The 144,179-nt window shown below is 40.3% G+C and overlaps 3 protein-coding genes across 7 annotated transcripts in view; 2 read left to right on the top strand and 1 right to left on the bottom strand.

Annotated features, from left to right (window-relative positions):
* Positions 1-4,820, top strand: part of otpa (orthopedia homeobox a) — a 5,395-nt gene extending 575 nt beyond the window's left edge. For both annotated transcript variants that reach the window (XM_061733330.1, XM_061733329.1), the window contains exons 2-3: positions 1-401; positions 3,092-4,820. The exon at positions 1-401 is cut by the window's left edge and continues 18 nt beyond it. In XM_061733330.1, coding sequence (XP_061589314.1) covers positions 1-401; positions 3,092-3,613 — 923 coding nt within the window. In that variant the 3' untranslated portion in view covers positions 3,614-4,820. The remainder of the gene's footprint in view (positions 402-3,091) is intronic.
* Positions 4,821-24,822: 20,002 nt separating this feature from the next.
* Positions 24,823-37,769, top strand: wdr41 (WD repeat domain 41). The gene is made up of 14 exons (XM_061733328.1): positions 24,823-24,992; positions 25,084-25,153; positions 28,134-28,249; positions 30,041-30,089; positions 30,181-30,309; positions 30,408-30,470; positions 31,801-31,912; positions 32,001-32,063; positions 32,138-32,242; positions 33,380-33,564; positions 33,657-33,778; positions 36,855-36,940; positions 37,132-37,265; positions 37,353-37,769. Exons 2-14 carry the CDS (start codon positions 25,106-25,108, stop codon positions 37,491-37,493), a joined length of 1,353 nt encoding a protein of 450 aa, XP_061589312.1. The 5' UTR covers positions 24,823-24,992; positions 25,084-25,105; the 3' UTR covers positions 37,494-37,769.
* Positions 37,770-54,482: 16,713 nt separating this feature from the next.
* On the bottom strand, positions 54,483-142,077 carry pde8b (phosphodiesterase 8B). 4 transcript variants are annotated; one of them, XM_061733899.1, is made up of 23 exons: positions 131,001-131,801; positions 118,882-118,938; positions 106,724-106,780; positions 97,148-97,338; positions 94,322-94,381; positions 89,420-89,477; positions 89,057-89,145; positions 86,066-86,144; positions 83,471-83,611; positions 82,317-82,405; positions 82,175-82,229; positions 78,678-78,729; positions 77,052-77,129; positions 76,497-76,573; positions 72,920-73,084; positions 71,073-71,118; positions 70,570-70,699; positions 68,630-68,828; positions 67,206-67,423; positions 65,533-65,671; positions 65,261-65,428; positions 64,979-65,108; positions 54,483-57,361 (listed from the first exon to the last, which is right to left on the bottom strand). In XM_061733899.1, exons 1-23 carry the CDS (start codon positions 131,289-131,291, stop codon positions 57,252-57,254), a joined length of 2,679 nt encoding a protein of 892 aa, XP_061589883.1. In that variant the 5' UTR covers positions 131,292-131,801; the 3' UTR covers positions 54,483-57,251. The 4 variants fall into 4 exon arrangements, with proteins under 4 accessions (XP_061589883.1, XP_061589885.1, XP_061589884.1 ...); XM_061733901.1 differs by lacking the exons at positions 118,882-118,938; positions 131,001-131,801 and adding an exon at positions 141,992-142,077; XM_061733900.1 differs by lacking the exon at positions 118,882-118,938.
* Positions 142,078-144,179: the final 2,102 nt, after the last annotated feature.

Below are 144,179 nucleotides of genomic sequence, written 5' to 3'. Positions count from 1 at the left end.
CGGAGCTGCTGGGCCACAGGGAGGCTTTGAAGTGCAGGCTCGGCGGCGGTGGAGCCGACCCGGGCCACGCCGGGGAGCTCGGCCCGGGGCCGGACGGCGTGGAGGGAGCGACCATGCTCCCCGGGGATGACATCAGCAGCGGCGGAGGCTCCAATGCGGTGCAGGTGAACAGCAAGGAGCAGGAGAAGCAGCACCAGCAGCAGCAGAGCGGCAACGGTGGCAGCAACAACAACCCCAACCAGTCCAACCAGCAGAGCCAGAAACAGAAGCGGCACCGGACGCGCTTCACTCCGGCGCAGCTCAACGAGCTGGAGCGCAGCTTCGCCAAGACGCACTACCCGGACATCTTCATGCGGGAGGAGCTGGCTCTGAGGATCGGCCTGACGGAGTCCAGAGTCCAGGTGGGGGCCGGTGGAGATTCAAGCAAACCTGGAGGCATTTTATCACCAGAAGGGAGATAACGGCAGCCTCAAACGTTTCAGCTAAAAAGAAAGAAAACTAAATCTCTCAACTCTCTAAAAAATAAGAAAGATTAGATTTAAATTAAAAAATTTTTTTTAATAAACTTTGTTTATTGATTTTTAAGACACAAATTGACAACGATAAAGTGCATGTAAATAACAGTAATATAAGATCAAAAAACAACCAAAAAAATAAATAAATAAAAAATAGAAACAGACAAGTCGGCTTGACCATATTTTACATAGTGGGGTGACAATAAAGATTTAAATTAAATTAGGCGAATTTACAACTCACATCGTCGACAAAAGCCTTTGGTTCCAATCTGTTTTTCAACAATTCAGTTTAGTATGATCGTTTCGGACAATTTGCACATTTTTACTTTGCATAAACATGAAAGACGCAGCTCCAGAGCAGCTTGAATTATATACAAAAATGCTGTTTATTTGGATAGAGAATAATAGCTTCTCCTCTAATCGGCGGCACTCACTATAAGGAAATTAAAATTCCAGTTACTGATTTCGACATCGGATTTTAGGATATTAAAATGATAAATGCTGCTTATTAAACTTTCTGATGGTTGGAATAACGTCGTTGTTTAGCCACAACATTTTAGTTGATTTGGTCCGATCTGCTTCTTTCTTTTAAAAGAAAGAAATAGGCCTATGCGTTTTGTCATACTGTCTGTTATTCTAAAGGAGATATGACTGCATTCAATTGGATTTAAACGTGCTATCTCTTACGTCTTGTTAGGCGTCACATCTCATTTTTACGCATCATTTTTAAAAGTTCTAATGATATAAAATGTTATCCTTTGTATTTACGTACATTTTTATGACATTGTGGGGAAGAGGATAATTTTATTTATTAAAATAAGTCTATATTTGTCCAATTTCTATACACCAGGAGTTATTCGAACTAAATTCCGGGTGATAATGCCATCGCAATAAATTCAGCCTGATTGAATTGGCTATCCCATATAACTCATCTAGAACCAACCAAATGCTGATAGCAGCTTTATTCCAGTCATTTAAGCGCCTCTAATCATCATGATATTAGCAATTTAACTGCCCTGAACCTATAATGGCCTACATGTCTCTCTGGTTGTATTTTACTCTCTCTATAATCCTGTCTTCATCGGCTCTGTCCCACATCCGCGCTGCGCAAATCCACAGAGAAATGTCATTTCTGTGATCGTGGCGCTTTATTAGACAGCAGAGGCGAATGTAGTGTGACATAAAACCTCGGTGATCATTATTATCGCCGCTTCATTCAGTTTCTTTACCATTTACATAAAATCTGAATTAGTGAAATGATGCTCATCTGCGTTGATTATTCAGGACTGTGGATCAGCAGCATGGATGAAGCGGTCTGGTCTGCGCCCTGCACGTTTCAACGCCGGACGCGCCGCGAGCGGCTCCGTCCTCTCCAAACGGATGAGGAATTGCGTTTTCTTTGCTTTTGAAGTGTAATGTGTTTCAGCCCGGATTTCACGCGTGGCTGCGCCAAGAGGGAAGATTGTGCCGCTCTTATTACCGTGCCCCACTTTCTCAAACAAATCTCCACATTAATCATAAAAAAGCAAGAGGACGGGACTCAGGGACCCCGAAATGAAGACGAGACTATTTGAACTAATCTGAGATGAAACACCATCTTCATAGATTGGCTGAGGCTCCTTTTACTGATGGAAAAATTATTATTATTACTATTATTACTACTACTACAAAGCTAAACAGCCATTTTAAACCGTATTTAATATATATTTTGCATTTAAAGACCAGCTTTCTTTTTATTAAAATTGTTTCTATTTAAAATGACTGGGATACAAAAATAAAATAACAATAATAATAAAAATCTCGGGGTGCAAAAAGTAAAATATCTTTGTCTGAAAATAATAATAATATTAACAATAATTATTATAATTATAATAATGATAATAATAGCAACAACAATAATAATAATATTCATGACAACAACAATAATAATGTGTTGTTTTAGCTTTTGTATTTTTTTATTTATATTTGTATTATCTGGAAATATCTATTAAGCGGGATAATTACATGGATTAATTGATTTTTTAAATGTTTTATTATTTTACTTATATAATATTTAATATGTTTATTTTTTTTTAAACCTGAATCTTTCTTATATATATATATATATATATATATATATATATATATATATATATATATATATATATATATATATATATATATATATATATATATATATATATATATATATATATATGTATAAAGAGAGAGAGAGAGAAAGAGAGAGAATAATGTAACACCGGAACAATGTAAATATATATATATATATATATATATATATATATATATATATATATATATATATATATATATATATATATATATATATATATATATATATATATATAAATTATTGAGGCAAGGAAAAAACATTGGTTTTAGTTAGTTTAGAGATGGTGAAATATAATATAAAGAGTATTTAAAAAACATAGCCTAATCCTTATTTGTTTCTATTTATTTCCCTTGTTGTAGCTCCAAGAAAATAACAATTACTACAAAATAATAATGACCTTTTGCAGCTTTTTTTAAAATAAGGCTACCAGCCTCTCCGCCTGACACCCTGTCTCTGTCCTCAGGTCTGGTTCCAGAACCGTCGTGCCAAGTGGAAGAAGCGCAAGAAGACCACCAACGTGTTCCGAGCTCCGGGGACGCTGCTGCCCACGCACCACGGCCTGCCCCAGTTCCCGTCCGCCGCGGCCGCTGCGGCGGCCATGGGCGACAGCCTCTGCTCCTTCCACGCCAACGACACCCGCTGGGCCACGGCCGGGATGCCGGGCGTGTCCCAGCTGCAGCTGCCGCCCGCCCTGGGCCGCCAGCAGGCCATGGCGCAGTCCCTGTCCCAGTGCAGCCTGGGCGCGGGGCCGCCGCCCAACTCCATGGGGCTGTCCAACATGTCGTCCAACGGCTCCGGCCTGCAGTCACATCTGTATCAGCCCACTTTCCCCGGAATGGTCCCCGCGTCCCTGTCCGGTCCCTCAAACGTGACCGGCTCGCCCCAGCTGTGCAGCTCTCCGGACAGTGACATGTGGCGGGGGACGAGCATCGCGTCGCTGCGCCGCAAAGCGCTGGAGCACACAGTATCCATGAGCTTCACCTAGTGACGGCGCCCGGAGCCTTTCCTTCATACCAGTTCTCATCCATGCAGCTCATCCGAACACTTCACCGGGATACTTGTTGAATTCTCAAACTTGCAGCTGCGCACTTGGCATTTTTATGCCGCGTTCCATTTGTCCTCGGAAGTGGGGATTTCCCAGTTCCCAGTCGGAATTTTCAACTGGAACGCCCCTCGAAATGGGATTTCCCACTGGGAAAGTGGGAGAGTCTTCACCACCCCCGAGTTCACATTCCAAGATGGCTGCCCCGGTTGTAAACAGTAGAAGAGAGCTCTGTAAAAATTCGTAGCACTTCATTCTAGTTTTGGTCACACTAAATCAGTCGTATACAAGTATTGTTCGGCATATATATGCTGCTACAGTGTAATTTACATTTTTTTATGTGGTATATGCGAACTACAAACTGGTTTACCTACTTTGTAACTGGAACGCTGATAACTCGGCTGTGACGTCATTCCCAGTTTCGAGTTCCGACTTCCGAGGTAAATGGAACGCAGCATTATTCTCCAAGCCCCACAAACACGAAGTGGGGGCTCTTCACCAGGCCTGTTGGCCTTTATCAACCATAGGGCTGGTTCCGTTTAAAGCTATAATTTATTATTTCGCATGTAGCTTCTGTCGATTATTTATTTGTCTATTAAAAAAAAAGAAGAAGCACTTATTGGTTTGCTCCGTCTTTATTTATGCGGCACACCGAGGCAGCCTTCACTGCTGCGGGGCTTACAGTGACATTTGCTTGGTGACTGATGGTTGAAGAGAAACTCCGTGGATGTTTTTAAACACAACGAAGACGCACGTTCACCTCCAAACAGCCAAAGCGCACTCTGACCAGACTCGTGGAGGTTAAAAAAAACTTGAAAACGTGAACGTTTCATTCGGAGGAGAGAACAAAACTGATCCCACAGGAATCACATGAAGAAAAAAATAATTTGACTGCATGTGCTGTCAAAAGCAAAAAAAACAAATAAAAAAGGGGTAAATACGATGAATTCAGTCATAAAAATCTGACTTAACTATAATAATCTGTTATATAGGATGTTTTGTGTAGCGGAAGCACTCTTGTTCCCATTTGGTCAGTTTGTGATAACTTCTGTTTCCAGAACTCTGTCTGTGCTTATTATCAAATATGCCTTTCTTAAATGTTTGAACCATTTTTGTTTCAGTGTAAATGATAAAATAAAGTCAATTTTCAGTTATGCCAAATCATGAATCCAATACTCTTTTCTTGAAGCAGTTAGAGTTAATTTCTGCTATTGCTTTATTTTCTCCTTTTTAAAACGAAACCAAGAAACAGCTAAAAGAGCCAGCAGTCTGATCAAATCCTGTATGGACGTTTCATTTAATCTGACCTGCCACTGCAGCATCAGATCCCCCTGACAGCTTCAGGTTTAGACCCCAAACTCAAGCAAATTGGTTTTCAGAACCATTCTTAGATGAGAACTGGGTTTACACAAGTGTTATCGTCAGGTGAAAGAAAAAGAAAAGACACCATTTCCCATCATGCTTCGGACATCGTGTATGTGTGTGTGTGTGTGTGTGTGTGTGTGTGTGTGTGTGTGTGTGTGTGTGTGTGTGTGTGTGTGTGTGTGTGTGTTGCAGGGGAGAAGACATTTGTCCGTCCTTGATGTTGTTTTTACTTATATTACTATTATGTTGTACTGCTGTTAACAGTTTAGGTGTATTTGGGGATTGTTTCTTTTTTTTAAATTATTATATATTTCAAATCACGAGTGTGAGTGTATAATATGTCATGAATCCATAATGTCGCATTCATTCAAAAGCGGTCAGGACTGAAGTTTCCTAATAATGATACACATTTTCATAGTATTTGTTTAACTTTTGAAAATTTTCCCCGATTTTTTCATTGTATATATCTGTCCACTGAAGTTACTGCCAATGGTCATTTTAACACTACTGTTGGTTAAAACCCACATCCATAACCGTATGTATCATCTATTCGGTACATGAATTGCAAATAAATGCAACACTTTAACAGTGTAATCACTAAAGATGTTTCCTGGGGTTTATAATCAACAACTAAAAACAAAAACCCCACAAAACTAAAGACGTCAACTGGAAGGAGACCAACAGGAGACTTAAAATCAGTTAATAAGGATATATAGGGCTGTTTGAAATGTCGGCACGTCATGTGTTGTATTATTGAAACTGCAGCGACTGAGTTTTATTTTGAAGGAGTCGCCCTACTCTCTCACCGGAAGTACGATCGGGCGGTTCCAGCCTATCTTCCGGTTTTCTTAGTTCAATATTACTTTAATGCTTCCACTTCAATTTTCATTTGAGTGGATAAGAAAGCTCTTAATTTCAACCAGAGCTTAAAAGCAAATGTAATATGAAGTAAAGCTACACAATTAAACCATTAAATACAATTTACATGCCAACCAATTGATACTAATAGTAAAAATCTATTTCCAGAGATATATTATACATAACTTGTACTTTTTAGAATAATCACTGTTAAGAAAACTTACTATTTAACAAATGCATAGTGGATTTTAAGGGTGGTGACAAAAAGATCCGGGGGTTAAGTCTTTCTTTTGGAAAAAGTGATAAACTCTCAGAAACGCTCCAATGTTTCCCATGATTAGGCTAATGAAGCTGAAAAATCCTCACATATTGAAAAAAAGATGCTGCTTATCTTCGAAATATGCATCTCTTTTTCAGTTTCTCACCGATAAAATATCAAAAAGTAGGCACATATAAGAAACTCAGAGCACACAGGTCCAACAAGGAGGGCCTCCAGACTAAGTACCGAAATCCAAACGAACTATTAAGGTAAGATCAGGAGCATCAAACTCAATAACTGAGAGCAACAAGCTGACTAATACAAAATAACAACCTCTTTGAAAAACTTTAAAGCCCAAACAAGATGAAAAGCCAGTGGGTGTTAACAGTTAAATCTGCATTTAGCATTCACAAGTATTATATGAACATGTAATAACCAGCTTAGGACACTATAAAATCACTATGAGCTCACCTCTGCGTTTCGTTTCTGACATTTTCTCCCATGATGGGTTTTATGATTACTCAACTGTCATTAATTAGCTGTTCATACATCAGCCTCCGGTTATGAGTGACTGTTAAATGTAGGCAGTTTTACAGGTTATTTTCAGCTGAATACATATTTAACACTTTAATATGCTTTCAATTTGACATAAACCACTTTAGAAATACATATATGGTCCTATAGAAAAAGTTAACTGATAAAAACATGAGGGGTTAAAACACTTTCTTGGTATTTTGTCCTCTGAAGTTTGAAATATAACATCCTTAAATAATGAGTCTTACATTTAGAAAGATTTCTTCGACTGTCTCACATCTTTTAATTATGAAACAGAACCGAACAAGTCAAAGCTGTTTGAATTGTGTCTATATCCAACTGCTGAAACTATTCAAGCATAATTCCCCTCGCTGAGATGTTTTCTCCTTGGACTTGATCTGGGATATGCTGTTTTCCTAACAACATGTATTAATTAAGAAAGGTTTAAAACTCAAGCAGTGGGAAAAAAAAGAAAACATACTTTGCAAAGACTCCCGGGTTTGTGCAGTCATTGGGACTTTCAGTGAACTATAAATGCATCTTTGTGCCATCCAAAACAACTTATGATGAATTTACAAGCATTTTTCTTTTTAAATCCGTAAACCTCAGCTTCAGCTACCTGAATAATGCGGTAAAACAGGAACAACATCAGAGATACTTATGATTCCAGTTTCAGTACCAGCACGTCCTCTTCTGGTTTAACGAGGAAAAGTACTCCTTCAAGGCTCACTTTTCTCCTTCAACATTTGGAGGAATGAAGTAGTAAATGAAGTAGTAAAAGAATTATGATGGAAATGAAAGATGGATGAAATTTTCTTTTCCAAAACAACGACAACTTCATAGCTTCATTTGGTTATCTGGAAAATTAGATTGGTGGTTCTTTTTTCACTTTTACTTTACAAATGTCTTTTTAATTTAAACTTTCATTTGAGCAGTTTGGGTAAAACGCCAGACAATGCACAGACCTTTTAAACTTTACTTGAAACCTGAGTTTAGAGTAAAGTGTAAAAGATGTGCTTTGATGCTTAAACAGTTCTGAGTTTTTTCAGTGTCCGTGTTGTGTGAACTTTTGCCAATGCAGCAGTTAAAATTTTAAGCATTGACAGGTTCAATGACACGACGCCATGTTTCCAAAAGAAGTCAGTGAACTGATCATAATCATGTCAGTTTAGTGTGCAGGAGAAGATGAGCTTTGATATATAATTGAATTAATTCATTTATTCAGTTAAACATACCGAAGGCTCCATGAGCAAGGAGATCCCGGTCTTTCTGCTGAGAATGTGGGCCGCTGGGCGGCACAGCGGTAAAACCACCAGCCCATGTACTGAGACTACAGTCCTCCTGCATCGGTCACAGGTTCGAGTCCCAGCCTGCAGCCCTTTGCTGCATGTTGTCTCCATTCTCTCTCTTTACTTCCTTCCTGTCTGTACGTGTTCACTGTCATGTTGGGTCTCTAGAAAGTGCCTAGAGACAACTTGAATAGCTGCTATATAAATACAATTTAATTGAATTGCACTTTGAATAAAGGCCACTAGAGCACACGTAATCTTTAAAAAAGAGAATGAGGTACACTTTGTTTCTTTCTGATGGCTAAGTGTGATTTATGGTTGTACGTACTCAGGAACTAATAGCCAACATACATGACCTACATTGTAGTTATACTTTATACGTGTCTGCTTTTGTTTATGTCACTCTGTAATTACGCCACCAAATGCTCATTAGCGGTATTAGTTCTCTCCTGTAGTGCTGAGCTTACTTTTGTTTACTTCCTTTAAGTAGCTCAGACATGGCAAAGGACCAAAACAGATATAATCTGTTTACTGACATTTCAGTAGTTTTTATTTCTACCTGCCCTGTAAATTATAAAGGAGAAGTAGTAGCGGGAAATACAATATTGCAGAGTAGACCAATCACATTTATTGCGATGGAGCGGCAACCATCTAACTTCCAGATGGAGTCTCACGACTCGTTGCAATTCCTCGATGAACCGGTAGAGGCCAACTCCAAAAACAAGTGAATCTCCATTGACTCCCATGTTCAAATGTTGAACTTTAGAGCCGCAATAAATGATTTCAAACCCCTGACATCTCTGAGGGTGTCAAGGTTTGACATTCCCCCCAGCTTTCAGTTTCTGTTTTGCCCCGCCTGTGTCCCATCTGCCCTGATTGTCTGCACCTGTGTCTCGTCGTGTCGCGTTATCCCCTTTGTATATCTGGTCTTGTCATTCCCTTGTTCCCTGTCGGACCGTACTGTTTTGTTCCTCATGTTTCCTGCCACGTTCTTCCTCCTCCAAGTTTTTTGATCCCTTTAGTTTGTTTTGATCCTGCCAAGCAGCGCTTTGTTTTTCCCTTTTTGTAAAATAAATCCTATTTTTTGCCGACTCCTGCCTCCTGCTCTCCTGCGTTTGGGTCCACACCTTACCCCCAGACTTGACAGAGGGGGCGAACTTTTTTTGTATTATGCCAGGAAAGTTTATATAAAGCAATACATTTATTTCTAATATGGTTGATTGACAGTTGGCCCAGCCAATGGTTAGCCATTACCACTTCCTCATCCGTAATCATCTTGCTACCACACTTGGCAAAGCAACCACCCTTTTGTGTTACCCAACGTTGGTTTAACGCAGTGTTTCTCAATCCTGGTCCTCGTGGGCCCCAGTCCTGCATGTTTTAGATGCTACCCTGCTTCAGCATACCGTGATAAAAGGACCTGTGTCATCAACAGAGTTGTGCAGACCTTGGTGACAAGCTAATGAGGACCTTTAATTAGAATCAGGTGTGTTGGTGCAGGGAAATTTCTAAAACATGCAGGACAGGGGCCAACGAGGACCAGGATTGAGAAGCACTGGTTTAACGCAACAGTAATTTTAGATTTTACTGCTGAGAACATCTTAAATGGTATATCCCGCTGGAAATTACGGTAGCTCTGGAGATATTTCAGTGGGCTTCGGCTGAAGTAGCTGATAGCCATAGATAGCTTTGATTGCCATACAGTGGGCATGTTCCCGTCAGCTTCAAGAGCAACATGGCCGCGTCCTGTATAAACGAGGGGCAGCGTGACCTAATGCTTCATCCATTGTTTTATCCAGTCTATAGTTGCAATACACACTGACCCAACATGTGGTTACATTTCTGAAGAGGTGCATGTCAGGGTTCCCTGCTGGCACATGTTGTGGGTTCAATGTAGAAGCATAAACCATGCTTTTAGACTCAAAACAAGGTTTTAGTCTGAACTGAAGCAACTGTAGTACAGAAAACGGGTTTGGTATTCATTTATTTTAAAATAAGTGTGTTCTGCAGCAGACGTCCCGGCAGACACAACTATAAGAATGTAATAACAGTACAGGGACATGGGAAGAGACCAAATAAAATAAATATTACCGTCTTGTAAAAGCCACCTAATCTTCCATGTCTTTAAGGGTAAATTAAAAAAAAAAAGAGGCAAAAAAGTCTTCTGTGCTGCTTTGAACACAAAACTTTCATCTTCTCATTACCTTAACCAGGTAGTCTTGGTGCCTAATTCCTATTTAGCTGTTTCCTTAGCAGCCTCAGCAGGGATGCCCAGACTTCCTTCACCCCAGACACTTCCTCCGGCTCTTCCGAGGGGAGTCCGAGGCGTTCCCAGGCCAGCCGAGAGACATAGTCTCTCCAGCGTGTCCTGGGTCTTCCCCGGGGTCTCCTCCCGGTGGGACATGCCTGGAACACCTCCCTAGGGAGGCGTCCAGGAGGATCCGATACAGATGCCCAAGCCACCTCAGCTGACTCCTCTCAATGTGAAGGAGCATCGACTCCGAGCTCCTCCCGGGTGACTGAACTCCTCACCCTATCTCTAAGGGAGCGTCCAGCCACTCTGCGGAGGAAACTCATCTCGGCTGCTTGTATCCGCGATCTTGCACTGATGGACACCCTTATGCCTGAACATGGTGTTCGTTATGGACAAACTGTGACTAGCACAGAAGTCCAACAACAAAACACCGCTCGGGTTCAGATCGGGGAGGCCGTTCCTCCCAATCACGCCTCTCCAGGTATCACTGTCATTGCCCACGTGAGCGTTGAAGTCCCCCAGTAGAACAATGGAGTCCCCAGTTGGAGCACTATCAAGTACCCCTCCCAGGGACTCCAAGAAGGCCGGGTACTCCCCACTGCTGTTCGGCCCGTAGGCACAAACAACAGTGAGAGACCTTTTCCCGACCTGAAGGCGCAGGGAAGCGACCCTCTTGTTCACCGGGATGAACTCCAACACATGGTGGCTGAGCTGGGGAGCTATAAACAAGCCCACACCAGCCCGCCGCCTCTCACCCTGGGCAACTCCAGAGTAGTGGAGGGTCCAGCCCCTTTCAAGGAGCTGGTTCCAGAGCCCAAACTATGTGTGGAGGTGAGCCCGACTATCTCTAGCCGGTATCTCTCAACCTCACGCACAAGCTCCGGCTCCTTCCCCCCCAGCGAGGTGACATTCCATGTCCCCACTGTGAGGGTTTTAGTCCAGGGATTGGGTCGTCGAGGCACCCCGCCACGACTGCTACCCAGCCCACAATGCACCGGCCTCTCATGGACCTTCCTGCCGGTGGTGGGCCTACAGGAAGGCGGGCCCACGTCGCCGTTTTGGGCTGAGCCCGTCCGGGTCCCACGGGCAAAGACCCGGCCACCAGGCGCTCGCCAGCGAGCCCCAACCCCAGGCCTGGCTCCAGGGCGGGGCCCTGGTGACGCCGATCTGGGCGACGTAGCGGTCCTTGATATATTCCTCCTCATGATTGGTGGCGTTTGTGAACCGCTCTTAGTCTGGCCCGTCACCCAGGACCTGTTTGCCATGGGGGTCCCTACCAGGGGCGTAACGCCCCCGACAACATAGCTCCTAGGATCACTCGGGCACACAAACCCCTCCACCACAGTAAGGTGGCATTTCAAGGAGGGGAACAATATATATATATATATATATATATATATATATATATATATATATATATATATATATATATATATATATATATATATATATATATATATATATGTATATATACTGAACTGAAATATTGCAAGCCTTTTATTATTTTAATATTGCTGATCATGGCTTACAGTTTAAGATTAAGATTCCCAGAATATTCAAATTTTTTGAGATAGGATATTTGAGTTTTCTTAAGCTGTAAGCCATGATCAGCAGCAATAATAAAATAATGAAAGGCTTGCAATATTTCAGTTGATTTGTAATGAATCCAGAATGTATGACATTTTTGTTTTTGTAATTGCATTACAGAAAATCACAATATTCAAATTCTTCAAATTTTCTGAGACAGTCCTGTATATATATGTGGAATTTCTTTGCAAGACTGTTTTGACCCATGAAAGAGACCTTTATCCTATGGGGATATGAGGGCTGTGTCTGTTGGCAAAACAAAGGAATATAAAATAATTACTGATTTCAGGTGCACCCTTTGATATTTTGAGGTGGGAAAAAGGGAATCAATCTGAGCGTGTGGAGGAACAAGATAAAGATTTTTGTATTCTAGCGACAGATGTGAAATAATATGTCATAAATGTAATAGTTTGTTTCACTGTGAGCCAGGTTAATTAGTTTGTGGAAATGGGTAACCTGTTTTTCATTGGGTAATTTGTCACACAGTGACGAGGTAGCCAATCAGTGACCCTGCTGTTGGTGGGATCATTTCTCCCAGAATGCTGTGCAGCCAGTGTGTCACAGAAAATGGGAGCGTGAGCCAATGTTTACCTGCTACTTATTCCACACAAATAAATGAAATCAGTCAATAAACCATCCAAGGGTGAATATGGCTCTCTCTATCCAGGATTATGAATGAGAGGCTCATTAATTTTCCTGTGTGAGATATTGTGTGTGTGTGCGCATGTGTGTGTATGAGAGAGAGAGAAACAGTTGGTGAGTGTATTTGTAGGCACATTTAGGTTTCCGTGTTTGTTTTAATGCCCAGTTGTTTGTGTTCACACACCTTTATATTGGTGTTTTAGTAGTGAATGACAGGAAGAAATTATCTGCATTTGTATCTGACTATCGTATTAGAGCTCCCACAGCTGCATTCAAAGAGCTGCATTTTTGCAATTATTGCTACAAATGAACAATAATAGACATTTTCGGAAATATGCTGATTTGCTTTCGTGCAGAGGTTTAAAATGAGAGGATCAATAAAACTCAGCCTATTAACAATGACGCTAGAAGCAGTTCACTGAGAATGAAACAACCGGCACCAAAATGTAAAGTTCTGCCTCTTAATAGTTTGGTTTCCAAAAAGTGGGACTATGTGTAAAAGGTAAACAAAAGTAGTATGCAACGCTTTGCCAAGAATCGAAAGACTTACTTTTAAAGGAAAATAGTGCTAAGAGATCAAATAAGGCGTCAAAATTCAAATATTTTGTTCGATTGAGAAGAAACCGAGAGTAGTCACTAAAAATAAAAGGAACATTTCCAGTTTTATTCTCGCCATGGGCATGAGTGGTAAGTTTTATACATCTCATTCATCCCTCCTTTCTATTCTCTATCTCTGCTGTCTCTCTGTCTTACATCTTATAATATGACACTATAGTGCAGTAAATAATAGTTCAGGTCATGATGAAAGAAACCCTACATCACAATTGCATATGGGTCGTATTTCATTACAAAACATCTTGGTAATGGTTGGCTGAATGTAGCGTTACAGCAGTGTGCTTCCCAGCACAACCAAGCAGAATAAAGGTGCTACAGATGTGGAACAATGTGGCTGTGAAAGAGACCAAAGACAAACCATACTGAGCAATCCTGGAAATGAGACTGTGAAGGAGCACCTCTGTACCCCAGATGTTGAACTGTTGGCTCTGAGTTTCCACCCATGCTGTCTTCTGAGAGAGTTCACCTGCAATATCTTTTAAACTCTGACAACATGTGCTATTTTTATTTGTTTACATATATATATTTTAATTATTCATTCATCTGTTAAACCACTTATACCCTAATCTTATTCAGATGCAAAGTATTTCAAAATATTCATATGAAAACTATTATAAACAATATTGGGGTGTTTTTAGTATCAACAAATAAAAAACTTTTTCTGTGTATTGGATTGGATGGACGTGTCAGGCATTAAAGGGTTAAGGGCTAAGATTGCACAAGTAGAATGAAAAGTGCTAATCAAATCTGGATTGATTGATTGATTGATTGATTGATTGATTGATTGATACTATCAATGCTGAATGAGACATCATCACCAAAGTTGTTGCTAGGTGACAAACACAACACTCCACTGCATTCATAATGAATGCTGGAGAATTCAACCACACCTACTATCCCACAGTTTCTTACTTCCTGTTTACGTTATTTACTGCAACAACAAAATTCCGCTTAGCGGATTTATAAAGTATTCAGTTAAATGGGCTCTGGGATGTCTTCAGTCTCTTTCACACAACAAATTGTGTTCCACCTCTGTTGTACCTTTATTCGCCCTGCTGTGCTGTGTGAAACACAAAATGTGGAAAGGTGTAAGAGAGACACATGGCTGACTACGAGTTCTGCACAGAGGACTGTCAGTCCGTCATTGGGTCATCTGACCGTAGGCTTCAGCCTGTTGTGCTCAGTAACCTGGAGGATTCTCCACCTGCTGAACCAGGTCTCCCTCCTGCCGCTACGGTAACACTGCAAACACTAGCAGTGATGGGAAAACTGATTGGTTGTGATAATTCATTGTATCACAAATTCTAGAGAGCTAGCTATTCTAGCTATTATAAAACCCTTGGTAACTGCATAACAGCCTTTAGAAATTTTATATTTTTGATAATTGTGGTGCTTTCAGACAACTATGTTATTTTCAGCATTGTGAAAAGTAAACTGGAAACTAAAATCACCACTCACTGGTTTATTCATACGAACGATGAAAACCAATAAGTGCATTTTTCATCTTGTTTCTAAGTCGACAAGTCCCCAAAACAGTGTCCAGCGTGCATTTTGTTTTTGTATACTTAATTTATCTAAATTAAAGCCTTTGCTGTTATTCATTAACTTCAGAAATAGCATTTTGTTATTTCAGATTAAACAGAACCCGCCTGGTCAGGGTTGTTTATGAAATTCTGCATTTATGAAGTGTTGCACCAATAAATCTGACCACTGGATGATATAAAGGGTGTGATCTTTCAAGAAACCTAATTTTAGAAAAGATTAGACCCTAAATACACAAGATAAGGCTTCATTCATAAAAGTGAATTCTAATAAATTGAGAGCAAAAACTAAAATTTCATAAAAATAAGGATTAATAAACATAATCTTGTAGGTTAGTTTTCAAACAGGTTTTCTAAATCTTCCCTTTCAAATCTCAAGACTACAGTTTCACAAGAAGAGTAGATGAGAAGTTAAACTTTGTTTGGGGAGTGGGCTACAAAGGAGACTAGTGAATATGCCGGTCCTGTGATGTCCATCTAATGCCGGGTTTGTGCGATTTCGGTCATCTCAGATAAAAGATCACTGCTCAAAAATGGTGGTCGTACATCTCACAGTGAGAGGGGAGCAAAGATGAAAGATAGAACCATCTTGGGGAAAAATATGGGCTGTTAGAGATAACAAGCATGCATGGATGGATGGATAAAGGAGAGAAGATGGATGGATGGATGGATGGATGGATGGATGAGGAATGGATGGATGGATGGATGGATGGATGGATGAGGAATGGATGGATGGATGGATGGATGGATGGATGAGGAATGGATGGATGGAATCAAAGGATGCATGTATGGATGGACGGATGATTGATGGAATCAGAGGATGGATGGATGGATGGAGAGAATCAGAGGGCAGATGATGGATGGATGGAATCAAAGGATGGATGGAATCAGAGGATAGGTGGATTGATTGGTGGATGGATGGATGGATTGATGGATGGATGGATGGAATCAGGATGGATGGATGAGGGATGGATGGACGGATGGATGGATGGAATTAGAGGATGGATGGATGGATTGATGGAATCATGATGGGTGGATGGATGGATGGATGGATGGATGGATGGAATCATGATGGGTGGATGGATGGAATCAGGATGGATGGATGGATGAGGGATGGATGGAATCAGATGATGGATGGATGGATGAGGGATGGATGGAATCAGGGTGGATGGAGGGATGAGGGATGGATGGAATCAGGGTGGATGGAGGGATGAGGGATGGATGGAATCAGGGTGGATGGAGGGATGAGGGATGGATGGAATCAGGATGGATGGATGGATGAGGGATGGGTGGATGGATGGATGGAATCAGAATGAATGGATGGATGACGGATGGGTGGATGGATGGATGGAATCAGGGGATGGATGGAGGGATGAGGGATGGATGGACTGATGGATGGATGGAATTAGAGGATGGATGGATGGATGGATGGATGGATTGATGGAATCAGGATGGATGGATGGATGGATTGATGGAATCAGGATGGATGGATGGATAAGGAATAGATGATGGAATCAGGATGGATGGATGGATGGATGGATGAGGGATGGATGGAATCAGAGGATTTATGGATGTATGGATGGATTAAAAACAGGAATGCAGGTATAGGAAGAAATGCCAGATGTTTTGAGGAGTGGAGACGTTTGTCTTGATATTAGTAGACGAGAATTAGAATTGAAACGTGTCTTTAAAGTGAGTTGGGTCAAACATCCCATCATTATTGCTGATGAAAAACAATCTAATCTGGGTTTTAAGAGTTACATCAGTGGCTTCACACCCATGTTATGGATTCAGTTTCATTGGAACTTTAATTCTATTTGACATGCAGAGTCCAGGAGTGTCTTGGTGATTGCTATTCCAGATGGCGGCACGAAAATTCTATTTGAAGGTTTTATTAATTTTCGTTAAAACGGAGAGATTTGCCGATGCGTCTTTGCTTTCTCAGTGATGAGTCTGAGTGACATCTCGCTGCTCCATCCATTTGTCATTGTTTGAAAAGGTCTTAATTGTATTACATGCAAATGAAGAGATTTGATTTTTGCCCATTATCTATTCATAAGAGAAAATGAACAGAACATTAGTGGGTCTCCAAATGATGGAGGGAGGAAGGCAGGGTCGGGGTGGGGGGCTTTTGAGATGAGACAGTGATGATCAGTTAGACAAAGAGGAAGATAATACAGAGCAAAAGGCAACTCTCAGCTTTGTGTTGCCATGGTGTAATGTCTCCTGTAAGTTGTGGTGTTGTGTAAAAACAATCTTTTAAACCTCATGTATAGCTGTGTCTGCATGTGTGTATGTAATACTGCGGGTCAAGGCCGATAATTAACCTATGATGACTGAAACACAGCAATTACATTCATGCTCATGTGACAAATCAAAGTGACAGAAGCTTGAGCACACTCCTCCTTCCTGGTCAGCTTCAGACCACCATTAAAGGCCATATATTCTGATCAAGTGCACATTTTGTTTTTTATTTTAATTAGATCTTAGATCTTAGACTGGCTGCATTCACATTTAAAATATCAGCAAATGAAGACAAACAAATTAAAACACACCATTTGCTGTCAGTTTTAGTTTAAATTGCTCTCCCTGATACAAATAATCCAGATAAAACTAGAAAGTAATACCCTCAAACAAAGATGTTTTTTTTATAGATAATAAGTGCATTGAGCACCGAATGAGGTGGAAAGAAAATGCAGAAAATCGATATAAATGTCTCAAAAGCTGCCAAAGTAACCCATCTATAAACTTCATCTGGTCCTCTGGAGGAATATCAGCTGAGAAAGCATGTGAGCAATTTTGGTGATAGAAATAATCACGTAATATTTTTTATAAGCAATACCACTTATGACCACATGGGGGAACCATAACATAGGAAAATTCATGTAAAATTCTTGCAACTTTAGTTGGCCAAACCGGCGACACAAAACTTACCAGACCGTATTGCTACATAGAGGTTTAAATATTTGAAAGAAGACAGTTCTTTGGGGAAGTCATGTGTAAATTATCCAGCTGTGTGAATATGAGGCGAAACTATTATAACATCTGCACATCCATCACGTGACATGGATGGTCACAGAATCCTTCGAGGTGAGATGCTGTTCAAATTTGAAAAGCTGCTGTTTTTGAATCAGTTTTACAACTTAGTTTGAAGCAAACTGGAATTATTTGACTTTTTCAGTTCTCTTTTTGCAAAGAGCTCTTGTTTTTGTGTCGTAGCTGTCTACGAGCTTTCCTCTGACACAGAACGTGCTTCATGAGACGGTGAATATTTGAATGTTCTTCTCTCTAGCTTCACTTCTGCTGATTTTCTGGCCCTGTGGTAGGTCCAGCTGCTGTCCGTGTAGGTCCTTGTCTCTCATGCTTCATTTGTGGTTCAAAGCAGTAGCATGATCCCCTGTGAAGATGTGGAGGCTGTGGCTTTTATGAAACTGTCTGACATCTACTTTTGTCCTGTCTTTTGCTCGTTCAATCTCTTTTCGACCTCCATATTAGTTTGATATGGCAACAAGGGCTTTTTTTCTGGTAATCTTCATCAAATGCACTCAGATATTTCAAAGGACTCAGCTTCGAAGGAGTTATGTTCATGTTAACGTAATTTAGAAATGCCACCACCACATAGTTCCTGATGGTCCACCCGAGTACCTCTCCTATTATAGGAGTCCTTTTTACCCTGTTAAGGTTCCTGGAGGCCACTTTTGTAGGGCCGTTCCTGGAAATGGAGACACACGTCGGCAATCCGGCCCCGAGAAACTGCCTAGTTTCCGATCTAAAACATGGCTAAAAAGTAGTTCAGCTGGCTAAATCTTACAGAGAAGCAAACACAATTTAATTAAACTAATAAGAAAAAACATTTAAAAAAGAGAGAGATATGGTAAGGTTCTGATTCAGATTTTTTACATTTAAAAATGGGATCTTATGTTTATTACTGCTGATTTGCAAGTGCCAATGAATGTCATTTCTGTAAACACTAATTTGTTGTCTAAAATAACTGGTAATTGGCCTTCCTGAGCCCACCTAAGGGTGAAGGCGTGTGCGTTGAGGTCTGAGTGGAGGGACAGGCCACACTGAGTGAGACAGGACACAGTGAAACCCTGATAAAAAGGGACACTGAGGTGTGTTGGTCGGGAATGAGACTGGATCTCTTTGAGCAGTGTGGGTGAGTGCCTGTTGTGAGTGCTAGACTTTGCCCCTTGTCTAATTATGTCGAATTATTTACTGTCTAATTATGTCTTGCCGCTTTTAATGTCAATGTAAAGCACTTTGAATTACTTTGTGTTGAATTGTGCTATACAAATAAATTTGCCTTGCCTTGCCTTGCCTTGCCTTGTTAAACTGTTTTGTAATTGTTCTTCCATCATCATAACCATTTGTTTTCCCTCCACAGTGAAGATAGGGAGGAAGAGATCAAACACCAAGTTGAGGGAGCTGGAAAAGCCATATTTCGTTCTCTTACTCTCGTCCTAAACTCAATCCCACGTCTGCTCCTTAGCTTTTCCCCTACGCCTTTTCCTTACTGACCTTACAACTTGAAACAGAGAATGCTGAGACTTTGTTTTCACATCACTGTCAGGTACTGCGTGATGCACATGAGTGATTACCACCTCCGAAACGTCGACTTCAGATACGATCATCTTTCTTTCCTCGTTTGTAGAGATTTACCATCGTAAATATCTTTGCACAAGACTGAATGTAACGTAACATACTTCACCAGGGTCAGACGAGAGGCGGCTGAAGGGATGTTCCCATCGTGCCTACCGTACAAGCCTGTGGGCATTTACCGGGGCAGAGGTTGGTCACGTTGAGGTTCAGCAACGTTACGAGGTCAGGTGACCACCTGAAGATGCTGAATGACCAGGTTTATCCATCAATGGAGGTTTTCTTCGTGATGGTGTGAGCATTTTCCAAGACCACGATGCCAGGATTCAGTGGGTTCAAACTGGGAAAGCGTGATTCAGGGAGGGGGGATCATTTTCACACATGGATCGGCCACCACAGAATCCAGACCTGAAGCCTGTTCCTTTGGGGGAAGAAGACTTTGCACAGCAGTCCGACTCTTCAACGCTCCCATCAACAATAAAAGATCTCGACAAAAAGATTTATGCAAGTCTGTTCAGATATAAGCGTTGTGATATTGTAGAAGCTTATCAGAACGATGCCACATCAAATAGGATGCAATCAAAGGTAAGGGCTGTCCAACCAAATATCAGTGTGTATGATTTCTTTTTCTCTTCTTTTTCTCCACAGGCAGTGGTCATTTTTCTTCTTGCTCCCCTTCAGTTCACATTTATAAAGTTCTCAGATTTTATGAGGTTTCATTTCTAAATATCTTGATGAATTATTTTATTTAGCAATAGGTGATTTTACAAACATTTTTTTTAAGTTAAAGAATGCTAAACCAACAAATGATGGTAACGAAATAAATTAAATAGAAATGGAAGAAAATGTTTTCACACATTACCTGTCTGCTTCACAGCTCTGTAACAAAAGGGAGGGCATTTAATTATCATTTTCTTACCTAGCCGTGCACGTTTTTAAGTCCATACATTTTACTCTACACTTTTAGAAAGTGAAAGGCATTTGTCTTTTTTATGTTTTGAACTAATGAGCGAAACTAAGATCACAAAAAGATGTTAACTTTAGCATTTATAAAGTACAGCCTTGTAGACTCAGCATTGTTGCTTTTGTATTTGAATCACGTTCATGCACATCTTTTGCAGTAATTATATAGTATATATTGGAACTTACATCAATGACCCATCTGCTCAGGTATCTGACACTTTCTGTAATAAAACAAACAAAGCATCACCCATTCCCACATCTAAAACCCATTCACTCCAGCTCAACCAATCCCTCTCCCTAAGCCTCCTCCTTTCTCTTGCTGCCCTTGAGCTTTTCTATTACCGCATGGAAAGCACCTCGCAGCCTCTGACAAGCGCGGCGGATCGACACTAAATCAGAAATCAGTGCCAGCCGCAGATCTGAGCCACCATGAAGGTCACAGGCCCTACACAGCGTGTCGTTTCAATCGAGGAAGCAGGAGCAGACACAGCTCGGGTGACGTGTGACTGTGTGTGTGTGTGTGTGTGTGTGTGTGTGTGTGTGTGTGTGTGTGTGTGTGTGTGTGTGTGTGTGTGTGTGTGTGTTTGCGTGTGTGTGGCGGCTGTGTATGCGTGTGTTAACAGGAAAGACTAGGAAAGAGGGTTTGGATGGAGAGGTGATCGTCACTGATGCAGAAGAGGTAGAAGATGAGGGAAAAAAAACAGAAACAAGAAAAACAAGCAAAACTGTGGGAAAAAAATAGAAAATGTAAAAGAAAAAATCTGAAGCTTTTTCAAAAAATACAATGATATCTTATGTAAATACATGTGGAAGTACCCGGCAAATAATTAAAAAGAAAATCCTTGAGTGGAGACTTGAGCCTTCCCTTAATCAGCTGGGGTTGTGAAACACTGCCATCTAGTGGTAAGATGATCAGAATCAGAATCATGTTTATTTGGCCAAGTCTGGTCAAACAAGAAAGGGAATTTGACTCAGAATCTCAGGATCCAAACAACATATCACAATAACATTTAAACACGTGAATATATATATATATATATTTTTTTTTTTCAAATTTATTTATTTAGGCTTTACAGGGGTGCTGTAAATCTTCTGCAACATGCTCTTCAGTCATTAACTTATGGAGGGATGGCAGCAAATGCAACAACTTTAAATCTAACAATACTGACAAATAGCAAAGCATAGCAGAGAAAGTAATTTATATAAAAAAGCGTAAACAAATAGAAAAATAAATAGCTCATGGACTAACAAGATATACGGACATCAGAGACACCAAATATATGCATTGCAGTACAGTGCGACAGGCCAGGACTTGAACCTGCGCTGCCCGCACGAGGACTACAGCCTCTACAAATGTTGCCCGAAGAAGTCAACGAGAAGTCAACCAAGTTGACTGCCTACAATGTCAGAGAACAAACCTAATTTCGCGATAGCTGTTGCTGCTGGTAACACTAATTCATAACAACACTGATTGCAGAGTTTAGCACATACCAGCAGTGGCGTCAATTCAGTGGAAGCTAAGGTATGGCAAGGTTACGAGTCACAGAACTTAACTAGAGTATCAATCAACACGTCCAGCAAATACTCATCACAGAAGTCTGCTATGGAGCTTATCTGTGTGGTCAAGAAAATTGGAACTTTTTCAAATGCAGTCTCGCTCACTGCAAAAACTCAAAAAAAAGGAATATTTGTCTTATTTCTAGTTAAAATGTCTAATTTTTAGTAAAAAAAATCTCATCACCAGAAAAATTACTTGTTATTTTACCATGTTCACCTGTTTCAAGTAAATTTTCACTTGAAATAAGTAGAAAAATCTGCCAGTGGGACAAGATTTATCTTCTCATTACAAGCAAAAAAATATTGTTCCACTGGCAGATTTTTCCACTTATTATTCTAAGTGAAAATCTACTTGAAACAGGTGAAAACGGTTGTTTTTGAGTCTTGTCTTAAATGTAATGAGATTTTTTTGACTAAAAATTAGACATTTTAACTAGAAATAAGATAAATATTCTTGTTAAGATTTTCAGTTTTTGCAGTGTATAATAACTAGTGAAATCGATCATGTTGTTCTGATTTGCATTTGTAGTTATTCTATAGGCTATGTATTAACTTAAGTAATAGAATAATCAATACAAATAGACACAGAGTAATTCCATAAATGTATTAAAGAAACAAACATTTACCTTTTCCCTTGAAGCGAAGGTGTGGCGGCTGCCATACCTTTCCATACCCAATTGACGCCCCTGCATACCAGACCTCTACCACAAGTCCAGTCATAAATAGCCAACCATACCATGTGTATGTCTGATTTAATGTGAATAAAATAAGACAAAACTGTTATACATTATAAAATCTCAAATAGTAAGATTAGCTGAGCGCTTACATTGTTGATGCAAATAGCATGTTTTATGTTATTTTGTCAAAGAGCGTCACGACCAAAACAACATCCGAAACGAGTTCTGCCAGACCTGAAACAAAGACTTGTAGAGATCCTTAACAAAGGTGGTTCTCAACTGGTCCGGCGTCAGGACCCACCATCACACCTTTGTCACGGCGTGGAAGGGTGAGGACCCAGATGCAGGAGAGCGAGAGGCAGGAGTTCAGCCAAAAAGTGCTTATTTAAAAGAAAAAGGCAAGAACCAAAAACCAAAGCGCTGCTTAGCAGGATCAAAAACACAGAAACAGGGATCGAAAAACTATGGGACAACATGGAGGGAGCAAACAGTACGGAACCACAAGGAGCAAGGGAAAGACAAGACCAGATATACACAAGGGGGTAACGAGACACAGGTGTGAACAATCAGGGCAGATGGAAGACAGGCGGGGCAAAACAGAAAACACAAACTGGGGGAAATGTCACACACTGACATGCCTTAATGACAAATCGAGGAACATTTTCAAGTTCTCAAATTTATTTAAGGGAAAGATGGTGCAGTTCAAACCTCAGAAAGTACAGAATTAACAGTTCTTTCATGCACAAACATGAAATAAAAAAGCACAACTGACAATTGGTTCTAAAAAAAGACTCCAAAAATATAAAGCTTTGGCTGAGTACTCACTCACTGAATACATAACTAGAACTGTAGTAGAACTATTCCTGGTCCAGGACCAGGAAACGTCAGGTAGCATCTCTGCAGACCCCTCACACCCAGGACACAGTCTGTTTGAACTCCTGCCCTCTGGACGGCGCTACAGAGCTCTGTAGCCAAAACCTCCAGACACAGAGACAGTTTCTTCCCCCAAGCTGTTGCTCTGATGAACTCTCATCACTCATAGAGTCTCAGAGTAATCAACCACTGTGCAATAATAATAATAATAATAATAATAATAATAATAATAATAATAATAATAATAATTCTGATTCAGTCGCTTAAATCAAAGTTTAAACTTAAGGCTGACAGAGCAATCAAAACATGTCAGTAACAGCCATTTTTCAAAAGACTCGGTTGCTGTTTTCCTTCAATATACATTAAACAAAGTTAAACAACTGAAAAGTGGTTCTTAGATGACTCAAAAATTAATTTATTCTCAGAAGACCTTCACTTGTATTCGAGGAACACCCACTCTTGGGTCTCGACTCACCAGCCGGACTGATTGTGGGTCTTCTGCACGGCAGGGTCCTGAACTGATCCACCGCAGCGCCCAGCCCCTTCAGCTGATCCACGGTGAAGATGAATAACTATCACCAGATTTAAAAAAAAAATATTTATTTACTCACCAAAAGTCAATTCAGTGCTGAATGCTAAGCAGCAAAAGTAATAACAGTTAGTCATTGGCTGCTGACTGCCAATCAAAAGACCATACCCCCTTGATTCAGTCTCAGAGACCTGGAATGGTTGCTGTTTGTGTCTCTGCTTGTTCTCGTCACGTGTCTGTTTGTCTGTTTGTTTTCTTACTTACAGATTTCAAAGGCTTGTGTGCCCGTTGTGCGTTTCCCTGTTTCTCTAATTTCAGACTAGCAGCGGATGCCACCCCTCACCCCACCGACTGCCCCTCACATATGTTTATATTATTTATTGAAAAAAAAAAAAAAAAATATATATATATATATATTATATATATATTTAAAAAAATAAAATTATATATATATATATATATATATATATATATATATATATATATATTAAATTGATTATATATTTAAATGCATATATATTCTTTAGGTTTTTCCCCACTTGGTATTAACCATTAGTATGAATACCAACAAAAGAAGACCATATAAACCTTTGTTGCTTTACATAATTTTACCTGATGTCAGACAAAAAATAGGAAAAACAAACAAAAAAAAGTTGTTATGGATGTGAAGTCTAGCAAAGGAGACCAAAACTGTCTTTCTTGTTTATATTTAAAAAAAACAAACTTTAATAAATGCATTTCAGCTGCAAAGTTGTAACATTTTAGTCAGTGAACTGCAACTTTTCTTCCTTCCCTGTCGGGAAGTTTTCCTGTTTGACCAATTCTGCTTTAGATCTGAGTTATAGACGCCCACTAAATTACCATATACACACACAAGAATAAATAGAGGCAGAAAAAACAAAAATTAAATAGATCTCTGGTCGCTTTTGTTCCTCATGGTCCACCATAAAGTGCCAGATCAAACACGTGACCTCCATTAGTCGATCTCAGTGCTGTTTGTCCACGAAAGGCTTCCGTAGTTGTTTGTTATCGTGACTGAAATATTTCTGCAACAACCAACATGAAGCTGCAGCACGACAGGCGTCAGGTTTTCATCTGCATCGGAACTTAACCGAGCTGAAGCAGAACAACAAAGCTCGTTTTATTTATATTCTTTGTCTCCCTGTTAAGCGAATGACTGGTGAGACATGACTAATGGTGTGACATGGATGCGTTTACGGTCTTAAAAAGGGGAAGTGGTTCCTAAGCCAGGCTGTTTTCTCTTTCTTCAGCTGACTTTAGTGGATAAGAGCGATGCTGCGGTGGATCCTCGGTGGTCGTGAAGCGCAGAGCGCCGTGGAGGTGAGTTTACCTGCAGGGAGTGTTCATTTCTGTTTATACATTTTATCTGTCATCTGTCATCCTACGTCACTTTTTTTAAAGATTCATATCCGGTACTTTTTAATCCTCATATTGTACATTTCTGTTTATTTCTGTTTATATATTTTACTTTATTCTATCTCTTACTTTATCTCCATATATTTGTTTGCTTTTATATTTTTATTTTTACTGTATTGCACCAGTCACCACAACACATTCCTTGTGTGTGTTAACAAACTTGGCAATAAACCCCCTTTCTGATTCTGATTCTGATTCTGATTCTGATTCTGATTCTGAGGTAATGTGTTCAGGTTGAAACCCTGAATCAGAATCAGGTTTATTGGCCAAGACAGGTCAAACAAGACAGGGAATTTGACTCCGGTTGTTTCGCTCACTGTACAGTAAATAGTCAAATGACAGCTCTTATTAACATATATACAATTTAAAAGTGAAAGTTGCAGCAGTATTACTAGATAGACATGGTTATTGAAAGGTGCATTAATTTGTTACAGCATATGATTGTGGTTATTATTATTATTATTATTATTATTATTATTATTATTATTATTGCACAGTGGTTGATTACTCTGAGAATAATTAATTTTTGAGTCATCTAAGAACCACTTTTCAGTTGTTTAACTTTGTTTCATGTATATTGAAGGAAAACAGCAACAGAGTCTTTTGAAAAATGGCTGTTGCTGAAATATTTTGATTGCCTTAAGTTTAAACTCTGATTTAAGTGACTGAATCAGAATTATAATAATAATAATAATAATAATAATAATAATTAATAATTGTTATTATTATTCCACAGTGGTTTATTACTCTGAGACTCTATGAGTGATGAGAGTTCATCAGAGCAACAGCTTGGGGGAAGAAACTGTCTCTGAGTCAGGAGGTTTTGGCTACAGTTCTCTGTAGCGCCGTCCAGGGGGCAGGAGTTCAGACAGACTGTGTCCTGGGTGTGAGGGGTCTGCGGAGATGCTACCTGACGTTTCCTGGTCCTGGACCGGTACAGGTCCTGGATAGATGGGAGGTTAGTCCCAATTATCCTCTCTGCAGACCTGATTGTCAGTTGCAGTCTGAGCCGGTCTATTTTGGTGGCCTATCCGAACCAGACAGTGATGGAAGTGCAGATAAGAGAACAGACTGTATGATGGCAGAGTAGAAGGTGATCAGCAGCTGCTGTAGCAGGTTAAACTTCCTGAGCTGACGCAGGAAGTACAACCTCTGCTGAGCTTCTTCCTGACGGAGTTAATGTGGGTGGTCCACTTCAGGTCCCGAGAGATTGTGGATCATAACCTGTCACGTGAAATCTGCTGAATCACATGGTTGAGACTGGTATATTTATCCTGCTCTACAGATAAACATTTCCCATCCCGGATACTTTCTCTGGTATCGTTTTCTGGTCGCTAACTGCTAACTGGTCGGGTTTGTTTACATTTTTCGTGACGTGAAGCTGACAGCTGGACCATCTCCAGCCTCTCTGTTACCATAACAACAGGACCAAAAATCCTCATCAGTTCACCTGGGACACCAACGAAACCGTTGGACTTCTACAGTGCCAGCAATCTTAGTTTTTTTATTTTTATTTTTATTTAAAAAAGGCCTTTTCAGTTGTCGGTCCATCCGGCCTGTTACTGACATGAAGACAGGTAATTATGTAAAGATGTTCTGGTATCATTCTCTGTTACATGAGCTTTGGGTTATTGGCCGATACCTAGCAATAACCTGATACCAGTGTTATTTAAAAAATAAATAAATATTGTTTTAAGAAATTAAACATTACATTTTCTTAAACTAACATAAAATAAAGAACTTCTTTCAAACATAAAATCCAGGAATGGAACTTAATGTGTAGCCAGAAGTATGGAAAGTAAAAAGGCATTTGTTTTCTGACATTTGAACAAACTGTCCCTCATAAAGCAGATTATCAGGACTTATTTTAGTCGACATGAAACATGTTCAGTTTGGAGAGTCCAGCTTCAGAGATGTAAATCCAACCTGAGAAACTGTATTAGAGCTCTAATGTTCATCTTATGTAATTTACAGTGAAGAACTCATCATTACCCTGGTTTCTTTCTTTGTTTGGGGAATTTTTATCATTTCTGCTTTCCCTTTGCCTTGGTAAACACTTGTCTTTATCATGTGATGACTCCTCAAATGTTTAATGAAGTTAGCTTTATCAAGCCATTTTCATTATTCATTTTTAGTATTCATTCAACATCTGGAAACTGCAGACTTGAGTGATTTTCCAGCCTGAAATAACATTGTATTTTTGGCACAGCCAACGCTAGCTAACTGTTTCTGCTTCTCTGCCTGGAGAATAAAACAGGAGGTTTTGTGTCACTTCCTGTGCTGACTTAAAGAAGAATTGGGATCCGTTTATGAAAATGACATGGTATCAGATGATGCATAGGATGGAGGATCATAGTCGTCAATACATATATTCTTATTTTCAGCATTGTTGGCAAATATATGTGTTTATAAGATTTGCAAATCCTCGATCAATTTAATCATTTTAATAATATTTTTTTTTATATTTGGAGTAAAATATCTCCAACAGAGCTTTGTTTGGCCCTTGTGGTATAAAAATAAAGCTAATTGGGGAAAGACGTCCCACAAAAAGCCTGGATAACGTTCCTGTGGTCCTAATGTAAAGTGCTATACCTCAATCCTTGTTCAAAAGTTGTGGCCACAAAGTTTTGGGAACCGCGAGTTAAATCTTTGATGCTGTATTACAGGCTGTAGCAATGCAAAATCAGGATCTGAAAACGAACCGACGCCTAAGCAAAACTGTGAAGTCAGAAGATTTCTTTCTGAAAAGTGAATAGTTGGGTAGATGTGTTATTTCCCCAGTTCCTCGTATCGCTTCTCCAGTCTGCCCGTCTGTCTCCCGGCTCAGCGTTTCCGTCTCCCCCGCAGCCCGTTAGTCTCACCGCTCTCCCTCTGGTCTCTGCAGAAAAGCTCTGCGCTGTGCATCGGAGAGGAACAGCCCCGAAACTGCTTCACTGAGCTGCAGGTGCTGAAAGGACATTTTGACATCGTTCGATTTCTGGTGCAGATTGATGACTTCAGGTAAGCAGACCCCTCCCGCCCTTTCTCTCTAACCTCTCTTCCCTTGGCCGGCCTCTATCCTTCTGTGATTGACAGGAGATCCTTGTCTATAGAAAACTTACAGAGCATGACAAGAGACCAATCATCACCACCGTGTGATTGTGTGTGCACACGGTTACAGTAGAAAGCCTTTTAATGTTGCGTGTACACACATGCACACGTATATAAAGGTTCTGCACCTGCGCTCCTTTGTGAAGCTGTAATACACACTGGCATGGTAGAGTGGCTCAGCATAAGTGTTCAGATTGGGATTTATAACAGACTTAAGTGTGTGTGTGTGTGTGTGTGTCAGGGGGTGGAGGTTGCTTTACGCCTGGTCACCTCCAATAATAACCCCATCCTCAGGGTCTTGTCCTCTCTGCACACAGGTCCGCAGTCGGGGGCAAAGGCCAGAAAATTTTCTCCAGATTGCTTCTGGAGTCCAAGAACGTATCCTCAGCAGTTCCTCTCTTTTCATTTCATCTCGGTTTCGTCCGGTCATGCCGTGTGTTGATTTTTGGGAACAGACAGGGTGGATGGTTCAGGGTCAGAGGGCAAGTTAAGGTGCTGAGCCCCGCGACACGTGTTTTGTAGGATTCCTCAAGTGCAGATGGAGCTGTGGGAAATGATTCCTCACATGAACGGAGTGAGTTTGACTAGTCAACCTTCTGAAGGGGAGGATAAGTCAGCTCAAACCATCTTCACTTTTCTTCTTTTTTAATTTTGACATCAGACATCATTTGTGACAAGGATATCAGGAGACCCACTTGTGCCACCAAGGCCACTTAAATCCTTACATTTATCTTCTTGGTCAGTGATCCAAAGGCCCATTTACACCTAGTCCAGGAGTATTTGGACAATAACAGGTTTTAAAAAAAATGATTTTGCCTTTATATGGCAACACAATGGATTTGAAATAAAACAATCAAGTGAACGTCTTCAAAGACGATGAAAGACGGTCAAAGACTTGAACTGATGATTCTTTGATTTTTATAGAAAATATCCAAATCATATCCAAGAATTAGACATAAACAAACAAAATACATTAACTGCCTTGCAAATGATCAAAAAAATGTTTTATATTACGGTCAAAAATCCCTTAAACTCGCCAAAAAACACTGACATTAACACTGACATTCTCAACTAATTTCAGTTTGATTATATTCTGCTCAAGCTTCAGCCTTAAGTAGTTAACCAACGTTACTTTTGCCATTTCAAAATAAAAGCCCAATCAAACAGAATAGGATAAGAAAGTAATATACATGAACTTAACATAAAAATGTAAACTGGAAATAAATAGCAATTAATACCCTTTTAAATAGGAATACCTGTTGATTTTGTTCACCGTTAAATTGGGTCACTGACACAAGATGTAATGAAAGAGCTTTAATTTAAGAGGTTTCATGCAAATATGGCTTTTACTGTTTAGGGATTAGAACCATTTCAAGAAAAAAATATCCCTACTTTGAAGGGATCTGAACTGAGCTGGTTTGGTCCATTCCCGTGTCAACGTTGCACTTGTGTTTCACCTCAAGGTTCAACAAACCTGGTGGCTTGCGGTTTTCTGTAATTTCCAGCCTGAGTCGTCCTTACAGTTCCCTGTTTGTAACCTCTCCTCTGAGCTTGTTTAATGAATTATATTGTCTGCACTTTCATGCATTCATCCCTTGTCACACAAGCCAGAACTTGAGACATGAGGCTTGTGAACCTCGCAAAGAAAAGCACTTACTATAAGATCAAGCGGCGGTGTTCATGTCATCTTATGTTTTCCAGATGTGCCTCGGCGGGGGACGATGGCCTCGTTTTGGTCTGGAATGTTGAGGTAATACGCTGCAAGCTGTTTTTTCCTACCCTGTACATAAGTGGAATAACCTCAAAACACACCATGATTATTTTTTTTGTCTGACTGCTAGACTGGAGAGAGGCTGCAGGAGCTCAGAGGCCACTCCCAGCAAATTACAGCCATAACCACCTTCACCTGCAGTAACGAGGTCACTTTGCACACGTCGCTCATCACCGCCTCTTCAGACCGAAGTGTCAGTGTATCCTTATGCACCGTGGACCACTTGTTCACCGACCGAACCTCCCTGATGTACATGTTTATAATTCAGACTTGATTCTCCTTAATCTCATGTGTCAGCTGTGGGATCCTGATACAGGAAACAGGGTTCAGACCATCTCAGATCTTCAGTCCTCTGTAAAGGTAACAGTGACGCGATGAGAAGCAGCTCAGACGTGACTGAAGACGTGCTGGAGACACAAGACTGCAGATATTTTTTACTTGATTAAGATCAGTGACACGAGTGTAATGTTTTCTTGATTTTGTTAACATACAAGTATAATTTCAAGCCACTTTATGTAGCAATACCACTAATGTAGTACCACTTCTGACCACATGGGGACATCGTATCACAAGAAAGGTCTTCTGCAAAAAGTGGTGTTACAAGATTAGCCAGACCGTCCCCACTCGTTAGACCCGGATCGTCATTGGCTCTTTTGTCAACAACCAAACTATCGATAAGTAAATACAAGTAGAAGCATGAATAATTACAAGGAATAAAGCATCAGGACCACATACTACATCTGTCTGTAGCTCCAGAGATGTTGCGGGTAAATAGTTTGGCACTCTTTCGTTATGGCAGGACACTTTCTGCTGGAGATCTCAGCTCTCACAGCGTGAGCGTGACCGGAGATGAGATTGTTTGATCTTCTGGAGATTTTATTTTCAGGCTTGAGTGGATCAAATGCTGTGGACAGTTGTGTATATCTATAACTGAAGTCGCAAGTTTTAGAAGTAGAGGCCCCGAACTGTCCTCTTTTTAACAGAAATATTTCAACGCATTTCTTGTCCACTTGTACAGACTTTTATCAGGAAGGATCTGCCCGGACAAACAGTTCTTTTAATATGCTTTTTTATGCTTACAAATTTAAAATGACTTTGGTGTGTCTCTGGAAACCCTTGTCCACACAGTCACTAAAGCGGACCAACATTGTTGAGACTAGTCAGAGGCTTAAAACACAAGTTATCTTGATGTGGGTTGATGTGCTCACATTAATTGACATTTAGTTGCAAAAACATATTCTGTTCTCGCTCAAAACTGAGCTTTGATTCACGTTATTCTGGTCCCTGGCGAATGTTTAGACATCTTGATAGACATAGAGTTGTTCTTTTTTTTATTGTTTGCAATGTTCCTTTACTGTTGTTACATTTGAACACATAAGACGCCCAGGAGAGCAGTCCTGGTCCTTCCCTCCTTCCATCCAGCTCTGTGCATCCATGTGGGGGGTTGAAAGAATATGAACTGCACGAATCAAACTGTGACTCTCAGATATTCGCCCGGTAAAAGCCGTTAATTGCTTTTTTTTTTTTTTTTTTAATCTTGCAGATGAAGGTTAATTGCCAAATCTTAAGGGCTAATTATGTCTGATCTCTCTGCTTCACTGCTGTTATGCATGTTCATCTGAGTGTGTGTTTATGAAGACATTCTTGTGTTTCATGCGCTAACCCAGGTGTGTATGTTTGTGTGCGTCAGTGTTTGCTGGTGCTGGAGCGGCTGTGTTTGTGGATATCTGGCGGGGAAGAGCTGTGCGTGTGGAGCAAACACTTTCAGCTGCAGTGTCACAAACAGAACCAGAGCGACACCGGTAAGAGGACACACAACTGTGCTCAACCCTCGAGCTGCTGTTTGCACATACACTGATGAATGCGTTTGTGTTTCGCCATGTTGGGAAGGAATAACCGCTCTGATAGAGCTGCCCAAGAACTGCATCGCAGCAGCGATGGATAAAGAGATCGGTGAGGGAAACGTGTGGATCGGATCAAACGACGATGACAAATTGCCTCACGTGACGTTTGTTTCCTCTTCGCAGTGATCTACAGGTTGACGATCTCCACCGATTCCTCTGCATCAGTGGCTCAGATCTGCTCTCTGTCCAACCATCAAGACCAGATTCGAGCTCTTATTAATGTTAATGGTTAGTCCGCCTGTTGCATCATTGCAGGGTTGAGATAAACTGAGGAATTCAGCTTTCTTGGTGTTTTTATGATGCTCTTCTGACTCTGCTGCATAGCTTTCATACCCATAAAACACCAAAGTACCTTTTAAAGATTGTACGCCTTCTTCTAATGAGACGCCATCAATTCAGTTCAAATGGAAATTAGTGCAGTTATTTTAGGCAAAGTGCCTCCAGTTTCAAGTAGGGCTGGGGATTGATCAAATGTCAAGAATCGATTCGATTCCAATATTGATTTGGGTTAGTGTTATTAAAACAGTTTTTTGAGCTGTTGCATGAATTATATGACTGTAGTTATCCAAAGTATTACTACTAGTGTTATATTGAGATTAAACAGCAAGTATTGGCAGCTAATGATGCTGTAAGGACCAATCAGCTCCCAGAATGCTGATAGAACTGCTTTCAGAAACATCGTGTGGGTCAGAATTACCAAACAGATCCAGGGCAGCAAACAGAGACGGATGAAATCGGTTTTATTTTTTCCCACATTCGGTTTTTATTTGTTCCATTTTCGGTCAATTTTGGTTTTTAATTTTTGAGCATTTGGTTTTTAGCATTTTTTGCAAATGTAACCCCAAGACAGTATATAAAGTAATGAAATATAGACAATTTATGCAATTATAACCTAACACTTTAATGTTTTCATACCTTTAAACATATTTAAAGGCAAAAACATGGCACCAGTTATTCTCGTGTCCAACAAAACATTCCTTTTTTGGGGATAAACAAAAAAATAACCAAAAGTTGTAATGTAATGATGAAAAAAATACAGCAACACAGGCCTAGTTTCAAGGAGAGTTCAATGAAAGGTTAAATATCCAGGTTTGGTCCATTTCCTAAATACTTGAAGATAAAGCAGATGAGCGATTTCGAATTGATATCAGGTATTGATTTCGACTGGATCCACCAATATCAAGTCCAAAAAGATGTTAATGCACTTGAATGAGGCCATTATTAGGCTGAAAAGCAACATAAATCTATAAGAGAGACAGCAGCACACTTCTTCTCAGGGGTTTGATGCCTTACTAACTAAACTATAGTGTTTTCACTTTGCTTAAATGTGCAAACGGCTGCTGAGTTGAGTTTCTGCCTCTTCAGATGGGCTTTTTGCCAGCGGCTCCCACGCAGGCGAGTTGATCTTGTGGGACGCGATCGACTGGAACGTTCTGGCTTACGAACACATCCTGTGGGAGGAATCCCAGACGGGCAGTCAGACCGAGATACGACTGGGCGCCCCCAAACCCAGTGAGATGTCCATCCAGTACCTGACCACCAATGGGAAGGTGAGCGCGGGACGACGCAGGTGGATGCTCTCATTGTGCATCGCGTGGTTATTTTATTTATTAGCCGAAGTGCTTGTCTGTGCGTGTCCTAGCTCATCCTGGCAGCGGTGGGCAGTGGCTTGTATGTGTACGATGTTGTGACCAAAGCCGTGGTGGCCTACAGGAAGGCTGCCCACGACTCCAACGTGCTGCACACCATGCTGCTCTCCGACAGGTACGACATTTCCCAAACAGTTCCTGGTTCTGGTTCCCTGAAGTACGGCAGGAGAAACCAGATTTGTGATGCAAGATCGTCTCCTTTGCTTGATGTCGTTTGTGACATGGTGCAATAAGGTATTTCTCTGTAGCCGGACTGCCAAGCCAGGAAATTACGAGAATAAAGTCATAATGTAATGAGAATAAAGTCGTAAAATTATGAGAATAAAGTCATAAAATTACGAGAATAAAGTCATAAAATTACGAGAATAAAGTCATAATATTACGAGAATAAAGTCGTAATATATTATAAATATATAAATATAACTTCACAAGATGCTCAATATTCCTCATTTTAACACAGGGAGAAGAAGCTCTTCCTGTTAGAGTTCTCATAAATTATATTCTCATAATATTGAGACTTTATTCTCGCAACATTACGACTTTATTCTCGTAATGTTACGACTTTATTCTCGTAATGTTACGACTTTATTCTCGTAATGTTACGACTTTATTCTCGTAATTTTACGACTTTATTCTCATAATATTACGACTTTATTCTATTACGACTTTATTCTCGCAACATTACGACTTTATTCTTGTAATTTTACGACTTTATTCTCATTATATTATGACTTTATTCTCGTAATTTCCAATTTTTTTGTCTTAGTTTGGCCCTAATACTCCGTCGTAGCATATTCCAAGACCACGATGCAAGGATTCAGGGGGCTCAAATTGTGAAACTGTGATTCAGGGAGTGGGGATCATTTTCACACATGGATTGGCCACCACAGAGTCCAGACCTGAACCCTGTTGAGACCGACTCCCCGACATGAGTGTGGCATCGTATGTCTGACCAATGACAACCACAGCCAGTTTCCTCTGCTTCCATCTGCACTGCCTGCCTTCCTCTGGAGTCAATCAAAGTTAAATCCAGAGGAATCAGACCAGTTCTCTGTGTTGAAGAGGAAACAAATCAGGGCAGGCGGCCGGACTAATTCTTCCATCGATGCGGTAAAAAAAACATCCTCCTTTCATCCCGAGATCTCTCCAGAATGTTTCAATTACTCAGCAGTATTTGATCATTTTGATCTTTTTTTTTCAAATTTACTGTAAATGCTTCAAATGACCTTAGTTTTTTTTTTCCCTTATGTAAATACATATTATTTCATTCAGACATTAAGGGCCAAATCCACAAAAGGATTGCGCGGCTTTTGCGGCCGCTAAACCGGTGCAAATGAGACAAAAAGAGAGCGTCTAATTCACAAAGCACCCGCAAAGGGGGAATTGCATCACAAACTGTGCTGCCAAGCAAATAGTGGCATTGTGCGCCTGTGCCATTTGCATGCATGTAAATTAGGTAATATTCATACATTCGGCGCAAAATTGCCCCCTCTCTATGCAAATAAGCCTCATTGCAAAAACCGTGTAATTCACAAAGGCCAGCGCTATTTACCACACGCAAAAATAGTGGAGCAAATACCGTGTTTCAGAAGCGTGTATTAACTGCGCGCAAACTCACTCCTCACTCCCCATCTCTCTGTTTCTCTCTCTCTTCAATGTCATTCAAGCCTGTGTGATACTGAATGATATTAAAGGTGAAATCTATAGTCAGACATGACTGTAGACAGTCAGATCAAGTGGGGTTGTGGACTTCTCTCGGATTTAAAAATAAAAATAACAGGACGGAGCTCAGGATTCATCCATACAGTAGGGGCTGCTTTGTTACAAACAATTCCACCATATAAACATATAAATCTAGAATGTGTGTGTTTAACAGCTGACCTGTAGGTGTGTGTAGCAAAACACAGAACATGAATTACCGTCAGATCCTTATCTGGGACCTCATCTATAAAGCTTGCTTGCGCACAAAAAGGGCCTGAAAGATGCGGCGACGCGCACTGTACGGTGCGCCAGCCGCGTAACCTTAGCCATATGCTCTGTGTCGATTTAACGCGGAACCATAAATCAGCCTTGAACAGCACTGAGCGAGGAGGGAGGAGAGGGAACGGGGCTCATCGCACAGTGTCTTGAGGATTTACAGGCTGAGCCTACCGTTAGTTCTTAAACTGTAAAAAAAAAAAACGGGGGGAGAGAGACTAAAGCATGACTTTGAAAAGTGGGGGGGCATGTCCCCCCTGTTCCCAGTGGAAATTGCGCCCTTGCGCCTCACGGCGTTTTATTTTCACTCGCTTTATTTTTTATTTCTGCAGTTTTCATTATGGACCAATGTGTGTGCTGAAATATGGAGAACACTGGAAACAGCTCCGCTCGACTCAGACAAGTGCAAATTGCACTCAGCTCCAAAACTTTATGGGCGTGTCTGCGCTGGTATATCATTAGAGCAAAATCTTTTGTGAATAGGACCTTAAGGCGGGGCAAATTGCGGGCGCAAATGCGACGCAATTCACAGCGCTATTTGCGGGCACAATCTATTCTTTGTGGATTTGGCCCTAAGTTGTATATTATAAAGTTATGCATTTTAAAAATAATTAAGTTTTTTTTTAAATGCCATGTTGTAAAGCATCAAAGAAATAGAGATGAAATTTACAACATTTGTTTTACTCACCAAGATTTACACAAAATATTCTGGCTCAAAATATCTGCCTTCAGATACCAGTCTAGTAGTTTTACCTGAAATACTGTCCTGGCAGTCCAGCTGAGCATAACAAGCACGCACTTCCCTCTTCATCCACATGAGGACGCCATTGTCCATGTCACATCGGCACGTTTGCCTTCATTTCCTGAGACGCTGTTTTACATCGGTGTAGCCACGCAGCGTTCTGTCTAAATAAATAAAAGAAACTAGAAATACAAACTCAAATTTCAGTCATGTTCCCCTCCGCCCCCTCGAAGTTCATAATGCATTACCATTCATGTTTTTCCTTTTTAATTCAAGAACCTTCAGAAGAAAAAATAATAATTTTTGAATGGGAGCACTCTTTAAAATCGTTAATGAATGATGAGCCTGTGTCTGTTCAAGAAACACAGCCTCTCATTACTATTCTTATTATTATCACCATTATTGTCGTTATTGTTGTCATTTATTATTCAAGCTTCTGTCAGACTAAACTGAGTGTGTGGGTTTGTTTTAGTGAACTGATGTCGTGCTCTGAGGACGGCAGTGTGAGGATGTGGGAGATCCAGGACTTGCCTTTACCTGCTGAACCAGCCTCTGCAGGTACACACACACACACACACACACACACACACACACACACACACACACACACACACACACACACACACACACACACACACACACACACACACACACACACACACACACACACACACAGGTTCATCGGTTATCCTGTTAATCCATCAGATCTTGTTCTCATAGTCGACTCTTATTTCGTGATCTGATAACAGGCTTCTTTGGGATGTGGACTTTTGGCCGCGCACACAAACAGTCTGGTCCTCAGTCGAAGAAGGTCGTAGACATCCCCAACTTGAGGATGCTGGAACTGACAGGAGATCTGATTGGCCACTCTGGTGCGGTGCAGGTAAGAGTCACTGATTCAGATTTTGAAACTCGTGTCTTGAAGAAGTGCTTGAGCCTTTCTTTTTTTTCTTTTCTTTTTTTGTATGAGATGTTTGTCAGCTTCAAGGAAAACGGTTTGGTGACCTGCTCGACGGACCAGCTGCTGATTCTGTGGAAGAACGGAGAGCGGCAATCCCGTCTGCGCAGCCTGGCGCTTTTCCAGAAATTGGAGGAAAACGGAGGACTTTAATCTGTAACCGTCCGCCTTGCAGCAGGAAGTGGTGCGAGGCTGATGCTGGATGTTGCTTTTCTGACTGCTGTTTACATTTAATGATAAAGTAATTTACACTGTCATTTGCCTTTTGACTGAAAAAAGCTATTAAAGATGGAAAAGAACTACATATGTATTTATGTTTCTTCTCCGAAATAGAAAAATGGTCTTTATTGTCTTTATTTTCATCCCTCCAAAACCTGTCTGTTGTGGTCCATGTGTCCTAATCCATTCCTGGTGCTATTAAATACAGATGTATCCAGATGTGATCAGACAATTGTGTAACATCTGAATTTACTTCCAATGCAGAATAATTGCAGTCTGTTCTTCGTCCACATGAGGGCGTTTGTGTCCTGCTGTCATGACTGATATTAAGAGAGAAATAAAATAAATAACTTGATGGTTAATGTAGAATGCTCTGATAATAAAATAATTGCAGAAGAAATATATCAATTTTACTCAAAACATTATTCTTCTTCCTTTTCAAGACAACATTAATCTAAATATTCCTCAATTTAATTTAACGTTTAAAGAACTGTGTGACTCAGAAATAACTGAAAGAATTAGATACAGCTATTAAAATGTCAGGAGACAAAGCTCTGGGTCAAGATGGCTTAACCTCAAACTTTTACAAATTATTCTGGGAGGACATATTTTTTTTCATATAAAATAACACTGGTATTGAATCAGCACTCAGTATTTGGCAAAACCCAAAGTCCAGGTGCCAGAACCGGTACCTGAAAGGAAAAACTGGTATCAGAAACACTGAACTTGAAATGATTTCTTTGTTCATTTATTGAAGCAACAATAAAAAGCAGACAGAATGTGACGTAGTTACTGAAACACATGATTTTAATGAGGGGGCAATTTACATTTTAGTTAACCTAAGTAGATTAACGGAGAAAACCCAAATATTTGGTGATCACAGAGTCGGCTGCACATGTAGAGACATTGCTGCCCAGAAAGGAAGAAGAAAAGTTTAAAGAGGAGAGGAAGAGTTGTTCTGCAGGTTTTTGGTTATTCTTCACTCTTTTCTTCTCCATCGTTCTTCTTCTGCAGTTCAACCATCTCTTTCTCAAGTTGGATCCTCAAATCTTCCATTTTCATCTTCTGCTCTTCTGCGTTTGTCAACTCCAGATGCAACTTTTTCTTGTCTTTTTGGATCTTTTTCTTGGCGTCTTGCATGATTACCTTGGACTGACCCATAGTAGTTTTCTGTACTTTCAAGGCTCTCTTCTCATCTTCTAGTTGTTTCCTGTCTGCCTCAAAGTTCTCCCTCTGCCGCTGCAGTTTCCTCCTCTCTTTCAGGACTCTTTTTCAGTGTATGTCCGGTTGTATTGTGGATCCCTGCATTTCCATGGTTCCCCTAACCTCTTCCAGGTGTCTCTTGTCGTCCTCTAACTTTGTGAACTCCTGCTGCAGTTTCATCTTCTGCATCTCAAGTTCTTTGTGTTCTCGCTCCATTTTTCCTTTGATGTTCCCCGGGTTTGTGTCTTTCCCGGTTCAGGTTTTTCCAACCCTCTTCCAGTTGTTTCTGATTGTCCTGCAACATGTTGACCACCTACTGCAGCTTCCTGCTCTCCATCTGTAGTTCTTGACTGTTTTCTTCCATCCTCTTCTTGATTTTCTCCATCTCAGTTCTCTCCTCATCCAGGTTTCTCTGTTTTGATTCCAGGAGTTTTATTTCCTTCTCCAAATCCATCTTTCCTTCTCTAAGTATTTCCATTTCTTTCTGATGTTCTTTCTGTTTCTCCAACAGTTAGTTTTTCTCCATCTTCAGTTTTTCTTTCTGCTACAGCAAGTCAATTTTGTCCTTCACACTTTCTCGTTTGACTTCTTCAATCTCTCTTTTCATCTCTTGCAGGATCTTATTCATCTTATCTGCTAGGTGTTCCTTCTCTTTCTGGAGCTCTCTGTTCTTATCTTCAACTTTTCTCTGCTCATCTTTCAACTCTCTCTCTCTTTCTGCTCCAACATTTCCTTCTGGTTGTGCAGCTTGGTCGTCACCTCCTGCAGCGATGGCCACGTCAGCCCCTCTGTCGACTTCTTCTCCAACGTCCCCCTCTCCAGGTCCGTCTCTCCCTGGATGCCGTCTTGTCCTTTTCCGTACTTCAGCAGCATGAGTTCGTCCCACAGTTTGTTCAGTTTGGGTATATCTGGACTCTGAGGCCCTGCGTTGGTCGGCCAACTGGAGCCTCCAAACTTCCTCCTAAAGCTCTGAAACTCAACTTCTCAGACTGCCGTTGCGTTGGGGTGTAACAATATATCGTGCCACGAAATTTCGCGATACAAAAACGTCACGATACGTGTCGTGGAGGTTACAAAGTGTATCGCGATATCGGGTTATTAATATTAATCTATTGTGTTGACTAGTAACGCGCATCCGACCGCGACTGTGGCCGCGACCGCACCTCGACCCGCGGACCAAAATCTTACTCCGCTCAGAAGAAACTAGTCCCGTTTTACGGTCCCGTTTTGAGCTCTGAACTTTTACTTATGTAAGGCTGGTGTAGAGTTAAGCCTTACCTTATTAAATTAAACCTTTTTCAGGTCGTGAGTAGGATAAACATGGGGACAACTTCTGCTGAGTTTGAGTGTACTTTAATGTCCGCTCAACAGCGTAGGATTTTAGAACATCAACACAGCACCTAGTGCTGTATCACTCCGCCCAATCTAAAACATATTAACAACTACAGATAAACTGACTAGTGTCATTATAGTCCCTGATTTACATCAGAATATAAAGAATATAAAGAATATATTAAAATAATGAACCTTGAATTACCAAAATAAACTTCTTAACAAAAATAAATCTCCTCTTACACTTATAAGGTGAGCATGAATCAATCTTTTTTATGATGTAAAAATGTATTTATTTACTTTTATTTATTTATTTAATTTTAGTTGTTACATTTCTGGAAAAGAAAAAAGTCAAATCATACATGAGAGAAACTATTCAGTTTGTAGCAAAATATTTGTACTTGTATGAAACTGAAGATGCATAATGCAAACCTGACATTTACTTTTAGTTCAGTTTGTGGAAAATGGTTGGCCTGGTTTTCTCTTTAAAACTTTAAAACAGTTATAGAGCATTACAAACTGTAACAATAGAGCAAACACACAGCATTGTTTTGTATTTTGTGTCTTTCAAATAAAAGACAATTTTTTCCAGTCATATGTTCCTCATTCAAGGTTGTTAAAAAAATATATATATATAATATCGTATCGTATCGTTATCGTGACCTCAATATCGTGTATCGTACCGTATCGTGAGATTAGTGTATCGTTACACCCCTTGGTTCAGTAAAGCGTTCTGTCTTTTTCAGTTGTCCAGATCTCTTTTGAGTTGCTTGAAATCATCCAGGATGAGTCCCAGTCTCTGTGTTAGATTTCTGGAGGCCATTGTACCGATAAACGTCGTACTGTTAGATTAGACTTCTGATTTGACTGAATTAGGCTTCTGAATCGCGAGCTCGGGAGCACTTCTGAAAACCCCAATCAGTCAACACAGATTATCATTGTACCTACAAATGTTACAGATAAAACTTGAAATGTTTAAATGGTCAGACTAAAACATGAACAATTAATCCACGCATGAACTGATTTTCTGGATATTCTAGATCAGGGGTCGGCAACCCAAAATGTTGAAAGAGCCATATTGGACCAAAAACACAAAAAACTAATATGTCTGGAGCCGCAAAACATGAAAAGCCTTGTATAAGCCTTAGAATGAAGGCAAATGGTGAAAGGAGAAATGTCAAGAAAACAGTCGAAATGTCGAGAAAAAAGTCGAAATGTTGAGAAAAAAATTTAAATGTCGAGGAAATAGTCACAATTTCGAGAAAAAAGTCAAAATGTCGAGAAAAAAGTCAAAATGTCGAGAAAAAGGCGAAATGTCGAGAAAAAAGTCAAAATGTTGAGAAAAAAGTCGAAATGTCGAGAGAAAAAAAGGCGAAATGTCGAGAAAAAGGCGAAATGTCGAGAAAAAAGTCAAAATGTTGAGAAAAAAGTCTAAATGTCGAGAGAAAAAAAAGCCGAAATGTCGAGAAAAAAGTCAAAATTTCGAGAAAAAAGTCGAAATGTCGAGAAAAAAGTTAAAATGTCGAGATTAAAAAGGAAAGGAAAAAGGAAGAAAAAAAGAGAAAAAAGAAGAAAAAAGAAAAAAGAAAGAAAAAGAGAAAAAAAAAGAAAAAAAAAGGTCAAACATTTTTGAAAAACTCCAGGAGCCACTAGGGCGGCGCTAAAGAGCCGCATGCGGCTCTAGAGCCGCGGGTTGCCGACCCCTGTTCTAGATGCTGCATGTGTAATGGCTATTTTCATTTTCCATTGTCCACTTTTCCATTTGCCATTATTACACAGGTGGGTTTAGGAGTGATCTTACACAGACTCAATTAGCAGATTTTCCGGTCAGTGATTGTAGTTTAGTTTGTTGTTTATTGAAGTAGTTGGTACAAATTGAATGAACATACCAGTTTCTGTGTGCTGCTCGTCTGGTGAGAACTGTGTGGGCTCCCCCCATCCCGTGCCTACTACTTCCTGTCACCTATACCTCTACTTATACATCCCTGTGCCTTTCGTGATCGCCACCCAGTGTTCAAAATACTACAGCAAGATATATCTAAATAAACAAATAACATGCCAACAATAAACATAAATGGCTCCTACAGCATGCTCTGGACTAAACGGTTGAGCTGCCGTCCAGTCTGTTAGCAGAGCTTTGTTTAAAATCCAGTGTGAAGGTACGGTGGAGTACTTTCATACTTGACCTGGATGACCTGCAGATCTGTGGAGACTGGTTAATACTGAATGATGCACACACATGCTGACATCCAGATAGCCTCTACATAGTAAATAACCTATATTTACACAGCAGTCCTGTCTTTTAACTGGATTTTTTTCTGCCATTGGCAAAAAAGAGATAAAACAAATAAATCAATACATTTGAACACATACGTAGCATTACATGTAATCTCTAAAAGGTATTGATTATTAAATTATTGTAAAAAGCGACCATTGACTGTTTACCAAACCTGTACACTATGTAGATCTTTTAAAACTGTAAAAGAGCTAAAAAAAATCTGCTGAGGTGCCGATGATTAGCGTATTAAGAGCATTTGATTAGATGTATAATTAAAGCAGTAAATGTGTAGTCTATGCAAAGAGCTTCTGCCTTTTGACTTGCTCTGTTTTTTTACATGACTACATAATTATTTGCCAAGAGGCATCTTCAGTCAGAAGGGGTCCACAAACAACAGGGGGAAGCTGTGGCTCAGGTAGTAGAGTGGTCTGATGTAAGCGCCAACCCACAGCATGAAACAGATGTGTGACGACGTAACCAAATAATAACCAAATAAATATGTTGACTGCGTCAATTATTCATTGCAGCCCAACAAGACACTAAAACGCCGCTATGTCGACAACATGTTAATCTGAATTTCATTGTAGAAACTTTGTGGAAATGACATATGCTGTTACATATATGGTATTATATGGCATTATACGATCACAACTAATACATGAATCGTTTTTGATGAGTGCTTGCTGACCTGCTGTCCTGTGTATCTGACGCCATCCAAGTTGACCTTCCATTCAATGAGAAGCTGGTATTCTTCCTCCCGTCCACCCCAGATCCTCACCGCGAAGCAAGACACCGAAGTGTCCAAAAGGTCTGGGAGCATGCCAAAGTCCAAGCTCCGCCAAGTTGGATTCTGACACACACAAACACACACACGTGAGGATTGTCATAGTGAGAACAGCAAACATGACTGTATGAGTATTGTAAATGGTAAAAGAACCGATGAGCACAAAGTAAAGATGGGTTTACTTTGAGGCAGGGGCGAAAATCCCGTTTCATAGTTGGGGGGGACAATAAACAGTAACATTTTAGAGAATAAATCCAGGGGGGGACAAGGAATAAAAGTTTTAGCCTTCCTTTAATACAGCATTTTGACATTTTCAACTCTATCTCGCAAACAGGCAGAAGACCTTTCTTAGAGTAATACAAAACAATGGTATTAGGTGGAAGGTGGCAATAATACAGCACATCTGACATAATACACTGCAAAAACCCAATATCTTAACAAGAATATTTGTCTTATTTCTAGTTAAAATGTCTCATTTTTAGTTAAAAAAAATCTCATTACACTTAAAACAAGACTCATGGACTGAAAAAAAAACAACAATTTTCACTTGTTTCAAGTAGATTTTCACTTAAAATAAGTAGAAAAATCTGCCAGTGGAACAAGATTGTTTTGCTTATAAGATAAATCTTGTTCCACTGGCAGATTTTTCTACTTATTTCAAGTGAAAATTTACTTGAAACAGGAGAAAATTGTCAAATAACAAGTTATTTTTCTGGTGATGACTCTTGTTTTAAGTGTAATGAGATTTTACTGTTTATTATTATTTTCGATTTCGGTTTCGGCCACAAATTTTCATTTTGGTGCATCACTACTAAATACTACTGCATTGTTCCAAAATTATTAATTCTGTCTCAAATTATTCTAGGGGGGGACAGCTTTACTAATGGGGGGGACTTGTCCCCCCTGTCCCCCCCGGGATTTTCGCCCCTGCTTTGAGGTAATCTAACAACTCAGATCTCTCAGAAGGTTCTTGGAGCTACATCTGTCACGCAACTGAAGGCATGTGATGGTACAGTAATGACATTGATAAAAAATTGAGAGCAAAAATCTGTGTCACTTTTGTTAGATATATAATGTGACCCACTTATATGATTTTGTTAAACATTAATCTCAACGTCTGATCCCTATTTCTCTTTGTACTCTGTACTTCAAGAATGCCGGCGTGACTGCTAGCTAAATGGAGCAGTGTGGTCATTTATGTAATTAAACCATGTACAAGCTTCCTCCTCCCTCTGGGAAAAGATAAATCAAATTCTTGGGCTCATGGGTCATTTCAAAGGACGGGCAATCGACGAATGTCAGAAGCAGACGAACAAAATCATAAAGGGATGGGGGTCGAGCAAGGGCAAAAAAACAAAACAAAGAAAACTGGAAACTCAGTGACGGACACAGAAGGACATAACAAGAGTTGGAATAAAAACAGGAAGACCAAGAATGAGATCCCTGGATGAACAAGGACAGGAGAAAGACAGATTACTAGAAAACAAGCATCAGCAAACACAAAAATTTTAAAGGAGGAAGTTGGAGTGGGATAATACAGGAGGCATGACTCCTTCAATGAGTGACACCTAACAGGTCTTCACAGAACATGTTCTTGTCTTTGTTGAAGAATCTTACATAAACTAACAACTGAGTATTGTCAGACACATCAGTGGACTCCTCTACAGCCAAGCCTACACATGGTGCCTCATGAATGGCTTCATCCAGGTTAGTACATCCTGGGTTAAAGTCTCACTTTTCTTTGTGGCTGATGATGCTGACATGGGTATTTGCTTTATTTTGTTACAAAGCTCTTCTTTTTGTTTTCCCTCAAACAAGGTTTCGGCAACCGCACTCATGCACTCCTTAACAACCCCCCCATCAGTGAATGTTTTTTCGTGTTGACCTAAAATCTAGTGATGCACCGAAATGAAAATTTGTGGCCGAAACCAAAACCGAAAATAATAATAAACACTTGGCCGAATACCGAACATGGTTCTTCAGCAGTTTTTCATTTATTTTGCCAATTTTTTCACCATTGCATAAATCAAATACATTTGATTTAAGCATGCTTTTCAAAGAAAAAAATCTTTTACAAAATTACAAGGTAGAAAACATTTATTGAACATAAAAAAATGAAAATTTTTTAATTTCCCAGCATTATGTTGTTTTGGTTCCACCTCCTGGTGAATGTTAGGTAAAATTCTTATGGGGTTAGTTTTTGGTTGGCCAACGATTTATGTAGTGCGCAACGTTACGGGACGGAGCGGCCAGTCTATTTCCTTATTTTACAACGCCATTATTAATTGTTCGTTTTTTTCCCCACTTATTCCACCGAACACTGAAAGTGTTTTTTTTGCCATTTTCTGCCGAACAATTTCGGTTACCGAACAATCGGTGCATCACTACTAAAATCCAAGCAACTCTGAGGGAACATTCATGAGCACGTTGTTGGGCAGTGAATGACTGGGTCATGATCCTGGTGGATTGATCATACTTAGCTCTGAGCCTGATTATTTTCTGTGACCTCAGTTCAGACTTGGGTGGGTATGCTTGGTCAAAATCTTGGTGTTTGGTCACATAGTGGCGTTTCACATTGCCACTTTTTTTTTTTTTTTTTTAAAGATTTTTTTGGGCTCTAGTGGTCCTTTATTGGAGATGCAGACTGGAAAGGGGTAGAGAGAAAGAACGGGGAAGACACGCAGCAAAGGTGCGCAGGCTGGATTCGAACCCGCGACCGCTGCAGGAGGAGGACTGTAGCCTCAGTATATGTGCCGGTGCCGCTGCTTAACCCACTGCGCCACCAAGCGGCTACATTGCCACTTTTAATCAGCGCCACGGTCTCTGAGCATATCAGACAAAGTGGTTTTGTGCTGCCAATGGGAAGAATGAACAGAAACTAGTCTGTCCATTCCGGGTTGAAAGGGCTGGTATTTTTTTTTTTAAGAGCAGAACCGCAATGTTTAAAAGTGGCTGGAATGAGACTTGATTGGCTGAGTAGCGTCACGTGGGATGGCTTAACTCGTACTCAATTGGTCTGTGCGTTTTGTGATCGACTGCTATTACACTATAAAAACTTTGCCTGTTAAAATAGAAGCACCTGTCAAATTTAAAATCCCGTCATAATTTATTATAGATCTGGGTCCGTAAAGGATGGCTCCTGGGTCCGGACTCGGACCGCGGTCCGCCTGTTAGTGACCCCTGTCCTACATCATCCAATGGTGTCATGTAAACTTGTTTGTTGTTCTAATCTGCTACTGCTACTACCGCTACTGCTAAATATTTAATCACTTTTCCAACTGTTGCTCTGCTTACTGCCCCCTATTGGTCACCGCCGGTACAACGCGCTCTCCTCGTGTACTACGCGAGTGACGTTGTTGTTGGTGGTGCACGCGAACGGACATGAACGGACGCGAACGCAAGCACCAACTGCAAGTATATCCCAGGCTATAGGCCTATGCTGCAGGGGGGCACCGACATGATCCACTAGGCGGTGCCTCTCACCCTTCTTCTCTTCTCCTCTCTTCTCGTCTTGCCTTTTTCTCTTCTCCTTTTCCATTTTTATTTATTATAAGTATCTCATTGACATCATTTTTGTCCATCATTCCTGTGATTTCTTGTGCTGGCCCCCTTTTTTCTCTTTTGTGCATGTTTGCAGGCCGGAGCTTCAGGAGCTGTGTCCTGGCCTGCGGTCCCCCTCCCCCCCTCTGGTCATCCCGATGCTGCTTCCACATGCCTGTGTGGATGTCTGCTGTGTGCACGTCCCCGACCACCTCAGTCTGGCCTCCGGCAGGAGGGTCCCCCCTTATGAGCCTGGTCCTGCTCAAGGGGAGTTTTTACCTGCCATTGTTTATGTAATAATTGCTCAGGGGTCATGTTCTGGGTCTCTGGAAAGTGCCTAGAGACAACTTTTGTTGTCCTTCGTCCGCATCTCTACTGGCAGCTCTGCCTCTTTCTGCGAGAGCTGCGCTGGCATTTCTAATGAATTTAACGTGACAGTCACTACTGTTTTCAGAAAGTACTTTAGACTCGGCGTGTGCTGCTTCAAAGAGTCTGGCAATCCTGAGAGCTCGCTCCAAAGTAAGTCCTTCCTCCTGTAACAACTTGTCCCTCAGTCATTTCGTTGCACACTTTTCCACTATTTGATCTCTCAGCATGTCATCTTCTAGTGTGCCAAAGGCACATGATCTTGCCAGTTCTCTCAAAGCATTCACAAAAGCATCCACGGATTCCTCAGGGCTCTGAGTTCTCTGTCTAAACTTATGTCTTTCCAAAACCACATTTCTCCGTGGCGTGAAATACGTATCCACGGCGGCTACTGTCTGGTCAAATGTAACCTTTTCGTCTGGCAGGTTAGCAAAAATCCTCTAAGTGGGTGCTCCGATACAATGCAGTAATGTAGCTTTCCTTACCGCATTCTCCGCATCCCTGGATCCGCTGGCTATTTCAAAAAATGTGTATGATTCCTTCCACACTTTATATTCCGTGTACAGATCCGGTGCTTCGAGGTTCAATGGGTTAGGCGGGGATAAGGATGGGAATAAAGCTATTTGTGCCTGAGGTTCAGCCATGAGGCCAACGGCTCTCGGTTCAGTTTAAAAGTTCAGTTTCCTTATAATGTCACCCTTGAGCCTTTCGTTCCTGTTGTCTCTACGTCTTGCCTTGAGTGCGTTGCAATTCCGTTATATCCTCGTCACCATAAATGTTGTGTTGTCCAATAAAGAAGCCATAGGTATTTCAACCTGTTTTATTGTCTTACTCCCATTTCGTACATACACCGTTACTCCCGCTTTCCTGCTTAACTCTTTCACCACGTAACCCACTTCTCGCGATACAATCAACTATACTACACCATCAAAAGGAACAGGAATTTGTTTTCTGCGCATGTTCTTTCGCAAGGAATCTTGCTCTTTTGAGTCCAGGAAGTACTTATAAACATGGCAAAACGCAAGACCAGGGGCCTGTACTACGAAACGGGATTTGGGGTTAGCGAGGTAACTTCGGGTTTAACCCGAAGTTTTCAGGACTACGACGGTGGTTCACTTCTTACCGGGGTACATCGCCATGGTAACTTATGCTGAACAGCTAACCTGCTCCGGAGCAGGTTATGTTCGAAATACAGATCGCCGGGTATAAAAGCACCGCCCACTGACCAATCAGCTCTCTTGGAAAATGGCATGCCCTTTCGAAGAGAATCCAGTGGAGCTTGGTGCGCGGATCGTGAGAGGATCCCTCCGATCTTCTTCTTGTCATTTTTTTTTCTGTTTGCTGCAAGTAATGTCAATGCTATTTCATTGTGCTTTTGTATACTGATATCATCCTAAAACAGAGAGTGATAGAAACACTAAAGCCTTGTACTTGTTGTACTTCTAAGATATGAAAGTGAGCCTACTTACCGCTTTGAATTATGTTTTTATATTTATTTTTTATTTGCTCCCATGTGCGTTTCACTCCGCTGGGGTTGCAGCGGAAGGAATGAAAATTGTCATACACGCCATACGAATACATCTAAGCAACACATGCATTTAACAGAATAGACAACTGTAATTATAGTCAGATCTACTTATGCCCTAATGATGGGGCAGTGATGTTTATATCCCTGTGAACTTACGCATTTATACAGTCAGCGATCTTTTGCCAGCTGTCTTTCCTGCATTTTGCAGCTGCAACTGTGTTGCTTTTTGCCTGTATTATATGCCTATACTCATCATATTTCCGTAAAATTATTGTTTGCTCTTCGCTACTGAAATAAGCGGCTCTGACAGCGGACTTCTCCATGCTTGCGATTGGTCATGCGCTGAAAACACGCCCCTTTTATGTGCACGCGCTCATATCCAGATTGGAGAAACCTGGGTTGATATACCGAGTTGATAACCACCGTCGTGTGACCGCTTAGCGTGATTGCAATTGTCCGGGTTAGTGAATCTGGATAAGGAAAAGATATCCTGGGTATGTTGAACTTGCTTCGTAGTACAGGCCCCAGGAGGAGACTAATCACTTCATAAATGTAATGAAAGATATGAACATTTTGGCATTTGTAGACGGTAGAAAGTACTGGGATAGCGAGATTTACAAAAAGTTGAGCGAAAAGTTGCCCGAAGCAGGATTTGTAAGAATGCCAGAGCAGATCAAGCACCGCTGGAAGACGCTGAAAAAGGCGAACTACAGGGCCGAGAAACAAAATGACTTCTACTGGGCTGTTCATTATCCGCCGGGCTGCTGTTATTGTTGTTGTTTTGAATTTGGATACAGGAAGAAGAAGCGCAAATGGCGGGAATTGCGTAATGATGTTATCCGTGCGTTGCTGGTTTGATCGAGATATCCCAAATGATTAATTACCATGTATACAGGGATAACCCTGTTTACAGATTATTCCCAATGTTTCAGTAACCGGAATATTGAGCTTAACCAAAATTTTGACTGCATGTAAATGTAGTCATAGAGTAACGCTGATCTGTAGACCAGTTAAAAAGGATTTAAAATAATTCAAAGCCAGCGGTCATCATCAACATTCAGCGAGGAAAATGTTATAATTAGGGGTGGGACGATACGGGTAACTCACGATTCAATACTGTGGCGACATGTGGTCCATGATAATGATAATATCACGATACACGATATCTACGATATTCGTTATATTGTAAGAAATATTATCAACGATATATCACAATATATGTGACTGAAAAAGAAAAAAATACCCATAAAAAGGAAACGTCTGTAGTTATGCATTTATTTAATGCCAAAACTTCCTACAATGTACAAAGAAAGTGCATTTGTATAGTGCCTCACTGCCTCCTAGGCTTGTAAATGTAAACACTGTACAGCTGGACAAATTAAAGTGCCTGAACATTGTGTAATAACATTGTGGCAGGGTGGAGGATTGGGCGTGGTCTGCGGGGGAGTAGCGCACAGGTGGCGCGGTCTGGATAGGCTGATTGGGCACAGGTGTGTCCAATCAATCTCTCCTCCCTGCCTGTGTGTTTAATTAGTGGGCTGACCCTGGAGGGTGGTGAAAAGGGGGCCGCCTGGGACACGGACACGACGGCTGCCCTGTGTGTGTATGTGTATGTGTATGTGTGTGTGTCTGGTGACGATTAAAGCCGACCATTTCTCCGCTAAACAGAGGTGGAAAAAGTACAAAAATATTGTACTTAAGTAAAAGTACAATTTTCTGCTTGAAAATGACTTAAGTAAAAGTAAAAAGTACCCATTAAGAACATTACTTAAGTAAAAGTATAAAAGTACCTCAACTTAAATATAATAAAGTACCAAAAGTACATGGTGTAAAATGTACTTAAGTACAAAAGTAAAAAAGTACAAAGTACAAAGTACAAAATTCAAAGTACAAAATTATTTTCAAAAGGATTGCAAAGAAATGAAGAATCCAAGAATTTGCTTACAACTCTAAATAATGGTGATATTATTCTGACCCCTTTAGCGTTTGTTTCCATTACCCCATTTTAATTTCTCCCTTTGCTCATCACTGCTGCTGTACCCCATTGGCCCCGCTGACAGGTTCACCCCCAGCCTGTAGTATGCAGTGACAACATTAAGCAACCCCAGCTGATAAAGGATGAGACTTTTGAACTTTTAAATGCCAAAACCACCCTAGAAGGGGTGGAATCAAAGAATGGTGCGCATGGACACGCGTTGGCTGCCGCTCAAGGCTGATTTATGGTTAGTAACGACGTGTCCAATTTTAAATGTAGCGGATTAAAAGTAAGATTTTTTTCCTTGAAAATGTAACGAAGTAAAAGTAAAAGTACAGAAAAATGAAAGTATCAATAAAAGTACAAATTCTCAAAAATCTTACTTAAGTACAATAACAAAGTACTTGTAGCCTACTTCGTTACTTTACACCACTGCCGCTAAACCATGTGTCCTCATTCCTGTCTGGTTACCCCAATAGCACGAGTTGGCTACAGTGGCTCCCAACGTGGGGCTGAGGCAGGATGACTGAGGAACGTGGAAATTGGACCGAGCAGGCAGTGGCGTCACTGGCGCAGGTGGCGACGGACATGGCGGCGCTGCTCCAGAGCCAGGCAGACCGGCAGACCGCAGAGCTGGAGGCGCTGGCGGACCAGCTGCTGGAGCATTGCTGCGTCGGGGAGACGGAGGCTCTGAGCCGCCAGGCGGGCAGGCTGGGTGAACGCGGCTGGGCCCGGCTGGGTCAGATCGGGGACGCCGGCGACAGGGTACGGGACTTCTACGGGCTGGTGGCGGAGCTGCAAAGCCTGCTGGGACGCGCAGAAGACGGGCTGAACACGCAGGCGGTGGTGGGAACGGAGGTGGAGATGATGAAGCCGCAGCTGCGGGAGTTCAAGGCCGTGGAGCGCGAGCAGGTGGAACCGCATCCAGCCGAAGCTGCAGCACGTCAACGCCGTGGGTCAAGGTCTCATCCAGAGCGCTGCCAAGGACGGACGGTCCCTGGCCTGAGTCAGGCAATGGGAGTATGTGGCAGGGTGGAGGATTGGGCGTGGTCTGCGGGGGAGTAGCGATGAGGTCCTTCCAGGCAAAATGTTGCTGTTTTTTATTGTTGGTCTTACTGCCAATTTAAAGCTAGGGTCTACGATATTCAGTTTTTTTTTTTTTTAAACACACTTTCTCCCCACACACATCTCCTCCCCCCTGTGCTCTGGCTCTCATGATGCTCCCACCTCACCTCACACCCCCTCCGGTACGGGAGCAGTACCTTCAAATTCAGAAATGGGAGGCAGGAAGTAGGGTGAGGACTGTCCAATCACTGACATTCAGGCAGATTGACCAATAGGCGCCGTTCAGTCCGAACTAGGGGTGGAACGGTTCATGAAAATAATCCGAACCGTTCGGTACAACTGCTTCGGTTCGGAGCGTGTGTGTGCCGTTCGGTTCATATGCATGCGCAACTTTATCAGTTTTTCATAATGGAAGTAATGGAGTGTAGTAGCAGGGACACACCTGCGGGTGGCGGAATGCAGTTGTAGCGGTTGCTTGTCTCAGCCGGCAATAATCACACGAAGAAGAAGTTTAGCAGCTCAGTTGTGGAGATGGCTAGTGGCGGCGTTAAAAGAGAAATAGAAGATGCACCGGCAGCACAATATTGCTCTGCAGTGTGGAGGCACTTTGGGTTTGGGGTGACATACGAGGCCGGCAAGAAAGTTGTGGACAAAAGTACCACCGTGTGCAAGCATTGTTCGACTCGCGTTATTTATGCTGCCGGCAACACGTCCAACATGTTGACTCACATGAAGAGACATCACCCCGCAAAAGAACATGAAAATATGAGCAAAGCAGTGTTGAATAGTGCAGTGTATATGTTAGTTTTGGTGTATGCTGCACTTAAATTTCAAGTGGCAAAATTATTATTTTATTTTAGATGGCACAGTGACACTTTAAGTTTTTATAAGAAATCCAGCGTTATTTATTTGTATTTCAAACACTGCAGTGCACTTTAATTTCAAGTGGAAAAATGATTACCGGTATTTATTTTGTTATTTTAGATGGCGCAGTGATAAGTTTTTATAAGAAATCCAGCATTATTTATTTGTATTTCAAACACTTTACCTTTATTTTTAAGACTGAAGAAAACTCATCTTTCAATTAAAAATTTCAGAGTTGAAATATGTTGACATTGTTTTTGTGTTGATTTTAAACAAAGGAAACTAAACCGAACCGAACCGAAAACCGTGACCACAAAACCGTGATGTGAACCGAACCGTGGATTTTGTGAACCGTTCCACCCCTAGTCGAACCTATTGGACCCTTCTTCTTTCTTTTACAGGACTGTGAAATTCTCCTCTCAGTGCTTTAACAATGACATCATATGTCTCATCATCCATCACTCGATTTCCATGGCCTTGAACGTTACTAACCCAGGGCCAGTGTGAACAGGACCAACATTGTTATGCCCAGTCTCATTGTTCCTTTTCTGTGAATGAAACAAAATTCATTAATTCCTTTTTTACAAATTTTCAGAATCACTAGATTAATGTAAATATTGATTATATATATTATATTATATATATTATATAGATAATACATATTTATTTTCAACAAATAGGATATCTGCTTATATTTTAGCGTGTTATGCACCTATACAGTCTGATACAGGTCCTTGATGAACCTCTACCTGTTGCTGGTTGACAGAGCCACAGATGACCAATTGAAAACGTAGCGCAGAGAAAACTTGCTTGATGATAAGGTGTTTGCTCAGTGGAAAACACTATAAAGAATTAAATCAACATTCATTTTTTGTGTGGTTTACTGGGGACTGTGGTAGATTAGCTACTTTCCTTTTTTTCTCCACAGGGCTTGTACATGAGACTTCAGCTGCCAGCTAAAACATACATTATCCTAACACACATCTTAATACACCGAATATTTAAAGAGATGAGGTGGATGGCTTGGTTTAACAAAGATATTAATTGAACTTTGGAGTTCACAAATACCACTGCTTACCTGCAACAATCAGACAGTCGAAGTTAGCATTGCATTTACAAATGCCCAAAATAACTAACATGGATCCCACCTAGTGGCTCAACTTTATACATCCTACATAATAAAATGTGAGAATGCAATTACTATTAAATAATATTGTTTCACTAATTTAGTTTACTAATGCACTGAAACCCATGCTGTTTGCTTTATTTGCACCTTTAAGAGGTAAAAATTATGATAATGCAGCTGTTTTCTCACAATATGAGCCATTATTACATTATGAGCTGTTAATACTTTATGAGCTGCGCCAGTAAGGCTCATAATGTAATAAGTTATTACATTATTACATTATGAGCTGTTAATACTTTATGAGCTGCGCCAGTAAGGCTCATAATGTAATAAGTTATTACATTATTACATTATGAGCTGTTAATACTTTATGAGCTGCGCCAGTAAGGCTCATAATGTAATAAGTTATTACATTATTACATTATGAGCTGTTAATACTTTATGAGCTGCGCCAGTAAGGCTCATTATGTAATAAGTTATCACATTACATTATGCGCAAAGCCGTTATTACGTTTTGCGCTCATGATTTTATTACATTATGAGCCGATTATTACATGAACTTTTATTACATTTAAGTTATTACATTATGAGCCGTTATTACATTATGAGTTGCTACAGCTGTATTAGCTTGGCAGACATGGCTTATTTATTACCCTGTGATGCTAATTGATATGACTTTACATTCATTCTCCAATCAGTCATCCAGTTTTCTTTCACTCCTCTCTTCAACCATCGGTCTCCTCTGTCCCCTTCAGGGTTTTTTTTAGATTAGATCTTTATAAGTCATTGTAATATACCAACAAAAGAATCTTGAAAAGTAGCTACTAGAAGAAGAAGAAATTAAAAATCAAACACATTTCAGCTGTGATGTAACTACTTCAAATATACTTTATTTGTCTCTCACAATACATTTTTGTGTCTGACAGAAAACATCAAAAGAAGATATAATGCAGAGGGAGCAGAAAACAAAGAGACTGAGGCATGAAAGCTATTAAAACTCTTGAGGAAAAAAATCTTTATAAAACGCTCCCACAGCCAGTAACGATGATTTTCTTTAAAAAATAAGTGTTGACACGTATATTTCTTACTGATTGTTTTTTTTTTTTAAATAAATTATAGAAAACAGAGTTGGCACGGATGAAACCGCTGATGGACCAAACGGACGCCTTCACCGCCCGACGCCCATCGTCTGGTCTGAACGGGCGTCGGCGTGCCAGTCGTCACCGTTCATAGGAAGGGCGTGGTCTTAGGATCAGATCACATCTTTTAAATTCTCTTCATGAATAGAAATCTTTGTTACGCTCTAGCAAAAATATCCTCTAATCAGCAGCCGTTAAACATTCAGAGCTGCTGCTCGACTAATTCTTTTTTTTATTCATTTATTTATTTTTTTGTAAATTCTGAAAATCAACAACATTTAATATCCAAAACTCAAAAAGATACAGAAGCAAAATGTATAAAAAGCAAAGCAAAGATGACAGAGGCTGCGTATTTACAACAACGCCAGGTCTTTTACAGTGAATCGCAACAACAGCTGGACCAACAAGTGAGATGCGACAGGATTAAGGCGTTTTTAAGACCTAGATTGTTAATAAAGTGACGACATAAACTGAAAACATTTCAACCACCTGATTCAGCTTCTGTCCTTAAAAGTCTCTGTTCTACAAAATCTAGCAGAAAGTGTCAGAGGCGTTGACTCGCCAACTAAAATCCTGCTGCAAAGCTGCATACTAGATGCTGTTTTCTATGTACTAATTATCACAAAAAGAACAGTAATGGCCGACCCGGCTAATTATGGCTTGACATGTTGTTCAACTTTTTTGAAGAAGAAGAGCCATTAATAAAATAAAATAAAAGTGTGTGTGTCTGCAATGATGGCCGAGGATTAAGGCACCTGTAAGGACCTCGCTGTGCCTTTGGTTTATACTGTGACAGAGCTGCAGTTCCACCAACTTCAGCACTGAGATGGAACAAGAACCGGTTCGTACAATGTGACATGACATAATTCCACAGCAACAACACTTTAAGGTTTTAGCCATCAAACGCCACCAGCACCAGAATCCTCCTGCTGGCTTCAGTGGTTTCCAAAATCTTTTCAGCTGAAACGTGACCTGAGAAATGATGGGATGCAAAAGTCTTGTTTTTTTTTTTTTTTTGCTTTTTTTTTTGTATAAGTGAAAAAATCTAAACAAACAAACAAAAAACACAAGTACATTCCCACTCATAGTAAGTCACATTTTTTTCTTTTAAATCTGCATTAGTTCTTTATCCCCACCAGGGGGCAGGATCATCACACTTGAACTAATGGCCTCTCTTTTCTTTTCTACGTTTTTTTTCTTCTGTTTTTGTTTCTTTTAATCGAGTGCCAAAGCTGCAATGCAAGCTGAAATGTGTTGGCAGGATATGAGATTTGCCTGCAGAGAAGCCAGAGCCGATTTGCATGAGGAGCAGATCATGGCTCTGGACCTGCCCAGCCCGGTCTGATGTCCAACAGCCCCAGCACCCCAGCACACACCCACGTACACGTTTTCCAGGCCGGTGGAGCTACGCACGGACAGCCTTATGCCTGTTCACACACTCACAGTTTGTTTCTTGTTTTCTGTGTCTACAGTTTGTGTCAGAAAAGCTTTAAATGAAAGATTTGATATCTAAACAGCTCTCGTACACCTCCGTTTGTATCATGCAGTGTTTAAAGCTATCCGCTCTAGCTGCTATCAATGCCACTGAAGCTCACGGACTGAGATTTTTAGGATTAATTTCCTTTCACCTGGATGACCTCAGAATCCTGCCCTTGGTTGTCACGTTTGGACTGGACCTGCTGCTTGGAGGTCTGCTCCTTTACCATCTCCAGCTCCCTCCCACTTTACAGGGCTGACAGATACCAGCCTGGCCAGCCCTCCTCATTTTTTCACCCTTCGACACGTAGAATTAAGTTGTCCGCACCGGATGGGGCCTGATTCTACACCAGAGGCCCAGACCTATTTCCAGGGGTGGCCAGGCTACACCGGGTACACGAGCGACTAAAAACTTTGGTCCCACACGCAAGTCAACGTGTTGTGCAGCCGCTAACAACAGTTTTAAGATGTCCACTCACATCCTCCATTTTTAGCTAGAACATCTGGCTTTTGTCACTTTTTATCCTCAAGATTTCTTTACGCAACAACAGAAAGGTATAAAAAACGAAACAATTATTAACAGTAACAGTAAGTTATTGAGCGTGAGAAGCGACAAGCAACAAAAAGGAGCTTAAAGTCGAGAAAGTGCAGGTTTGTGGAGTGTTTACACTGAACGGTACAGATTCTCAGGTGACCTGTAATATCCACAGTTACACAGAGCTGCTACAAGGAATACTACCTGGAGGGGAGGGGGGGGTGGAGTGGGGCCAGGCCTTCAGACGACAACCTGCTCTCCGCTAAAAGAGCACCACATCCAGCTAAATACTCGCACAGAAGGGGCTGTGATCTGAGTCACAGACAGCGTCACCGTTCAGTCACCGACGTCTCTCAGTCTTCTAGCCGTGTCCGGGAGGTCAACAATCATCCAATCACGGCTGATTGTTCCTCTGCGGGGGCTATGTCCACTTTGCAGACCACTGCTGCGACTGCTGGATGGGTGGAGGAGGAGGAGGGGTTCAAGATGGAGGGGGAGGACGCAGGCTCTTGCACTTCATCTCGTCCAAGGTCTTCCAGTACTTGTAGTTCTCTGACAGGTGCTCCATCAGGCCGGGCAGGCCGGCAAAGGCTGTGGAAAACACACAGAGCAGGTGAGGCAGGTACAAGAAACGTATGCACTACGGCTGCAGACGCTGGAGGACTTCCAGGACAGAATCCTTATATTTATACATTTATTAGGGCTGGGCGATATGGACCAAATATCTCGATATTTTCTAGTTGAATGGCGATACTCGATATATATCTCGATATTTTTTCTGTGCCATAATTGGGGTTTCCCCCAAAGCATTATAGCATAGCATCTCTGTTAGCTTCATTTTTTTCTGAGGCAAACCCTTAAAAAAACAGTCAGTTTTAATACAAAGCCTGGTGCCAAATGTCACACAGGTTCCTTTATTAACAGAGATCTGCACAATATCAAAATGTATAAAACAAATGAAATAAAAATAAACTACCTGCATATATAGAATAAAAATGCTTCTTGAATAAAATAAAACAATATCCCTTTCCTGCATAACAATTAAATTAAAATACACTGTACAATGAATACAATGTAGACAGTAACAGGCCGACTTTTCCCCTGAGGTTGACAGTTGTGCAAATAACAAAACATTTGTGCAAATCTCAAATAAAACATTCAAGTCAATTTGTCACAAAATAAGCTATATCAAAATCCAAATTTTTTTTTTTTTTTTTAAATCGATATAAACGATATTGTCTCGTACCATATTGCGTTTGAAAATATATCGATATATATTAAAATCTCAATATATCGCCCAGCCCTAACATTTATGTAACAAAAAACTGGCGTATATTCATTAATAATGAGAGGAATATAATCCAGGTTCAGGGTTAGCCCTAACCCCAACCCTGTCCTCCCTGATGACCTGGGCTTGTTAGTGGTTGGAGCAATTCATTGTCTGCCTACTATCCTTCCTGGTACCGACAGAGTCCTGGATGAAGGTAACTGGTCCTCCTTTGACTCATGGCCCAGTTTACTCAGCCCATAAGGGTCCTCCTAGACCTCCTCTGCTTAGACTCCAGTCAGGGCCGAAGGGGTTGCTTTGTGGATACTTGGCTAAGGTTTGCCCCCCGACTCTGAGAGCCCAACGCAGAGCCAGTCCCAGCAGTCTAATAAGCTGCGTTATCTTCATAACAATTCTTACCCCCAGTTAGGTTACAGTGAACTGTTTGACATCACAGACTGAATTCCAGCTGTCACTCAAAAGCTGCTTATATATTCAGTGAACTGCAACCTCCCCTCTTTCTGCACTTCCGACAGCTTTGAAAGCCAGATGTTTCCTCTTGGTTCGAGCTCAACTTTAAACAAATTTTTTTGCAGAGGGAACGCTTCTGTCATTCATCCTTAAAGACCCCCAAATAAACTAAAACTTTCGTCAGATGTCCAGGAATCAACACAAACACCGTCAGTGAAATGTAAACCGTCCGTACACCTGCTATCGCTCTGTTGCTGTTATCATTCCCCGTGTGCTGCCTGGCAGGAAGCTGAGTTTGTGTGAGGATGTGTGTATGTGCCTCCTCCATGCACTAAGCCTCATGTTATGTCCACTCTGCAATGTCGCTCCCACATTGCAGAGTTTGATGGGGTTGAAAGATCTCGCTGCCTATTTTTCTCACACACAAAGCTCTCGCTCTGCGAAGAGTGTGTGTTCCCAGCGTGCAGCCCGCTCGGGCCGGCTTGTTTGTGTTCTCATTTCCGGCTCGTTAATGACCCGTACTGCATCCCTGACCCCTGCCGTGAACTGACACTGACCCCGGTGAATTAAAAGCGCCTATGTGTGTGTGTTTTATGCTTATGGACGGGTGAAGTTCTGCTCCACTGCTCGTCCTTGCCGAAATCTAGAGATCATAAACCCCTATCCCTGCCAGTATTTTCCCTACTTCCCCTCCCCTGACGTTCCCGCAGTTCCTCTCTGTCCCCACTGGCATTTAAAATGTTTCCGTGACATCAGAGCTGTGCTGACAGTAAACAAGTCCCATCTCGGGGAGTCTATACTAGGAGGGGAATCAGTGGGAATGGGAGCTAATATAAGGCCCATACATCCCTTCTCCTGTTTCATGACTCTACTCCTTCATCCCTTTCTTGTGATTTACAATCCTGCAGGCTGTTATGACAAATATAGACAAGACAATATGGTTTAGTTTCACTCGTTCTGTTTTAATGGTTTAAAAAAATGTGATCATTCAGAGTCCTGTGTAATGAGAGTTCACCAAATGTAAACGCGTCAGTCTTATGTTACCACGAAGGACCTTGTCTTGTCTCATTGGAAATAAACTCAGACGGCATTTGATTGGTCTTTCAACTCCTCCAAGTTCTAGTTTGAAGTCAATGCAGCACTAAGAAAAGCTGCAGTACTTCTACTGACCACTAGGGTCTCGATCCAGGCTTGCAGGGCTTAAAGTAAAAACAAAATCCTTTTCACTATGGATGCTTTTGATATCAAGTTTCGCTAGTTGTCATTGTGTTTGACAGGGTATAAGACAGTGGTCGGCAACCCAAAATGTTGAAAGAGCCATATTGGACCAAAAACACAAAAAACGAATATGTCTGGAGCCGTAAAAAATGAAAAGTCTTGTATCAGCCTTAGAATGAAGACAAATGGTGAAAGGAGAAATGTCGAAAAAAAGTCAAAATGTGGAGAAAAAAGTCAAAATTTAGAGAAAAAAGTCAAAATGTTGAGATTAATGTTGAAGTACAATCTCGAGAAAAAAGTTCAAATGTTGAGAAAAAAGTCGAAATGTCGAGAAAAAAGTCGAAATGTCGAGATTAAAAAGGAAAGGGAAAAGGAAGAAAAAAAAGTGGAAAAAAGGAAAGAAAGAAGAAAAAATAAAAAAAAAACAAGAAAAGAAATTAAAAAAAGGAAAAAAAGAGAAAAAAGAGAAAAAAATGAGAAAATAAAGACAAAGAAAGAGAAAAAAAGGAAGAAAAAAACAAGAAAAAGGGGAAAAAAGGAAAAAAAGAAGGAAAAAGCAAAAAAAAACAAGAAAAAAAGGAAAAAAAGAGAAAAAAAGAGAAAAGAAAGAGAAAGAAAGAGAAAAAAAGGAAGAAAAAAAGAAGCAAAAAAGAAGAAAAAGGGGAAAAAAAGGAAAAAAAGGTGAAACATTTTTGAAAAAGCCCCAGGAGCCACTAGGGCGGCGCTAAAGAGCCGCATGCGGCTCTAGAGCCGCGGGTTGCCAACCCCTGGTATAAGATGACCTACAATCTAAAATATGAATATTTTAAACTAAAAGTCATAATGTTATAAGGGCAGGTGAAACTCAGGCAGGCTAATTAATTGGTGGAATTATTGATTAGCAACCATTTAATTCAGTAATTCAGTAATTTTTTAATTTGCAAAACACCTACAGTGCAACAGTTCAATAATAAAATAGAGGAAAGAACCTGGCTGGCCCTGAGGAGGTGATTGCTGGGGTCCTCCCTCCTAACTTGTGTCAAGTCCAGTCCTCTTTCCCTTCATAACGACACAATTGTCCAGTAGAAAACTTGTGACTTGTTTCCACTCAAGCTCATAAGACTGCAGGACATTTTCTAGTTCCAGCAGAAGTATTGAAGCATTGGCAAGATTAACTTTTCTGCTTGCCAGATGTTGAGTTGTTACTCTGGCCATATCATCGTCCAAAAAGCGAACAAGTACTTTCATAATTGTGTCCTGCTCTTTGTCCTGGTGGCTTCATCAATGTTTAATGAAAACACTCTTTTTGAGCTTCTCTGATAGCCGTTTTTTAAAACTCTGGTGCCATGCCATGTGTATTCATATAACTGGCATGCTGATTAGAAATGCTCAGGTTTGTCAAAGCTTTTTCATCAACAGCTAATTTTTTACATAGAATACAAGCGGTTGAGCAATAGTGAAGGATGCATCATGTTCAGCAATGAACGAGCACACACGGATGTTAGCATCAGAAACCCAGTGGGCCATTGGTGCCGGTACGTCAGCAGTGGCTGTTGCTCCCGGTGCGTGAGTCGTGTGCTGAAGAGCCGCACAGCAGCTCTATGAGCGGCATCTCCTTCGTGGCGAGGTACAACTTTTTCCTGCTACTGGCGTACAGTAGCTTATTAGAGCAGAGCGTGCAAAAGCAAGCACCTGGCTCTCTTAGCTTCTGGCACCAGCTACACCGAAACAACTGCCGTCTCCGCCCATTTCTTCCATCCATGGCCAGCGCCAGTTAATTTTCAGTCCTTTATCGGCCAAACCATCCTCTCCAGACTTCACTAATTTTTTCTCCATCTTGAAGTCGGTGATACACAAGTAGGGTTGCCACCTTTCAGAAATAGAAATAAGGGACGCCCTGATTGCAGGAGCCAAAAAAAGAGCCCTAAAACTTCTAAACTGAATAAAAATGTGTTTATTTTATATGAAAAACAAAATGCTTTGATTTAAAGTTTAAAATGCTTTAATAGCATTGAACTTTCATGACTGTAGAGACAGACAACCATATAGCAACTGAAATAGCCTATGCTACGTATGTCCACATCAGCCCAGATGTATAATATACATACAGGTGAAGAATATGGTGTAAAAGTTAATTTATTTCAATAATTCAACTAGAATATGGTGTAAAAGTTAACTTATTTCAATAATTCAACTAGAATATGGTGTAAAAGTTAATTTATTTCAATAATTCAACTAGAATATGGTGTAAAAGTTAATTTATTTCAATAATTCAACTAGAATATGGTGTAAAAGTTAATTTATTTCAATAATTCAACTAGAATATGGTGTAAAAGTTAACTTATTTCAATAATTCAACTAGAATATGGTGTAAAAGTTAATTTATTTCAATAATTCAACTAGAATATGGTGTAAAAGTTAATTTATTTCAATAATTCAACTAGAATATGGTGTAAAAGTTAATTTATTTCAATAATTCAACTAGAATATGGTGTAAAAATCAACAAATCGCGTCCCATATTAGTTCAATACGGGACACAACATTTTTTTCTCAAATAAAGGACAATTCCGTATTTTACGGGACGGGTGGCAACCCTATACACAAGTGTTCGTGTTCTGGCGGGCTGAAACACCGCTCTGCGCCCTGCTGGCCAGCTCTACTTCTGATTGGCTAGTGTTAGTTTGGTTGAGCGCCAGAGCTGCTTTCCTCTCATTCCATTGGTAGACGAACTCAGTTGAATCAAACTAACAATATCCCGTAGCCTATCAACACATATTTAAATGTAAACTTTAAAGTTACTCATTTTTTCATTTTTTTTTTTTTTTTTTTTTTTTTTTTTTTTTTTTTTAAATCAGTCAAACTCCGCACGCCGAGAAAAAAAAAACTCCATACGATGGAGATCCGGCACGGCGCCGGAATACTTTAAGCCCTGAGTACCTCTTATCTATCTGTATATCAGCAATAAGCATACTTTTTGGTCTCCATTGCTTGACAAAGTTGATGAGCTGCAACTTACTCAACTCAAATCCATCTGGCGCTTAAACATCTTCCTACTGAGAAACTGCTAATATGGTGAGAGACGGTGGATGCCTGGAGTGAAAGTCCTAAAACTGATATAAGGTGCCTTGAAGTTTTCAGGCACACCTTCCCGGCCTTTTCAGAAAACAATCGTGGCTTCAGCGATCATCTTGGTGATTGCGGCTACCATCTCTGCCTCGTGCTGTCAGCTTCAGTTGTTATTTAAGCTAGATTACACTGTGCAGCACGTCCACCAACCAAACTCAGGATTCAAACAATAAAGATGCTTTCAGATGTTAAAGTCACTTGTCGTCCTAATATGTGTAGATGGAATATCGATGTGTCAACATTGATCCATAAATCAGGACTTTTTACTGCGATGGATGGCTTTTGAACCAGATTTGGAGTTTGTGGAGTAGCTTTAAATGATGGCTCTTGTTTGCACTCGTCTCATGATAAGGTGACGGATGTGTGTGAGGAGACACTTAAGCTTGTCACAAAATCCGTGAGCTGTGACCAAAAGGTCACTGAATGCCAGTTATACCAGTGTCATCGGCAATGCAATCATTACTCAGGAAGACCAAAGCTGCCTTTCAGGCAGGACGCGGCGTGAGCAGCCTCCACTGCTGAGTTGTGGGTGCAGCACTACGTCACATTAGTGCTGGGCGGTATGACCAAAAATTTATATCACGGTATTTTTCAAAATTATATCGCTTTCACGGTATATCACGGTATTTTTTTTTTTCATGCACAACTGGGTGTTAACCACATTTTCTAATGATTTGGAAAGGAATTGCTGCAGTAAATTGGCTTAGAATGGCCTATTTTACTGTCAAATCAAATCAAATAAATTTGATTTAGGCATGCTTTTCAAAGAAAAAAATCTTTTACAAAATTACAAGGTAGAAAATATTTATTGAACATAAAAAACTGAACATTTTTTAATTTCCCAGCATTATGTTGTTTTGGTTCCACCTCCTGGTGAATGTTAGGTAAAATTCTTATGGGGTTACTTTTTGGTTGGCCAACGATTTATGTTCGTGGTGTGCAACTGTTACGGGAGCGGCCAGTCTATTTCCTTATATTACAACCCCGTTATTAATTGTTCGGTTTTTTCCCCACTTATTCCACCGAACACCGAAAGTGTTTTTTTTGCCATTTTCGGCCGAACAATTTCGGTTACTGAACAATCGGTGCATCACTACTGCTAAACAGTCCCCTCACAAACAGTGTCCAGCGGCGGAACGTAGCGCCGCGCGGCGTTCCCAACGTTGTGTACGCTACTGTACTCACCGGTATTACGGTATATGAAAAATTCATATCATAAGAAAAATAAACACCGGTGTTCGGTATGAACCGGTATACCGCCCAGCACTACGTCACATGCTTAAATAGCTCTTGTTTAGCCTTTACTAGGGCTGTTCGATTAATCGATTTTAAATCGTAATCGCGATTATGTAATTAGAACGATGTTAAAACGTGAAAATCGTAAAATCGATTTTTCACTTTTTCTTTTTTTTTTTTACCTTGTCTGCACACATATTAATGATTGATACCATATTAACGATTGATGGAAATACCTCTCAATACCTGCGACAAGTGCCCCATCGGAGAGGCTCTTTAGTGTAGGAGGGGGCGTTGTAAAAGCCACCGGGCATCCCTAAAGCCAGATGCGGTAGACCGGCTCGTGTTCCTTGCAAAAAACTTGCAAATGTGAACAGCAAATGTAATGACTGACATTACACACCTCTACCTCCTTCATGGGTTGCATTATTATTTAGCATCCAAAGACCCAGTTTAGTTTAATTAGAAAATGTCTTGTTTTATTTAATTGGAAATATAACTTACTGTATGTTTGCAAGTGCTGATTTTTTCAGAGATAAAACTTTATATTTTATTATATTTTTTAAAACTTTTTTCAACTTATTTTACCGAGTTTTGCATTTTATTCATTCATTTTTGGTTTAATAAGAGCAAAGTTTGCACTTACTGCCCAATGGGGCAAATGTTCAATAAAAAAACAGCATATTTGAAATCATTTCTTTGCCTTTTGTCAATTCACAAAATAATCATAATCGTAATCGAAAATCGGATTTTGAGAGAAAAAAATCGAGATTTTATTTTTGGGCAAAATCGAACAGCCCTAGCCTTTACATTTTGCAAGAGGTTGTCGAGTCAATGATGTGCTAATTAAGAATTAAAGACAAAAAGCATGGAAAAAAGCATGGACAGAGCAGTAAGATGTTCCTCTCACCATCCCAGGCATCAAACATGTCATTGATGAAGTAGTCAATGAAGGAGATCTGAGACTTAGGCACGCTGCAGGAGTTCCTGTCGAACACTGGCATCACCACAGGCAGCCCCTGTCGCTTCTCCTCATCCGTCTGCAGGAGAAACACAAAATGAGCCCGGTCAGTTATCATACTTGGAAGATAATTCAATGTTTTAGATGCAAACAGGGAAACAGTTGAGGCGCTCGAAAGGAACAAACAGGAGCCCGTCTTTAAGCTTCCAAACGGCGATGCTTCCCCCTCACCTGTGCAAAGTACTCCTCAGAGATCCGCCCGGCCCACTCGATGCAGAGCTCAAGCGGCCTGCAGGGGTTTACCACATCAGCACACTTGATCAACATCCTCTTGATCAGCAGTCGGTTCTCTGGAGAGTTCCTGAAGGTGGCCTGACCGTCTGACTCGCTGTTCCCGCTCTGTGGGTGGGGGGGGGCACAGGCATGAGCATCTGTTCATGTGCTATTGGTACAATACTTTTACAGAAAGTGATCTTATCAGAGCTTTCCTCGCCACCACTCACGCTTGCGCTGGTCTCTTCAATGGCAGCCATCGGCTTGTTGATGCTGTTGACGAACTTGCTTACATGCTCAAAGTGTCTGGTCATCTCTGTGGCGAGGACCATGTCGATGATGGCCTGCCGCAGGGTACGGAACTGGTTCCTGTCGACAGTGATGGTACAAAACCCTTCCTTAAAGTGTTTAAATGTCCAAATAAAACTAGAGAGTTGTTGATCATTCATGTCTGTTTATTCAGTTGTGAGCAGTGTGTGTGACATGGTGTTTATGCTTGGAGTGTTTTTGAGGCCACACACAAAATCTTGTTCTGGGCCACAAAATTCCTAGGAGCAGCCCTGAGTACGACGTTTGGTCTGAAGGTTTCAGGATCAAATGAGAGCCATACAGTGATGTGCTCTGTTATGGATGCATCACCCACCATGTTCTACATGTATGAAAGGATAACCGGTAGAGATGGGCGGTATGGACAGAAAAATGTATCACGATAATTTCTGGCATTTATCCCGATAAAAAAAATACCAATTCAACAACACCTTTGTAACCATAAATCTATCACCACATTCAGTCTTTGGAGCCCCCAAAACACTGCTCTAAAAGAATACTGAATACTACTAAACGCCATCAATGGGAATCTTTCTTTCTCTTTCTGGCTCATTTCTTTCTTTCTGGCTCATTTCCTTCCTTCCTTCTGGCTCATTTCCTTCCTTCCTTCTGGCTCATTTCCTTCCTTCCTTCTGGCTCATTTCCTTCCTTCCTTCTGGCTCATTTCCTTCCTTCCTTCTGGCTCATTTCCTTCCTTCCTTCTGGCTCATTTCCTTCCTTCCTTCTGGCTCATTTCCTTCCTTCTGGCTCATTTCCTTCCTTCCTTCTGGCTCATTTCCTTCCTTCCTTCCTTCCTTCCTTCCTTCCTTCCTTCCTTCCTTCCTTCCTTCCTTCCTTCCTTCCTTCCTTCCTTCCTTCCTTCCTTCCTTCCTTCCTTCCTTCCTTCCTTCCTTCCTTCCTTCCTTCCTTCCTTCCTTCCTTCCTTCCTTCCTTCCTTCCTTCCTTCCTTCCTTCCTTCCTTCCTTCCTTCCTTCCTTCCTTCCTTCCTTCCTTCCTTCCTTCCTTCCTTCCTTCCTTCCTTCCTTCCTTCCTTCCTTCCTTCCTTCCTTCCTTCCTTCCTTCCTTCCTTCCTTCCTTCCTTCCTTCCTTCCTTCCTTCCTTCCTTCCTTCCTTCCTTCCTTCCTTCCTTCCTTCCTTCCTTCCTTCCTTCCTTCCTTCCTTCCTTCCTTCCTTCCTTCCTTCCTTCCTTCCTTCCTTCCTTCCTTCCTTCCTTCCTTCCTTCCTTCCTTCCTTCCTTCCTTCCTTCCTTCCTTCCTTCCTTCCTTCCTTCCTTCCTTCCTTCCCTCCCACGAGATGACAAATTCTTACCGTGGGGAATTTTTTGGACGGTTTATCGTGAACGGTAAAATATCACCCATTCCTAATAACCGGTGTCAAATGAAGTTCACTCCTCAACTTCTAAACTGAACCTCTCCTACGGAGCTTCCTGCAGTGTTTGCTCGCAGCCTCCTCTGTTTTAGATTATCTGACTTCCTCTCAGCTTGTTAGTGAGTTTTGATGCGGTGATGTCCACTGCAGGGCTGTTCCGAGGGCCTGAATATGAGCCTCATCTCATCCACTGGAAGCCACAACTGACCTGTCGATGTTCTTGAAGATGTTGCCCTTGCTGTCACGGTTGGTGAGCTGGAAGGCGAGAGCGGCATGGTGGCTTTCCAGTACGGCGGTGTCGTTGTACAGGATGGCCAGCTCACTGCCTGCGTTGCACAAGAAGGAGTTGGTCCTGCCCGGGTGGTCTACGTCATGGACCGTAGCTGCTATCAATGCCGCCACCTCGTCCAGCTGGTCCAGGCTGCTCTGTAAAAATCAGCGGAGAAATATACAAGACATCAGTACTGGACAGCACAAACTGCATCTAAACGCTTTGTAAGCTGCTGAAATCGTGTTTTTGATGTTTACAAGCATTAAAAGTTCAACATCTTTTGGTATTTGCTCTTCCACACTTTGTTGTTGGTCTGCAACATTCAGGTGTGGCAATTAACACAATGCTAAGGAGAAAAGACATCAATAATGAGATCAAGTCCAATGAGTGGTTCGTCTGATGGCCACAGGCAGGAATAACTTCTTTGGCATTCTGTGCCCACTCTGTGCCCCCTGGCAGATGTTGACAGACCTCAGCCTCCTTAGAAAATCAGCTCTGACGCTCCTTTTAGACGTGTTTCCAGTCCAGTCCAGTTATATGCTCTATAGATTAGATCTTAGAGCTTTTTCTTAATCAAAGTGTTTTGTCCATGTTAACACAGACAATGAGTCTACCCTGAACTCCTGTGAATACCACACGATCCAAATGTGAGGCCATCCGTCTCATATTTTCTGGACTATAAGCCGCACCTGTATACAAGCCGCATCCGCTCTATTTAAAAAAAAAAGATATGCAAGCCGCAGATATTTTTATTGTTAGATTAGATATTTTCTACATGTACAGAAGGATTTTGAACTGTAAATGATGTACATGTTTGTACCTAAATAGATCCTTTCCTAACAGTGTCTTTTAACACGGCAGCAACTTTGCTGATTAAAACCGGACAGAACCAAGAGAAAATAACCGGTATTTATTCATCTATTTATCTGTTTGAAATCTGCTTCTACTTCTATCTGCTAAAGAAGAAGTAGCGTATTCTTCTTTGCATTTATTTTGTCTTAGTTTTTATTCTAAGCGGTGGAAGAAAAATCCACAGAATAGCCGCACCTTTGTATAAGCCGCATGGTTCAAAACCTATGAAAAAAGTAGCCGCTTATAGTCCAGAAAATACGGTAGTTAAGAGCTTGACTTGCAGCACCACGATGGTCCCAAACACACCGCACCAAAGTGTTGCAACACCAGAGTAAAGGTGCAGACATCAACGTCGGACCGTGACCCTCAAATTTGTGGTGACAGCTGTGGATCAATGGGTAAATTGTCCACCAAACGGATGGATGGTACATCAAACCTCCACCCTGATCCCTTGTGTCAAAAGTCAGTCATTTTGAATGTGTGTGTGTGTTTTATTTCTCCGCTCTAACCTTGACGCTCTCCTTTCGCAGGAAGAAGGCTGTGGCATGCAGCACGTCTGCAGCGTGCGTGGAATTGTGGTAGGAGTTGGTGGAGTGGTAGCTGGCCTCGATGAGCTGCAGCCAACAGCGCAGCGTGGCCTCCGAGCAGTTGAGGAAGTCGCACACGCCGAAACTCGTGAAGATCTTTAGCCCGAGGTACGTCAGCGGTCTGCAGGGATGTACACACAGAGGACCAGCTCAACGCATGGAACAAGGACCAAAACTTAACAATCATCCATCCATTTAATCGACAGTTGGAAAAATTTGCCTATCCTGCAACCATAATAAAAATAATAAAACAATTAGAACTTTATTTAAAAGGGATATCTCTTCAGTTCCATACGTGATCCCATATTGGAATAAATATGTAAAAAATATTAACTGGAAGAAGGTCTGGCTCTCACTCAACCAATACCTGGTGACTAACAAAGTTAAAGAAATTTCATTTAAATGAATTCATAAATTCTATCCTACAAATGATCACATTATAAAAAGATTAAAAAAAAATATTGATTCAAACTGTACTTTTTGCTCTGCAAATTCGACTCACTTATTCTGGCTGTGCCCCATTGTTCAAACTTTTTGGTGTGATATGTGTAATTTTGTGTCTGAAAGAATTGATGTTGATTTGATTTTATTTTGGAAGGATGTGTTGTTTGGTGTTTTTGACCATGTAACAATTAGAACAAAGCCAAAGGAAACGTTTATTATTAATTTGTTAATTATCCTCGCAAAATTCCACATCCACAAATCTAAATTCTTACGCAAAAAACCCTCTTTTTTTACTTTTCATTGTGAACTAAAACAGTATCTGGACTCTATTAAGTTTTCTAATAATTCAAAGGCTATCAAAACCATAAATATATGTAAATGTTTTGGCTTTCTGTTATAATTTCATCCCCCCTGGCTGGTTGTAATGTGTTGTGCTTTTTGTTTTGTTTTTTATTTGCGTTGTACTCTTTATATGTTATAATTCGACGTGAATTTGCATAATGTGAAGTTTTTTTTAATCATTGTTATGTTTGCAATTGTTAATAAAAAAAAAAAAAAATCCATCCATTTAATCAGTTAGTTTCCCTGCATGTATCATTTGACTTTGTTTATTAATTCATGTAGATCTGTTTAATAAAAACACACATGCTGTGGTTTTATGGGCTGTTGGACCTGAGAAAATTACTAGAACCATGTCATTCCTGTTGCTTGGCAAAACATTTTTTGCTAATATAAGATAAACATTTGTTTGCTATGTAAAGGAAAGTTGTGGTTATGACTTCTTGACTGGAAGTTTCCCCAATTCGTTTTTGGAAAGTGAGAGAAACCTCACACACTCAACTTCAGAATCATATCACTGATTATAAGAATGATGCATTATTTCATTCACATGAAATCATAGTAGTGTTTGCTTTTTTTTTTTTTTATCAGCGGATGTGTTGCTTCTATCACAGACTGAGTTGGAGGAAACTGAGGCAGCAGGAGCTCCAAACGAGAGATGGTTGGCGCTTAGACAATATATGCACTCTGGGGCTGACGAGACACCGGTGCAAAAATCAGGGACGTTTGGGCAAGGACAGTCAAACGAGGAACAACACGCAAGGTTACAGCTGGGAACAAGTCAAAGGCAAGACCAAACTACATATCCAAGGATATAAAACAAAATCGTAACGAAAACCTGCACGAAAAAAACCTTTTTACGTGATATCAGAAAGATTTGTAGCATACAAATGTTAATGCTTCCCCCAACTGCTCTGAACTGATAGGATCTTAGTCTGGTTGCTGCTCCGCTTATGTTGCATGCTTCTTTCCCTGATTGGTGGTATATCTATTGAGAGGCATCCAGACGAACCAGGCCGATTCTTTGTACCAAAGATGAAAGACTAACCTTGGATGCTTTGATGAAACTGTCTCGGTACCTTTTGTTTGTCGCTGCCTCCAGCTCCAGGATGTTAAACTCCCAGCATTTCTCGTCATTCAGCATCTCAGCAATGGATGGAGGGACATCATTCAGAGTGATAGGGATGGCCAGCTGACTCTGGCTCATATCTAGCAGACAAACAGAAGCACGGACACACATATAACATACTGTAATCAAAGGTGATCTATCAAATAATGAACAACCAGTACTGGTAAAGTCTGCTCTTACAAAACGGTTCCTTCGAGAGACTGCTAGAAAAATGATAAGACTGGAGCTGCAGCGGAGGCAGATTTTTGGAAAAGTAAACTTTCTTTTTTCTTCTTTGAGCTCTTGTGACTATAAAGTGGTTACATAACAAACTGAGATGGAAAAACAAAACACAAAGAACATTATGATGCTGTTAAATATTGCCTCTTTTTTTTGTGCTTACAATAGTGTTAGGTCTTAAATACCTCTTAAATACTGGTTCAGCATTTAACCTGGCAGGCCTTTATAACTTACTCTTGGAGAAAATATATTCATTCCCAGAGAGTCTCCGCAGCCCGTCCTGGAAGAAAGAAATAAGAGAAAAAAAATTCTGATATATATGTATTTTATTCTAAACTTTGTGTATATCTAAAATAACCAGTCAAAACACTAAAATCAATGAAAACCCAACAAAGAAGGTTTAAGCTCGTTACTTCAGCTACAGTTAATGGTGCATTTATTGAGGACAGTTTTTAGCTCTAAATTTGGGGACTGAAGCAAATCTGTGGCACATACTGTATGGGTTAATCACTGGGGGTGCATTACCACCTTTAGACAAAGCCATATTATTATGATCAGAGAGCATTTGTCCTCGTTTTCGCCCTCAGACAGTGTGCTCGTCTCCCTCTCTCTTGGCAGCAGATTTGCTCTGCTCCAGTTGGAGTCTCTAGCACTCAGGGTTCATCAGCATCATGTCTGTCGGGCTTTTGGCTAGCGGGGGTCAGACCACGTCCTTTCAAGATGCCGGTTTGAGAACAAACGGTGAAAATTAGAGATGTTTTGTGAGGGCACAGGAGAAGCCTGAATGCAAATTCAAAAATAAGTGCAGAAACGAGGTTTTGAGGGCGATTGGAGTAATATTGAACATAGAAATGGACACGAATCCATTTAAATTGAGAGCTTGGGGTAAAGGTGGCAATAAAGCTCATACAGATAAGGCTGTACACACAATAAAATTCACTTAAAATGATTTACATATTAAAAAAAATCCTCTGGTTCTTACCAGGTCTTGAAATAACGTAATAAAATTAAATCTAAATCTAACCATCTTCAGACCATCTTACATTCAGAGGAACTACAAAAACCCAAATGCTTATAGTTAATTGGCAGGTTTTAAGCTGAAATAGGTTGTGCTGTGACACGACTTTCAGCGTCTGCAGATGGCCGTACTGTTCAGATTACACAACTTGCTGTCTTAAAGTCATTGTGTGGTTCACGTAACGTCACAGAATGGCGGTACTCCAAAAACGGATATTTAGCACCAAGTGGAATTAGGGCTGTTCGATTAATCGATTTTAAATCGTAATCGCGATTATGTAATTAGAACGATGTTAAAACGTGAAAAAATCGTAAAATCGATTTTTTTTTTTTTTTTACCTTGTCTGCACACATATTAATGATTGATGTAAATACCTCTGAATACCTGCGACAAGTGCCCCATCAGAGAGGCTCTTTAGTGTAGGAGGGGGCGTTGTAACATGCCACCGGGCATCCCTCAAGCCAGATGCGGTAGACCGGCTCGTGTTCCTTGCAAAAAACTTGCAAATGTGAACAGCAAATGTAATGACTGACATTACACACCTCTACCTCCTTCATGGGTTGCATTATTATTTAGCATGCAAAGACCCAGTTTAGTTTAATTAGAAAATGTCTTGTTTTATTGGAAATATAACTTACTGTATGTTTGCAAGTGCTGATTTGCTGATTTTTTTTTTCAGAGATAAAACTTTATATTTTATTATATTTTTTAAAACTTTTTTTCAACTTATTTTACAGAGTTTTGCACATTATTCATTCATTTTTTGGTTTAATAAGAGCAACGTTTGCACTTAAAGCCCAATGGGGCAAATGTTCAATAAAAAAACAGCATATTTGAAATCATTTCTTTGCCTTTTGTCAATTCATAAAATAATCGTAATCGTAATCGAAAATCTGATTTTGAGAGAAAAAAATCGAGATTTTATTTTTGGGCAAAATCGAACAGCCCTAAGTGGAATAGTTGCTGCATAACACTAAGACGATAACTCAACAACATCTGCATTATTGAAAGTTTCATACTGGGTGCTTAAAAGCTAAGTGACGCAGTACTAACTGCCTCTTACACTCATGAGACCCCCAACCAGGTCGTTGGTGTGGGGGTCGTCTTCTTTGGAGGCAAGCTGAGGGGAGTAGAGCTCAGTGGTCCTCAGGATCTCCAACACGCGATCCAGAGCCTCGGCTACCGTTGCCGAACTGCTCTCCTGGGCTGCGTTGATGATGTTTATTACCTGGCGGATTGGGAAAGTACATGAAATAAGAACCCAATTAGACTCCTGAGCAAACTGTACGTTAAAAAACAGACGCACAAAGAGCTCTCTACATGACGCGCCACAACAGAGCAGGCCTTTGTGGATGGTGTCATCAAGATTTGCATGTGATTCTGTGGAAATCTTGTCTGGAGCAAAACATGCTAAATAAAGCTGCTTCTTCACACACAAGAGCGTCACAGGACGTGCAGCAGGAGGCAAAACGGCACAATGTGACGTACTGTTGCCCTCCACGGTCCGGCCCACGGCTCCACCCACTAGCGCCGCCACATCTGCTTCCGTCAGGATACTACGATTAGAGCTGGATTCTTAACACTTTCACATTTATTTTTATTTTATGTATTAAAATAATAAGAAAAAAAATCTGGGAGACGGGAAAAAATCCCCTCAAGGTTGCATAACTTCAAACATCATTTATTATAAACAACATTAACCATGCTGCAAACAGATTTCATTTCCTGGAATGAAAGAAGCAGTTATGAGTTTGTTTTGCTCCAAATTATTTCACGTCTTTTTAACATAACAGAGGCCAATAATCAATTTCCAACCAACAATCGTGTTTCTTTTTTGGGTTTTGAATCCAGCTTATTGCAAGCACTCAGATATAACATCCTCATTGCCAGAGTCACCGCAACGGGGCGGACAACCCAGGCAATTGCCTGGGGCCGTGAGCTGAAGGGGCCCCGAGGGACGGCTGACGTCAACAACAAAATAATGGAACTGCTTTTGCGACCACGACATCACATCAGAAATGCCCTTTCCGGGGCACGGTGGCGCAGCAGGTAGTGCAGCCGTCTCACAGCAAGAAGGTCCTGGGTTCAATTCCCACCGGGGACGCTGAAGTGCGTGTTAGTTCCCCCATGACTTCAGCACCCACACCCTGGGTGGGGTTGGCGAAAGGATCTTTCTGTGTGGAGTTTGCATGTTCTCCCCGTGTTCCCTTGGGTAGCTAATGTGAGCTACCCTCATAAAAACATGCACACAGTCCTGGGCTATACTGCCCCCTCTGGCCAACCGGGGCGCCAGATGGGGTGGGGAGGATCCGGCCGGAATAACGTGATTCTTCCACGCGCTACGTCCGGCCGGAGAAGCCCCACCCTGTCTGGTGAAAAGATGCGGCCTGCTCACTCCTCAGGTTAAGGAGGAGACCTGAGCTCAGTGTAGGGCCCTCCCGGGGTTGGTAGAGGATGGCAATGCCCAGGACTGTTAGGTAGGAGCACTGGGTGATAAAATGGGGAAAAAAACAGGATAAAAATATATATAAAAAAAAAAAAGAAATGCCCTTTCCACTGGCTAGCTGGTAGTAGGGGGCCTCCACAGACGGCTGATATCGCTCCATATCTGCAATGACAGTCAGGAACCTCCCTAATGGGGCCCCCTTACTAGCCAGCATCGACGTGCGGCAATAGTGATTCACAATTTGAAAAGATGAAGCAAACATATCCCTCTGGGCTCATAAAAATTAAAAAAAGAACAAGAAGAGGATGGAAAGAAAAAAGCTGACAGTGGTAAGTGGGAATGTGTAAGCTATGTGTGTTACATTATTAAAAAGTGGTGCTGCTAGTCATCCAACAAGCAAGTTTACTGCACGTTAAAGTCTGTGTAAAGTGAATTCAGCCATTTTCATCTAAACACATTCATAGCAACGTAATAAGTTAGTGGGTATGTAAAGTTTGCATTAAGATAGTTACGTTACTTATTATTTATTTTATATGTTAATTGTTTAATAAAAGATTTTCGTTACTGATCTGTGGTCCTGGACTCCATTCATCATGATTCTCGGGGGCCCCATGGTCTCTCCTGCCTAGGGCCCCCATGGGGTCTAGAAACACCCCTGCTCACTGCAGAATATCTGGCAATTAAAGCGACAATACGTAACTTTTCCACCTTAATATCATATTTCCAGAGTCATTGTGATGGTACATCAACTTCCAACAGGTTTAATGACACCTCTGTCATTGTCTGAGGGGTCTGTATCGCCTTCACTGGCACTATGTAACTTTGAGGAGCATGGTAGGAACCTACCACACTAAAAAACTACAAATCGTTACGACTTTGACTTCTTTACGGCATACGTCACTTCCCCCTCCTTCCCGATTCGCAGTCGAGACGAAAATGGGCGGGGCGTGGAGCGCAGCTCTGCAGAAGCTGGTAACCCGTTGCTGCTGCAGCAGCTCCACACAACAGACGTGGGGAAAAGATCCTAATGGTTTAACTTTTCAACGGTTTCCTGCTCGGAGGCAGAACCACGGAGACCAAGTATCTGATATAACAAAGTAAAGGAGTGAAAGAGTCGTCGGCTCGCTTTGGATCACGGCTGTAACGACCAAACACCGGCTTCCACACAGTAAAGCCTGAATTATGGTTCTGCGTTAAATCGACGCAGACTTACGGCGTAGGGTACGTGGCGACGCGCAACGTACGGTGCGTGTCGCCGCGTACCCTACGCCGTAGGCTCTGCGTCGATTTAACGCAGAACCATAAATCAGCCTTAAACCACAAACAGTCACACAGACCGGGTCGGATCAAAACACGGGTTTTATTCCCCACTTTGCCAGCTAAACGCAGTTGCTGGCCAGCTCTCTGCGGTGCAATTAACCCCAATCTTCAGATAAAACTAGTTTGTTGAGGAAAAAATATTAACTCTTATTTGTAGCTGCAGAGGAAAAAAATTATCTCACGAGGAAAACAAAAATAATCACGCCTCGGAGCCTCTTCACCATAATATAGCGGTCAAAAAAAAGAAAAGAGAAGTAAGAGGGATACAAAACATGTACTGTATGTTGTATTATACAAATTTATTGAAACACATGGGTCTTCAGTAGGGATTTCATATGGATCCAAACCGTTAATAATCATTATTTTCTCCATATGCCGCTCCCTGGCTTCCTTGTTTAAGGTATCCCGGTAAATTCCAGTTCCTTTCCAGCAGTTTAACATCTTTTTTTTTGCGTTCCGTCTGTTCACTTGGTGAAACAGAAAAGCATCCCGTCTTCTCTCAAAACAAATGCAGCGACGGGACAGGAGTTTTCCGGCAGTACGCGCTGGTGCTCATGGGAAACGTACTGTTCTTTCTGGTAAAACAATACCGCTTTTGTCCAAAAGATGCCGCCAAACTCAGAAAAGCTGAAAGTTACGTTGTGCTGCTTTAAGCAACTAAATTATTAAAAAAACTAAATTTAGCTGATCCACAGCTGTACTTTAAAATACCCTGATAAGTTCACTGTGGGTAATGCTGCATCTTTCTTCTAAACAAATATTACATAAATGATCTAAACACAGTTTAAAAATACTTTTAAAAGAAAATCTGCCCGTAAGAACTGTTAGTCTAACAAACTGTCACATTTTTTAAATGTTTTAAAACGATGCGTACCTTTGTGATCGGAGCCTCGATAGTCATCGAATGAATCCTGGCGACGGAGGAGTATCTTCGATTCTGTAAACTCGGAGCTGCAATTAACAGATTAATATTGTGGGTATTCTGGGAAACAGCTGGTGCAGTTTATTCAATAACCAAATCAATGCAAACACTGTTAATTAAGAGCAGGATCATTTTATAAAATGTAAATGTGATGAATGTGAGAAAAGCCTTTGTCCTGATAAAATAAAAGCAGGCAAAGCGGGGGGGAGTGGGGGAGTGGGGGGGTGTTCAGCTGAGCTACGTAGCTATTCAGCTATTTTCAGCTGGCACACCTGAAAATAGCAGCGGCAACGTCAAACTGAGGCAAAGAGGGAGGTGAGCATGTCACCGCCCACATCCCTCTTCAGGAACGCTTTAGTTTAAGCAGCGACACAACACAGCCCGACTCCTCTGATCTGCCCCACTCCAATCCACCCCCCATTACTTCGTGTTTCTTCCCCGTCGCCGTTGCATTCATCTTATTATGCAAAATGGCACAACACATGAAAGAAAAAACAAAGGCTGTACCGTCACTGCCACGGGAGCTAAGAGACCTGGCGTCAATCGAATCTTTCCTTCTGTCCCTGTGGCGTAGAGAGTGGTAGTCTGGGGGGGACGGAGCACATTTCATGTTTAGAGATACTTTTCTGTTTTGAGCCGTTAAACAAATGTTCGTCAAAATTTCCTGAATTATTTACCAGCTGAATCATTTTGAACCCCTGCTCTCACCAATAGAGAGGTAAAAAAAAGAGATACAAGCATTGATTTCCTATTTCTTAAATTGACCTTTCTTCTTTTAAAGGCAGGGTAAGCAATTCTACACAACTTCCAACCAGGAACTCTTCAATCGGTAGCTACCCATCTGTGAGTAAACTGCAAAAATCACAAGAAACAACAAAAAAAAAAAAAAAACTCACGATCAGGTGCGTTTTCTGTATGAATGGGCTAAAAAGTGGGGCCCCATATGGTATTATCCAAAACGCTCCCATGTGAACCGCCCACTTGAGTTTACTTGTGTGGTTGCTCCAAGCAGCACCCAGATAAGCAGTGTTGTGCATGAGCGCGTTCAAATGAACGCGTTCATTGAACACGTTCATTTCTGTGAGAACGTTGAACTGAACGCAACATATTTACACATAAAGAACTTGAACGTGAACTTGTTCATTCTGCAGATCATGAACTGGAATTTGAACTGTTCAGATTATGTGAGTTGCAGCTTCAGTGTTTAGGTCTGCCTCGTCAACTTCAAATTTGAAATGTCATGTGGAGTTAAAGCATCCGCCCAGTGTGAGGAAATATCTGCGAGTCCTTAACAATCAAAAAAGTTCCCAGAAAGACCAAGAGGTCTGATTTCCCAGTAACAGGTAGACAAATTGATAATGCACTACAATGTTGCAGATTTACAGCCTCTGAATAAAGTTGAAACGCCACTAGGACAATACATGATTGTATTCAGCAGGGTCTCCAACCCTGTCCTGCATGTTTTACATGTTTTCTTGCATCATCACACCTGATTCTAATTAATGATCATCATCAGCTTGTCATCCAGGTCTGCACAAGTCTGTTAATGACTGTCATTTATATCAGGGTTCTGAGGGGAAATATCTAAATTATGCAGGACAGGGAGTCCTGAGGACCAGGGCTGAAGACCACTGGTATACGTTGAACAGTTTTAGGATAGGGGGACTTTTCATTCGTACTTCTCACCTAAAAATATTGAAATGAACTGAATTTGAACTAGTTCAAAATGAAAATGGTGAACTATGAACGTGAACAGTTCATTTTTAAACTATGTGAACTGAACTTTGAACTAGTTCATGAGAAGTATGAACTTGCACAACACTGCAGATAAGACACCCATCTGATTCACCTCCCTTCTACCTGAACACAACCACTGGCAGAAATTCACATGGGGCCCCCAATATGGGCCCCCGTTCGTCAGTCCCCAGACGGAGCCCGAGCGTAAATGTTGTCTGAGGTGGATGAGGGAGGAGCTAGCGCTCTTTGTTTTTATTCCTGACATCAACCAATGTGACAGCATCCAGAAATTGCTTTTCCTGCCTTAACTGTACGTGATATATATTTTAACAGGACCGCTTTTACACAACGACGAGACTCGCACCAGCGGCCAGTCTAGTGGGACAGTTACCGTACCTGACTGGGAAAGCTCTCCGCTGCACCGGTCTTCCATGTTCAACCGGAGGACCTGGCAGAGAGAGCAGGAGATGATTAAGGTCAAGGTGCTGATCTTCCACCATACGAAAAAGGTTCATTCAGTGTGAAATTGTCCACAAAGTTTCAACGTTTCTAACCGTCCATTGGTGGTACAACACAAAATGACTCATGTCAGTTATTTCTTACAGCATTTGGTGACTTTCTGTGTTTTCAAATTTTTCAAATGAATTCAGCTCCAAAAGCTTATTTATGTTTTGTTAAACTTCTTTTCATCTGTGCTACTACGGAAACAAAGTTTTTAATTAATCTGATACAGAATAAATGATAATAGCAGATGGTGGTAAACTCTTTACTGGCTTTAATCCATATTTTTTTTTTTTACAAACTGGACTTTTAGAATGGGAAATAAAGTGAGGTAATATGTTTTGTAAGCCTACTTCAATTAATTGCACCGAAATCTGTAGCAAAAAGTGTAAAATATTCATTCAATTGTCACCTAACTGTGAAAATAAAATTTGACTAAAGGTTAACATGATGGGAGGCAAATATTCACTATAATCCCTGAGATTCCTAATAATTATTGTTTTTCTGACGTAATCAAAGATTATAGTTTGCTGCTTCGAGCTAGATTTTTCAAACCTCAACACACGCACACCTTAGGCGTGCAGGACACAGTTTGTGCAGCAGATCCCGTTAGTCACATCAAGTTTACGCAGTTATGGATGTGATGAGCCTCTAATCTTGTTACACAAGCTTTCCTCAGCCCTGCTGCTCACCGCCTCTTCACGTGCGGCCGATGATATCCGTTCTGACACCAGTGTCGGGCTGCGCAGCCCGACGGGCTCTCGGCCGTGCAATCACACATCGCTCTCTTTCACAAATCTGGCCGAACGACCCAACTCAAAAAAGATGAGCAGATTTCAGAACTTCAATCAGATGCCAGAGCCACTTCACAACAAAATTGCAGGGCACTTTAAACTAAAAGAGTTCAAATTGTACAAGTCTGAGTATAATTTACCCTTTGTGGGATAAATGAAGGAACATCTTATCTTATCATTCTATCAAGTCAAAACTGTATTCCAAACCTTGCAATTCGTCGCAGCTCAGACACTATTCTTGTTATCTAAATTACTTTTACACACTTGCTTTTAATTGATCCTTTAAATTATTTTAAAATACTGTCTGTATTTTGATTATTTTAATCGATCTTTTGGGTTATGTGTTGGTTATGTCCTCACTATGCTGCTTTACTGCTATTGTTTTTGCTTCCACTATGCTGCTTTGATTTTTGTTTTATGCCCCTCTATTTCTATGCTATGTTTTATGCCTTAAATTTCTTTTCATGTGAAGCACCTTGCGTTGCATTTTATGTATGAAAGGTGCTATACAAATAAAGTGTATTATTATTATTATTAAATTGTATTGAACTTTTTTTTCTTTAAATATCAAGAATATCATGTCTCAGGTCCCACCCAGAAAAAACAGAATAAAGACGTCATTAACTGTTGTAATGACCTAAAAGTGAATCAGACTTAGTAAGAAGGCTGTAAATAACCAACATTAACATTTAAATGATGAAATAAAAAAAAACTAATACTAATATTAATAAAACTACTAAACTAATAAACTAATAAAACTATGAAAAACCTCTAGAAGCATAGACGGTATAAGAGAAGTGTGCATTTAAGTGGCTCTAAGCCTGTTACAGTTTCATATCCATGGTAATCTCAAATCACTGAGTTTAAGACGATGGATTGAATGGAAAGTGGCCTCTGGTGCACATGATTTAGTTTAAAAATTCAAATTTTTGTTCAATCTCCGCAGTTCGCGTGTGTACTTTGCGGTGCAGAAGGACAATTAAAGCCCCACTGATGCCATTCAGCCTGAGAAGGCCCAACTCAGGTCGGACAGGAAGTCTTGCATGAGTTTGAGAATGGGATCAGTTGCTGCTGTGTCTAAGGATTCTCAATCCTGAATGCCGTTTGGATTTTGGCAGGCAGATACCAACGGCCGACTCACCTTATGTACACACGATCAAGGAGAGCAATAAGCTAAATCTGGTCCCTGTGATGCTCTGCCGGAGGTATAAATAGCCCCGGCGCCTGGCTTCTGGCCTTCCCGGGCCTCCGTGGGCGATCCTGGCGCTTAGCTGTAGCTTAGCATGGTATGACGTTATTGGCCTGGAACTCAGCTGACAGTAGCAACACACCTGCTTCTGGGTAACTATTTGGCGCGCACAGCGATGCAGTATCCATGCAGCTGCATGAGGAGCGATAAAACTCCGGCTACCCTTCAATGCTGGCATTGCTCCAACCGTGTTGGACGCCTGCACATGCTGCATGCCCTCTTGAAAGATTGAAACATGATGCTCATATTCTCCACAGGTTCATTCAAACTTTTCTGTAAAATTAACCCTCCAAGCTTAAGTCGGTGAGTAGCTGTGGGAATTATAGACAACTCCTTATATGAACATCATGCCGGTGTGTGTTTATAAGTCACATCTTCCAGCTTTACAAAATAATTTTAAAATTTGAACCCTGATCTATTTTACTGATGACGAATAGGAAGTTTTGGCTCAGGTGTGTTCAGGTTGTGGTAAATAGGGTAAATAAGACTACTTTGACGAAGCTGCACAGCAGAATTTGTGCTTTTTTCTCTACAAAACTCTTTGGGTCTTAAGTTATATATTTATCTGGACATAAACGTTACATTTCGGGCACACGTACCGCTTTTTTCCTGTTTATTCCTGAACTCAGAAATCCTGGAACATTGAAGCCAACAACTGAGTGATTTCCATTTCTGAGTTGCACACAATCTGCCAAGGTCGACAAAGCATTCAGCTGAAATCCAGTTTATGTTTTAGCTCCTATAAAACATATTTATGATGATGAATCAACACCAAAAACTGGTCTGACGAAGGAATAAACCCTCAGTGAGTAAACTGCGTAATTCAAACAGACTCCGCCCTTTTGTCCATGAACATCTCCTCAAGACTGACCACGGTTTCATCAGGACCAAAACATCCAACACTTCAGAAATATTGTACTGAGAGACACTGGTCTGTCTTTTCTTAATCAGATGGAAATATTTTCCAGTTATTTAACCAAATAATGGAGGCCTCATTTAAATTATCCATAATTGCTATCAGGTGAAAGTATTTGTTAATGAAGAACTACAAATGGGGTTTGAATTCGTAATCTTTCTTTCTTTATATTCTTATATTCTATATATTTTTTTGTTTATTATGTTTTCTTTAAATTAATCAATCAATAAAGTTACCAAATGCATTAATAATATTTTTTTTTTTTTTTATAGTTTTCAAAAACTGTTAAAAAGAAATTTTTAGGTGTTTTTTATTTAGCCAATTTAAACGACCTCAGAAGGTTCTTAAAAACAGCTGCAAATGGTATGTATGTGATAACGCCCCCAAACCCCCCACCCATAAAGAAAATAAAAATATAAGATTGAATAATCACCTGATTATTGTTGTCGTTATGAGGTCTCTTGATGGCTACAAAATGTCGGATTTTCCTGTAGTAGGCAGGACAGTCTGTCAGGGAGTTCAGAGGTTTTGGAAACGTACAACATTTAACTCAGGATCTTTTAAACAAAGCTTACCCTCCTTGACCAACGACGGGCAGGATCTTCACGTACTGTTGGATGCTGTCACCCGACTTCCTTCTGGCATAGTAAATACCCTGCCACTCCTTCAGACACAACACAGAGGTCAGATACAGATGGGTGGATGGATGGATGGATGAATGCATGGATTGATGAATGGACAAATATCTGGATGATGGATGGTATGGGCTCAAATTAATGCCATAAGTATTTTGTATCTGTAAATAAACTTTGTACTTGTAGAAATATTTTGTGCGTGTGCAAAAAATATTTGTACTTGCAAAAAATATTTGTACTTGCAAAAATATTTTGTGCGTGTGAAAAAAATATTTGTACTTGCAAACATATTTGTACTTCTAGATACAAAGCTAAAAACTTTTTACAAAGCTACAAACTTTTTGTTCAAAAGCTATAAACTTTTTTTACCACTACGAGTTATGGCACTGTTTTGACGTGCCAAAACTAAGAGCCAATCAGCGATCTTTGGCACGGGTTTCAAAGCGTTTCTGGAGAGCCAATCAGCACATTGCATCGCCTACTGACGTCGCCGCCATATTGGATGTGGCAAGACTGCGCTGCAAACTAATACAAGTAAATGGGCTTATTTTCATAAAGCACCTTTCTACAAAGAAATTTACATTTTACGTCTCATTTATTCATTCACACACGCACTAATATACTTGGGAAACAGTTAGGCACCAAATATAATATATTTAATTTTCTCAGATGGCAAAAATAAGAACTTTATTGATCCCACATAGGAGTAATTCATCTTATATCAGCTATAGAGAACAAGGTAGTGCCGAAAAACAATATATATCCCCCCTCACAAAAATAGAGACATATTTTTTTATCAACAAAACAAATAAAAACAAATTCAAATAACCAAATAACATATTTGAACCATTTATATCCCCCCTCACAAAAATAAGAAAAATAGAGAAACATATTCTCTCATTAACAAAATATATTTTACATTTTTACACATTACATTACATTTTATTGTTATTGTTATTTTATTGTCTGAAAAATGGTTCAAATATGTTATGGCATTAATTTGAGCCCATAGGATGGATGCATATATGAAAAGATGCATGTCTGGTTGGATGTATGGATGGACGGATGGATCGACAGATTTATTTAAACCTCACCTTCCCTTTTTTGATGCAGGTGTTGATCGTGTCCAGCAGATCAGCTCGGTTCTTGTCGCTCTTGGGAAGTTCGGTCAGTTCTTTCCCGATCAGCTCCCCCTGGTTGTAACCCGTCACCCGCTCGAAAGCAGGGTTGACATACTGGGACACAACCGGACAGGTTTTAGAGTTAAACATTACATTAGCATTTAAATGTTGTCACTATTCTGTTAAAAATGCTGCAAGAAGTAAGATTCACACGTTGAAATATTTAAAAATCAACTATTCAAAAGGAAGTATATGAAAGAAAACCATCCATCTGATGCCATTTTATACACATTGATCTACTTGTTGATGAAAATGCGACATAGATACTTTGTGATAATGTATAATATCACTGAGTCCTGCCTTTATTTATTCAAATGAAGTAGAGGAAGTTACACTGTTTTAGGTTGTAGTGAGAGAGTAAATTGATGATGAGTTGGCAGTCGCACATCAGCACTCAATCATCATGTGTGAACAACTCAAAAACTCACCAACAACTCACTTTGGCCGCCGATGTTTGCATGGCAGATACCGCTATTTGCAGCTAATGTTGACTCTATGGCCAATTAGAGAGTTCAATTCAATTCAATTTTATTTATATAGCGTCTAATACAACAAAAGGCCAGCATGCAGCTCCCGAAGCTCCGGCCCAATCAGCAAGCCCCAGGTTAGGTTCAGGGTCGGGGAAAGGTTGAGAAGGGGCAGGGCCAGAGAGCAAGGAATGGGCTGACATCACCATGAGAGAGTGAATCCCGGAGAGCAAAGACGCGATACTACGATACTTTCAGCAAATCCCAATGGCCCATTCCACAATTCAATTAGGTAACTACTAGGGGTGGGCAAAAATATTGATATGGCAATATATCGCGATACTTTTCCAGCTGATTCAATATCGATTTTTTAAAATTTTTTTATCCCCGATTTTTTTCCCATTATATCACCCAGTGCTCCTACCTAAGTGACAGTCCTGGGCATTGCCACTCTCTACCAACCCTGGGAGGGCCTTGCAGTGACCTCAGGTTTTACTTCACGTTTTATTTCATTTTATAATGTATTTTTTATATAACAATTGCCTGTCCTTAAAAAATGAAAAATAATGGACAGAGGTTTATTTATTTATGGATTTATATCTATACTGACTGATCACTGTGCCTGTCCTTGGTTTTAGTTCCATCTTTCTTGTGTTTATTATCATTTGCCACATAATTAAAGCAACCTCATACTAAATTTAATGTTAATTTCATATGATGTAAATAATATGAAAAACATATACAAATATGTTGTAACTTTAGCTTGTATAGTTATAATAAAACATTGTTTTGACTCAGTTTGTCCCATGAATTGTCACTATAATCTGATGAACGTGCAACTCGGATTTTAAGATCCATCACTATCATCTGATGTACATATATACAACTTGGATTTTAAGATGTGTAATGCATTTTTAAATTTTTCGGTGAACTATGTAGAATATAATAATCGGGATATCGCATAATCGGGATATCGCAATGTGTATCGTATCGTGGCTCAAGTATCGTGATGCGTATCGTGAGGTCCTTCCCAATACCCACCCCTAGTAACTACTATACATTTTTTTCAATTATTACAAATTATTTTTAGCTCATCCCTCGCTCTCTGTAGCACAGACAATCTGCAGGAAGTATATTCTAATATAAACAAGGCACAAGCAATGAGAGCAAACGGCCTGATCGTGGACAGTTGTGAAAGAAAACTGAGTTTGAGCCGCAAATGACCTCAATGTATCCACCAAACCCCACTGTCAGTTGCAATTATTTGAGGGCCTTAGGATAAAAATGAAAAAGTTAAGGCTACACATTAACAGATGCATGGTTAGGGATATTGTTTCCTCTTAAATACTGATACATACCGTATTGGCCTGAATATAAGACGGTGTTTTTTACATTGAAATAAAACTGAAAAAGTGTGGGTCGTCTTACATTCGGGGTCTAGACGTTATACCCATTCACAACGCTAGATGGCGCCAGATATCTTTAAAGCGAATGCTGAATTTAACTCCCCAGGCCAAAGCCAACTCCTGTCACGAAGAAGAAAAATAAAAAATAGTATAAGAAAGAAAAGAGAAGAAATTAAGAGAAGAGATAACAGAAAGTGGAGAAACGTAGCGACAATCTGGAGAAAAGTGGGTGGAAGTTCAGCAGGTGAACCGGCAGCTGAGGAGAAGTTATGATGCAAACTTCAAGATAATGATTTCAAATAGTCAAAATAACATGCCTTTTCTCTAGAATATATTGTTATAATAATTTGTTTCAGATGTACTGTCATTATTTTCTGTATAAAAATTGAATTTGGTGTTCAAAAAGTCTTTCTTCAAACTTGAGTCTTGAAAAAGAGGGTCGTCTTATAATCAGGGTCGTCTTATATTCGGGACAATACGGTAGTTAGCCTGTCAAAACAGTCTGACTTTACTGTGATGTTACTGCAGTTTTGATATGTTATTAAATGTATCCGTTACGTGCTTTTCTTGTGACACTGGGGAGGTTAGTATAGTTGGGACTCTTGAGGATGTGCTAGTGTGTGTATCAACCCTACCTGTATTACATGGTCCTCGCTAGTGATCTCTACAGCCTCTTGACAGTGCTCCAAAGCAGTGAAGACAGAGTTACAAGCCCTGAGGATGAATAAAGCCGCTATGAGCCAAAATTAGCAACTTGACGCCCGAGAACATGTTGGATAAAGCATGTGTCTGTGCATGAATATACGGTTGCAACCAGAAGTTTACAAAGTCTGGAAAAGGATCAACTTTTATCCCTCCAAATCTAGCAGAAAAGTATATAATTGCACACCTGTGGGTGTATTTTAAGACCATCACTGCATGACATCTCATATCAAAACAACGGAAATGAACCATGGCATTAAGAAATTACTCTGGGACTTTCAAGAGTCATAATAATCTTTGGGAACAGTTGCCAGATGCATGAGGGCCAAGTGTTCTGGTCAAGCAATAATACACAAATATAAACAATAAGGGAGTTTTGCACCCCAGAGATAAGCATGCTTCAGTGTGAAACTCCAATGAACCGGAGAACATCAATGGAAAACTTTAAGATGATGCTGACTGGAAGTCAGCATCTTTGTGGAGTATCATTGTGGGCAGTATAACCAGTACTCGAGTTGTAAAAAAAAAAAATCAGGGGGGATGGTGGATTTTATCATATGGGGACAGATAATTTGTGCTGATTACAAATAATATAATATATTACAAATAATAGCAGTGACCTGTAAGCTTTAAATATCCACTGGGCTTACATCAAATACATCAAAACACAACAATAAAAACAGTTTTCTGAACTTATCAATATGAATCTGTCCTTCACAGGATAAGTAAAATGGATCACTGCAAAAACTCAAAATCTTAACAAGAATATTTGTCTTATTTCTAGTTAAAATGTCTCATTTTGGTAAAAAAAAAATCGCATTACACTTAAACAAGACTCATCACTGGAAAAAACAACAATTTTCACCTGTTTCAAGTAGATTTTCACTTGAAATAAGTAGAAAAATCTGCATGTGGAACAATATTTTATTGCTTGTAATGAGAAGATAAATCTTGTTAAACTGGCAGATTTTTCTACTTATTTCAAGTGAAAATTTACTTGAAACAGGTGAAAATTGTCAAATAAGTTATTTTTCTGGTGATGACTAAATGTTGAAATAGCAGTAAAACCACATTCATTGATGAAATGACATAAGGGATGGAAAGGGGGGGTGGCAGTTTTACAGGGGGGATGATTTTGACAGTTTTCATTTCAGGGGGGATGCCATCCCCCCTCATCCCCCCTCAACTCGAGTACTGAGTATAACACTACCTGAACCAACATGAGCTGAAAGGCACACAGGGGCGATGACCTCTGTTTTTAGAGACATGTCTTGTTTTATTATGGGATTAAAATTGAACCGTTTGGTCATTTTTATCATTATGTTTTAGGAAAAAAGGGAGAATCTTGCATGCCTCAGAACACCATCTCATCATGTTGTGGGACTGCTTTGCTTCAGGAGGGACTGGCAAAAAAAGAGCATCATGAAGAGTTACGTGGCTATATTAAAGCAACATCTCGAGACATCAGCCAGCAAGTTAAGGCTTGGAGGTGGATGAGTCTTCAAAATGTACAATGACCCTGTGATGGAGGTATCCCATCCCTCCATGTCACATGATAAAACGTCATGCTATGTGTATTAATGTTGGTGATTTTTTCACTTAGGAGGGTTCCTTGGCATGCAGTTCTTGGCAGCTATGGAAGTCAGTCCTGCACAAAGCATGGTACATGAATCAGCAGGGGGGACAGTACCACAAACAGGCAGGCTGGCTGTCAGTTGTTTGGTGGTACTCTGAGCACTGCTAACATGTTTGCAAGGTGGAGTGGTTTAAACACTTACCTGTATTGTGTGACAAAAGTTTGTCCTGTGGCTGGTGAGACTTATTTATACTTCCTGGATCGTACCAAGTGTGGGAAGCAAGAGAGGGGTGTGGCTCTATTACTATTTGAAATTTATGTTGATAGAGCCACACAGAGATCGGATGTGGGCCAATATATATATATATATATATATATATATATATATATATATATATATATATATATATATATATATATATATATATATATATATATATATATATATATATATTATAGTTATAGTAAGGGGGGTTATGTAATATATTTAAATTATCTTGGCCAAGTGATAAGTGTTATGTGTATGTGTGTGTAAACTGGATCCCTATGCCGGTATGTGGTCTTGCCCAATCTATGTGGGGAGGGTATATAAGAGCTCCACCGGGGTGCTGAAGGTTGTTGTCAGTGGTCTGTCTTATGGTATATAATAAATGCCCATACAAGGGTTAACGTTATTTCTGCCTCAGCCTCCTCACTTCCCCTTATTTAAGGCCGCCATTCACAGACCCCTATTGAGAGGCTTGTGAATCGAAAGCCAAGTTACAAATTTCAAAGGCAACAGTTTAAATACCAAGAAACCAAATGTAAACTTCTGACTCTGAAAAAGGTAGTGAAAATTATGTAAAAAAAAAACAAAAAAAACCTCTTGATATTCTGACATTGTAAATAAATATAAAACACTATAATTATAAAGTATACTATCAAAAACATTCTAGGATGTGAAATGTCAATTTTATATTTTGTCTTACTTATTTTTTTCTTCTTTATGTATTGTTTGTTTTCACTGAGTAAAAGCTAATGTCTCATATTTTTGCTGATCATAAGAAAAAAGGGTAGGCACTATAAGCTACGGCTTCAGCCTACACCTTTTCGGCAAAAGAAATGGTTTTTTTTTCTTCCTTTTCATCTTGTTCTGTACAAGCCGAAATAAAGATTCATAACATAACATAACATAACATTTTGCAAATAACAGTAGGTATCCTAACTGGCCTCAAACACAAAAAGTTCCTAGTACATTATAATCAGACACGGGAGGTGAAATAAAGGTGGTTTTTTTTTACACTATGTAAAGTTTTGATTATAATTGCATGATTTGTACATTGTTAAGATCCATTTTTTTCTCCCATACCTGAGTTTGAACTGGCAGCGCACCTCTCCGTGTTCGATCTGGATGAGCTCGTTGTAGCACGCCAACACGCCGCTGTTCTCCACAAACCTCTGGAAGGCCACATAAGGTTAAGTAGTGTTTGAAGAAGAGGGAGGGAGAGGAACGGGAAACTGAATGAGACACGATTCACTCGACTCCAACTCCTACGCTATTTTCACACTGTTAAATCCACTGACAATAAGTGCCTCTTTCAAAACCGCTGCTATTTTAGTTTGAAATCTCTTCATATTTCCAGTAAAATGAGTCTGAGTAACAAGCAGGACACGGTAAGGCATACATCTGTTACAAACACAGTCACAAATGCAAACAGGCGGTTGGACTTACTCTACTAAATCCAGCACTGAGAAGAGGAAGAACAGACGGCTCCTCATGGTCAGGCAGTCTGTACAAAGACAGGAAATAATTATGTTAATCTACAAATGCAATCATTTTACAAAGATATCCTTCTATAGATCCACACCAACAATATATACAAAAATGTGGAGTTTTAAAGGCCCATAAAACTTCTTTTCTTAATTGCAACACGAGCAAAGGGAAGGAATAGAGGACATACTCCAATTTTAGAAGAGGTGGAGTTAACGTTCCTGGACCTAGTCTGCACATTTCATCAGCACCACAACAGGCTCAAGAGTACGACAGAGTATTAGGGCCAAACTAAGACAAAAAAAAATTGGAAATTACGAGAATAAAGTAATAATATAATGAGAATAAAGTCGTAAAATTACGAGAATAAAGTCGTAATGTTGCGAGAATAAAGTCGTAATAGAATAAAGTCGTAATATTATGAGAATAAAGTCGTAATATTACGAGAATAAAGTCGTAAAATTACGAGAATAAAGTCGTAATGTTGCGAGAATAAAGTCTTAAAATTACGAGAATAAAGTCGTAACATTACGAGAATAAAGTCGTAATGTTGCGAGAATAAAGTCGTAATATTACGAGAATAAAGTCGTAATATTATGAGAATAAAGTCGTAATATTACGAGAATAAAGTCGTAAAATTACAAGAATAAAGTCGTAATGTTGCGAGAATAAAGTCGTAATAGAATAAAGTCGTAATATTATGAGAATAAAGTCGTAATATTACGAGAATAAAGTCTTAATATTACGAGAATAAAGTCGTAACATTACGAGAATAAAGTCGTAATGTTGCGAGAATAAAGTCGTAATATTATGAGAATATAATTTATGAGAACTCTAACAGGAAGAGCTTCTTCTCCCTGTGTTAAAATGAGGAATATTGAGCATCTTGTGAAGTTATATTTATATATTTATAATATATTACGACTTTATTCTCGTAATATTACGACTTTATTCTCGTAATATTATGACTTTATTCTCGTAATTTAACGACTTTATTCTCGTAATATTATGACTTTATTTTCGTAATTTTACGACTTTATTCTCGTAATTTAACGACTTTATTCTCGTAATATTATGACTTTATTCTCGTAATTTTACGACTTTATTCTCATTACATTATGACTTTATTCTCGTAATTTCCTTTTTTTGTTTTTTTGTTTGGCCCTAATACTCCGTCGTACAAGAGCCATTCCTGATTACTCACATAAAAATAAAAAACATTAACAAAGACCACAGGGCTTTTAATGGGAATATTTTGCATGAAGTCTTAATTGAAAGCAGTACACGGATGAATTTACCTCAAAGGATTCCCCAAAAGGAGGAAACGGAGGTTGAGTTGCTTTTATGACATTGTCCAAAACTCTATTTGTAAAGCCATTTCACTCCTGCTCTGCAGTGCCAATATTAAACCCTGCTCTGCTGTGTGAAACAAACAGAGGCTGTAATGTTACACACTGGAAGATTTTGGTCTACCGCTGACATGCCACTGTTACAGCTTAACAGGTAGTAAGAGGGCCGTTGTTAAACCTTTGTAACACACCTCTGCTGTTTGTTCTGCCATGACACTGTTACATCTTAGGAGGCAGTAACGGATGCATGACAGGGGTTAAATGAGTGCTGTGTGAACAGGCAATTGAGAAATGCGTGGTGTATACAAGTAATTAGGTACTAAGTTCTCCACAAACGTGCAGTGCACAATGGGAGAAGGGCAACCATCTTTTAGCTGCACCTCAGCCCCGTCACCAATGGCCCTCTGGCTCAACCAGGGACCAGCCAAAGACTTGCACCACTACGGCATTGTTACATCTAGGTGAGACTCTGACTCCAAGGTGTTCAGTCAGGATCTCACAGGTGGTAGCTTTATGCTGCTTTAATCACTCCTTGACACTGGGTGGATGGATTTATGCAGTTGACAAAACTTGGAACTGCTTAGTCTTGGGTTTGATGTCAAGAATAGTATGTACAGATGAGGAGTAGGGATGGGCGGTATGAACTAAAACATTTATCACGATAATTTCTGGCATTTATCCCGATAACGATAAAAATGACGATAAAAAAATACCATTTCAACTCCACCTTTGTAACTATAAATCTATCTCGCTCTCAGATCCACCATGTTTGTTACACAAAAACGTCATCAACGGGAATTTATCCTGTTTTCTTTCTTTCTTTCTTTCTTTCTTTCTTTCTTTCTTTCTTTCTTTCTTTCTTTCTTTCTTTCTTTCTTTCTTTCTTTCTTTCTTTCTTTCTTTCTTTCTTTCTTTCTTTCTTTCTTTCTTTCTTTCTTTCTTTCAGGTTCATGTCTTTCTTTCTTTCAGGTTCATGTCTTTCTTTCTTTCTTTCTTTCTTTCTTTCTTTCTTTCTTTCTTTCTTTCTTTCTTTCTTTCTTTCTTTCTTTCTTTCTTTCTTTCTTTCAGGTTCATGTCTTTCTTTCTTTCAGGTTCATGTCTTTCTTTCTTTCAGGTTCATGTCTTTCTTTCTTTCTTTCTTTCTTTCTTTCTTTCTTTCTTTCTTTCTTTCTTTCTTTCTTTCTTTCTTTCTTTCTTTCTTTCTTTCTTTCTTTCTTTCTTTCTTTCTTTCTTTCTTTCTTTCTTTCTTTCTTTCTTTCAGGCTCATTTCTTTCTTTTCTTTCTTTCTTTCTTTCTTTCTTTCTTTCTTTCTTTCTTTCTTTCAGGCTCATTTCTTTCTTTCTTTCTTTCTTTCTTTCTTTCTTTCTTTCTTTCTTTCTTTCTTTCTTTCTTTCTTTCAGGCTCATTTCTTTCTTTCTTTCTTTCTTTCTTTCTTTCTTTCTTTCTTTCTTTCTTTCTTTCTTTCTTTCTTTCTTTCTTTCTTTCCATCCTTCTGCGTCGATTTAACGCAGAACCATAAATCAGTTTTACACAAAAACGTCACCAACGGGAATTTATCGTTTTTACCGCGAAATGACAAATTCTTATCGTGGGGCATTTTTTTGACAGTATATCGTGAACGGTAAAATATCGCCCATTCCTAATGAGGAGCCCTCTTGAGTTGTAGGCTACAACCTGCTGCAGATGGGTGTAGAATTGTATCATCAGCAAGCGCTGATGGTAAAAACATAAAAAGTGAAAATTAACCCTTCGGGCGTAGCCTTGACATGTGCCAAAAATGCATTAAAAAGAAATAGCAAAAGGAGGAGAATGTAAGGGAGAACAGAAGAGGCAAACCTAGGGTTTACTAGATATTGTTACCCAGTCTCCATTTACAGTACGAATGCTGCATTGTATTAATCAATGCATTGTCTTAAGTTGCATTTTAATTAGCTTGTCAGCAGATGGAATCATGGGAGGTCTGACTCTGTCAAAAGATGATATCAGTTTCAAGACCAGTGAGTGGTCACATTTTATGACGTGGGATGATTTGGACGTGTGATGGAAAAAGAGTGTTTCCCATACTTGATGAAACCCAAACTGGTTAGAGCAGCAGAATATAGCCTTGCCGACTACAGGTGCAGACGAATGCTCCGCCCAAACAAAGATTAACAGTGTGAATACCAATGTTTTGTCTTGTAGAATGTATCATCCTTTACACTTTAATATCAGCATACTCCTCTGTTTCATCATCATTCTTCATCGAAACGCCTGTTCCGACCCTTTTGCATGCAACTGTTTAGTTAAATCTACCAAAATCTGAATCATCATCTCAGTCCAGTTATTCACCTGGTTGGAAAGAACGTGTTAAAGAGGTTTGGCAGGTTTTAGCCACAACAGGACGCGTGATGAAAGAAATTTCCACAATTCTTTCATGACGGTCATGTTTTGTCTGCGACAGCCCAAAATCATGCAGTTTGTAACGGGGCTCTACATTATTCAGGGAAAATACATATTTTAATATCTGGTCTGAATTCGACACTAAGTCTGGTCCCACGTTTTTGGATATCCAAATATTTCTTTGGTTCGGTGTAGTCTGTGAATATGCTGATTCTTCTTCTGTCTTGTGCACCTGTCTGAAGCTTCAACCAACGCAGAACTAGGGTTGCCACCCGTCCCGTAAAATACGGAATTGTCCTTTATTTGAGAAAAAAATGTTGCGTCCCGTATTGAACTAATACGGGACGCTATTTGTACCGTATTTTCATTAACTTTTACACCATATTCTAATTGAATTATTGCAATAAATTAACTTTTACACCATATTCTAGTTGAGTTATTGAAATAAGTTAACTTTTACACCATATTCTAGTTGAATTATTGAAATAAATTAACTTTTACACCATATTCTAGTTGAATTATTGAAATAAATTAACTTTTACACCATATTCTAGTTGAATTATTGAAATAAATTAACTTTTACACCATATTCTAGTTGAATTATTGAAATAAATTAACCTTTACACCATATTCTAGTTGAATTATTGAAATAAATTAACTTTTACACCATATTCTAGTTGGATTATTGAAATAAATTAACTTTTACACCATATTCTTCACCTGTAGGCTATATTATACATTTGGGCTGATGTGGACATACAGTAGCATAGGAGGATATTTCAGTTGCTAGTATGTTTGTCTGTCTGTACAGTCATGCAAGTTCAATGCTATTAAAGCACTTTAAACTTGAAATCAAAGCATTTTGTTTTTTTTATATAAAAATAAACACATTTTTATTCAGTTTAGAAGTTTGGGGGCTTTTTTATTTTGGCTCCTGCGCTGCTGAAATCAAGGCGTCCCTTATTTCTATTTCTGAAAGGTGGCAACCCTACGCAGAACCCCTCAATGCAGGAGACAAAACTTCAAATATTTGTTGTGAGAAGATAGGGGATTGTTCGGGAAGTTTTCAGGGTCTTTAAAGCTCAGTCACATATTTAATCCACAGAAAATATTGAAATTTACAATTGACACTTACTTCTGTGACACGACAGCGAGAATGACTGTGTTTTCAGATGGCTTTGTGGCGCGGATCATGCTGGAAATAAAACAAGAGCAGGTTTAAAGTCAGCAGGGCCGTCAACAGGAGTTCAATTCATCCACGCTCCGAGCTTCGGAGAAGTGGCTCGGACTGACGTAGAGGATAAACATGTGGGCAGAGTGGGGGTGATGTCATTGCCGCAGAAGAAGGGCAGAACATTTCTGTGCTTGACACAGAAACACCAAACACAACATGGGCATTAGAGGTTCGGCCGCAAAGCCACGCCGCTGGCAGCGCGTACGGGAAAGCCATCCGGCGACTGGAGGTAGGAAGAGAGTGGACAGTGATGGAGGATGAAGGCGGGAGCAGATGATGCCAGAAATCCTCGTGGGGAATACAGATGGGAGGGGGAGAAAGGAAAATTGATATTGAGGAAAAGGGTAGACGCTGAGCAGCTGCCAAACTTTGGTCCTCAGGCGACAGGAGAGAAATTATGAAGCACAATAAATAACTCTGAAAAAAAGTTGTGGCTTTTGGTCCAGAGGTTTGGCTTGGTCAGCGCTGCGTCTAACAATAACAGAAAAACTACATTAAGCACAGAAGACACTTGTTCAGGGAACAAATAATGAGGAATTAATTATCTTTTATGGATGCCAAAAAGCCAAAGGACATCCAGTTTTTTATTAGTCCTGAACATTTGTCAGTTACTTCAATGTTGCGATAAACCAAGTGAGGAAACTGACTTTAAAACCAACATTTTTAAAATATACTTGATGATCCTGTCAGGAAGCGGAAAAAGTGCAAAATCCAGGACTAAAAATATATCCTAAAATAAATCGTGACACTGATGCAGGCCAGGGAGTGATGGAGGACAGACACGCAGACCAGTATGAACTTAACAGCTGGTAAAGAAAAAAAGGGAGCAAATGGGGCTATTCTACTATAAAATAAGTCTCTGGAAAGGGGCCAGGGACTTTTACAGTGGAAAATCTGAAAAAAAAAGCCTCTGTACTTAATTCCCCTGAGCTACTATCCAGCTGTCATGTCAACAAACAAACTCCCTATCTGCAGTTGCGACTCACAAAAATGCTTTTTTTCTTGTTATCTTGTCTCACTATTGACATCCAGCCTCCAGGGAGACTCTTTAAATGATCTCTGAATTAGGTGACATGAGATCTTCAGCGTGTCGTGGATGTCTGCGCTGTTCCCACTGACCACCAGATGGCGCCAAACCCCTCTCCTCCCACTAATCCAGAGATGCCCAATATAACGGATGCAGCTGCTCTTACACATGCCGTTCTCACCTCTTTATTGTTAATCTTTGCAGAAGCCAACAGATGCTACTGTAACTTTACAAAAATAAACTAGAATAAAAACAAAATGCAATTATTTACAGATCTCATAAACTCGTATTTCACTCAAAGCAGAACACAGAAAGCATATCAAATGTTAAAATTGAGTAAATGTATGGAGGATTTTTTGTGCCAAAATTAAATAAATAAATACATCATTCATTAATTAAAATGGGAATGAAATATATCATTAATTAATTAAATGTGTCATTAATTAATTAAAATTAGAATGAAATATGTCATTAATTAATTAAAATACAATTCATTTTAAGTAAAAATATATATTTATTATTTCAGCATTTAATTAATTAATGACACATTTAATTAATGATTTCGTGTTGCGTGTGAATCATGAAATGTAAAACTGCATTTAATTAATTAATGACACATTTAATTAATTATTTCGTGTTGCTGAATCATGAAATGTAAATGTAAAACTGTCAGTTTCACTCGCCAAACTCAGTTGGCGGAGCTAACGCAAATCTAGTGGAATCCACTGCTTTGGACTTTCTAAACATGACAGCTGTGAGTTTGGAGGATTTTCGTGAACTTTGTAGAGAGTTGGTGAGTGATATCTTCGACCTTGCAGAGTATGTGGAAGCAGGATCTGCTGACCCCGAACATGTAGCGTGTAAAGCAGAGGAACTGCTCGAAGTCATTGGAGTTTTTTCTGCACTTTCCCACCACTTTCCCATCTTGACTTGATGTGCAGGGGAACCAATGAGGTGTTTGGAATCCGCCCACTGAGTTTGACGAGTGAAACTGACAGTTTTACATTTACATTTCATGATTCACACGCAACACGAAATCATTAATTACATGTGTCATTAATTAATTAAATGCTGGAATAATAAACATATATTTGTACTTAAAATGAATTGTATTTTAATTAATTAATGACATATTTCATTCTAATTTTAATTAATTAATGACACTTTAATTAATTAATGATATATTTCATTCCCATTTTAATAAATTAATGATGTATTTATTTATTTAATTTTGGCACAAAAAATCCTCCATATAAATGTGCCGTCTAAGGAAAAAGAAAGAGGTAATTTTGGAAAACTTTCAGAAGTGCAAGGTGCTTATGGCATGTGCACTAATTCACCCCTAACAATTAGAAATGCAGACTTGTGATCTGCTCAGAAGCTGGATGGTCCCTCTCCACTTTAGTCTGGAGGACGGGGCGTCAATCATTTCTCAAAAACTCAAATTCCGATTCATCTGAGCACAGAGGAGAGATCATCTTCGCATGTGGCTTCTTCTTTGCATGACAGTTTGATCCTGCGTTTGACACAGCTCTAAAACAGGGATTTTAAAGTAAAGTAACATTACATTTTACATCAAAGTCTACCAACTTTTTCAGAGCTGGCGTTGCATCATGTTAGAAAATGTTTGAGAAGAAAAGATGAAAGAAAAAACTGTGAAACAGAAGTAAAAACGTAGAAAGGCAGGAGTCAGAGCTCACCGGCAGGCAACTTCGGGCTCAAAGTAGTGCGAGTTTCGGCCGTCGATTACTACAATCTCATGGTGCTTGTCCAGGAAACACTCGACGGCAGACTCGGGTGTCCCCGCGATGTTGCACCCGAACCCAGCGCGGTCGCAGGCCCACCAGAAGGCATCACTCTGGCTGTCCTCCTTAGCAAACACCAGCAGGACCTGAGGAGACACAAAGGTAAATGGTTCTCTGTCCTACCAGCTCATCAGGTTAGAGGCCTGCAGTCTAGTCAAAGTATGACCCAAATCAGCTATTGTTAAAACTAAGGCTTCCATGGGAGGGATCCCAAATGACCCATTTGACGCTCGTACCACATTATATTTAGTCGTGAATCACTAGTTGAGTCTTTCTCATTAATGCTCAATTTCAGAGATTAACTTGTTTCAATTTTCTTTCCCTGATTCCAGTTTCCAGTTTTTGAAGGTCTGACCTGCTGATTAGGGGTGGGAAAAAAAATCGATATTTCAATATATTGTTGTGCTCTCTGTTTCAATAAATAATCGATATACTGTCGGCTAATATCGATATTTTATTACAACACACTTAATGGTTTACGCGGTTGTCACCGCACTATTGTTCAAGCTCTGCCCCGCCCGCCCCCGCTGCCCTCGTGAGCAAAACAAACATGCCGCCTGAGAAACCAGCTCAGAAAATACAGAACCACAGTTTACTCCGTACAGACAGCGGGCTGAGCAGCACTGTTAATGCTGGAAAACTTGCTGTTTGAGCCGGTGTTTAAACTTCCATGTGCGTTAATGTCCGCTCGCACAGACAACCAGCTGCGTTAAGAAACAGACCCCGCTCCGCTCGCGCTCCATGAGAGGAGAGCGGCTCGTACTGTAATACAAAATTATTCCACAGACGCCGTTAAAGTAAATGATCGTCAGTCTTTTTGTGTTATGACGTTTATGCTTTTCACTCTGTAAGTGATCCTCGCTCGTGTCCTTCCGTGTCCAGTCAACCGTGTGCTGGGAAAACTTGCAGATCATTGAATCGCCAGGCACGTTACACACGGACACGGACACTCTCATACACACTCAGACACACGCCCACCCGTGCAAAACCAGTGTTCAGTGCTTTGGATATTTCAGCTTAAATTTCAAAATGTTATATTAGTTCAATGAAGTTCATATTATTTATATTTATTATAGCTTGTTTGGTTTCTTCTGTTATCGGATACAGTTTGTCATGACATAAGTGAAAAATGCCTGATGCTTCATGGCAATATGTGTGTGTGGTGACAGAATAAATTAGACAGGCTAAAAGGATATTGGAAAAGAAGGGATATTGTTAAGCCTATTTGAGTTATTTATTTCTTAGTTATTTCACAATAATTATATTTGTGAAATTATTATTTAATGTATTTAATTATTAGCAGTGCACTGTCCTGGTTTATATAAAACATGTTATTAATGTTCATGCACTTTAATTTGTCCAGCTGTACAGTGTTTACATTTACAAGCCTAGGAGACAGTGAGGAAATATACAAATGCACTTTCTTGTATGAAGTTTTGGCATTGAATAAATGCATAACTACAGACGTTTTCCTTTTTATAGGTATTTTTTCTTTTTTAGTCCCATATATCGTGATATATCGCTCTTACCGATATATCGATATATCGAATATCGAAAATATCGTGATATTATCGATATCCTGGGCCACATATCGCCAAAGTATCGAATTGGGACTTACCCGTATCGTCCCACCCCTACTGCTGATACTGACTTTGCCCAAGTCCGGTTTTCTTCATCCTGTTTTAAAATGTCGGATTAATTGCGTAGTACCAGAGGTTTTGGTTGATGCCTCTAAATGAGTTATTTTTGCTATAAAAAAAAGAAAAAACATGTTTTGCTTCAAATATCAACTGATACAACATCTTCTAAAAATCACATACCCTACCTTTAAGAACATTACGCTCTCATTGACGAGAGCAGACGACACAGGGATAATTCAAACAAAGACCACTTTGGGGATTAATAAGATATTTTTGAATTTAAGTATAGAGCACACAAGCAAATATGAAGCTGTTCCTGAGATACGGCCTCAACTAAACACCCAAAGATCAACGAGTGCATCACAACCGAAAAAGTTGCATTTGACAAGCATAATTAAATGAATTGATACGTTTATTAAATCAAACTTATCTTATAATTTGGTACCTGAAGAATCTCAATGAAAATACACGGATGTGTAAATCTTTGTAAATTTGGAAGGTCCGTCTAAACTTTTCTTTTAAAAAATCTGTGACTTGGGATGGAGTATTGCTTATTTATCCCCCGTCTTTTTTTATTTTTTATTTTTATTTTTTTTATTTATCATTTCTCAAGTGGAACCTAGATCCAACTCTAATATGCCAATTGCACAACGTCAATACTTTGAGTTCTCGTGTCTTATTCTGTTACGCTTTGTCTTGGGTTCCGTCCTCCTCTGTTTGTATGTCTATTTGTTTTTATTTGTCGTGTATTTAAAAAAAAAAAAAAAACGCAGCCCACTGTAAGTACCACCTGTAAAACTGTATCATCTCATCTGTGAATTCCTAATAAACAAAGTTGGAAAAAAAAAAAAAAAAAAAAAAATCTGTGACTGAATAGGAAAATCAATCTTGTGAGTGTGAAGGTTTTTACTACGGAAAGCCAAAGGGATATGGACTGTTAAAATAAAATATTTTGTCAGATTTACATCATTTTATATCATCTATCTTCATGAATAGTTTATTTTACACTTCTGCTGTAATCTGACATGCATTTTGATGCATTTCTCCCCCCCAAATACACCTTTCTACCAGTTTGTCTCTACTGAAAGAGGTTCTTCATGTTTGCCGGCTCGATCACAGGTGGGGAGCCTTTTGTTGTCTGACTCCTCTTCTGACAGGAATCCAACAGATTCTGTCCATTTCACAGCACGGTCCAACACGTGCACCTCCACAAAGGTGGATTATTCGTAACCGTGCGCTTTTCATTCCTCTAATCAAGCGGGATTTCTGTGTGTCATGGCGTCAGACGTGAAGCCTGTGGAGTGTGGACTTTTTGATCCCAATGCAACCTCTGCCGAAGTGAAGCGGTGACCGCAGGAAAGCTGACAAACACACACACACACACACACACACACACACACACACACACACACACACACACACACACACACACACACACACACACACACACACACACACACACACACACACACACACACACACACACACACACACACACACACACACACAGCTGGGCTGCAGCCAGAACTAACTGTACTCAGCTCTGCCTCGCAGCAGCATCACCTCCCGACTCCGACAACAAAGAATAGAGAGACGGAGGGAGAGCGCGGAGGTGAAGCAGGAAAAATAAATAAATAAAGCTCAAGCCATAATTCTCCTCACACTTCCTGCTCTGGTCTAAACAATCCGGAGATACACTTATAGGGGCGATAAAAGTGAAATTGAGAAAAAAAAAATTGTAAAAAGAAGAAGAGGACGGAGGGGGAAAAAATTTGAATCATATTTGTGAGTGCGTGTGAAAGGTCCACAGTCTTTGATCGTCTGCTGGCTTGTGTAACCATGGCGCTGCTTTGTGTAACCATGGTGCTAGCATGTGAAATTCCTCACACAGCATACCCAGCGGACCCTGGGACAGCACGGAGCGTGCACATCTCCGACCTGCCACCCAAATATGTCACCGATGACAGGCCTGGTAGGAGGCGCCGTCGGCCCAAACAGCCGCCGGAGGTACATTTAGATGGACGGCTGCGATCCGTCCCGTCAACAAGTGTCTGTGGCGCAGCAGATAAACTCTTTACTGCCCTCAACTCAACCTCAGTGGCACAGAGAAGAAAGGGTTTTTACAAAACGATGTGGCCGAAGTGCTTTTAAACTATGTTTGCATTTCTAAACATAGTATGCTGCACAGAGGTTTATATCCCCCACGGCCGCCGCGGGCTGGCTCACATTTGGACAGTTCAAAGGTTAATCTTCTGCACTTACATACATACAAAGCAGATGCCATCGAACATGAAGGGGCTCCCAAACACAGAGAGGGGGCAACGTAACCCGTCCACTGGAGTCCCCGGAGAGACCTTTAACAGCGTTCCATCCTCTCACATCGAAGGCCAGTTTTTAAGCCACAGCCTCAAGACTTTAGTCGGTCATTTCAAAAGAGTGAAGAGATAGATAAACCGGGGCACCTTTAAATTAAGTGTCTTGAAAGTGTGTGAAGTGAACGAACTGTCTGCGCAGTCGCCACACTTTAACTCTCGATGTCGCACAAACTATTATTTATAGAAGCAAAAGGAGGAGAATTTATGGCCTGGGTTTGTAACAACTGCTTTTTTTTTACATACATATTTAAAGTTTATAGAAGCAGGAAGTTTAAACTAAATAGGGGAAAAAAGAACTACTATTTCTAGAGTCGATTGATTTAATGATTATTAAAAAGATTAATCGAAAAGCTGGATTATGAAATGAACTCAAACCATTTTATTTAGCCATTAAGATTTAAAATAAGTATAACATTGTTTAAGGAATGTGCTGACAAGAAAACATTTTAAATTATTTCTTTAGTCAAAAATATGTGATTTATTCAAGTTGTGTGATGAAAAAAGTTTGCAGCTCAAAAGACAATAAAAATATAAATAACGTTAGGTCAAGTTAATCAGCAACCTCCAAAACCGAGGCCATGGTTCTCCACCGGGAAAGGGTGGCGTGCCTTCTCCGGGTGGGTGGAGAAGTCCTGCCTCAGGTGGAGGAGTTCAAGTATCTCGGGGTCTTGTTCACGAGTGAGGGAACGATGGAGCATGAGATTGAAAGACGGATCGGTGCAGCGTCCGCAGTTATGCGGTCGGTGTACCGGACCGTTGTGGTGAAGAAGGAGCTGAGCCGAAAGGCGAAGCTCTCGATTTACCGGTCAATCTACGCACCTACCCTCACCTATGGTCACGAACTTTGGGTAGTGACCAAAAGGACAAGATCGCGGATACAAGATGAGTTTCCTCCGCAGGGTGGCTGGACGCTCCCTTAGAGATAGGGTGAGGAGTTCGGTCACCCGGGAGGAGCTCGGAGTCGAGCCGCTGCTCCTTCACATTGAGAGGAGTCAGCTGAGGTGGCTTGGGCATCTGTACCGGATCCTCCTGGACGCCTCCCTAGGGAGGTGTTCCAGGCATGTCCCACTGGGAGGAGACCCCGGGGAAGACCCAGGACACGCTGAAGAGACTATGTCTCGGACTCCCCTCGGAAGAGCTGGAGGAAGTGTCTGGGGTGAAGGAAGTCTGGACATCTCTGTTGAGGCTACTGCCCCCGCGACCCGGGAACGGATAAGCGGCGGACGATGGATGGATGGATGGATGGATGGATGGAAGGTCAAGTTAAAACCAGACCATTTAAGATATTTAGAAACTTCTTAACCGACTAGAGGTGAAAGAGGACATGAAGTTAGTTGGTGTGAGAGTAGAGGATGTAAAGGACGGGCTTAGACGAAGGCAGATGATTCACCGTAGCGACCCCTGACAGGAACAGCTGAAACAGGAAGACAACAGCAGAGCAGAGAAAGAGAGGTTTGATCGCATATGCAAGTCTTTACGGCGCCTCCGGGAGGTTAGTTTCCCACATCCGTTTCTCCTAAATGGTTGGTGCAAATCAAAAAGTTAAATGGTTTCTGAAAGAAGAAAATGAGAGCTCTCTGATGGTGAAGTGTAGTGGTGTCTAGTGTTGGACGCACTAGACATCACGGTCCAGGCATACTGAGAGACCACCGGAGTGTCTTAGACGAGTTTTAGAGACAAGTTTTAGAGACCAGTTTTAGAGACCAGTTTTCCCGTGAGCTAAAATGGGCTTGTCCAAGGTTAAGGTAATAATCCCTTTCAATTAAGGTCTGTAGGGGAAACAAAAGTCTATATTATTGAAAAATGATGTTAATTCAGAAAAACAGAGAATGAACCAGTAGGTCTGCACCCAAAACACCATCCAGGTTGTGGAGCGCTCCACTCTCCGCACACTCAAACGCTGCCATCTTGTTTTCCAATAAAGAGAAGTCAGCGATCCGTCTTTGGTATGGTAACAAGAACGATTTGGTTTATTATCTCTTTCATTTTCAAACGACTGAAAATCAATTTCAAATTGACTTAATGGCATTAAGGCAGCAAAGCAGGTGAAAGTTCCCCCCACATAAAAGTAAACATTTTTTTGTAGTACTCTGTGTTTGGAACCACAAAAGTATGTCATTTGCAATACGACCTGTGTCTTACAATTAGATGTTTTTTTTATCTGTAAGGAATTAGTTTTTAGATAAAGAGGTCTGTGGAGAAGGTTAAACGCTCCAGAGGTATAAGGGAAATAACAGTAAATGTCAAGGAAAATGCCAATATACAAAACTTTCCTGCAGAGCATTTTATCTACCTTTTCATGTCTCCCTTACTTTGGAAAATGGCAGGGGGTTGGGTCAGGTCAGCAGAACGCTGGAGGTACAATAAAGTAAATGTTTGCTGGTGTTGGGAGAGCAATTTTGATGTTTTCATGTAGCATTACTGTAGACGTATTCCTCCAGAGTTTTTTAATAAAGCCCTCCACCTGTCTGCATGCCGTCAGAGATTCTTTTCGCAACACTTTCTGGCTCGGTTGTTCAAGAGGAGCAGGGCGGTAGCAGGATACTGCAGCTAAGCAGGCAAACGAGCATGAACGTGAGTGACACGCCAGACCTCTCACATCATTTCTCTGGAGTGGGCGCTCAGTTAAACACAGAAATCCCTGGAGATCAGTCAAAACCAGCACAACTCAGACTAAAGCAAATCAAATCAAGGCCGTAAACACACTTGTTGTCAGAGCAAGAACAGAGAAATGCTTTGTGAAGCTTAACGTCCAACCAGCCGGCAACCTCCAAGAGCTCTTACTTTCTCTGTTACATGAGGATAAGTCTTACCAGCACATGTCCTAATCCCTCGCCAGAGGATGAGCGCGGACAATCCCCGACTCAGCCCTGCATAACCTTGCAATATTTCCAGGTTCTTCATAGGTGGGATAAAATCTCACTTGGACTGACACGGCCGAGGACAGACAAGGTGCAGAACCATCTTTGAAACAAACACAACCTCCCAAACCACTTTAATTAAAGAGGTGCCAGTTAACAGTTCAGAAATTAGGTCAACGCGGATTAAATTCCAGATTTGGGTCGCAGTGATTTCAACATCCAAATCCACACAAGTTACATTTATAATAGTTATAACATCTGCTTTTGGGACATTTTTTCAAAGATGCGCATAATCCTAATCAGTAGTAAACTCTGGATTATATCCCTTTGATCTGACCAATGTTGACAATGAGATGGGCGTTTGTTTTCTTTTACACTGTACGTTGCAACTACACATTACTGTTACACCGTAGTAAACTGATGTAAACTGATGTGGTTTTTCCAAGGTTAGCCCCGGTCCAGGTAGGGGTCGGCCACAGCAGCGGTCAAACCGGGCAGCCCAAGGTCGCTTCTGCTGTCTAGAGCTGGAGACTAACGCTGGCTAGCAGGGAGCTACCATCGCCAGACACTTGCTGAGCAACCCAGAGCCAGCCACGGGAGTCTGTGTTGCTGCACACCTGGCATTAAAATGTGTAGCCTACCCTGTTCAGCCTTGAATCAGAATCAGAATCATGTTTATTTGGCCAAGTCAGGTCAAACAAGACAGGGAATTTGACTCACTGGTTATTTTCGCTCACTTTTTCTGATTTGCGTGATCAGATCTGACCTTCCTGCTCTATAGGAAAGTAAACGTGCCATTACTCCTGTCAAACTACAATGGTGTTTTTATTTTCAAACACCAGACGGAAACATTTTTAAAAAAAATTACTGGACAATCCATCCTGCGTTTAGGCGATACTGGGTTAGCACAAGCTACCTACTGTTTCATTGTATGACACTGACTTATGTGTGGAAGCAATGATGTCTATGCGCTTGAAACGTCACGTGTGCTAAATAAATCTGCACTGGGGAGCTAAAGTGTGCGGTCTCCTCTCTTGTTTTTCCAGCAATGATGTCTAACCATTACTAAAGTCAGCCAACAATAAAAAGATAAAAATTAAAAAGATAAAAATTCATACTGTACTGTATATAAATGTATTGGTTTATATCATTTTAACTGATGTGGTGCAACCCCCCCCCCCCCGATCCACGTACCATGGATATCCATGGATATGAAATCTAGCTATGTAGAGCAAAATCTTTTTTTTCTCTCCTTTTTTTAAAAAAAAATAAAGAAAAAAAGACTGTAAATATATTAATTTCTGCTGCAAAGCTGGACATTTTCACATGGAGGCCAGTGGAGGCCGACTCGGTTTTGAAACCCGCCCCTGGTGGTCAGTCCAGAAATGGCAACTTTTTTTTGGTTCAGCGTTTGCCTTAATATAGAAGTTAAGACTGATGGTGCTGTAACCCATACGTGAGGAAAAAAAGAAGAAGAAGAAGCTCCACCGGAAAAAAAGAAAGGAAAAGTATATAAACAGTACAAGAAAAGATTTGATACAAACATGAAGAAGAGACTCAATGAAAAAACAGCTTTTTGGGGGTTAACATTGAAAACGAAACAAATCATCAAATAAGACAAAGATGCAAGTTAAGTATGCAGCCCTGAATCCATCCCAGGATGCTTTTGTGTTCCCACTATGCAGTGGGAAGAGACTGAGGACTCAAGGGTCCCAGACGACCTTCGTCGTCCTGAGTGATAAGATGTGAATCCTTCCTGGAATTTGTTGAGACCTTGTTCTAGACTTGGACGCTCTTGATCAGATTTCCTAGGACTGACTTTGATGCAAGGAATGAACGGGATCAAAATTAAGAGGAAGTAATAAACAAATGTATATAAATGCAAATAAATGCACAATCGTTAACAGAAGCCAGGTTTGAGGCGCAGACTGGAAGTAAAGACAAAGAGAGTGCACAAAGAAGAAAAAGAGATGACTAGAGTACAAAAGTAACTATGGTTATAAATGACGAAGCACAGAGCAGCAGGTGTAAGAAAACCAACGTGCGAACCCAGGAACCGCAACCCTTCCCTTTAATGGAAATGTGTATATAAATAAACATTCGCTGAACAAACGCACATGAAATGAGAAGATCTTTTAAACATTAAGGAACCGGACATTTAGAGATACAGTTCTAATAAACTGAGGAACAAACACATCGATGTAGCTGAAAGCTTTTATAATACCCCCCCTCCAAATGAACAAAATGGGAGCAAACTGATCCATGTTGCTAAAACGAAACAATCTACTGTCTGTTTGTCGCTTCACTTGCTGTCCAAGTACCCATGGCGATGGCGATCGTGGCAACACATCCCCAAAATGCAACACACTTAAGCGTCATGTTTTATTCTGTATTTGAGCGACCGCAGCATCCAGATTGAGACGCATCTGGTAAAAAACTGCATTTGATTGAATGTGAGCTCAAAAAGAAAATGTGAAAACCGTTGGTGCCTTATTTTTTTAACATGACAATCCCCGATGCTTACATTTGAGGCCATCAAGCAACTGCATTCAAAAGCATCAAGTCTCTTGATGTTATTAAGTCTTTGCGTCTTACCTGAATTGGCTCCTGAGTCAGTCTCATAGGTCCAACACATTCTTCTTTAGCTGAGACCTGCAGAAGACACAGAGACAACACATGAGAATCCATGAATCCCTCACAGCATACACCAGAGCAAAAAGTGTGAGGATTCCTTACCATTTTACCATTGATCTCCAGAAACATGTTTCTATTTGCACCACTTGTAATCTTTTTCACCACCTACTTTGCGCTCCAAGTGTTTCCTCTTAAGAGACAGACAAGTGGAGTTTACCAGGGTAGGGACGCTCTTCTAAGACAACAGAAATACGAACGCCTGGATGCAGCTTTTGTGACGACCTCCCCTTCAGTGCAGACATGTACATTGTGGCTGCAGCATGAGCCCAGACCCGTCCGTTGCAAGCCTCCTTAGAGGGTATTAGCCAGCAGCCACAGACTGAACTCACAGGTTTAAGTGCCTAATCCTCCTGCGGGAGCAACACACATGCTGTGCTGCATATATGCGTGTTTTTCGCAGCCTCAACAGGCTTCTTAACCACATGCGTCACTCCGGTGTGAATAAGCAACTCGGCTACATGTGCATCCTTGTAAACATGCATGCACACACATGCTTACACCACACTAGAAAACACACAATGAATCAGCGGTGTAGCATATCATAATGTACCACTGCAGACGCTGCAGGTGCTCTGTGTGTCATGTCTGGGTAAAAACCCTCATAAATCCGGTTGTTTGTGAGCAAATGATGCATTGCTGGCTGTTTTGTCTCCATTGTTAACATGTTTTCTACACAGAATCCAAAACCCCAGGAAAACAGGTTTATATCCCTCTGACAAGAGATATCTATTTAAAGATGAAGAAGTGGGGGTGTAATGCTTTGAACAAATTACTTACTAATAGAGCCATCTAAGCTGCACACGAGGAACGGAGAGGACGCATCATCACAGTATATTTGTCACCGGTTGTCGAGCTCAGAGGGATGGATACATTTCAGCCATGTCAGGAGACCACGGCAAATTACCAACCAGCCACCATCAGACTTTTTGATAAGTTTGATTTGATTAATTTGATCTATCTATCTATCTATATATATATCTATATACCTGTGTATATATATATATATATGTATACATACCGGTATATATATATATATATATATATATATATATATATATATATATATATATATATATATATATATATATATATATATATATATATATAAATATATATATATATATATATATATATATACAGAGGTGGGTAGTAACGAGTTAAATTTACTCCGTTACATTTACTTGAGTAAGTTTTGGGAAATTTTGTACTTTTAGGAGTAGTTTTGAATCACTATACTTTTTACTTTTACTTGAGTAGATTTGTGAAAGAGAAACTGTTCCTCTTACTCCGCTACATTAGGCTACATTGAGCTGTTACTTTTCTTTTATCCCTTTTATCCGCGTACGCGTCAATCTCATGACGTCACTGGGTGATTCTTTGGTAAAAATGTTTGTTTTTGCATGTTTTGTCACATTTACACAGACTCAAACACACACAGAGTTTCTATGAATTCATGGTTATAGTCCTGCCTGCGGAGCCTGGTTAAAAAAGAAAAGTACAAAGGCTTGAAATTTTGTGCTACTTGTGCTTAATTTATTTATTCTGTTATTATTTTATTTATTTTATTATTTATTAAAGTACTTGAATTTACTTTAAGATTATTTTAATTTAAGCTATTTTAAATTTTTAAATTTTAATTTATTTTACTATTTTATTGATTTAATTTGCCAGAAGATGATTATTTTGTACTTTTGTCTGTTTGAATGGTTGTAAAAAAATAAATCAGACGTTAATAAACAGTTACTCAGTACTTGAGTAGTTTTTTCACCAAGTACTTTTTTACTTTTACTCAAGTAATTATTTGGATGACTACTTTTTACTTCTACTTGAGTCATATTATTCTGAAGTAACAGTACTTTTACTTGAGTACAATTTTTGGCTACTCTACCCACCTCTGTATATATACCACGGTCTGTGTGAATACTCAATTCTGATTGGCTGGCAGTTGTAGGTTATCACTAATAACCTACACCAGGAGATCATCCGAGACCATTCAGAGATTTATAAACCAACAGCAGGATTGTAACATCTATTCTGTGACAGACATGAAGCCAGTGTAATGATCTAAGAACTGGAGTTATATGGTCCACTCTCTTGGTCTTAGTGAGTTAAGAAGTGAACCAGCTTCGTGACTCTGAAAACTTAGACCTGAACCTGACGCTACCTCGCAAACACACTAATCCTGTTTCCGAGTGAGAGACACCGGCCTCCTCTGCCTCCAATTTTTTTTATCCAAGTGCAGCAGTGATGAAAACAAAGACCAAAGTAAAACAAGTCTGACTGTTTCCTGGGCTCTTCATAACCACATTTATGCCACAGTGATTGGTTATTTCTTAAGAAGTACTGTACTTGTTAGCTTAAAAAGAAATTACCCACGTTTAAAGAATATTTCCAATATATGTGGTTTGATTTCAAGTTTAAAAGAAAAAAATCCTATCCTAAGGAATTTCTAATAATTCCTAACAGATTCATATACAAAGATATATTACTTTAGCCCCAAACACGCCAAACAAGCAGAAAGAGGATGAAAAAATATATATAAAGACATTTCATGACTGAAAATGACTAAAACTGTTCTGCATTTGGGGGAAAATTGTCTTTTTCTGTGGTCCATCACTGTCACTAATCTTTTTATGTGGGAGGCTAATTTGGCATCATGTTCCCAGAAATACCTTTATAAGGAAGAGGAGTTCTTCTGTCTCAAAATACTGTACTTCATGGAAATGTTCCAAGTTGAAAAAACAACTAGTGATCACTTCTATCAAAAGGAAAAAGTTTCAACAACAGCCAAAATAAAGTTTACATTCAAAAACCAAATTTCTTTAACAGAGGGATGGATTATTACTTTTTTGTGACTACAACAAAGGAAGCAGTGTGAAATTGAAAAGCCACGAAGCTCACAGTTGGAAAACTTCAGGGTTGTTGTGGTCTTCTTAGCATCTTAAACTTGTCTAAATACTTAAATGTGTGGAACAAGCGCGAGGGCCAAAGAGAAGCACATTTTAACTATCCAAAAGAATTCAATTTCATTTACTCTGCAGAGGTTTCACCTGCATTTCTGCACCACAATGGTGTTTAGTTTGACACTTCACGTTCTGTACTCCAGAAATTTCTTGTTGTAAAACCTGTTAGCAAAAACAAAGCATACTATGTGACCCAGGGTCATGTCTGTAAATGTCAGGCGTAAATGAGACGAAGTGAAAAACTCCACGATAAGGAGGTGTAACCATAGGAACATCATCTTCACAACAATCGGGACTTTGGGACTGTCACAATCAGACAGTTTTGCCCAGATTAGCCATAGTGTGATGTCAGCTTCAGACATTAAATACTCATAAACAGGGCCGCCGCAAGGGGTGTGCGAACCGTGCGACCGCACGGGGCCTCGCGCCCCAAGGGGCCTCGCGCTATGGGCCGTTCTTTTTTTTGTTTTTTTTTTTCAATTCTTTCTTTTTCAATTTTCTTTTTTTTTTTTTTCCTTTTTTCCCTTATAAATAATCAACAGTCACATTCCATTACAGACCTAAATGTGTACTAGTCTGTGCATATCAATAAATATAGGCTATGTGCAATGATGCACGTGTCTGTTGTTCAATACAACTGATCAGACCAAGCGCAGACACAAGCTGCTCTGATCCAGACGGGGGGAGTTGGAACAAACTGTCACACAATGTCGAGAGAACGAGACAGATTCAGGAAATTTCCATCAGGGGATGAAAAAAGAAAAAAACTAAAGAAAATGGAAGAGTTTAATGCCTCTCTGAAAGGCTTGTTTGATAAATTTGTTACAAAAATCACCGATCCGACCGGGTCTCAAGCAGCCGTGGGGCCCCGCGTCGAGGCAAGAGATGATGATGAGGCAGGGGAAGTTATCCAGTATTTTGCTAATTGGAGAGTTAAAATTGCGCATATAGACACACGGTCCGACCCGAAAAACCCCAAAATTTTGCGAGGGCCCCCCTGACCATTTCGCACAGGGCCTTGCAAATCTCCCAGACGGCTCTGCTCATAAATACCTCTTTATTCCTTTAAAAATTTTGTGCAGCTCTGTCAGAAAAGAAGCAGGAGCAACTGATGGCTTTGTTGCCCGTCTTGGGCTTCTTTATCGTTAAACAGGAGATGTTACACCGACTGAAAAGAGTTCAAAAGTCCAAATTATCATTCAACAAGAAACTCCGAATATATCCGTGTGGTTGAGATGCGGCTTCATGGGAACATTAATAATTTTGTTTTACTTGAGGACGACACAGCCAGATGTGAAACAGAGCAGGAAGGAAGGCAGCAGCGACCGACACAGTCACTATAAGTAATCAGTGGCAGAAAATAATTTGGCCAGAGATCAGTCAGCAGATTTAACAGATGGAGGAAGTTTAACAGAGAAGTGTTGTTGGACAGATGTCTTCTTCAAGTAGGAGAAAACATCTTCAAGGAAAGAGACATAAGGGAAGTGAGTGAAGAAGGATTAAAAAAACAGATTACACAGACAAAAAGCCTCTTGGAGTTAAAATGAGGGAAAGTTGTACTTTATTCGTTTTAGATTGTTGTAGAGACCAACCGAACAACACTCAAAAATGGTGTATTAGGAAAAGTTGTTTTATTACTTCAAAAAATGTTAATGGTTTCTAAACCCATTGCATATGGCAAAGTCTGGTAGTGTGCACTTTAACGCAGTGTTCTTTAACCTGTCCTGCATGTTTCAGATGCTTTTCTGCTCCAACACACCTGGTTCAATCATTACAGTTTTTAAGAAAATCGGAAGATGCAAAATCGGTATTGGGAGGTTGCACTCAAGGAAGAAAAATTGCAACTGGTGTCTCTGTATAAAAACCTCCAACATAACGCGACCCCGCTGCTGTTTGCTGCTGTTCACATCTGGATGTCTCATCGGGAGACCCAAGCAGACTATCAGGCTATTGTGACATCACAGTCATTCAGATCTGAGCAGAATTATTCAACTTCTCATTAATTTCCAACTTCACTTCGCCCCCGGACACTTCCAGACCAACCCAGAGCTGGTTGTTGTGTATCAGGTGGATAAACACCGGGTCTAAAACTGACAGGAGTGTCATCTGTCTTCGGATTGCTGTCCCAGCCTGCTGTGCTCACAAGTGGTCCAGACTTGAATCATTTCCTTTATACACGTCTGCCACCTTACATCTCTTCCTTTCTGGCCTTCTGTGAAAACCACGTCCATCTTCATTTGGGAGTAACTCTGACAAACTCTGTTTATGTTTCTGTAATGCTGATATTTTGTACATCTTGTATGCTATACACATATGTGTAAAACGTTTCTTTCATCGTGCACCTTCTGCTCCGTTTTACAACAAATTCAATGTAAAAGGTTGTTCTCCAGAACGCCATGAACTGAAAAAAGTCTCAGGATGTTTCACAAATCCCTTTGAAGGAGATTTAACTTCTTAAAATGTTGCATTATGAAGATGATAAGTTAGTTCAAGTGACGGAGTCAGAAACGAGAGATGCGATTTTACTCCAGACCCAGCCTCGTGGGTGACTCTCACTTTGAAGTCAGACTGTGCACAAATCGGAAGAGATACAATAAGAGGCTATAGTGTCCTTCAGCGCAGGACAAAAAAATCTGATCCCACACATTATCTCTCTTACAACTGCATTTTCCCACGAAGAAACATTTGATTGATTTAGTTACACTGCCAAATTAAGATGGAGCTTTCATCCTATCGTGCTCCTCTTCATTGTTAACAGCGGGCATCTGTGTTTGTGCAAATGGCAGTCCTTGCAGTGAGGGTTCATCTTATCTGCAGTGCACGTGGCCTTCTGGGAAGCCTGGACGGGCTTGACGTCGGCCTCGGTCTGCACACAGCTAGTTATCCGTCCTTTAAGGCTTCCTGTCTACACTGTGAAGTGGGTGATAAACTCTCACTGATCATCTGATATTTTGACGTAGCTTCACTTTGTCATGTGAGCAAGCTTCATGACTGTGGCCTTCAGAGCAATGATCACATCACTAGTGAAAATGTGCTGTAGAGGACACAACGGTGCACACTCTTACAGCCTAAATGTCTCTTTTTATCCTGGCTGTTTAATCCACTCACCCTAAAATGTTGTAAAACCTCAAAAGTGTAAGAAATGAATTTCAAATGTTATCAAAATCCTAATTTCTCTGCCTCGCTATGAAATACTATGAATGTAAAATAAAATAGTTTCAGAATAAAACATTTAGCTATCAATAGAAGTTATTCACTAGGGTCTTATAATCAGTAAAGAATATGAGAAGGCAATGAATAAATGTTTTGAAGGAGCAGTCATGCCAGCAGCTTCCAAAGATTTTCCTTCTTAACTACTTATGCAAGAGTTAATTAAATTTGCATATACTAGCTGTAGCACGGCGAGTGCTACGGGGCCCGACCGACAGGATAGAGAGGACACGGAGTTTAGTGCAGAACCCTTTATCCACCAGAACACCCAAGACACGTGCTTCCAGCTCCTTCACAGCAGACATCAGCAGCAGCTCCTCCTACCCAGCTGCAGTCTCCGAGTCCTGCTTATCAAGGCTGGCAGGGTGGAGAGGCTGATGGGACACACCTGTGTCCCGTCAGCCTGAGTGGCTGCAGCTCCTCCACCCTGCCACACACCCCCAACGTCAAACTCGTGCTGGGGTCTGTCCGGCCGAGCCTACTCCCCCCCCCGCCCCCTCGGAGCGGGAGAGGAAGCCTGGAACCGCCGTCGGGAGGCCGCCCCCGGCGTCCAGCCGAACAGCGGGAACGGTCGGGGGGTCGCCCCCGGCGTCGGGCCGAGCAGCGGGAACGGTCGGGGGGCCGCCCCCGGCGTCGGGCCGAACGCCGAGAAAGCCGCTCTCGGGGCCGGGCCCATGATGGCCTCGGGCCAGACGGTGCGTCGAGGACCACCCCCTCCTCCGTGCCGCGGCCCAGCGCCAGCTGCCGGTCCGCCTCCGGGACCGCCTCCTCCACGGCGCAGCCCCATTCTGGAGCTGGTGTGTCCAGGACCGCCTCCTCCGTCACGCTGCCCTGCTGGTCCACCTCTGACTCCGACTCCGCCTCCGCAGCCGCCTCCACAGCCGCCTCCGACTCCGTCCCAGGAGCCGTCGCCTGGCGACCTGCAGCCACTGCCTCCCGGCCGGTCGGCTGCAGCGCCGCCAGCGCTGCCGCGGCGAACCTCAGGCGTGGAGCCGGGATGGGCCACTCCGGGGGTCCCGACGCCTCGGGAGCTGTCGCTTGGCGGCCCGCAGCTTCTGCCGACCGGCCTCTCAGCCGCGGCGCCGCCAGCCCCTCCCGCGCTGCTGTGGCGTACCTCAAGCGTGGCGCAGGGGTCGGTCGCTCCGCGGGCATCAGCGCTGCCAGCGCAGCGAGCTGCTGCTCGCCCTGGTCCCGGAGCAGGGCGGCCAGGTCCGCCATGGCATGGGCGAGCGCGTCCAGTGCCCGCTCCGTGCCTCCCTTCTCCATCCCGTCGGGCCCCACGTTGGGCGCCAGTGTAGCACGGCGAGTGCTACGGGGCCCGACCGACAGGATAGAGAGGACACGGAGTTTAGTGCAGAACCCTTTTATTCACCAGAACACCCAGGACACGTGCTTCCAGCTCCTTCACAGCAGACATCAGCAGCAGCTCCTCCGACCCAGCTGCAGTCTCCCAGTCCTGCTTATCAGGGCTGGCAGGGTGGAGAAGCTGATGGGACACACCTGTGTCCCGTCAGCCTGAGTGGCTGCAGCTCCTCCACCCTGCCACACTAGCATTAATTACATCTGCAGATTGGTTCTTTAAGCTCTAAGGACAGACCAACACAGCCCAGGCAGATTGAACTCCCACATTGGATCAGCATCTTCAAACAAAAATGTCTTTGGTTTAGGGGAAAACTGTCTGCATTTTATCATTCAAAGTAGCTCTAAAACATACATCAATACCAACTCTTTAGCTGGACTCCAAGTGTGCAAACTACTGACTAACATTGAAGTGATTCGTCTGTGGGTTCACCTAATTTTTAAAAGTACTAAGATAGAATTAATAGTTTGTGTGTTTTTTGCTTAGCCACATTGTGTTTTTACTATTATTGTGACTTAGATGACGATCAGATCAAATCTTATGACAAATGAATGCAGAAAACTAGTTCATTCAAAGTGGTTCAAAAGCATTTTCTTGACTGCTTTAGTTTAATTGTACAAAAACGCTAGTTGAGCTCAATAAATACTGCAACGTATATTTAAAAGCTACATTTCCCCGTGCATTTTAAGCTTAACAAGTAACAACTGCACAGTTTAGATAAGATGCTAAAAACCAGTGTTGATGTAAATGACCATATTGAGTCAATTTGTTTAGTTGATACATTTTTCTTTATGATAAACATTGGATTTGTTATGAGTATAATTTCTTAAAAAGTGTCTTAAAATTGTAATTTCTTTTGTGTATATTTTGTATTTTGTATGTATTTAATATGATTTGTATGTAAATTGACCGGAAATCCGCCCACATTTTTTAAAAGGTCCGGCCCCGGCTGTTGATTATCAGCTGGCTTCATGGCAAACCTTAAAACTTCCCTGGGCATTTCATACAGGATTGGGCCCCTTTTGTCATCCGTGGCTCTGTCCCGGTCAGTCCATACATTTTTTGTGGTGTTGATGGTGACGAATCGACAATCACCTTTTTGATGGTCTGCTCGGTTTGTGTGAGAGGAAAGGAGTTCCTTTGTTTCGCATTCCTTGGAGAGCGCAGCGAGGTATGATGTTTGTTTGTTTGTTTTTCTTGCTGTTTTCTTGACTATTCGATATAATTGTGTATGTTTTAGCATTGTATAATTAAACTAAGACCTGTTTCAGTCATGAGTTGTTCGTACGTGCTTTGGAAATTAGTTTTATGAATTGTTTGTATCCTTTTTTTTCTGTATAGTTTTCACGGTGTCGTAAGGACTCAATGAAAGAATGTCGGCATGATTCCCGATGCGACTTCAATAAAGAAACCTTACGCATCAGTCGAGACTCTCTATCTTTCTTCAATCCAAGGTCTGCTACAGTTGAAATTCCCATTTACATCTCTTCAGGTTTTGCATGTTTGGATCGGGGGATGTATTTTTTTTGTCTAAAATCGTTTTAAGGGCCAACTTCCCGTCCTTTCACGTTTGGATTCAGGCCAAAATGTTCCCAACGGCAAGGTCACCCAGAAGTCAGGGTGACCCCGAACATGCAACGAGCACAGCGGTCTATTTACTGACGCACCATAGATCATGCCAGTATGTAATTGCCATATTTCTTCATTTCATCTGCTCTAAAAGCATAATTAAAAATTGTCAAAGGGACTTCTGAGTCCACAACAGCAGTAGTAAATAAACCGATTTCACAGAGGCCTACTAATTGCTGTTCTCTGCAGAAAACAGCTGAGCTGCTTCTCTTATTTAGTTTCTCCAGTGAAATTGTTGGGAGCAAATCAGTCAGGGAGGATCCAGCTCCCTCAGAGGAATACGTGTTATTTCCATCTGATGTCATTTTCTCGAGAGAAACCATTTATTTTCCTCCTCCAGCTGTATCAAGCAGATTGTTACAGATAGTGCTCCTTTCTTTAATCTTTCATTTTACATCCAAAATGGGCAACCACTTTTAACGATTGCTATAATATGATTTCTGAATCTGACTGAGCTGGAATATAACCGGCCTGATTGGAGTTTAAAGTCATTAAGACCTTAATAAACGCGTTACTTTCTGTGAAAAGTGCTTTGAGATTACTTCTGATTTGAACTGACGACATATGAATGAAAGTAAAGTGAACGAATATTAGCATAAATTCATTTAACCACTGAAGTGAACATGAAATAAGGCAAAAGACTCCCAATGTGATGAAAAAAACAAAACGAAACCCGATGCTGGCTCACACACGACCCTGAAACTTCGCCGACAGACTAAAGCTTAAGATTTGTTTTGTTATTTCTTACAATAAATGTGGAACATGCAGCTGCGGCGTCTCATCTGTCCCTCTGCCTTGTCCCGCCGAGAATAATGTTTACCAGAACAACTTTATAATGTCTACAATATATCCTGTGACCCTCCCAACAAAGGATGGGCAGTGTTCCTTGTGTGGGACATGTTGAGTGAAAATACTTCAGCGCTAGGGATGGGCGGTATGGACTAAAAAATGTATCACGATAATTTCTGGCATTTATCCCGATAACGATAAAAATGACGATAAAAAAAATACTAATTCAACTCCACCTTTGTAACTATAAACCTATCTCATCATCATTTCTTTCTTTCTTTCTTTCTTCCAGGCTCATTTCTTTCTTTCAGGCTCATTTCTTTCTTTCTTTCTTTCTTTCTTTCTTTCTTTCTTTCTTTCTTTCTTTCTTTCTTTCTTTCTTTCTTTCTTTCTTTCTTTCTTTCTTTCTTTCTTTCTTTCTTTCTTTCTTTCTTTCTTTCTTTCTTTCTTTCTGGCTCATTTCTTTCTTTCTTTCTTTCTGGCTCATTTCTTTCTTTCTTTCTTTCTTTCATCTTCCTTCCTTCCTTCCTTTATCGTTTTTACCGCGAGATGGCAATTTCTTACCGTGGGGAATTTTTTTGACGGTATATCGTGAACGGTAAAATATCGCCCATTCCTATTCAGCGCGCTCTCTTTTGTAGGTTAACCCTAAACTACCTGATGTGAGACCTCTGCACCACCCCTGTAACCCCTAACCGTAACCCACTTGGTCGTAAGAGAGCCTAAAAGAAGCAGAGACTGTTGGTTATTTCAGTTTAAGATGCTTTCCGAAAGGGCGAGGATGAGGAGGCCAGTTTGGAAAGCATTGCCCCTTCCCCATCCACAACTCCAAAATGCCTGTTTGGCTCAACGAGCCACTGAGCTTGTTGGTTTTGTGATGAATTACTTGAAATTGCTGTTCACAGATGCTCATGAAAAAACATTATGAATTGCATGATACAAGATAAGCACGTTCTCGATGCACCTCTGATGGCACTTACTCTCCACTGAGGTGATATCATACAAAAGCAGAAGAGAAAAGAGGTGTCCAACAAGATGATGTCATTACCTCCAGCAGCAGAAAATGATGGAAACAGTGATGGAAATAGGAACAGTTAGTTTTAATCCAGCTGTTTTTGCTCGATGTTGGCTGTGATTATGACGATTATTGAAAATGATTGTGGTTAGCAGAAATAATTGCATTCAAGAGATTATGTAATAACTTTGGCAGTCCCAATTAAAGTCAAACACTCCATTAAAACAGAAAAAAATAGACTGAAATATATTCAGTCTGGAGAGCGTTTTTGAAAAACAGACTTAGTAACGAATACTTATTACTGCTGCCATCAGATTTCATGACTTTGTTTATTGATGGACAATGAATTGATGTGGTTCAGCAGAAAGAAAAGAAACATCTAATGAAACTGGTACTGACATAAATTACGGTAAACTCAGTATTGAGTTTGAGTAAAAGTGATTTGTGCAAAGATAACTGAAACGTGTGCACCTGTAGACAGGTGTTCTGGTGCTCGTGATCACGCGTCTTCCTGTAGAGAGGTGTTTTGGTGTCCGGTCGTATCATCTGTGATCAGTTTGTCATCAGTTGACTTCTAGTGTCCTCGATAAAAACAGGTTTCAACTGATGAGACTTGATCTAATTTCTCTTGCCCTTACTGAGCAGTCATTCAAAATTAACATCGCTTTACCCAATGACTAAATACTTCAATGAAAGCTAATTGGAGACAGATGCAAACCTGTGATCTAGGTGAGGTTTAGAGCTACTTTGATTGGTAGAAAACACAAGGATTAAAGTGTAAAAAGTCTTTTGACTCTTTCTTTTTCTTCAAGGTGAACTGTTCACCCTGCATCTTTCATGTGCAACCCCTGAGAGATCAAATATTGCTATTTCATATTTCCGATAAGCAAACTATTAAATACAATGACTATTTACTGTAAAATAAACACAAAAAGACAATTATTTTTTGTTTTACTCGTGGAACCTGCACTGAACTTTAAAATGACCAATTGACAGAGAGCCGTAGTCGCGGCATAGAACTTCAGATCTCTGAACGACATTCGAACTCTTTAAGCCTGCTGTTCCCGAGAAGCATCTGCTGATGTGAACTAACCTCACAAAAAGCACATCCCTGAAGACACACTATCGACGGCAGCAGATTTCCATGAATCTGGGAAGAGATGAAGTGATCTCAGAGTATTTAGACATCCATCAGTTAAGACAAACGGAGACAGTTCAGCCCTGTGGTTACTCTTCCTACAAGAGGGAATCCATCTAAAGAACACTCCATAGACACAAGAATGGTGGAGAAGAATGGTGGGGGGGTATGGAGCCAAATCAAGGCCAAAAGTTTTGCTAATTTGAAAATAAAATTTGAACCTGAAAATTCTTTTTTACAGTTTCAATTATTTTTTTTTCAGTATCAGATCCTTTTTTCAGTTTCAGAACTTTTTATTTCAGTTTCAAATCTTTTTTTCAGTTTCAGATCTTTTCTTTTCAGTTTCACTTCTGTTTTTTTTCAGTTTCAAATCTTTTTTTTTCAGTTTCAAATTTTTTTTTCAGGTTCAGACTTTTGGCCCCGATCTGGCGTGGGGGGCGTGGCATCAACTGAGAGGGGCGTGGCATCATGAGTGACAGCAGAACAGAGAAGGCGGGGGACGTTCCTCAGTCATGTTGCCTTCAGGAAACGTAGGTTGCAGAAGTTATCAGTAGAAGTATGATTCAACACTGTATATACACCATATTCACGTGATTGGCAGTGGAAAAAACTGATATTAGTGACACGTTTCTGTTTAAAAAGATGTTTTAGATCGTACTTGGCACCAATCGCAGTATAAAAGAAATACACTATGTCAGACTGTACAATTCAACAGCCACACTTTAAAGTTTGACATTTCCCACTTCCACATACTACCAAGTACGGTCTAAAACAGGGGTTCTTAACCTTTCTGACCTTGGGGCCCAATTATTTCAGTACAGAGTGGCCCGGGGCCCATTAAATATAAACACTGTATAGCAGGGGTATTCAACTAAAACTTTAAGAGGTCCATTTAGAGAGAATTTACTCAAGCGAAGGTCCAGAACATCATAATATATATATATATATATATATATATATATATATATATATATGTGTGTGTGTGTGTGTGTGTGTGTGTGTGTGTGTGTGTGTGTGTGTATATATTCAAGTAGCCTCATAGTTGTATCAACATCTGCATCTGACTGTTATATTAAAAAAAGTACATATTTGCCAATTAACATGTTTAACTTGAATTAAACACATTTTTTTCTCTTAAAAATAAAGTAGATTTTATTTTATTTTTCAAATGCTATCTTATTTTATTTCTCTACCAGCAGTTTGAATTTCCCCTTTTCTTTGTTAATTGTCTCAACACATTTTTATACTAAATTAATATAAACACATCTTAACAATTTAACAGTTTTGCAGTTTTTCTTTCTTCCCCTCTTATAATCTTATGCCCCCACTTTCTGTTGTTCAGTGAGAGAACTGAGCTCTAACTTCTCCTGTCAGGACTTTAAATCTGGGCTGGATGGTGTCAGGTTCTCATATGCATGTGGAGGTGCTCATTGATGAGCCTGAAACGATATTTAGTTTTAATTATGTTCACTGTGGAGAAAGCTGCTTCACAGCTGTATCTGGACCCAAACATGGGCAGGATGTTTTAAGATGGTCAGTTTATTTTTCTGTGACTTCAGTTCAGACTTGAGTGGATATGTTTGATGAAAAACTTTGTGTTTTGTTTCAGTGGCGTTTCACTTTCGCACTTTGAACGCCACGGTCTCTGAACGTATGAGACACTGGTTTTGTCCCAGTGGGAAGACTGAACAGGATGAATTTGTCCATTCCGGGTTGCATATTTAAAAATACAGCGAGGACAAAACTTAGTTTGATTTTACTTTAAGTTATTTACATTAATAAGTTGTCAGGACTCAGTGTGTCGGGTTTCATCCGAGTCTGATCAGCTGCGACGGGCACAGCCCGCACCGCAGCTCTCTGGTCGCGCTGCAGCAGTTACTTTCCGATGCTTTTTCGAATGCCCGAACAGTCCAGTCCAGCAGACACGACAGCCCACGCATCTACATCTACCATCCTTCAGCAGTAACGACGGAGCCCACCGCCCAAGCGGCAGCCTCAGCCGACCTCCCCGGCCGCGGGGACGCGCCGGGATAAATGATCACGCCGCGCTCGCTCGCTCTGGGCGCAGACCCAATTAATTGATCCCTAATCCTGGCGGATCTAAACCTACTCTGTGCAAAATGAAGGATTTTCTCTGTAAATACACACCATTTCTCTTACTATTACACGTACAGCTAGCTGAGTGTCTTCTTCTCCTCATTTGGTTGGGAGTTGCTATGCAGTCCCGCGGCCCTCGCGGCCCACACGTACAAAACTGAATTTTTTTTGGCGGCCCACTAGATGGCGCTCGCGGCCCAAGTGTGGGCCGCGGCCCTATGGTTAAGAATCACTGGTCTAAAACATCTTTTTAAACAGAAACGTGTCACTAATATCATTTTTTTCCACTGCCAATCACGTGAATATGGTGTATATACAGTGTTGAATCAAACTTCAACTGATAACTTCTGCAACCTATGTTTCCTGAAGGCAACAGGACTGAGGAACGTCCCCCGCCTTCTCTGTTCTGCTGTCACTCATGATGCCACGCCCCTCTCAGTTGATGCCACGCCCCCCACGCCAGATCGGGGCCAAAAGTCTGAAACTGAAAAAAGAAAATTGAAACTGAAAAAAACAGAAGTAGGACCACTTCCATCATGAAAAAGCATGTTCTGTGCAAAAGTGACTGGAGCACAGATACATGAGAGATATCAAAGGGAACCACTGGCTGTTGAGTTTGCTCCCCTAAACTCCACCCGGCAGTCTTCAGCTGCTGCTGCTGCAGAGCCATGGAGACGTAGCTGAAAAGGGAGCCCTCGTACTGTATACTCATATTTTGACCAAAGCACGTCGGAGACATTTCCTTCAGTGTGTCACCTTAGGTTTTTCTACAAAGCTGGGATTAAGTTTTTTCTAAGAAGTCTGAACCCGCATTGTCGCTGGCTGAACTTTTGCAGGTCTAAACAAGATGTGCCACGATCCTGCTTGTGTTTGTATATTTGTATGAGCCAATGACTCCGTACAAAGCCCTGAAAGCCCTGCAGCGACTTCTGTACAGGCCACCAGCATGAGTTCTTGTGCATGTGACTGCGTACACCCCTGGCATGTTCACCAGAGGGGTAAACACATGAACTGTGTATATAAACACGCACAAATGTCCACCGGACGCACACACTCAAAAAGAGACACTTGGGAGCTTGATCAGCGCCGTGGCAGATTATTGAGATCCTGCAGGGAGAGGCAGATGGCTCAAATAATAAATGGTATCATTGATCCTCTCTCACTCCACCAAACTCAGAGCAACAGAACAGCTGATAAACCAATACACCGACACTCACACACACCCACAACGACACACACCCACACCGACAGACCCTTAACGACACACTGACACACACACACACACACACACACACACACACACACACACACACACACACACACACACACACACACACACACACACACACACACACACACACACACACACCAGTCTATTAAAAGTATAGAAGATGTTGAAAAGCGTTTCATGATTTCAGTTCCTGGTGAGTCATTTTTTGTCTTTTTTTCTTGCTGAAATGACACATGGTGTGCATATTTTTAGGTAAATGATAAAACATTTGCAACCAGCTTAAATTACAGAAGATATAAAAATATTTAAATCTCAATAAAAAATAAGTGGTCAGTCGATATTTTGAAAAACAGACTTTTTTTTATGTCGAAAAGTGCCGAGTCCAACCAGGAAGTGAGAAAAGTTGCAGTTCCACTACTGGCCACTCGGGGATGGCTCAAGAGCATTACCATCCAATGAGCTCCATCCTAAAATTTCCAACTTTGCAATAGAATTAAACATATTTGCAACTGGTTAAAAGAAAAAAGAAGATGATTCTGGTCTCCATGACTAGATAACCAGAGGACACCAGCTGGACTGCCTCTAGCTCATCGGGTTCTGCCTCTAACAGCAGCTGGATCTTTTAAGTCAAGAGACTTTCACCCTGTATCATTCCAGGACCTGTCCATGTTGACTAATGGCGCTTTTCCACTAGTACCTACTCAGCGGACTCGACTCGCCACGCCCCGTCTCGCGCTTTTACACTACGGGCCGAGGCGGGTGGAGGCGTGCCGAGTTGATACTTTTTCTGTATCTACTCTGCCGAGGTTCTAAGCGTGCTGAGTCGGCCTGTATCTGACGTCGTCACAATACAGGCCACCGATTGGTCGGGGGGCGGGGCCGTCAGACGTTTGAATCAGGAAGCGGGAATCAGCGCAAGAGCGACTCGCGGCTTCCTCATTTTATCCGACAGGCAAAGGCAGCGTAAACGTCTGTTTGGTGATCCAACTTTGAGATGCAGATGTTCATAAACCTGGTGGCTGAGGAGAGAATTAAAAAGGGATCTAGACGGGTGATAAGGAACGACCAGATCCACCAGGCACTCGGTCACTGCTTAGCCGCTCGCGGCTCCCAGCTGATTTCTCATCAGCGGCAACTAGGGCTGGGCGATATATCGAAATTTTAATATATATCGATATATTTTCAAACACGATATGGTACGAGACAATTTACAATTTTTACGATTTAAAAAAAAAAAAAAATTTTATTTTTTTTTTTACATTTTTTTTTTAATGATTTTGATATAGCTTATTTTGTGACAAATTGACTTGAATGTTTTATTTGAGATTTGCACAAATGTTTTGTTATTTGCACAACTGTCAACCTCAGTGGAAAAGTCTGCCTGTTACTGTCTACATTGTATTAATTGCACAGTGTATTTTAATTCAATTGTTATGCAGGAAAAGGATATTTGTTTTATTTTATTCAAGAAGCATTTTTATTCTATATATGCAGGCAGTTTATTTTTATTTCATTTGTTTTATACATTTTGATATTGTGCAGACCTCTGTTAATAAAGGAACCTGTGTGACATTTGGCACGAGGCTTTGTATTAAAACTGACTGTTTTTTTAAGGGTTTGCCTCAGAAAAAAATGAAGCTAACAGAGATGCTATGCTATAATGCTTTGGGGGAAACCCCAATTAAGGCACAGAAAAAAATATCGAGATATATATCGAGTATCGCCATTTAGCTAGAAAATATCGAGATATGACTTTTGGTCCATATCGCCCAGTCCTAGCGGCAACACAAACAAAATTTTTAAAAAAGCGCCGCCGCTTGAAGCTTCTTTCACTCTAATTTTCTAACTTGATATCGAACACAAGTCACAGACCCAGTAGTACATATATCATCTCCTCCAGGTTCTACATCTTTAGTGTTGTTGTCTTCTCCGTTTAGATCACAATCAAATACGTCACAGCAGCTTCGCTCCAACCCGCCTACTTCTTATCTGGGTGTTTAAAAACAAACGAGGACGAGGCGTGACGAGTCGAGGCGCGCTGAGTAGGTACTAGTGGAAAAGCGCCATTAGTGGACCCTTAGCCAATGACATCTGAAACGAGTAGCGCCTGAGCTGAAACGAGACGTAGTGGAGGTTTGGTGGAACCCACGGCCACTCAGCTCGCCACTTGCATACCATGTCCAGTTCTTGTAGTCTAAATGGCTGACACATGAACCTTCCTGTGATGTGCTGCCGACATGCGGTCAGAAGTGGTGTCTTTACTTTTGCAGCTACTACGGTTGCCACCTTTCAGAAATAGAAATAAGGGACGCCCTGATTTCAGCAGCGCAGGAGCCAAAAAAAAAGCCCTAAAACTTCTAAACTGAATAAAAATGTGTTTATTTTATATGAAAAACAAAATGCTTTGATTTAAAGTTTAAAATGCTTTAATAGCATTGAACTTTCATGACTGTAGAGACAGACAACCATATAGCAACTGAAATAGCCTCCTATGCTACGTATGTCCACATCAGGCCAGATGTATAATATACATACAGGTGAAGAATATGGTGTAAAAGTTAATTTATTTCAATAATTCAACTAGAATATGGTGTAAAAGTTAATTTATTTCAATAATTCAACTAGAATATGGTGTAAAAGTTAATTTATTTCAATAATTCAACTAGAATATGGTGTAAAGGTTCATTTATTTCAATAATTCAAATAGAATATGGTGTAAAAGTTAACTTATTTCAATAATTCAACTAGAATATGGTGTAAAAGTTAATTTATTTCAATAATTCAACTAGAATATGGTGTAAAAGTTAATTTATTTCAATAATTCAACTAGAATATGGTGTAAAAGTTAATTTATTTCAATAATTCAACTAGAATATGGTGTAAAAAATTAATGAAAATACGGGACAAATCGCGTCCCATATTAGTTCAATACGGGACGCAACATTTTTTTCTCAAATAAAGGACAATTCCGTATTTTACGGGACGGGTGGCAACCCTAGCAGCTACTCAGAGTGGCTTTAAAGCTGAGGAAATTACAATTTGTTCATGCTGCTTACACTGTTGTCAGCCCGAGTGTCTCTTTGACGCACTATTATGCAATATTTGTAATCATAACTAGCCATTCTTTCCTCATCAAACTGAAAAAAGAGCCGTCATGACCCGCAGCTTTTTTCAATACCAACCAATGCCCCTGATTCGTGTTGTCGGTTGGTGTTCAAAAGACAAGAAAATCAATTCCAGCCACATCCTGTACGCCCTGCTGCCGTCTGGTGAGCAGGACAGATGTTTGTATCAGCAAACTTCAGATCTGCTTTGCCTCAGAAACGGAAGCACATGAACTCACCCCCTTTAGTCCATCACCAAACCTGATTTACTTCATTGCTGTATTATCAGTATCTCAGATGGCCTAGATCCTTAACTAAAACCTGGAGAAATTTAGATTGTAAAATGATCATTTCCTCATCTGGGTCTGAATAGTATTCTAGGAGTCTGGTGACTCGATCATCTGTGGCACCATCGTAAATATAAAGATATGTTAGTTCACATGATTCCTCATGAGGACTCCCTATAAGCACACAGAACATGCTACAGAATAAAGAGGCCAGTGAGTGAGGATCTCTGATAAGATGTGAGAACAGAACAAATCCAACTTGTATGAAAGTGGTCATGTCTGGAAAAAGATTTAATGTGCTAACTCAGCTGCTTCATTTATGATTATATTTACAAGTTTTATGAGGTTTTATAATAACACTAACTTGGCTGCAGTTTGCTACAAGCGTCCACTTTTTGCACAATTTAAATATGCATTTTTATTTCAGTGACGTCATTCAAGTCAACAGGGTTGCTGAAAAGCCCAGAGGTTCAATTCAATTTGATCCATATAGCGTCTATTACAACACAAGTTTTCTCCAGGATCTTTTCAGAGACCCAGAGCATGACCCCCGAAAAATTATTACCGTACATAAACATAACATACGGTAAACACTCCCCAAGTGGGAAAAAAACCTTAATCTGAAAAGTGGCAAAGAAAATCTCCCCCTTTAGGAGGGAAAAAACCTTGAGCAGGACCTGGATCCTGCCGGAGGCCAGCTGGGCAGAGCAGGAAAAGAGAGATAGGAAAGAGAGGGTGAAGAACAGAGAGAGGAGAGACACAGATATATTGTCAAAGGTACAAAAGATATATGAGTATTAATGATCCGTTAACTGGAGAACTAAGAGTTCTATGTATATATAACTGATACGTGGTTAGTTGGTGTACTACAGAGACCACCATATAAACAGGTGTAGACAGCAGACATTGAGGTCAGAGGGTGTCAAAACTCATTTGATGTTGACACTTTACTGAAGCATTCCCATGCTTGTAAAATCATATTTAGAGAAAAGGCTGTAGGGCATATGGAGCAATTGTTGTGGTGCATTCACACCATAACAAAAGGTTATTTCTTCTAGCCATGTGGTCCTTACGTTATGGAGAAATTCATCCCCGATTTCAAGGCTTCATAGTTTCAGACACAGACGACCTTAAAAGTGTCCTTGTTGTCCGGAGATAATATAGCTGGTAGTGACTTTAAACACTCAAATAAAAAGGTTTCAAGCACAGAAATGGTTGTTGTTTTTTTTAATTTATCATGATTAACATGCCACTTTAGGTGCACTACGGTGCAATAATGCAGTCTGGCTTTGTCAATTGGAAGAAAATAAGTAAAAATGACAGAAATAGAGACTCTATCAGCGCTTTAATTTATTATGTGCACGACTGGAAGACATGCATCGTAACAACCCAGACTGCATGTCCACTTGGTGGATTAAAAGTAGACTACTTGCGTACAGTAGGGATGGGCGGTATGGACTAAAAAATGTATCACAATCATTTCTGGCATTTATCCCGATAACGATAAAAATGACGATAAAAAAATACCAATTCAACTCCACCTTTGTAACTATAAATCTATCACCACATTCAGTCTTTGGAGCCAAATCACTGCTCTAAAAGATACTAAATACTACTAAACTACACCAATGGGAATTTGTCTTCCTTTCTTTCTTTCTTTGTTTCTTTCTTTGTTTGTTTGTTTCTTTCTTTCTTTGTTTCTTTCTTTCTTTCTTTCTTTCTTTCTTTCTTTCTTTCTTTCTTTCTTTCTTTCTTTCTGCCTCCTTTCTTTCTTTCTGCCTCCTTTCTTTCTTTCTTTCTTTATTTATTTCGTTCTTTCTTTCTTTCAGGCTCCTTTCTTTCTTTCTTTCTTTCTTTCTTTCTTTCTTTCTTTCTTTCTTTCTTTCTTTCTTTCTTTCTTTCAGGCTCCTTTCTTTCTTTCTTTCTTTCTTTCTTTCTGCCTTTCTTTCTTTCAGGCTCCTTTCTTTCTTTCTTTCTTTCTTTCTTTCTTTCTTTCTTTCTTTCTTTCTTTCTTTCTTTCTTTCTTTCTTTCTTTCTTTCTTTCTTTCTTTCTTTCTTTCTTTCTTTCTTTCTTTCTTTCAGGCACATTTCTTTCTTTGTTTCAGGCTCATTTCTTTCTTTCTTTCAGGCTCATTTACTTCCTTCCTCCATCTTCCTTCCTTCCTTCCTTCCTTAAATCCGGCTTTACACAAAAATGTCGTCAAGGGGAATTTATCGTTTTTACCGTGAGATACAAATTCTTACCGTGGGGAATTTTTTTTACGGTATATCGTGAATGGTAAAATATCGCCCATTCCTAGCGTACAGGGTGGGAAAATCTCCCATGTGTGTCCCCATTGAAGTCCAGATAGATCCCAGTCAGAGTCCACATGGGCTGACACAGGGAGCCCCACCACAGAACCTGCAGATAAATCCACATGGGATCCATTTTGCAGCCCGCCTTTAGCTCATGTGTGGCCCGTATATATTAATGGTGCCCAGTATACGGGTCAGTACCACTGATACATATTTTATTGCACCATCGGGCATAATATATACTACTTTTGGCCCTTATGGCACAGTTACAGCACAGGCATGTGCTATGTGGCCCAGATGTGTCCCAGGTACATGAATCGAACGAAATATAGGCTGTTATTTTTTTTTTTGCATTTGTTGCCTGAGCCAGATGTGGCCCAAACCTCATAAACAGGTTTTGACATGGCATACGGCAAGTGTTGAGGGCCAGGCGCAGCAAATGTAGATTTGGATTATATGCAGCAGATATTTGGCAAAGTTTACCAAATCACACTCACCCTGACTAAATGCCCTCAGTCAAAGCCAAGTGTCGGCCAAAGAAAATCAAATACAAATACAAGCCCAGTTTAGGCCAAACATTCTTTGCCATCTGTGTCATATATGCCAGATATGCAGTACTCGAGTTGTAAAAAAGAAATCAGGGGGGATGATGGATTTTATCATATGGGGACAGATAATTTGTGCTGATTACAAATAATATAATATATTACAAATAATAGCACTGACCAAAACACCTGTAGAAATACTGCAGGAATGACATAGCAGCAGTTAAATGCAGCCTTCTGTAAGCTTTAAATATCCACTGGGCTTACATCAAATACATCAAAACACAACAATAAAAACAGTTTTCTGAACTTATCAATATGACTCTGTCCTTTACAGGATAAGTAAAATGGATCACTGCAAAAACTCAAAATCTTAACAAGAATATTTGTCTTATTTCTAGTTAAAATGTCTCATTTTAGTAAAAAAATCTCATTAGACTTAAAACAAGACTCATCAGTGGAAAAAAAACTATTTTCACCGGTTTCAAGTAGATTTTCACTTGAAATAAGTAGAAAAATCTGCCAGTGGAACAAGATTTTTTTGTTTGTATAAGAAGATAAGATCTACTTATTTCAAGTGAAAATTTACTTGAGACAGGTGAAAATTATCAAATAAGTTATTTTTCGGGTGTTATTTTTCTGGTGATGACTCTAAATGTTGAAATAGCAATAAAACCACATTCAGTGATGAAATGACATAAGGGATGGAAAGTGGGGATGATTTTGACCGTTTTTATTTCAGGGGGGATGCCATCCCCCCTCATCCCCCCTCAACTCGAGTACTGCAGATATGGCACCGATAGCAACCAAACTCAACTGAAACTCACTTTGTTTTATATTGGACAAATCAAACATGCCAGAACTCATCTCACAACCATAATGTTGGATCTGCCCACATCTATCCCATTTAACCTATGCTGTTGTCAGAGCCGTGCCAAATGTGCCAGTTTGGCCCGGATAGGGCACAGCTGTGTCTGTTATCGGGGATATTAAAGCCAAAGGATCATTGTCACTGCTTCCTGGCAGATTGTTGGAGACAGGGAAGGAGAAGAGACTGGATAAAGCTCAGTCAGATTCATAAATGTGAAGTGACCTGCAGACTCCGGCCAGTGATGACACAAAAACAAAAGGCCACCTCATGTGTGACTGATGAAGGTATTCCTGCGTTAACACCGTGTTTGGTGTATATCCAGTACTCGAGTTGTAAAAAAAAAACAGGGAGAATGGTGGATTTTATCATATGGGGACAGATAATTTGTGCTGATTACAAATAATATATTACAAATAATATAATATATTACAAATAATAGCACTGACCAAAACACCTGTAGAAATTCTGCAGCCTTCTGTAAGCTTTAAATATCCACTGGGCTTACATCAAATACATCAAAACACAAAAATAAAAAACAGTTTTCTGAACTTATCAATATACCTCTGTCCTTCACAGGATAAATAAAATGGATCACTGCAAAAACTCAAAATCTTAACAAGAATATTTGTCTTATTTCTAGTGAAAATGTCTCATTTTAGTAAAAAAAAATCTCATTACACTTAAAACAAGACTCATCACTGGAAAAAACAACAATTTTCCTAGAAAAATCTGCATGTGGAACAAGATTTTATTGCTTGTAATGAGAAGATAAATCTTGTCCCATTGGCAGATTTTTTCTACTTATTTCAAGTGAAAATTTACTTGAAACAGGTGAAAATTGTCAAATAAGTTATTTTTCTGGTGTTATTTTTCTGGTGATGACTTTAAATGTTCAAAATAGCAGTAAAACCACATTCATTGATGAAATGACATAAGGGATGGAAATGGGGGATGGCAGTTTTACAGGGGGGATGATTTGGGCCGTTTTTATTTCAGGGGGGATGCCATCCCCCCTCATCCCCCCTCAACTCGAGTACTGTGTATATCCAGTACTCGAGTTGTAAAAAAAAATCAGGGGGGATGGTGGATTTTATCATATAGGGACAAATAATTTGTGCTGATTACAAATAATATAATATATTACAAATAATAGCACTGACCAAAACACCTGCAGAAATACTGCAGGAATGACATAGCAGCAGTTTTCTGAACTTATCAATATGCGTTTACAGGATAAGTCAAATTTAGTTTCTAGTTAAAATGTCTCATTTTAGTAAAAACAATCTTATTACACTTAAAACAAGACTTATCACTGGAAAAAACTATTTTTATGCTTGTAATGAGAAGATAAATCTTGTCCCACTGGCAGATTTTTCTACTTATTTCAAGGGAAAATTTACTTGAAACAGGTGAAAATTGTCAAATAAGTTATTTTTCTGTTTTTATTTTTCTGGTGATGACTCTAAATGTTGAAATAGCAGTAATACCACATTCATTGATGAAATTACATAAGGGATGGAAATGGGGAATGGCAGTTTTACAGGGGGGGGGGGGGGGGGGGTGATTTGGGCCGTTTTTATTTCAGGGGGGATGCCATCCCCCTCATCCCCCCTCAACTCGAGTACTGTGTATATCTGGCTGTACCTTGACGCTACTGTGGCTGGTCTGCGTCTCGGCCTCGATTCGGACGTGTCCTCCTCCGCTGTTCTCCTTGCGATCCCGGCACGAGTTGTTGCGAGAGTGCCGGTGGTCCTGGTAGGCGATGACGGAGGGGATGGTCTCGGCCGCGTCGGTCTTGATTAAGAGCCCGTGCAGCGTGCAGGCTGCGGTTCCCTGGGAGATGGTGGTGGTCTGGTGGGGGGAGTTGGACTCGTCCGAGTCTCGGCAATAGATCACCCCGCTCTGAGAGACGTGGATACTGGGAGCGCAGCCCATCCCTCAGCAGCGACGCGCCTCCGGAGTCTGCGCCCAGACTAAAACAGCAGCGACACTTGGGTACCACCTTCCCGACGTCCAGGGCTGCCTGCGCGCACGCATCGGCTGCGGATCGCTGTTTTCTCCACGAGCCTCCGTTTGAGGACATCAAGGGAGAAAATGTGTAAATGGGTGTTTAATTCACGCGTCCCACGAATGCGGTTCCCCCTCAGCCTCCGCTAGTGAAGATCCTTCAGTTTCTTTATCATATTGAACGACAAAAAAAAAAAAAAAATGTTTTTCTCAGACTATAATCCACCCAAACTGCTGATGGCCTGCAACACTTGCAGCGAGCATTTAGGAAACTAATGCGTAAAATTAATAGCATAAATGGACTAAACCACCTTGCTGCTCCTCATCACCTCTCGCTTCACATCCGGCTTGTGCGCTCATCCTCTGAAACACGCTCCCATTTTCGGTCCGTAGAGAGAAAGTGGCTGTGTGAAATTTCTTCTGCGCGTCCTCTGGTTACTCCGCGTGCCGATCATTGGCCACAGTCCACGTCCCTCTCTCCTCCCTCCACCCCTCGCTACACTAACATTAGATCTCTCCTGGTGGGACTCTAATCTCCCAGAGGGCCACGCTCCCGACTCCAGGGGTCACTTAAAGTCCCACTGTGATGAATTAGGCATAATGCTATTAAAGTAATGAAGGCTTGATGAAAACCCACTTAGCGTTCACGGCAGCTAAACCTTCAGGCTAGTTTAACGTTGAAATGCAGGTCTTGAAGTGCGTGTGTCAATGTGGGTCACACATTGATTTTGGTTGATCATTACCATCTGACTTTCAGATTATGAAAGCTTGTCATCACCACCAGTAAATTAACCAACAAAGCTTCCGATTAATGATTCATTCTCATAGTGATTTAAAACTATTGATGACTCTCTCCGAGTTAGTTAATTAATTATTTGGATTACAGAAGTGCAAAAGGTGGTGATACCTCCTTTAATCCCATGTTTCTTGGGTAAATACATAAAAATAATCTTTACTCATTAATCTTTTTCACCTTATAACAAAGATTGCCATATTTCCTGAACTTTGTACCACTCCCAATATTAAAAAATAATTAAAAAATCGTTTCATACAATAAAATTAAAAATGTTATAAATAGATAAATGAAAAAGGATAAACATACAATAAATTACCCACTGTACTTATAATGATAAAAACATGATGTTAACAAACTGTTAAACCCAAAATGTAGGGTGTTTTAATTTTGATACATAATAAAATCTGAGAGGAGCTGGAAATGTGGACATTTTTAAACGTAGACTAAAAACTCATCTCTTTGGTCTGGCTTTTATGTAGCATCACATTTTATAGTTTTATTCTGTTTAAAATTTTTTAAAGGTATCTGTTTTATTTATTTATCTATCTCTTATAATGTTTTTTATTATTTTTTATTGTTGTGGACTGATTATTTTTTAGCCTTAATCCTTGAACTTTTATCTTTTTATAAATTTTATATATTCTATATTGTATGTCAGGGTGCATTGGTCTCCCAGTTTTTATTTTTTGGTCTCCCAGTTTTTATTTATTTGTTTATTATGCTTATTTTTCAATCAAAATGTCAAAGCACCTTGTATTTCATGTACCTGAATGAAAGGTGCTATTTGAAATTTGATTGATTGATTGAAAAGCTTTTTTTTTTTATTAAAAATGTATTATTTTACATGCCAGGTATTAAAGGGTTAATACTGTGACATTATTTAACCAAAATTAAGCCAAAAAGAAAGGAAAACTCATCTGGGCAATACTAAGTACTCGCTGGTTAGTTCCATAGGATGTTGAGGACAGACTGCAGCCAGCTGCTGATCACCAGTCCTCATTGGACTGATCATCAGCAGGTGCACTGACCTCCATTAAAGCAGATGTTTTTGGCACCTTTGCTGCTCCTAAGCATTCAGGTGTGTTAACACAATGCCAGGGGGGAACGATGTAAGTAATGGTCTTATATAAGCAGTTATTGCTGCACATCCTTCTGGAAAGACTTATTATTAGCCTGGCCAGCAATCCTTATTCGTTTCCTCTTCAATACATGTTCAACTTTGATTTCCAGGGGGCTGTACTAACGGATTAAGAAAAAAAAAACTTTCAGGACTCCATTGGGTAGGCATACAACCGAGCCGAGGAATGAGGATATAGACAGTAACAACTGGCGGACAATGGAGTAGGAACGCAGGTGAAAAATTGTTGTCGGTTTTGCAGGAAGAACTTGTTGATCGAAGGTGTTATGATCAATTTTGTAACTATCTTGGTTGTTTTGAATAGCCTGCCCCTCAACTCATTATATGTTGGTTTGTTTCATACTACAATGAGAAAAAATATTTAAGTGGAGAGCTTTCAAGAAAGAAGCCAGTCTTACTGAGTTTAGATGTCACAGCAAGTTTACTGCAAGCTCCATCTCTGAGCCAACAGGCCTCACTGAGCACGTTCAATGCTAAAGTCCTGGTAGCACAACTAAAAGAACACTAAAAAAGTATGGTTTGCTTGGAAGGGTTGACGGAAGACAGCCTCTGCTGAGAATAGAGAATCAGCAAATCTCACACCAGATTGGCTATAAAATAACACAATAGAAGATTTGAAATGACCTCCTCAAATGCCAGACCTCAACCAGATTGAAACGCTGTTTCAGGAACGTGAGATCCACATTTGGAAAAATCCCTAAAAATCAGCCGTTTGTGCTACAGAGCTGATATTTTCAAGATGAATCATGCCAAACATTTGATACACTCTGAGTTTTATTCCATAGAAATGTTACTCACTCTGTTTGGTCAGAAGTATGCACATTAGTTCAAGAAGTGTATCTTCGTGACAGATTATGCCATTGACACCAAACTTGCTCCAGTCATTCTCCTAATATTAATTTTGGTAAAGATTCATCAAAGCAGTACAGCATAGCATTTTTTTTTTTGTATTTTGCCATAAAATGCATAATAGAGTCCGTAAAAATATCACTCTGAAGGGAACCACAAAAAATCTGAAATATCTAAACACAGTGTCTATTATGTGTGAATATTTTTATGAATTTTTAACCATTGTTGCTATTTTTTGTTTTGTGTTTTGTTTCAGCTATGAGGCCCAAAAATCACAATGGGATTTTTAGTTTCTCAAATATTGTGTGGAAGCACACTAAAATAATTATCAGCATACCAGACACCGTTCTTGTCATTTCACATTTTTTTTCAGAATATTTGCTGCAACGGTTCAGTAGTTGATTTTTTGAAAAACAGGTACACTTTTCTTGATATCTTTATGTTAAATCATCTTCTTTTGATTTGTTATATAAATTAGGTCAATTAAAGTATCCTTTTACCTGCTGTCTCTTTTAACACCAAACTTGGCACACTGATTGTTTGAATACAACTTGTGAAACCTACCAAGTTTGATTATGATTTGTCAAAATGTCATTGTACATGAATTGGTCACATTTTTGCTCTCCACCACCAGGGGTGGGTAGAGTTCTCTTTTGAATTATATCATCACAAAAGCACCATATTGATCTAATGCAGTTTTGTTGCCTGACTTCAAATTAAGCCTTTCCAAAAAAATCTGTGAGTTCTCCAGTTCCGACCTCTGACCCAGCTATCCTGATAAAATATCCTGTTATCAGCAACTCTTGTCCTGATGTTTAGACTGGCCATAGCTGGCAGTGGGAGCGACCAGAGGCCCCAACGGCTGTGGACGACTCCTGGCGGGATTGGCGATGGCCGGGGAGGACGGTGCATGCGGGCTTGGACCCTGACTTGGACCTATAACTGACTGCCGTTCTAGTTTATATTGTTATTATGCTTTAACACTACTCAAAAACAAGGGATTAAAGGAGTGGATATTAAGTTTTTTGACAAATTATGTAATTTAATAACTACTAATGCTATGTTGCTAACTATTGTTAGCAGGATGTCCAAGTAATTTGCTGAATAGGCTCCAGCTGATCCAGAATGCAGCAGCACGAGTGCTGACAGGAATCAGCAGGAGAGACCACGTCTCTCCAGTGTTAGCGTCGCTCCATTGGCTACCTGTAAAATTCAGAATTCAATTAAAAATTTTATTACTTGCATATAAAGCCCAAAACGGCTTAGCTCCGCAGTATTTACAAGATTTGATAGTGCCTTATGTTCCTGGCCGAGCTCTCCGCTCCCAGGGTGCAGGTTTATTCGTAGTTCCTAGAGTATCTAAATGTAGATTTGGAGGGCGGGCGTTCTGCTATCAGGCACCATACAATGGAACCAACTTCAAATCTGGGTTAAGGAGGCTGACACCACCTCCACCTTTAAAACTAAACTTAAAACCTTTCTGTTTAGTAAAGCCTATAGTTAGTGTTTAGTAAACCTCTAGCTGGTGTTGGTAAATCTCTAGGTAGTGTAAACTTTAGTGTGTTAGAGTCAGTAGTCATAGTCGCAGCTATAGAACAAAACTATAATAGTTAGTCTCAAATATAGCTTTGCGGTAGATATGCTGCTATAGGCCTATGCTGTAGGGGGGCACCGACATGATCCGCTGGGCGGTGCCTCTCACCCTTCTTCTCCTCTCCTTTTCCCTGCCTCTCTTCTCCATTACCGTTTTTATTTATTATAAATATCTCATAGCTATCATTTTTGTCCATCGTTCCTGTAGTTTCTTGTGCCGGCCCCCCTTTTTTCTCTTTTGTGTATGTTTGCAGGCCGGAGCCTCGGGAGCTACGTTCTGGCCTGTGTTCCCGGCCCTCCCCCCCCTCTGGTCATCCCATTGCTTCTTCCACCTGCCTACGTGGATGTCCGCTGTTGCTGCTTCCGCCTGCCTGCACCCCCCCCCCCCCCCTCTGGTCATCCCGCTGCTGCTTCCACATGACTGTTGTGTGCTGCTGACGCCCCCCCCCCCACCTCTGGTCATCCCGCTGCTGCTTCCACCTGCCTGCTGTGTGCTGTCGACGTCCCTGACTCCCCAAGTCTGGCCCTCGGCAGGAGGGTCCCCCCTTATGAGCTGGTCCTGCTCAAGGTTTCTTCCCTCCTAAAGGGGAGTTTTTCCTTGCCACTGTTTGGCTTAAGGTTTTTCTCCCAATATGGGAGTTTTTACCAGCCATTGTTTATATAATAATTGCTCGGGGGTTTATGTTTATGTTTATGTTTATGTTTATGTTTATGTTTATGTTCATGTTCTGGATCTCTGGAAAGCGTCTAGAGACAACATCTGTTGTATTAGACGCTATGTAAATAAAATTGAATTGAATTGAATTGAACTAATGAGCATTAATTTATTGCTCTCAGTGGACTACACCTACTGTCTCAGCTCCAATGTTCTCTTGTTGCATCTTGGTGCCATTGAATATTTGGTTTTTAGTTGACGAATGATAGCAAATGTGTTTTTTATGCTTTCTAACTTCATCCCAGGATGAATCTTGAAAGAACAGTGTAATAAAAAAGCTAACTTTTTTCTCCCAGTTTTGGATGAATTTGATTTAGTGGTGAAGAAAATGATGAACGACAGCCTAACCTGCAGCCATGCAATTAATTCTGCTTGTTCATCAAGAGTTACATGTATTTACTTGAAATAGATATGTCCTAACCCCAATCCAATGGTGTTTTAAAATGTCATATTCTTATTACTTTTTAATGGACCTGTAGAGGTGGCACTTTTAATTGCCGGCTGTACAATGACAATAAGAACCGTCATATCTTCTGATATTCAAATTAACTCACGCTAATTGGGCTCATATGAGGGACTTCAGCAGTACTCTGGCAGCAGCTAAACACAGAGCAGGCTGCCATTTCTCCTCAGCACCGACATAGAGTCCAGCACCAGAACCAGATCCAGAACCAGGGCCACAGAAGCCAGCGGCTGTGTTAGCTCGGCGCCACCGTTAAAGCCCTGAGTGCCAAACAGTCCAAACCTCTCGGCTGTTTTATTTCTCAGAATCAATCTGTCAATCATGAAGGAATCAAACTTCCAACTGGCAAATTCTGGCTGGTTCCGCTAACAACATACACGTCTGAACACACTGACACAGACTGACCCCTGTATCCATATAAGAGGTCCTACTGAACAGATCCAATCACATTATTTCATTCAGTTTTTCACTTTTTAACTAAAAGATGCACACGACAAATTAAATAATAACACGTCTGACTAAGCCGAGCTCATCTGCTTCCCAGAGTAGATCTTCCAGGTGGTTTCTACCTGAAAGTCTGGCAAAGTTTTTTTCATGCAGATTTGGATCCAAACTTCCAATTTCATTGCAGCCATTAGAAGTTAAGGCCATGAATGCTCCTCCTTTTGCATTTATTGACAGTACATAGGTAGTTGACATATATGGACTTACAACACCTTGGTAGCGACCAATTCAATTCAATTTTATTTATATAGCATGTATTACAATAGAAGTTGTCTCTAGGAACTTTCCAGGGACCCAGAACATAATCCTGAGCAATTATTAAATAAACTTAACTTAAACACTGGCAGGTAAAACCTCCCCTAGTGGGAGAAAAACCTTAACCCAAACAGCGGCACGGAAAAAGAAGAAACCTTGAGCAGGACCTGGCTCATAAGGGGGGACCCTGCTGCCGGAGGCCAGCTGGGCAGAGCAGATGGAGATGCTTTTACAAACAATACTTTTTATATACTTTTTGCACACTTATCAGACGCTTGACACTGATATTTATTTTGACGAAGCTCGACTGGAAGAATGTAAAAAGACACCTTCAGGATGCAAAAGTAACATATGACTCTGCGATACCAGCATGCACAGGGCCATACCTGTAAAGTCTCCTGTTTCCCTAGGAAACTACCGTATTTAACCCCTCTTTCCAGCCGTCTTCCCGTTTTATCCTGTAAATTTCATTTTTTTGTACTATAATAATTTTAAAAAAGCATTATTGTGCCTCTCCAAACTGAATCCTTACTTGCCTATGAGAACTGCTGCTTGCTGTAGCCTGGGTGGCAGTTCTCGTGAGGTTAATGGCAACAACGGGAACAAACTCGGAACAACAAATGAGAGATGGATGGATGTAACGAGAGAGGTGTTCTGAAAGATGTTTAATTGCAACTTTAGGGTCTCTCACGGGGAAAGGAACCAGATCCGTCGGCAGCAGCAGCTGGAGACTCAGAAACATGCGTCTGTGTAATCAGTCAGTGAACGCCAGAGGGCCACATGAGTGAAAATGTAAATGTTTCACTTGAAGATGATCAACGTGTAAATAAACTGATAATAATTAAAATAAATAAATGTGCTTTAATTCAATTTTGTGTTTTCATTTAGGCTCTATTATAGGAATTACATACATAGGAATGTCCACAGCATTTCAGTGTCAACAAAGGTCGGCCTGTCAGATTCTGAGCACATAATTGTTTGTAGGTGGTTGACAAGATGATATTTTAGATTTGTTGTAAACCTGTCTTAAAATATAAGATACTGGACCTCGGTTGGACTGGTGGGACAGCACGGAAAATGTCCCTTATTTTTAAATCCAAAACTTGACAGGTATGCAGGTGGCATTTTTGCACCGATATCAACACCCCTGCAGTATAAACACACATTTCTGAGACTATCCCTAAAGGCAACAAGCCGCTAAATCGTGCAGCCTGGCATGAGCAGCAACAGAGCAGTTTATACTGTATCTACCGTAACACTGTTTCTCTTCAACCAGAAGCAACATTTAACCAACATGCATTAATCAAATAATCAATCAAGAGTTTATAAATCATGTATTTATTCACTTGTGATTGTTTTTTATATATAGTTACAAAGAGTCACATGACTGCATGGAACTATTAAAGGTAGGGAAGGCAATTTCTATGTGCTCCCAGAAAAAACACAGCCCATTCCTGTGTTTTTTTTTCATAGAAAAAATATTGGTTATCTATTTATTTCATTGTTTACAGTGTATCATGACCATCCCCATACATCAGAACAGTTCTGTCAGTCTACCGGTATACAGTATGTTAAATAACACATCTGTATAAATAACACATTCATGTATATGTTACTGTATATATATTAGTGTGTTTTATTTAAATCTGACAACCTTAAGGTCCCAGCCTCTTTTGTCTGTTTGAGAGTCTTTTTAGAGTCTGTTTCAGAGTTCATCGTCCACCCAGTTTTACAAACAGCAGCTAAAAGAGTAAGTGAATATTTAACACACAAGACACACGACAAGTCGTAAATAATTCAAAAAAGAGAATATATTATCGTGCGACAGCAGGCATGCTATTGTTATTGTTTTCATGACAGCACAACTTTTAGTCATGCATTTCAATCAGATTTTGCTTGCAGATGAAACAGGACTGGTCACCATGGTAACAGGCAGTATTAAACAGAACTTCCTAACATGTGAAGGGATATAGTTTTGGTCCGTGTTTCTTACAAAATAACAAAAAAAAGAAAGACATTTGGAACTCAAGCACTCATAAAATAAAGAAAAATCACTTTTCAGTATATTCTTGACAGTTTCACTCTGAAGTGAAAATTAGTACTTTTGAGAAGTGCATAATTAGTAATAAATAACACTGCAGCATTTAACCCGCATTTTAACAGCTGAAGTGAATTAAGACTTTGAGAAAGTTCTTAGTTTTTTGTTTTTTTTTCATTAATTCAACCTTTGGTTTTTAATTTGTGAACTTTAATATGTGAGGCCCATCTGAGGTATAAATGTGTTCCTGTGTGGATTGCAGGCAGTGGTTATGTTCAGGTACGAGCAGGGACCCAAAATGGGTGTATTATCCAGGTTCCACTTGGGCAAACCCCACAGGCCGGTAACCTAAGCAGGCGATTTCCATGGAGCCAATATGGAACCAGCTGACCCCATTTTTTTATCTCATTGATATGGTTTTGTTACATAGAATGATTTAATTACGTGTGAAATTGAATCCAATGAAAAATGGTTTGGGGCCCAATTTTTCCTCTTTTATTCTTTTTTTTGTGCATGAGGAGTCTACAAACGATAACATATGCAGTCGCTTGTTTGAAATAAGAGTCCACTGTGCTGCTGGGGGTCTGTTATTAGCATTAAGGTTGGTTTTGTTTTATTTGCATTTTTATTGTCATGTTTTATCTCAAACTACTCCAGCCACCTCAACAAACGTCAGACCCTTTGGTCAGATATGGCAATTGGAAATAGTTATCAAAATCAGATTGTAAACACAAAAATATTCCAATCAAGGATAAGCAGTTCTAACACAGGGATACACAAACACGCTATAATTGTTTTTCAGTTTTTTGTGGTAATTTGTCCACCCTGTTTTTTGGTGTACCCCACCCCCACCCCCCGGTTTAGAAAGCACATGCATTCCTTTATTGAGAGCAAAGTTTTACTTTGACCTGGGTTTAACACACTGGGAGATACGGTAGTTTTGTCTTTAACCCATATAGATGGTATTACCATTAGTTTGTCCACTTTACGCAGACACCTGGGGACTTGTTCAGACGGAAAGCCAGTTCAGATCTCCTCAACATAGCAATGTTTCTCCAGGAGCAGTTGGACAGGTATGACATGCTCCATGGATACAAGATCATGCAAATGACATGCATTCAGGCTGGCTTTTTGGTGGCCCAAGAGAGGATCAGGAGACTGCTCAATATATTGGATCCGCACGGTGTGCAGATGAGGAGACGGAATCTCGTATGGGTGGAAAAAATTACCTCGAAAACAGAAAAAAATGATAAATAAAAACAGGGCGTATACAAATTAGCACAAAAAACATGGACAATTATTCTTAAAGCAGGGCAGAAAATATTATCAAGAAAAACAGGTCCAAAGAAAAATAAAATACCACGAAAAACAGAAAAGAATATCCCGAAAAATGTCATTTCATTCATTCAACTAAATGAAATACGCTTCTGTATTCCACTACTTCAGAAAACTCTTTAGAAACATAAAATACTGGTTGGTTAAGACACTCTTTACAGCTGCTAGGAAAACCATCACTAGAGCTTGGTATAAACCTGAATCGCCTACTTTTAAACAGTGGCTAGATATTATTAAAGAAATATGGACGATGGAAAGACTGACCCATATCCTGAGTTTGAGGGAAGGGCTATTTGAGAAGAGATGGCAAAAGTGGACATTTTATCTACAGAAAGCATAAGGATGCGGGCCTCTTTTTTTTTTCTTCCTCTTTTCTTTTTTTTGGATAGATTATTAATGTGCTAACCCACAAGTTTATGTTTGTTTTTCTACTTTTTATTTTTATTTGTTTGTTTGTTGCACGGTGAATATACAGATAATTTTTGTGATCTGGTAAAAATGTGCAGTTGTAAAAAAAACTGAAAATCTAATAAACACAAAGTGACAAAAAAAGAAACATCAAATAAACCAGATCTTTGTGTCTGGCACCATCTTCTTATCGCTGTTGAGTGGGCCCTCTGGTGGCCGGTCTGTTCACGTTCAGGTGCTTCTCAAATCAACATTTCATGCCAGCAAAATAAAGCGACAAGTAAACGTTTCTTAAACTTGTGAGCGGTAGTTATCATAGGATTATATTGCATGCTACCCACAATAAAAACGATGAAAAGCACCCCTAATATGGCCTATCTATCCCCCTTCCTGCTGCTGACAGTTAAAACACTTCACACCTGACGTAAATAAACATCAAGTACACAAGAAATGTGGACTTCTTGTGAACATTTTAAGTTTAGTAAGTTAGTAGTTTTTTTTTGTTTTTGTTTTTTGTTTTTACTGGACTCCTACCTTTAGAGGTCCGTTGAAGGGAAACGCCTCCGCTGACTGTCCACTCATGTCTCTGCAGTCACGTTGTCACCGTCCTTCAGAGGGAACTCTGATGGGGAGCAGAAGCTCACGGGATCCCCGGCCCGAGCGTCACCAGCGCAGACGTGTCGGAGCGGTTCCGACAGGCGGCTGTGAGGGTCGAAGTCGGGCCTCTGAACTTCTTCAACGTCTCCATTCAGATAAGACCTGGCAGGCTCGGAATCTGGGCGGCCCTAGTGTCCTCGACAACACGACCTTCACACGTGTAGACCGGCTTTATCTGAACTATATCACAGCCATAACTACCATGATGGGTGCTGCGATCTGCAGACAGCCTTCCATTAAAGAGTAAGGTTAAAAATACACCTGGGGCCCTGTTAATGTGGAAATTAGAATTGTCTTTATTGTCATTGTATCTAGGGTTGCCACCTTTCAGAAATAGAAATAAGGGACGCCCTGATTTCAGCAGCGCAGGAGCCAAAAGAAAAAAGCCCCCAAACTTCTAAACTGAATAAAAATGTGTTTATTTTTTATATAAAATTTTTATATAAAAAAACAATATGCTTTGATTTCAAGTTTAAAGTGCTTTAATAGCATTGAACTTGCATGACTGTACAGACAGCCAACCATACTAGCAACTGAAATATCCTCCTATGCTACTATGTCCACATCAGCCCAAATGTATAATATAGCCTACAGGTGAAGAATATGGTGTAAAAGTTAATTTATTTCAATAATCCAACTAGAATATGGTGTAAAAGTTAATTTATTTCAATAATTCAACTAGAATATGGTGTAAAAGTTAATTTATTTCAATAATTCAACTAGAATATGGTGTAAAAGTTAATTTATTTCAATAATTCAACTAGATTATGGTGTAAAAGTTAATTTATTTCAATAATTCAACTAGACTATGGTGTAAAAGTTAATTTATTTCAATAATTCAACTAGAATATGGTGTAAAAGTTAATTTATTTCAATAATTCAACTAGAATATGGTGTAAAAGTTAATTTATTTCAATATAAATCGGTACAACGAAATTGGCAGTACAAACCCTTAAAGTGCAAATAACAAATCCTTAAAGTGCAGAATAAAAAGACACATTTAAAACGGCAAGATTACATACACCCACACATACACTCACACACATACCATAGGAGACAAAACAAAAAAACAGTAGATTGCAGACACCCTTGCATGTCATTACTATAACACATGGAGACGTATAGATAAAGGTAAAGTTTCTGTCCCGAAAAAATTAAGTTAAGTAAATTAAGTCTGTTTTATGACACTAAGATTTACTCATCCATTTTCATACTCAGTAACTCTTGTTCTTTTATTCTGTCATAACTTTCTTGAATTTGTTTGTTGTCTTAGTTGATTAGTACAAGATATCAAATTTACTTTGGCCTAATTTTGCTGAAAGCAAATGCAGAATACCAATGAAAGCTGGATGACCTTTATGAAACACAGAGGACCAAATCAGTGACAACATTGATAATTGACCATTATTGTCAGATCCCCATTGTTACATAAAGACAAGTTACTAGAGAATACTCCTGTCTTATTATTATTTAGTTCTCCTATGACAGATTTGGTCACCACAGCAAAGAAACACCGATCTGAGAAGATGTTTTACACCTGATGTCCTTCCTAACTCAATGTCACAAGCCTGAGAGGAAAGGCCAGGTTTTCTGAGTCACACTGTGGTTCTGACATCTTTTATCAAGAGTAAAGCAGCTTTGAAAAACTACACAAAATTCCTCAAAACTACTTATTGTCCCTTTACTTACTAACAAAGTGATATTCCGGCATGATGAAACCACATTTCATGTCCCTTCCAGCGAAGTGTAGCGTCATACTGAGCAACTAACAGGTAATCAACCATAACTTCATTATAATTTCTGTCCCTCATCATTAGGTAATGGTTAATTAGCAATTAGTCCCCGATTTCTTCCTTCATTAGTCCATATAGATCTGATCATTAACTAATCATTATGAATTTATCACAAAGATGAACTCCTGATCAGCTTTCATTAAAGACGTATTGAGTCATAATTCATGAGTTTCCATGCAGCTGAGCAATGTGTTGTAGCGCCATGCACATGTTCAGATTGTTGTTGACAGTTCAAATGTATATTTTACTGATTATTTTAGCTGATATTTGAC

The sequence above is a fragment of the Cololabis saira genome, chromosome 11 (genome assembly GCF_033807715.1).
Source record: "Cololabis saira isolate AMF1-May2022 chromosome 11, fColSai1.1, whole genome shotgun sequence".
NCBI lineage: Eukaryota > Metazoa > Chordata > Actinopteri > Beloniformes > Belonidae > Cololabis > Cololabis saira.
This window is presented reverse-complemented; position numbering and strand designations above follow the sequence as displayed.

What these genes read in the sequence shown, in the direction of transcription:
- wdr41 (XM_061733328.1), top strand. Translation starts at nt 25,106, where the DNA reads ATGCTGCGGTGGATCCTCGGTGGTCGTGAAGCGCAGAGCGCCGTGGAG. An exon ending in TTTTGGTCTGGAATGTTGAG is followed by an intron (nt 30,090 to 30,180) that starts GTAATACGCTGC and finishes TCTGACTGCTAG; the next exon opens with ACTGGAGAGAGGCTGCAGGA. An exon ending in ACAGAACCAGAGCGACACCG is followed by an intron (nt 31,913 to 32,000) that starts GTAAGAGGACAC and finishes CATGTTGGGAAG; the next exon opens with GAATAACCGCTCTGATAGAG.
- pde8b (XM_061733899.1), bottom strand. Translation starts at nt 131,291, where the DNA reads ATGGGCTGCGCTCCCAGTATCCACGTCTCTCAGAGCGGGGTGATCTAT. An exon ending in TGAATATATTTTCTCCAAGA is followed by an intron (nt 70,700 to 71,072) that starts GTAAGTTATAAA and finishes TTTGTCTGCTAG; the next exon opens with ATATGAGCCAGAGTCAGCTG. An exon ending in CATGTTTGATGCCTGGGATG is followed by an intron (nt 57,362 to 64,978) that starts GTGAGAGGAACA and finishes TGTTTTCCACAG; the next exon opens with CCTTTGCCGGCCTGCCCGGC.